This window comes from Hemiscyllium ocellatum, chromosome 1, assembly GCF_020745735.1.
Source record: "Hemiscyllium ocellatum isolate sHemOce1 chromosome 1, sHemOce1.pat.X.cur, whole genome shotgun sequence".
Classification (NCBI taxonomy): Eukaryota; Metazoa; Chordata; class Chondrichthyes; order Orectolobiformes; family Hemiscylliidae; genus Hemiscyllium; species Hemiscyllium ocellatum.
The window spans coordinates 5,041,128-5,185,306 of record NC_083401.1 but is presented as its reverse complement, the minus strand read 5'-3'; positions in this window follow the sequence as shown (position 1 = coordinate 5,185,306).

Below are 144,179 nucleotides of genomic sequence, written 5' to 3'. Positions count from 1 at the left end.
TGAGGGAGACCAGAATTGCACACATTATTCCAACAGTGGCCTAACCAATGTCCTGTACAGCCGCAGCATGACCTCCCAACTCCTGTACTCAGTACTCTTACCAATAAAGGAAAGCATACCAAACGTCTTCTTCACTAACCTATCTACCTGCGACTCCACTTTCAAGGAACTATGAACCTTTGTTTGAAGGTCTCATTGTTCAGCAACACTCACCAGGGACCTTCTCCATTAGTGTCGAAGGCCTGCTCTGATTTGCTTTTCCAAAATGCAGCACCTCACATTTATCTAAATTAAACTCCATCTGCCACTCCTCAGCCCATTGGCCCTTCTGATCATCATACTCTAAGGTACCCTTCTCCATTGTCCACTCCACCTCAAATTTTGGTTAATCTGCAAACTTACTGACCATACCAGGTTAATAGAACATAGAACATTGAACATTATAGCCCTTGATGTTGTTCCCATCTGTGGAAGCAATCTAAAGCATATCAGTCCAGTACCATTCCAGTTTTGTTCATTTGGCTATCCAATGACTATTTAAATGCCATTAAAGTTGCTGAGTCTACTACCGTTGCAGGCAGTGCGTTCCAAACCCTTACTACTGTCTGACTAAAGAAACTCCCTCTGACATCTGTCTGATATCTATCACCCCTCAATTTAAAGCTATATCCCCTTGTCCTAGTCATCGCCAACTGAGGAAAAAGGCTCTCCCTGTCCACCCTATCTGACCCTCTGATTATCTTATGCGTCTCAATTAAGTCACCTCTCAACCTTCTTCTCTCTATAGAAAACAGCCTCAAGTCCCTCAGCCTTTCCTCGTAAGACCTTCCTTCCATACCAGGCAACATCCCAGTAAATCTCCTCTGAACCCTTTCCAAAGCTTCCACATCCTTCTTATAATGCGGTGACCAGAACTGTACGCAATACTCCAAGTGCAGCCACACCAGAGTTTTGTACAGCTGTAGCATAACCTCATGGTTCCAAAACACAATCCCTCCACCAATAAAAGCTAATACACTGTATGCCTTCTTAACAGCCCTGTCAACCTGGGTGGCAACTTTCAGGGATTTATGTACATGGACCCTGGGATCTCTCTGCTCATCCACACTACCAAGAATCTTACCATTAGCCCAGTACTCTTCCAAAGTGAATCACCTCACACTTTTCTGCATCCGGCCCAGGGGACTTAGTATTTTCACACTTTCCAGAATTACTACAACCTCCCCCTTGTGAATCTCAACCCCGTCTGGTGTAGGAGCCTGTATCTAAGTATTCCCTTTGCTTCCCCTATCTCCCCTGACTCCACACACAACTTCTTGTTACTATTCTTGATTGGCCCTAATCTTTCTTCAGTCATTCTTTTAGTCCTGATATACCTATAGAACATTTCTGGGTTTTCCTTGTTCCTATCTGCCAATGGTTTCTCATGTTCCCTTCTGGCTCTTCTTAGCTCTCCCTTTAGGTTTTTCCTGGCTAACCTGTAACTCTCAAGTCCCCTAACTTAGCCTTCCCGTCTCATCCTAACATACGCCTTCTTCTTCCTCTTGACAAGAGATTCAACTTCCTTAGAAAACAATGTCTCCCTCAATCAACCACTTCCTGCCTGACCAGTTCATACTTATCAAGGACACGCCATGCTGTTCCTTGAATAGGTGCCACATTTCAATTGTGCCAATCCCCTGCAGTTTCCTTTCCCATCTGATGCATCCTAAATCCTTCTTAATCACTTCTCATTGCCTTTCTCCCAGCAATAACTCTTGTCCTGCATTATATCCTTATCCCTTTCCATTGCTAAAGTAAGTACAACCGAATTGCGATCGCCATCACCAAAGTGCTCACCTACCTCCAAATCTAACACCTGGCCGGGCTCATTACCCAGTACCAAATCCAATGTGGCCTTGCCCCTTGTTGGCCTGTCTACATACTGTGTCAGGAAACCCTCCTGCACACATTGGACAAACACTGACCCATCTAAACTCCTTGAGCTGTTGTATTTCCAGTCAATATTTGGAAAGTTAAAGTCCCCCATAACAATGACCCTGTTACTCTGTCTCCAATCCAGAATTATCTTTACTCTCCTTTCCTCTACATCTCTGGAACTATTCAGAGGCCTATAGAAAACTGTCCATTCCTGTTTCTAACCCCAGCCCATACTACCTCAGTAGACAAGTCTGCAAACATCCTTTCTGTCACCATAATACTGTCCTTAACTAACAATGCCACACCTTCCCCTCTTTTACCACCTTCTCTGTTCTTACTGAAACATTTAAATCCCGGAATCTTCAACAACCTGTCCCTGCTCTACCCATGTCTCCGAAATGGCCACAACATCAAAATCCCAGGTACCAACCCATGCTGCAAGATCACCCGCCTTATTCCGGATGCTCCTGGTGTTGAAGTGGACACACTCCAAACCACCTCCCTGCTTGCCGGTGAACTCTTGCGACCTTCAAAACTCATTTCTGACCTCACTAGTCTCAACCTCCTGGACACTGAAACTGCAATTTTGGTTCTCATTCCCTGGCTGAGTTATATGCTTAATAGGCTTGAACAGATTGATATTAAGAAAATGGATGTGCTAGAAATTCTGGGAAGCATCAAGTTAGCTAAGTGCCTGGGGCCAGACCAGGTATATCCCCGGTTACTGCAGGAAGTGAGGAATGAGGTTGCTGTGCCGCTGGCGATGATCTTTGCATCCTCACTCTCCATGGGAGTAGTACCGGATGATTGGAGGGAGGTGAATGTTGTTCCTATGTTCAAGGGAATAGGGAAATCCCTGGGAATTACAGACCAGTCAGTTTTATGCCTGTGGTAAGCAAAGTCTTGGAAAGAACTCTGAGTGATAGGATTTGGAAAAACTATTTGGAAAAACATAGTTTGGTGAAAGAAAGTCAGCATGGCTTTGTGAGGGGTAGGTCATGCCTCACAAACATTACTGAGTTCTTTGAGGATCTCACAAGACAAGTTGACGAAGGTTGAGTAGTGGATGTGGTGAATTTGGAGTTCAGTCAAGCATTTGATAAGGTTCCCCACGGTAGGCTTGTTCAGAAAGTTTGGAGGTATGGGATACAGGGAAATTGGGCTGTCTGGATACAGATTTGGCTGGCTGAAAGAAGACAGCGAGTGGTAGTGGATGAAAAGTATTTCATCTGTAGGTCGGTGACCAGTGATGTCCTACAGGGCTCTGGTCTTGGGCCTCTGCTCTATGTTGTTTTTGTAAATGACTTGATGAGAAAGTGGAAGGACGGGTTAGTAAGTTTGCCGAAGACACAAAGGCTGTTGGTGTTGTAGATAGTGTCGAGGGTTATTGCAGGCTACAACAAGATAATGACAGGATGCAAAGCTGGGCTGAGAAGTGGCAGATGGAGTTCAAACTGGATAAATGCGAAGTGATTCATTTTGGAAGGTTGAACTTGAATGCTGAGTACAGGGCTAAAGACAGAATTCTTGGCAGTGTGGAGGAATAGTGGGATCGCAGGGTTCACATCCATAGATCCCTCAAAGCTGCCACTCACGTTGATAGGATTGGTAAGAAGGTGTATGGTATTTTGGTTTCATTAACAGGGGGATTGAGTTGAAGAGCTGCGAGGTTTTGCTGCAGCCTTATAAACCCCTGGTTAGACCACCCTTGGAATATTGCGCCCATCCTGGTCACCTCATTACAGGAAGTATGAGGATGCTTTAGGGAAGGTGCAGAGGAGATTTCCCAGGATGCTGCCTGGACTGGAGAGCCTGTCTTACGAAGAGAGGTTTGAGTGAGCTCAGCCTTTTCACACTGGGGAGAAGCAGGAAGAGAGGTGACCTGATAGAGGTGTACAAGGTAATGAGAGGCATCGATACAGTAGATCGCCAGAGACTTTTCCCCAGGGCAGAAATGGCTGTCACAAGGGGTCATCATTTTATGGTGATTGGAGGAAGTTATAGGGGAGATGTCAGAGGTAGGTTCTTTACACCGAGAGTGGTGGGTGTGTGGGATGCACTGCCAGCGGTGGGAGTAGAGTCAGGGACATTAGGGACATTGAAGTGACTGCTGGACAAGCACATGGACAGCATAAATTGAGTGGTGTGTAGGTTAGGTTGGTCTTAGACTAGGATAAACGCTTGGCACAACATCGTGTGCTGTACAGTTCTTTGTTCTATATCTCCTATGGTGACATCCAAATCATTTATATAAATGATGAAAAGTAGTGCACCAAGCTCCAAACCTTGTGACACTCCACTGGTCACAGGCCTCCAGTCTGAAAAACAACCCTCCACCACCACCCTTTGTCTTCTACCTTTGAGCTAGTCCTGTGTCCAAATGGCTAGTTCGCCCTGTATTCTGTAAGATCTAACCTTGCTCACCAGTCTCCCATGAGGAATCTTGTTGAACACCTGACTGAAATCCATATAGGTCAAGTCCACCGCTCTGCCCTCATCAATTCTCTTTGTTACTTCCTCAAAAAACTCTATCAAGTTTGTGAAACATGGTTTTCCATGCACAAAGCCATGTTGACTATCCCGAATCAGTCCTTGCCCTGACAGATATCTTTATTGCATTCTTAAACACAGATGAAGTCCAGAAGACTGGAGGGTTGCTCATGTTGTCCTCCTGTACAAGAAGGGCAGTAGGGATATTCCGGGTAACTACAGACCAGTGAGCCTGACATCAGTGGTGGGAAAGTTGCTGGAGAAGGTACTGAGGGATAAAATCTATTTATATTTGGAAAAGAATGGGCTTATCAGTGATAGAAAAAATGGTTTCGCGCGGGGAGATTGTACCTTACCAACTTGATAGAGTTCTTTGAAAAAATGATAAAGGAAGGGCTGTTGATGTCATATACACGGAGTTTATTAAGGCGTTTGATAAGGGAGAAAGTGAAGTCACATGGTGTGCAAGGTGTCTAGCAGGTGGATAAAGAACTGGTTGATCAACAGGAGACAGAGAGTAGTAGTTGAAGGGAGTTTCTCAAAATGGAGAAAGGTGACCAGTGGTGTTCCACAGGGATCAGTGCTGGGGCCACTGTTCTCTGTGATATACATAAATGATCTAGAAGAGGGCACTGTTGATATGATCAGCAAGTTTACAGATGACACGAAGACTGGTGAAGTAGCAGAAAGCATAGGAATACAGGATAAAACTTATTTATATTTGGAAAAGAATGGCCTTATCAGTGATAGACAACATGGTTTTGTGTGGGGGAGATCATGCCTTACCAACTTAATAGGGTTCTTAATACAGGATGATACAGATAGACAGGAGAGTTGGGCAGACAAGTGGCAGGTGGAGTTCAATCCAGGCAAATGTGAGGTGATGCATTTTGGGAAGTCTAATTCTCAAGCAAACTATACTGTAAATGGAAAAGCCTTGGGAAAAGTTGGTGAGCAGAGAGATCTGGGAGTTCACGTCCATTGTGGATAGAGTGGTCAAGAAGGCATATGGTATGCTTGCCTTCATTGGACAGGGTATTGAGTATAAGAGCTGGCAGGTCATGTTAAAATTGTACAAGACATTGGTTTGGCCGCATTTAGAATACAGTGTACAGTTCGAGTCGCCACATTACCAAAAGGATGTGGACGCTTTGGAGAGGGTGCAGAGAAGGTTTACGAGGATGTTGCCTGGGATGGAAGGTGCTAGCTATAGAGAGAGTTTGAGTAGGTTAGGATTGTTTTCATTAGAAAAAAGGAGATGGGGGAGGGACTTGATTGAGGTTTACAAAATCATGAAGGGTACAGACAGGGTGGATAGAGACATGCTTTTTCCCAGGGTGAGGGATTCAATAACGAGAGGTCATGCATGTAAAAGGTGAGAGGTGAAAAGTTTAAGGGAGATACACGCTGCAAGTACTTTACACAGAGGGTGGTAGGTGCCTGGAACGCGTTGCCAGCAGAGGTAGTAGAGGAAGGCATGGTAGACTCATTTAAGGTGTGCCTGGACAGATGCATAAGTAGGTGGGGAGCAGAGGGATACAGGTGATTAGGGATTGGGTGATAGGTTTATACAGTGGACTTGGATTGACTCAGACGTGGAGGGCCGAAGGGCCTGTTCCTGGGCTGTAAATTTTCTTTATTCTTTGTTCAAGTACATGTAAATCCAATCCCTCAGGATTCCCTCCAACAACTTGTCCACAACTGACGTCAGGCTCACCAGTCTATTGATCCCTGGTTTTTCCTTCCCACTTTTCGGAAGTAATGGCACCTTGTTAGCCAACCTTCAGTCTTCTGGCACCTCACCTGTGACTATCAATGACACAAATATCTCAGCAAGAGGCTCAGCAATCACTTCTCTAACTTCCCACAGTGTTCTAGGGCACACCTGATCAGGTCCTGGGGATTCATCCACTTTTAACCGTTTCAAGACATCCAGCCCTTCCTCCTCTGTAATATGGACATTTTTCAAGATGTCACCTTCTATTTCCTTATATTCTATACCTTCCATGTCCTTCTTCAGAGCAAACCCTCATGCAAAATACTCATTTAACATCCCCCCCATCTCCTGTAGCTCCACACAAAGACCGCCTTGCTGATCTTTGAAGGGCCCAATTCTCTCCCTTGTTATCCTTTTGTCCTCAATGAATTTGTAAAAACCCTTTGGATTCACCTTAACCCTATTTGCCAAAGTTATCTCATGTCCCCTTTTTTGCCCTCCTGATTTCCCTCTTAAGTGTACTCCTACTTCCTTTATACTCTTCTAAGGATTCACTCGATCTATCCTGTCTGTACCTGACATATGCTTCCTTCTTTTTCTCTCATCATCCAGCATTCCCTATACCTACCAGCCTTCCCTTTCACCCTGACAGGAATATATTGTTTCCGAACTCTTGTTATTTCATTTCTGAAGGCTTCCCATTTTCCAGCCGTCCCTTTACCTGCGAACATCCAATCAGTTTTTGTAAGTTCTTGCCTAATACCATCAAAATTGGCAAAATTCCTCCAAATTAGAACTCTAACTTTTAGATCTGGTCTATCCTTTTCCATCACTATTTTAAAACGAATAGAATTATGGTCACTGGCCCCAAAGTGCTCCCCCACTGACACCTCAGTCACCTGCCCTGCCTTATTTCTCAAGAGTAGGTCAAGTTTTGCACCTTCTCTAGTAGGTACATCCACATGCTGAATCAGAAAATTGTCTTGTACACACTTAACAAATTCCTCTCTGTCTGAATCCTTAACACTTTGGCAAGTTTGGACCATAACCACCCGATTATTCTGACAGATAGCTGACAACTCCTGACAAGTTTGTTTCTCACTTTTCCGCTGACTATTAGGGGTTCAAAAATCCCAATAATGTGATCATCCGTTTCTTATCTCTCAGTTCCACACAAATAACTTTCCTGGATGCATTCCCAGGAATATCCTCCGGAAGTACAGCTGTAATGCTATCCATTGTCAAAAACATTATGCCCCCTGCTCTGTTGCCCCCCCCCGCTTTCTATGCTTTTGATAGCATTTGTACCCTGGAACACTGAACTGCCAGTCATGTCCCTCCCAGAGACATGGCAGCATGGTGGCTCATTGTTGAGCACTGCTGCCTTACAGCACCAGAGACCTGGGTTCGATTCCTGCCTTGGGCAACTGTCTGCGTGGAGTTTGTGCATTCTGCCCGTGACTGCATGGGTTTGCTCCAGTCCCTTTCCACAGTCCAAAGATGGGCAAATCAGGTGAATTAGCCATGCTAAATTGCCAATAGTGTTAGGTGCATTAGTCAGGGATAAATGGGGGAGAATGCATCTGGATGAGCTCTTTGAAGGGTCGGTGTGGACTTGTTGGGTGAAATTGCCTGTTTCCATACTGCAGGGAATCTAATATAAACAAAAAGTCTATAGTTACTATAATATTCAGCCTGGGGTCTGGTTACTAGTGGTGTGCCAAAAGGATCGATTTTGGGAACACTGCTATTTGTCATTATTTTGAATAACTTGTACGAAGGCATAGGTGGATGGATTAGTAAATTTGCAGATGACACTAAAGTCAGTGGAGTAGTGGACAGTTTGGAAGAATGTTACAGGTTGCAGGGGGACTTGGATAAACTGCAGAATTGGGCTGAGAGGTGGCAAATGGTGTTCAATGCGGCTAAATGTAAGGTGATTCACTTTGGGAAGAATAACAGGAAGGCAGAATACTGGGTCAATGGAAAGATTCTTGGTAGTGTGGATGTGCAGAGGGATCTTGGACTCCATGTACATAGATCCCTGAAAATTGCCACCCAGGTGGATAGTGCTGTTAAGAAGGCATATTGGTGTGTTAGGTTTCATTGGTAGAGGGATTGAGTTCCGGAGCTGTAATGTCATGCTGCAGCTGTACAAAACATCAGTGCGGCCTCACTTGGAATATTGTGTACAGTTCTGGACGTCCCGTTACAGGAAAGATGTGGAAGCATTAGAAAAGGTGCAGAGGAGATTTACCAGGACGTTGCCTGGCCTGAAGTGAAGGCCTTATGAGGAAAGGCTGAGAGACTTGGGTCTGTTCTCATTGGAAAGAAGATGGCTAAGGGAGGATTTGATAGAGACATACAGCTAACGTAGGATAAGACAGGGTGGACAGTGAGATCCTTTTTCCTGGGGTGACGATGTCAGCTTGTACGAAGGGGCATAACTACAAACTGAGGGGTGATAGATTTAAGATAGGAGTCAGAGACAGGTTCTTTACGCAGAGTGTGGTAAGGATGTGGGATGTCCTGCCTGTCAATGTAGTCAACTCAGCCACATTGGGGGCATTTGAACAGTCCTTGGATAAGCACATGGATGATGATGGGATAGTATGGGAGGACGGGCTTAGATTAGTTCACAGGTCAGCGCAACATCGAGGGTATTGTTCTATGTTATTAGATTGGATTAGATTACTTACAGTGTCGAAACAGGCCCTTCGGCCCAACAAGTCCACACCGACCCACCGAAGCGCAACCCACCCATTCCCCTACATTTACCCCTTTACCTAACACTACGGGCAATTTAGCATGACCAATTCACCTGACCTGCACATCTTTGGACTGTGGGAGGAAACCGGAGCACTTGGAGGAAACCCATGCAGACACGGGGAGAACGTGCAAACTCCACACAGTCAGTCACCTGAGTCGGGAATTGAACCCGGGTCTCTGGCGCTGTGAGGCAGCAGTGCTAACCACTGTGTCACCGTGCCGCCCTATGTTCTATGCTCTCTGTTCTATCCCAGTCCCATGTTCCTAACCATGCCCTGAGTTAATCTGCCTTCCCTGTTAGGCCTCTTGCATTGAAATAAATGCAAGTTAATTTATCAGTCCTACTTTGTTCTCTGCTGTGTCCCTGCCTGCCCTGACTGTTAACTCACTTCTTTTCCTGACTGTACCGGTCTCAAATTGATCTCTTTCCTCACTATCTCCCTAGGTCCCACCTGCCCCACCTTACTAGTTTATATCTTCCTGAACAGCTTGAGCAAATCTCCCTGCCAGTATATTACTCCCCTTCCAATACAGGTGCAATCTATCCTTCTTGTCCAACTCACTTCTACCCCAGAAAAGATTCCATTGATCTAAAACTGTGAATCCTTTTCCCCTGCACCAGCCCCTCAGCCATGCATTCACTAGCTTGATCCTTCTATTCCTACGAGGAGAAAGTGAGGTCTGCAGATGCTGGAGATCAGAGCTGGAAATGTGTTGCTGGTTAAAGCACAGCAGGTCAGGCAGCATCCAAGGAACAGGAAATTCGACGTTTCGGGCATGAGCCCTTCCTCAGGAATGAGGAAAGTGTGTACAGCAGGCTAAGATAAAAGGTAGGGAGGAGGGACTTGGGGAGGGGTGATGGAGATGTGATAGGTGGAAGGAGGTCAAGGTGAGGGTGATAGGCCGGAGTGGGGTGGGGGCGGAGAGGTCAGGAAGAAGATTGCAGGTTAGGAGGGCGGTGCTGAGTTCGAGGGATTCGACTGAGACAAGGTGGGGGAGGGGGTGGGGAGGGGAAATGAGGAAACTGGAGAAATCTGAGTTCATGGTTCATCCTTGAACTCAGATTTCTCCAGTTTCCTCATTTCCCCTCCCCCCACCTTGTCTCAGTCGAATCCCTCGAACTCAGCACCGCCCTCCTAACCTGCAATCTTCTTCCTGACCTCTCCGCCCCCACCCCACTCCGGCCTATCACCCTCACCTTGACCTCCTTCCACCTATCACATCTCCATCACCCCTCCCCAAGTCCCTCCTCCCTACCTTTTATCTTAGCCTGCTGTACACACTTTCCTCATTCCTGAGGAAGGGCTCATGCCCGAAACGTCGAATTTCCTGTTCCTTGGATGCTGCCTGACCTGCTGCGCTTTTCCAGCAACACATTTTCAGCCCTTCTATTCCTACCCTCACTAGCTCATAGCACTGGGAGTAATCTCGATATTACTACCCTCGAGGACCTCTTTTTTAAATTCCTGCCTAACGTTCTATATTTTCCCTTCAGAATCTCATTTTTCCCTTTCTATGTCATTGGTTCCAATGTGGACAATGACCTCTTGCTGGCCCCTCTCCCCTGTGAGAACATTCTGCACCCTCTCTGAGACATCCTTGATCCTGGCACCAGAGCAACAACACACCATTCTGCTTTTTCGCTGCTGGCCACAGAAACGCCTGTCTGTACCTCTGATTGGAGAGTGCCCAAACACAAACAATTGCTTGGAATCTGACACTCCCCTCGATACATCAAAGCTCAACTTTGTACAAGAAACTTGGTTGTTTGTGTTACATTCCTCTGAGAGTGCATCATCCCGCACATTTTGCAAAGTAGCTTTCTTGTTTGAAGTGGGGATAGCCATAGAAGACTCCTGCACTCCCAGCCTCCCTCTCCTACCTTTCTTGGCAATAACCCATTGACCTGACTGTATCAGCAGCTTTTCTCCATTCCTATAACTGCTATCCATCATACCCTTTTGCACTTGTAAATTCCTAACTGGATCGAACTGCTCCAACAGATCCATGCAATCTGATAGGATCCACAACTAAAGACACTTCCTGCAGACATAATCATTAGGAACATGGAATCTCTCCCTGAATACCCACAGCTTACAGGAAGGCTACATCACTCTACTAAAGGCCATCATTGGTCTTTCACAATTTACAAACCCAGGAACTAGCACCACCTTATTGCTCTAAAAAAAGCAGTGCTCCAGGCTGGTTTAGTAATTATGGCTTACGATTTTACAAATTAATCATGAGACAGATCTCCATGAAGCATATAATCAAGAAAGAACAACTTTACTCATGACTGTAGACTGACAGCAAGGTTACACATTAAAAACTATGCCCTTGTCCGTTCCTGTGTGGTGAGCTCCCCCACACAGGTTCCTCCCCCACAAGGTCAGCTGGGAATTTCACTCTGCGATACTTTTTCCCGGACATGGTCCAATGTCCAGAGATACATGACCTCGAAAAGGAAAGGCAGTAACTGGACAAAAAACACTTCTGTGTCAAACAGCAGTATCTCAGTGCTCACTCAGTGCTGCTGGGTGAACATAATGGCTCCATCTCCCTAACTGCAGGAGGAGGCCATTCGGGCCTATCGAGCCTGCTGCACCATTCAATATCATCATGTCTCATCCTCAATCAAAATGCAATATTCCCAATTCTCCCCACACCACTTGAAGTCTTCAAAAACAAGGAAATTTTTTTCTCTCTCTCTCTCTTTCTCACGCTCTCGTATATATTCAGTGCCTTGTCCTCCATAGCGTTCCATGACAGAGAATTCCAGACATTCCCTGCCCTTTGAGTGAAGAACTGATTCCTCATCTCAAACCGAGGTATTCCTCAGCCCTGTATCCTGAGACTGACCCTGGTTCTAGTGTCCCCAACCTGGGGAAACATCCTCCCAGCACCTAGCCACTCCAAGAAAGACCCAATTATTCCAACTCCCTGTTTCCCGTCTGTCAGCACATTCCCAACACGTGTCGATATACGCCCCCCTTACCACAGCTGCTTTAATTTTACCCATGAGCCTGTTCTGAGGGACCTTATCAAAAGGGTCCCTCCAGGAAATGTGGGTTCAAGAAGGCAGCTCACCATCACCTTCCCAAGGGCAATTAGGGACAGGCAATAAATGCAGGTCCATCCAGTGACCCCCATATCCCGAAAATGAATAAAAAGGAGGCGTCAGGAACCAGTGATACCGTTCAAGTGTTCCATTCCCAAGGCCATCTGCACCCGGGAGATTTAAAATTGAGGCCATAGCTCCGATCAGCCTGACCCTCACATTCCCGAGACACCAATGCAGGAACAGGGTCCCACATTCATTGAGATTGTTTCTGTTTGTTCCTTTCCAACAGTTGCCACAACACCCACTACTACAATTCCCACAACAGAGGCTCCGACAACTACTGAAGAGACAACAGGTTAGTAATCTTCTCCAACAAACCTCTCAAATTTCACACACATTCAGTCAATGGTCTTTGCCGTATGGGGAATGGATGAATGATGTCTTTCCACACCCAGGGTTATGGTTTATTCCTGCCCATTGCATGTTGGGATTCTCCGTCTGGGGAATGATGGGTAATGACAATGAGACTTTCACAGGGCACTCCACTTCAGACAGATTCAAAACTGGAGTTCAAGCAGAGCACGTGTAATGTTGAAGAGATTGTCCACACAACAACATCTCAGAGCTCGCTCAGTGTGGCTGGGTGAGAACCCTGGCTCTCTCTCCCTAACTGCATTGGGGAAACATCCATACAAGGAGCAGGAGTAGGCCATTCGGCCTTTCGAGCCTGCTGTCCCATTTAATATCATCATGTCTCATCCTCAATCAAAATGTCACATTCCCTTTTCTCCCCACACCCCATGAAGCTTTTAACATTGAGGAAATTTCTCTCTCTCTCTCTCTAGTGTGTTTTCAGTATCTTGTCCTCCACGGCTGTCTGTGACAGAGAATTTCACATGTTAACCGCCCGTTGAGTGAAGAACTGATTCCTCATCTCAGACCGAAGTATTCTCCCCTGTATCCTGAGATTTTAACCCTGTTTCTAGTCTCCCCAACCTGGGGAAAAACCACCCGGCATCGAGTCTGTCCAGCCCCGTTCGTGTGTTTAAATCAGACCCCACTGAATACAGGGCCAGGTGATCCAATCTCTCCTCATGGGACCGTCCTGCCATCCTCAGTATCAGACTAGTGACCCTCCATGCACCCCCTCTACAGCAGGACTGTCCTCTCATAGCTGGGGGGACCAACCCTGCACACAACCCTCCAGCTGTGCTCTCCCCAAGGCCCTGTATAACTGCAGCAAGACATCCCGATCTCTGAACCCAGCTCCTCTTGCACTGAAGGACAATATACAATGGACCTTCCTCAGTGCTTGGCTGTGCCTAGCTGCCTACTGTCATTAATTGGTGCCCAAGGCCCCCTTTGTACATCCAGACTTTCCAAGGTATCAGGGTTTAAATAATTCCCTTCCTTTCTGATTTTCACACTGAAGGGTCTAACTCCATACTGAACCATGTTGTCCTCCATCTGCCATGTGTTCCCTCACTCACACAACTTGTTGAAATCACCTTGAAGCCTCCTTGCCCCTTCCCCACAATTCACAGTCCCCCCCCAACCCCCAGTTTTGTGTTGTCAGTGAAATGGGAAATGTTGTAATTGGTTCCCCCATCCAGGTCATGTGCATATATTGTGAATAGCTGGTGCCAAGCAGAGATCCAGGTGGTATCCCACCAGGCACTGGCTGTCCCTCCGACAAAGACCCAATTATTCCAACTCCCTGTTTCCCGTCTGTCAGCCCATTCCCAACACGTGTCAATATACTCCCCCCTTCCCACAGCTGCTTTAATTTTACCCATGAGCCTGTTCTGAGGGACCTTATCAAAAGGGTCTCTCCAGGAAATGTGGGTTCAAGAAGGCAGCTCACCATCACCTTCTCAAGGGCAATTAGGGACAGGCAATAAATGCAGGCCCATCCAGTGACCCCCATATCCCAGGAATGAATAAATAGATGGTGTCACGAACCAGTGATACCATTCAAGTGTTCCATTCCCAAGGCCATCTGCACCCAGGAGATTTAAAATTGAGGCCATAGCTCCGATCAGCCTGACCCTCACACTCCCGAGACACCAATGCAGGAACAGGGTCCCACATTCATTGAGATTGTTTCTGTATGTTCCTTTCCAACAGTTGCCACAACACCCACTACTGCAATTCCCACAACAGAGGCTCTGACAACGATTGCAAAGACAACAGGTTAGTAATCTTCTCCAACAAACCTCTCAAATGTCACGCACATTCAGTCAATGGTTTTTGCCGTGTGGGGAATGGATGAACGATGTCTTTCCTCACCCAGGTTTATGGTTTATTCCTGCCCATTGCATGTTGGGATTCTCCGTCTGGGGAATGATGGGTAATGACAATGAGACTTTCACAGATGTTTTGCAGCAGAGTGCGGCAGGAGCTGGGTGGAACTGAAGTTGGAGTTCAGAGGCTGTTGGGAAGTTGGGTGAGTGTTATTTAAGTCGGTTTGTTCTAGGCCCCAGCTCCTACCCAGTAGGGCCTCCTCTAACCTCAATTAAAAATCCACAGACTTGCAACAAAACACGGGGGTCGAGGGAAGTGTCTGTTGAGAAAAGAGCGAGTTTTTGGCTCAGGTGTCTTCGACAAAGAAGTTGAGAGAAGTGATTAGGCCACAGTTGAAGAGGGTGAAGACATGACTGCCCAGCTGGTTCAGTGTACTGCGTGCATGATGTGGGTGGTCAGGGACTCTGGTGTGTCTGGCTCGTATAAGTGTGGAAAGTGTGTACACGTTCAGCTACTGACGGAGCATATTGCAGCACTGATGAAAGAACTCAAGGACCTTAGGCTCATCCGAGAGAACGAGATCTTTCCGGACAGGACCTTCAGCGAGTTGATTATACCGACCATACCAGAAGAGAGCAGAAGGGAGAAGACGATGAGGAAGACAGAGAGGAGACAGGTGCAAGAGACCCGGGGGAAGTACCTGTCAGGAACAGGTTGAATCTCTTGGAAACCGTAGAGACAGGTGACACTGCCAGTCCGCGAGGCGGCCAGGTCTGTCAATCAAAGGTTGGCGTGGATACAGAGCGGAGGAGTCAGACATCGCACAGAGCCGTGGGAATAGGGGACTCCATAGTGAGAGGGACTGACCGGGGTTTCTGCAGCAGCAGGTGGGATTTGAGGATGGTGTGTTACCTTCCTGGTGCCAGGGTTATGGCCATCACAGACAGAGGGCAGGAAATCCTCAAGGGCGAGGGTGAAGAGCCAGACGTGGTGGTACATGTCGGCACAAATGATGTCAGGAAAAAGAGGAGGGACATTCTACAGTGGGACTTCGGAGAACTCGGAAGGCAGCTGAAAAGCAGGACACCCAGGGTGGTTATCTCCAGTTTGCTTCCAGTTCCTCGGGCTGGAGAGGACCAGGAACAGGGAGATAATGGACTTGAATGTGTGACTGGGGAACTGGTGCAGGAAGCAAGGATTTAAATTCTTTGATCACTGGGGTATGTTTTGCGGTCAGGATAAATTATACAAGAAGGACGGGTTGCATCTTAATAGGTGGGGGGCCAGCATTCTGGAATATTAGAAATAAGGTAGATGAGCTTGAGGCTCATTTGGAAATTGGCAGTTACGATGTTGTGGGGATAACTGAGACATGGCTTCAAGTGGACAGGGCCTGGGAAATGAGTATTCAAGGCAACACGTGCCATTGTAAGGACAGACTGACGGGCAGAGGGAGTGGGGTGGCCATGTTGGTAAGGGATGATATTCAGTCCCTTGCGCGGAGGGACCTAGAATCAGGGGATGTAAAGTCAGTGTGGATAGAGCTGAGAAATTCGAAGGGTAGAAAGACCCTCATGGGAGTTATCTACAGGCCCCCAAATAGTAGCCTGGATGTAGTGTGTAAGTTGAATAAGGAGCTGAAATTGGCCTGTCACAAAGATATAACTACAGTTGTTATGGGAAATTTCAACATGCAGGTAGACTGGAGAATCAGGATGGTATTGGACCCCAAGAAAGGGAGTTTGTGGAGTGCCTCTGAGATGGATTCTTAGAACAGCTTGTGCTGGAGCCTACCAGGGAGAAAGCAATTCTGGATCTGGTGTTGTGCAACGAACAGGATTTGATCAGGGACCTCGAAGTAAAGGAGCCATTAGGAGGTAGTGACCACAACACAATAAGCTTTAATCTGCAGTTGGAAAGGGAGAGGGTAGAATCGGAAGTGACAATATTTCAGTTGAATAAGGGGAAGTATGGAGATATGAGGGAGGAGCTGGCCAAAGTTCAATGGTGCAATACCCTAGCAGGGATGACAGTGGAGGAACAATGGCAGATATTTCTGGGTATAATGCAGAAGACGCAGGATCAGTTCATTCCAAAAAGGAAGAGGAGGCAAGGTTGGCATGGCTGATAAGGGAAGTTAAGGACCATATAAAGACAAAAGGGAAAAAGTATAACATAGCAAAGATAAGTGGGAAAGCGGAGGACGAGGAAGCTTTTAAAGAACAACAGAGGATTACTGAGAAGGAAATACACAAAGAAAAAATAAGGCACGAAGGTAAACTGGCCAAAAATATAAAGGAGGATAGTAAAGGCTTTTTTCGGTATGTGAAAGGAAAAAAATGATTAAGACTAAAATTGGGCCCTTGAAGACAGAAACAGGGGAATATATTACAGGGAACAAAGAAATGGCAGAAGAATTGAATTGGTATTTCAGATCTGTGTTCACTGGGGAAGACACGAGCAATCTCCCAGAGGTATCAGTAGCTGAAGGACCTGAACTGAAGGGAATTTATATTTGCCAGGAATTGGTGTTGGAGAGACTGTTAGGTCTGAAGGCTGATAAATCCCCTTGGCCAGATGGTCTACATCCCAGGGTACTGAAGAAGGTGGCTCTAGAAATCGTGGATGTGTTGATGATCATTTTCCAATGTTCTATACATTCAGGATCAGTTCCTATAGATTGGAGGGTGGCTAATGTTATCCCATTTTTAAAGAAAGGAGGGAGAGGGAAAGCAGGAAATTATAGACCAGTTAGTCTGACCTCAGTGGTGGGAAAGATGCTGGAGTCTATTATAAAGGATGAAATTAGGACACATCTGGATAGCAGTAACAGGATAGGTCAGAGTCGGCATGGATTTATGAAGGGGAAATCATGCTTGACTAATCTTCTGGAATTTTTTGAGGATATAAGTCTGAAGATGGACCAGGGAGATCCAGTGGATGTAATGTACCTGGACTTTCAGAAAGCCTTTGATAAAGTCCCACATGGAAAGTTAGTGAGCAAAATTAGGGCGCATGGTATTGGGGGCAAAGTACTAACTTGGATTGAAAACTGGTTGGCTGACAGGAAACAAAGAGTAGTGATAAACGGCTCCATTTCGGACTGGCAAGCAGTGACCAGTGGGGTACCGCAGGGATCAGTGCTGGGAGCGCAGCGTTTTACAATATATATTAATGTTATAGATGATGGTATTCACAGTAACATTAGCAAATTTGCTGATGACACAAAGCTGGGTGGCAGGGTGAAATGTGAGGAGGATGTTGGGAGATTACAAGGTGACCTGGACAAGTTAGGTGAGTGGTCAGATGCATGGCAGATGCAGTTTAATGTGGATAAATGTATGGTTATCCACTTTGGTGGCAAGAACAGGAAGGCACATTACTACCTCAATGGAGTCAAGTTAGGTAAAGGGGCAGTACAAAGAGATCTGGGTGTTCTTGTACATCAGTCAATGAAGGTAAGCATGCAGGTACAGCAGGTAGTAAAGAAGGCTAATAGCATGCTGGCCTTCATAACAAGAGGGATTGAGTAGAGAAGCAAAGAGGTCCTTCTGCAGCTGTACAGGGCCCTGGTGAGACCACATCTGGAGTACTGTGTGCAGTTCTGGTCTCCAAATTTGAGGAAAGACATTCTGGCTATTGAGGGAATGCAGCGTAGGTTCACAAGGGACTATCTCACGCTGAAAGACTGGAGCGACTGGGCTTGTGTACCCTTGAGTTTCGATGACTGAGAGGGGATCTGATTGAGACGTATAAGATTATTAAAGGATTGGACACTCTGGAGGCAGGAAGCATGTTTCCGCAGATAGGAGAGTCCCGAACCAGAGGACCCAGTTTAGAAATAAGGGGTGGGCCACTTAGAACAGAGTTGAGGAGAAACTTCTTCACCTGGAGAGTGGTGGGTGTATGGAATGCTCTGCCCCAGAAGGCGGTGGAGGCCAAGTCTCTGGATACTTTCAAGAGAGATTAGATAGAGATCTTAAGGATAGTGGAATCAAGGGATATGGGGATAAGGCAGGAACTGGATACTGATTGAGGATGATCAGCCATGATCATAATGAATGGTGGTGCTGGCCCGAAGGGCAGAATGGCCTACTCCTGCACCTATTGTCTATTGTCTTCATAGGCCACATCACTTCAGACAGATTCAAACCTGGAATTCAAGCAGAGCACGTGTAATGTTGAAGAGATTGTCCACACAACAACATCCCAGAGCTCGCTCAGTGTCCCTGGGTGTAAACCCAGGCTCTCTCTCCCTAACTGCATTGGGGAAGGAATCCAGACAAGGAGCAGGAGTAGGCCATTCGGCCTTTCAAGCCTGCTGTCCCATTCAATATCATCATGTCTCCTCCACAATCAAAACGTCACATTCCCTTTTCTCCCCACAACCTTTGAAGCCTTTAAATTCAATAAACGTTCTCTCTATCCATCTCTCTCTTTCTTAGTTTCCACTACACGGGGAACACCCTCCCAGCATCGAGTCTGCCCAACCCTGTTCTTGTGTTTAAACCCGACTCCACTGAATACAGGGCCAGTTGAAACAATCTCTCCTCTTGGGACCGTCCTGCCATCCTCAATGTCCTGCACACCCTCTACAGCAGGTCTATCCTGTCATAGCTGGGGGGACGCTTTTCTCCATAAACCACTTGAAGTTTTTCAAAATGAAGAAAACTTCCCCCTCTCTCTCATATATTTTCAGTGCACTGTCCTCCACAGTGTTCAATGACAGAGAATTCCACACGTTCCCTGTCCTTTGAATGAAGTGCTGAAATAGTCTGTATCCTGAGACTGTGACCAAGGTTCTACTCTCCCCACCCCGGGGAAACACCATCCCAGCATCGAGTCTGTCCAGCCCTGTTTGTGTGTTTAAATCCAACCCCACTGAATACAGGGCCAGGTGATCCAATCTCTCCTCATGGGACCGTCCTGCCATCCTCAGTATCAGACTCGTGACCCTCCCTGCACTCCCTCTACAGCAGGACTGTCCTCTCATAGCTGGGGAGACCAACCCTGCACACAACCCTCCAGCTGTGCTCTCCCCAAGGCCCTGTATAACTGCAGCAAGACATCCCGACCTCTGAACCCAGATCCTCTTGCACTGAAGGACAATATACAATGTACCTTCCTCAGTGCTTGGCTGTGCCTAGCTGCCTACTGTCATTAATTGGTGCCCAAGGACTCCCTTTGTACATCCAGAGTTCCCAAGGTATCAGGGTTTAAATAATTCCCTTCCTTTCTGATTTTCACACTGAAGTGTCTAACTCCATACTGAACCATGTTGTCCTCCATCTGCCATGTGTTCCCTCACTCACACAACTTGTTGAAATCACCTTGAAGCCTCCTTGTCCCTTCCCCACAATTCACAGTCCACCCCCCCCAACCCCCAGTTTTGTGTTGTCAGTGAAATGGGAAATGTTGTATTTGGTTCCCCCATCCAGGTCATGTGCATATATTGTGAATAGCTGGAGCCAAGCAGAGATCCAGGTGGTATCCCACCAGGCACTGGCTGTCACTCCGACAAAGACCCAATTATTCCAACTCCCTGTTTCCCGTCTGTCAGCCCATTCCCAACACGTGTCAATATACTCCCCCCTTCCCACAACTGCTTTAATTTTACCCATGAGCCTGTTCCGAGGGACCTTATCAAAAGGGTCCCTCCAGGAAATGTGGGTTCAAGCAGGCAGCTCACCATCACCTTCTCAAGGGCAATTAGGGACAGGCAATAAATGCAGGCCCATCCTGTGACCCCCATATCCCAGGAATGAATAAAAAGGAGGTCTCAGGGACCAGTGATACCATTCAAGTGTTCCATTCCCAAGGCCACCTGCACCCAGGAGATTTAAAATTGAGGCCATAGCTCCGATCAGCCTGACCCTCACACTCCCGAGACACCAATGCAGGAACAGGGTCCCACATTCATTGAGATTGTTTCTGTTTGTTCCTTTCCAACAGTTGCCACAACACCCACGACTGCAATTCCCACAACAGAGGCTCTGAGAACTACTGAAGAGACAACAGGTTAGTAATCTTCTCCAACAAACCTCTCAAATGTCACACACATTCAGTCAATGGTCTTTGCCGTATGGGGAATGGATGAATGATGTCTTTCCACACCCAGGGTTATGGTTTATTCCTGCCCATTGCATGTTGGGATTCTCCGTCTGGGGAATGATGGGTAATGACAATGAGACTTTCACAGGGCACTCCACTTCAGACAGATTCAAAACTGGAGTTCAAGCAGAGCACGTGGAATGTTGAAGAGATTGTCCACACAACAACATCTCAGAGCTCGCTCAGTGTGGCTGGGTGAGAACCCTGGCTCTCTCTCCCTAACTGCATTGGGGAAACATAAGGCATACTAAACCATCTCCCAGCTCAGCACCACCCTCATGACCTGTTCTACCTGCCAATCTTCCTTCCCACCGATCTGCTTCACCCTCCTCTCTGACCTCTCACCTTCATCCCCACCTGAATCCACCTATTGTATTCTTGACTACCTTCTCCCCACCCCACACCCTTCCCGTTTATCCCTCCACCCCAAGGCCTCCCTTCCTTCATTCCAGATGAATGGCTTTTGCCCGAGACGTCGATTTTCCTGCTCCTCGGAAGCTGCCTGACCTGCTCTGCTTTTCTAATCCCGCCTCTGATCCCGAGCATCTGCAGTCCTCACTTTTCCCTAGTTGTTTTTAACCTTACCGCGATTCCTCTTCATGAAGTTGTTCTCCTCCTCTCTCCACAAGAATCTCAGAGAGTCTCTCTCTCAGTGCAACCCCCCCAGGTCATCTCCTTTGCTCTGAAGCTCTTCAACTCTTTGTTACCTTCTCCTCAGCTCCACCCCCCTCCCCTTTATCTCTCCACCCTGGAGTCTCCCTGCCTTTATTCCTGATGAGGTGCCTTGCCAGAAACGTCCATTTTCCTGCTCCTCGGATGCTGCCTGACCTGCTGTGCCTTTCCAGCGCCACTCTAATCTAGACCCAGGAGAAATATACAGAGAAAGAGCAAGATTAGGCCATTCGTCCTTTCGCGCCTGCTGCACCATTCAATATCATCAGCTCTCGATTCAAGCACAATGTCAAATTCCCTTTTCTCCATAAACCACTTGAAGTTTTTCAAAATGAAGAAAATTTCCCCCTCTCTCTCATATATTTTCAGTGCACTGTCCTCCACAGTGTTCAATGACAGAGAATTCCACACGTTCCCTGTCCTTTGAATGAAGTGCTGAAATAGTCTGTATCCTGAGACTGTGACCAAGGTTCTACTCTCCCCACCCCGGGGAAACACCATCCCAGCATCGAGTCTGTCCAGCCCTGTTTGTGTGTTTAAATCCAACCCCACTGAATACAGGGCCAGGTGATCCAATCTCTCCTCATGGGACCGTCCTGCCATCCTCAGTATCAGACTCGTGACCCTCCCTGCACTCCGTCTACAGCAGGACTGTCGTCTCATAGCTGGGGAGACCAACCCTGCACACAACCCTCCAGCTGTGCTCTCCCCAAGGCCCTGTATAACTGCAGCAAGACATCCCGACCTCTGAACCCAGATCCTCTTGCACTGAAGGACAATATATAATGTACCTTCCTCAGTGCTTGGCTGTGCCTAGCTGCCTACTGTCATTAATTGGTGCCCAAGGGCCCCCTTTGTACATCCAGACTTCCCAAGGTATCAGGGTTTAAATAATTCCCTTCCTTTCTGATTTTCACACTGAAGTGTCTAACTCCATACTGAACCATGTTGTCCTCCATCTGCCATGTGTTCCCTCACTCACACAACTTGTTGAAATCACCTTGAAGCCTCCTTGTCCCTTCCCCACAATTCACTGTCCCCCACCCCCACCCCCCAGTTTTGTGTTGTCAGTGAAATGGGAAATGTTGTAATTGGTTCCCCCATCCAGGTCATGTGCATATATTGTGAATAGCTGGTGCCAAGCAGAGATCCAGGTGGTATCCCACCAGTCACTGGCTGTCACTCCAACAAAGACCCAATTATTCCAACTCCCTGTTTCCCGTCTGTCAGCCCATTCCCAACACGTGTCAATATACTCCCCCCTTCCCACAGCTGCTTTAATTTTACCCATGAGCCTGTTCTGAGGGACCTTATCAAAAGGGTCCCTCTAGGAAATGTGGGTTCAAGAAGGCAGCTCACCATCACCTTCTCAAGGGCAATTAGGGACAGGCAATAAATGCAAATCCATCCAGTGGCCCCCATATCCCGGGAATGAATAAAAAGGAGGTGTCAGGAACCAGTGATACCGTTCAAGTGTCCCATTGCCCTTATGCTGTCTCTGACTTCCCCAGTCAGCCATAGTTGCTTCATCCTCTCTTTCATATGGCTTCTTTTTCCCAGGGATGAATTACTACACAGGAGTAAGTATTTGAGAGGTGCTGAAAAACACAGCAGGTCAGGCAGCATCTAAGGAGCAAGAAAATCAACATTTCGGGCAGGAGCCCTTCATCAGGAATGATGTTGGGAGCCTCCTGGGTGGAGAGATAAATGGTGAGAGGAGTGGAGCTGGGGAGAAGGTAGCTAACAGTATAATAGGTGGCTGGAGGTGGGGATGAAGGTGATAGGTCAGAGAGGAGGGTGGAGCAGATAGGTGGGAAGGAAAATTGGCAGGTAGGACAGGTCATGAGGACGGTGCTGAGCTGGAAGGTTGGAACTGGGATAAGGTGGGGGAAGGGGAAATGAGGAAACTGGTGAAGTCACATTGATGCCCCAGGGTTGAAGTGTTCCGAGACGGAAGATGAGGCCTTCTTCCTCCAGGCGTCCGGTGGTGAGGGAGCGGCAGTGAAGGAAGAATAAAAGGATGACTAGGGTAGGTATCGGTCCAGTCAAGGATAGTAGTGGGAAGTTGTGCGTGGAGGTGGAGGAGATTGGAGAGACACTAAATCAATACTTTTCGTCAGTATTCACTCAGGAACAGGACACTGTTGCTGATGTGAATATTGAGTCACAAGTGATTAGAATGGATGACCTTGAGGTATGTAGGGAAGAGGTCTGGGGAATACTGGAAAGGATGAAAATAGACAAGTCCCCTGGGCCTGATGGCATTTATCCTAGGATCCTCTGGGAAACTAGGGAGGAGATAGCGGAGCCATTGGCCTTGATTTTTATGTTGTCATTGTCTACGGGAATAGTGCCAGAAGACTGGAGGATAGCGAATGTGGTCCCCTTGTTCAAGAAGGGGAGTAGGGATAGCCCTAGTAACTATAGGCCAGTGAGTCTCACTTCTGTTGTGGGCAAAGTCTTAGAGAGAATTGTAAGGGATAGGATTTATGAACATTTGGATAGGAATAATGTGATCAAGGATAGTCAGCATGGTTTTGTGAAGGGCAGGTCGTGCCTCACAAACCTCATTGAGTTCTTTGAGAAGGTGACCAAGGAAGTGGATGAGGGTAAAGCAGTAGATGTGGTGTATATGGATTTTAGCAAGGCGTTCGATAAGGTACCCCATGGTAGGCTACTGCAAAACTACAGAGGCATGGCATTGAGGGTGCATTAGAGGTTTGGATTAGGAATTGGCTGGCTGGAAGGAGACAGAGGGTAGTAGTTGATGGTATAGGTTCATCTTGGAGTGCAGTTACTAGCGGTGTTCCACAAGGATCTGTTTTGGGACCATTGCTGTTTGTCATTTTTATAATTGACCTAAAGGAGGGGCTTGAAAGCTGGGTGAGCAAGTTTGCGGATGACACGAAAGTCGGTGGAGTTGTGGACAGCGAAGAAGGATGTAACAGGTTACAGCGGGATATAGGTAAGTTGCAGAGATGGGCAGAAAGGTGGCAAATGGAGTTCAATGTAGCTAAGTGTGAAGTCATTCACTTTGGTAGGAGTAACAAGAAGATGGATTACTGGGCTAATGGTAGGCTACTTGGTAGTGTGGATGAGCAGAGGGATCTTGGTGTCCATGTACACAGATCTCTGAAAGTTGCCACCCAGGTAAATAGTGCTGTGAAGAAGGCATATGGTGTACTGGGCTTTATTGGTAGAGGAATTGAGTTCCGGAGTCCTGAGGTCATGTTGCAGTTGTATAAGACTCTGGTGCGGCCGCATCTGGAGTATTGTGTGCAGTTTTGGTCGCCATACTATAGGAAGGACGTGGAGGCATTGGAACGGGTGCAGAGGAGGTTTACCAGGATGTTGCCTGGTATGGTAGGAAGATCGTATGAGGAAAGGCTGAGGCACTTGGGGGTGTTCTCATTGGAGAAAAGAAGGTTTGGGGAGATTTGGTAGAGGTGTACAAGATGATTAGGGGTTTAGATAGGGTTGACAGTGAGAACCTTTTTCCACGTATGGAGTCAGCTGTTACTAGGGGACACAGCTTTAAATTAAGGGGTGGTAGGTATAGGACAGATGTTAGGAGTAGATTCTTTACTCAGCGGGTTGTGAGTTCATGGAATGCCCTGCCAGTAGCAGTGGTGGACTCTCCCTCTTTATGGTCATTTAAGCGGGCATTGGATAAGCATATGGAGGTTATTGGGCTAGTGTAGGTTAGGTAGGCTTCAGTCGGTGCAACATCGAGGGCCAAAGGGCCTGTACTGCGCTGTATTTTTCTATGTTCTATGAGGCCCAGGATCTGCATGTCCTCGGCAGAGTGGGAGGGGGAGTTGAAATGTTGGGCCACAGGACGATGTGGTTGATTGGTGCGGGTGTCCTGGAGATGTTCCCTAAAGCGCTCTGTGAGGAGGCACCCAGTCTCCCCAATGTAGAGGAGACCGCATCGGGAGCAACGGATACAATAAATGATATTGGTGGATGTGCAGGTAAAACTTTGGTGTATGTGGAAGGCTCCTTTAGAGCCTTGGATGGAGGTGAGGGAGGAGGTGTGGACACAGGTTTTACAGTTCCTGTGGTGGCAGGGGAAGGTGTCAGGAGGGTTGTTTGGCGGGGGAGGGTGGGGGCGTGGACCTGACCAGTTAGTCACGGAGGGAACGGCCTTTGTGAAAAGGGGACAGCGGTGGGGAGGGAAATATACCTCTGGTGGTGGGGTCTGTTTGTCGGTGGAAGAAATATCAGTGGATGATGCGGTTTATGCGAAGGTTGGTCAGATGGAAATTGAAGACAGCAGGGTTCTGTCCTTGTTACGGTTGGAGGGGTGAGGTTCAAGGGCAGAGGTGCGGGACGTGGATGAGATGCTTTGGAGGGCATCTTCAACACATGTGAAGGGAAATTGCGGTCTCTAAAGAAGGAGGCCATCTGGTGTGTCGTATGGTGGAACTGGTCCTCTTGGGAGCAGATATGGTGGAGGCGGAGGAATTGGGAATACGGGATAGCATTTTTGCAAGAGGTAGGGTGGGAAGAGGTGTAATCCAGGTAGCTGTGGGAGTCGGTGGGGTTGTAAAAAATGTCGGTGTTGAGTCGGTCATCATTAATGGAGATGGAGAGGTCCAGGAAGGGGAGGGTGATGTCAGAGATGGTCCAGGTAAATTTAAGGTCAGGGTGGAATGTGTTAGTGAAGTTGATGAATTGCTCAACCTCCTCGCGGGAGCACGAGGTAGCGTCAATGCAGTCATCAATGTAGCAGAGGAAGAGGTGGGGAGTGGTGCCGGTGTAATTACAGAACATGTTCTACATAGCCAACAAAGAGACAGGCATAGCTGGGGCCCATGCGGGTGCCCTTTTGTCTAAAGGAAGTGGGAGGATTCAAAGGAGAAATTGTTAAGGGTGAGGACCAGTTCGGCCAAACGAATGAGAGTGTCGGTGGAAGGGTACTGTTGGGGACGTCGGGAGAGGAAATGCCTGTCTCTTTGTTGGCAATGTGGAACAGTCCATCTTCCGTAGTTACACCAGCAACACTCCCCACCTCTTCCTCCGCTACGTTGATGACTGCATCAGCGCCACCTCGTGCTCCCTCAAGGAGATTGAGCTGTTTATCAACTTTACCTACACTTTGCACCCTGACATTAAATTCATCTGGACCATCTCTGATACCTCTCTCCCCTTCCTGGACCTCTCCATCTACATCAACGATGACCGACTCAACACCGACATTTTTTACAAACCCACTGACTCCCACAGGTATCTGGATTGCACCTCTTCCCACCATACCTCCTGCAAAAATGCCATCCCGTATTCCCAATTCCTCCGCCTCTGCCATATCTGCTCCCAGGAGGACCACTTCCACCATAGAACACACCAGATGGCCTCCGTCTTTAGAGACCGTAATTTCCCTTCCCATGTGGTTAAAGATGCCCTTCAATGCATCTCGTCCACATCCCGCACCTCCGCCCTCAGACACCACCCCTCTAACCGTAACAAGGACAGAATGCCCCTGGTGCTCACCTTCCACCCTACAAACCTTGGCATAAACCAAATCATCCACCAATACTTCCACCACCTCCAAACGGACCCCTTCACCAGGGATATATTTCCCTCCCCACCCCTTTCCACCTTCTGCAAAGACCGTTCCCTCCGTGACTACCTGGTCAATCCACACCCCTGCACGACCCACCCTCCCATCTTGGCACCTTCCCCTGCCACCACAGGAACTGTAAAACCTGTGCCCACACATCCTCCCTGACCTCTATCCAAAGCCTTAAAGGAGCCTTCCACATCCTTCAGCGTTTCACCTGCACTTCCACAAAATTGACTGAGCTTTTGAAGAAGTAATCAAAAGGATTGATGTGGGTGGAGCAGTAGATGTGATCTATATGGACTTCAGTAAGGTATTTGACAAGGTTCCCCATGGAAGAGTGGTGAGCAAGGTTAGATCACATGGAATACAGGGAGAACTAGCCATTTGGATACAGAACTTGCTCAAAGGTAGAAGACAGAGGGTGGTGGTGGAGGGTTGCTTTTCAGACTGGAGGCCTGTGACCAGTGGAGTGCCACAAGGATCGGTGCTGGGTCCTCTACTTTTTGTCATTTACATAAATGATTTGGATGCAAGCATAAGAGGTACAGTTAGTAAGTTTGCAGATGACACCAAAATTGAAGGCGTAGTGGACAGTGAAGAGGGTTACTTCAGATTACAACAGGATCTGGACCAGATGGGCCAATGGGCTGAGAAATGGCAGATGGAGTTTAATTTAGATAAATGCGAGGTGCTGCATTTTGGGAAAGCTAATCTCAACAGGACTTATACACTTAATGGTAAGGTCCTAGGGAGTGTTGCTGAAGAAAGAGACCTTGTTCAAGAAAGGATCAAGACAAAAGATGGAAAATTATAGGCCAATTAGCCTAACCTCGGTTGTTGGTAAAATTCTAGAATCCATCATTAAGGATGAGGTTTCTAAATTCTTAGAAGAGCAGAGTCTGATTAGAACAAGTCAACATGGATTTATTAAGGGGAGGTCATGCCTGCCAAACCTGTTGGAATTCTTTGAAGAGGTGACAAGTAGGTTAGACCAGGGAAACCCAGTGGATATGGTCTATCTAGACTTTCAAAAGGCATTTGATAAGGTGCCACACGGGAGGCTGCTGAGCAAGGTGAGGGCCCATGGTGTTTGAGGTGAGCTACTGGGATGGATTGAGGATTGGCTGTATGACAGAAGGCAGAGAGTTGCGATAAGAGGTTCTTTTTCAGAATGGCAGCTGGTGACGAGCGGTGTCCCACAGGGCTCGGTGTTGGGGCGGCAGCTGTTCACGTTATATATTAATGATTTGGATGAAGGGACTGGGGTCATTCTAGCGAAGTTTGCAGATGATACGAAGTTAGGTGGACAGACAGGTAGTACTGAGGAAGTGGGGAGGCTACAGAAGGGTCTAGACAGTTTGGGAGAGTGGTCCAGGAAATGGCTGATGGAATTCAACGTGAGCAAATGTGAGGTCTTGCACTTTGGCAAAAAGAATAAAAGCATAGACTACTTTCTAAATGGCGAGAAAATTAGTAAAGCCAAAGTACAAAGGGATCTGGGTGTGCTAGTCGAGGATTCTCTAAAGGTAAACATGCAGGTTGAGTCCGTGATTAAGAAAGCGAATGCAATGTTGTCACTTATCTCAAGAGGGTTGGAATATAAAAGCATTGATGTGCGACTGAGACTTTATAAAGCTCTGGTTAGACCCCATTTGGAGTACTGTGTCCAGTTTTGGTCCCCACACCTCAGGAAGGACATACTGGCACTGGAACGTGTCCAGCGGAGATTCACACGGATGATCCCTGGAATGGTAGGTCTAACATATGAGGAACAGCTGAGGATCCTGGGATTGTATTCATTGGAGTTTAGAAGATTAAGGGGAGGCTTAATAGAGACGTACAAGATAATACATGGCTTGGAAAGGGTGGACGCTAGGAAATTGTTTCCGTTAGGCGAGGAGACGAGGACCCGTGGACACAGCCTGAGAATTAGAGGGGGTAAATTCAGAACAGAAATGCGGAGACATTTCTTCAGCCAGAGAGTGGTGGGCCTGTGGAATTCATTGCCGCAGAGTGCAGTGGAGGCCGGGACGCTAAATGTCTTCAAGGCAGAGATTGATAGATTCTTGTTGTCTCGAGGAATTAAGGGCTACAGGGAGAATGCGGGTAAGTGGAGTTGAAACGCCCATCAGCCATGATTGAATGGCAAAGTGGACTCGATGGGCCGAATGGCCTTACTTCCACTCCTATGTCTTATGGTCTTATAGGTTCATAGGTCCTTGAAAGTGGATTCGCAGGTAGATAGGATAGTGAAGAATATTGGTCAGAGTATTGGAGTACAGGAGTTGGGAGGTTATGTTGCGGCTGTACAGGACATTAGTTCGGCCACTGTTGGAATATTGCGTGCAATTCTGGTCTCCTTCCTATTGGAAAAGATGTTGTGAAACTTGAAAGGGTTCAGAAAAGATTTACAAGGATGTTGCCAGGGTTGGAGGATTTGAGCTACAGGGAGAGGCTGAACAGGCTGGGACTGTTTTCCCTGGAGCGTCGGAGGCTGAGGGGTGACCTTATAGAGGTTTACAAAATTATGAGGGGCATCGATTGGGTAAATAGGCAAAGTCTTTTCCCTGGGGTCAGGGAGTCCAGAACTAGAGGGCATTGGTTTAGGGTGAGGGGGAAAGATATAAAAGAGACCTAAGAGACAACTTTATCACACAGAAGGTGTATGGGTATGGAATGAGCTGCCAGAAGAAGTGGTGGAGGTTGGTACAATTACAACATTTAAGAGGCATTTGGAGGGGTATATGAATAGGAAGGGTTTGGAGGGATATGGGCCGGGTGCTGGCAGGTGGGACGAGATTGGGTTGGGATATCTGGTCGGCATGGATGGGTTGGACTGAAGGGTCTGTTTCCATGTTGTACATCTCTATGACCCTATAAATGTCATTTATTGTATCTGTTGCTCCTGCTGCAGTCTCCTTTACACTGGGGTGACTGGATACCTTCTCACAGATTGCTTTAGGGAATATCTCCAGGACACCCACACCAATCAACCACACCGCCCCGTGGCCTAACATTTCAACTCCCTCTCCCACTCTGACGAGGACATGCAGGTTCTGAACCTCCTCCACTGCCACTCCCTCACCGCCCGATACCTGGAAGAAGAACACTTCATATTCCGCGTCAGATCACTTCAGCCTCAGGGCATCAATGTGGATTTCATCAGTTTCCTCATCTTCCCTCCCCCCCACCAACTTTCCCCAGTTCCAACCTGCCAACTTAGCACCATCCTCATGACCTGTCCCATCTGTCAATCTTCCTTCCCACCTGTCCACTCCACCCTGCTCTCTGACCTATCACCTCCATCCTCACCCCCATCCACCTGTTGCATTCTTTGCTACCTTCTCCCCTGTGCCACCTCCCCACCTCCCATTTATCTCACCATCCCTGAGACTTCCAGCCTTATTCCTGATGAAGGCTCCTGCCTGAAACATGGACTTTCCTGATCCTTGGATGCTGCCTGACCTGCTGTGTTTTTCCAGCACCACTCTAATCATAAGTCTGATCTCCAGCATCTGCAGTCCTCAGTTTTGCCTTTTTGACTAGACAGGAGGCCATAATGGATTTGGTGCATGGCAACGAACCAGGTCAGGTGTCAGATCTCTCTCAGTGGGAGAGTATTTCAGTGTTAGTGATCACAACTCCCTGACCTTTACTATAGGCATGGAGAGGGGTAGAAACAGACAGTATGGAAAGTATTTAATTGGGGGAGAGGGAATTACAATGCTATTAGGCAGGAGCTGGGTTGCCTAAATTGAGACCAGATGTTCTAAGGAAAATGTACAACAGAAATGTGGAGGTTGTTTCGGGAGCATTTGCTGATCGAGTTGGATGGGTTTGTCCCACTGAGGCAAGGAAGGGATGGTAGGGTGAAGGAACCTTGGGTAACAAGGAATGTGGAACATCCAGTCAAGAGGAAGGAGGAAGCTTACTGAAGGTTGAGGAGGCAGGGATCAGGCAGGGCTCTGGAACGTTACAAGGCAGCCAGGAAGGAACTGAAGAATAGATGGAGGAGAGCTAGGAGGAGGCATGAGAAAGCTTTAGCAGGTAGGGTTAAGGAGACTCCTAAGGCAATCCACATATGTGAGGAACAAGAGGATAGCCAGATTGAAGGCAGAGCCAATCAGGGATAGTGGAGGGAACTTGGGCCTGGGGTCGGAGGGAGTCAGGGAGATTTTACCTCAGTATTCACTAGTGAGAAGGACTTTGTCATTTGTGAGGGCAGATGAAACAGACTAATATACTAGAACAGGTTGATATGAGGAAGGAGGATGTGCATCAAGTCTGTCCAACTCTGTTAGAGGATTCAAATCAAACACTAGTGAATACATAAGAAAAACACAAGTTGCTAAAAAAGGTCAGTAGGGCTGGCAGCATCTGTGGAGAGAAATCAAAGTTAACATTTTGGATCCAGTGACCCTTCCTCAAAACAGATGGTATCAAGGAAACTGTTGGTTTATACACGGATGTTAGGTTGGGGGGAGGGGGGACCGGGGTAAACGATCGGTGGGGTGGGGTCCCAAGAGAGAGAAGAACAGTTGAGCAGACAGAGGAGTGGATAACAATCTGGCTGGGAGGGTGAGTAGCTGTCCATGCAGACTGTTGGTGGTGTGTAACAGCAGACGATGTGATCACAAGGCCTGGTGTGTGGGGGAGGGGGATGGGACATGAGGGAGGTCAGGCCCTAAAATTATTGAACTTGATCTTGAGTCCAGAAGGCTGCAGGATCCTCAGGTGGAAAAGGAGGTGCTGTTCTTCCAGCTAATGCTGAACTACCCTGGAGCACCGCAGCAAGCCTGAGATGGAAGGGTTGGCCAGGGAACAGGCTGGGGGGTTAAAATGGTAAGCAGGTGGAAGTGCAGGGATATTTCTGCGAGCAGAACACTGGTGGTGTGTGATGTGGTCCCCCAGTCTTCACTTCATTTCCCAATGTAGACGAGGCCACATTGTGAGCAGTGAAAACAGCAGAGAGGATCGTGGGAAATGCAGGTAAAGTGCAGCTGGAAGGTGTGTTAGGGTCCTTGCATACTCAGGGGGAGGGAGGGAAATGGGCAGGTGTTACACCTTCGGCTGTTGCAGAGCAGGGTGCTGTGGAGCTGTGGGTGGCTGTTGGGAGTGAAGGAAGAGTGGATCAGGGTGTGTCACTGGGAACAGTCCTTGCAGAAGTGTGACAAGGGAAGGAGGGGAATATCTGTCTGGTGGTGGCATCTCACTGGAGGTGGCAGAAATGGCAGCTGATGATCTTCTGGATGGGATGGTAGGTAAGGACACGGGGAACCCTGTTGGTATTGACGGAGGGAAGGCAGAGTGTGAGGGTGGAAGTTGATGAGATGAGTTGGGTCTGACCGAGGACCCTGTCTATAACATTGCTGGGAAATCTTCGTTTGAGGGAGATGGGATACACTTCGGAAGCTTGCTTGTCAAAGTTGACCTCATCGGGACATATGCAACAGAGATGGAGGAGCTGGAAGAATGGAAGCAGGGTGCGAGGCTGTATAGTCCAGGGAGGTGTGGGAGTCAGAGGGTTTATTGTAGATATTGGTGGCCGGTCTATCCCAGAAATTGAAACAAAGATGTTGAGGAAATGAAGGGAGGAGTCAGCGATAGACCCAGTGAAAGTGTGTGTGGGGTGGAAATTGGAAGCAAAATTGATGACCTTTTCCAATTTTGGATGAGAGAAGGAAGCAGCACCGATGGTGACATCGATATGTTGGAGAAAGAGTTGTGGGTGCAGACTGGAGTAGGACTGGAAAAAAGAATATTCCGTGTAGCCCAGGAATATGTCGGAGAATTCAAGGTTCGGTGAGAGGAAAGAACTGAGGGAGATCAATATTAGTAGAGAAATGAAGCTGGGAGAATTGAGGGGATTGAAGGTGGATAAATCCCCAGGGCCTGATAATTTCCATCCCAAAGTACTTGAGGAAGTGGCTGTAGAAATACTGGATGTATTGGTGGTCATCTTCCAGGATTTGATAGACTCTGGAGAAGTCCCTGCAGATTGGAAGGTAGCTAATGTCAATCCAATATTGGAAAAGGGAGATAGAGAGAAACCAGGGATTTTTAGACCAGGAAGCCTTACATTGGTGGTGGGGAAAATTCCCAAATCTATTATCAAGGAATTTATTGCGGAGCATTTAGGAAGCAGTTACAGAATCAGACAGAGGCAGCATGGATTTGTGAAGGGGAAATAATGCTTGACAAATCTGATGGAATTCTGTGAAGATGTCACTAGTAGAATTGACAAGGGAGACAAGTCAATGTATTTAAACTTTCAGAAAGTGTTTAACAAAGTCCCACATGATAGATTATTGTGCTGGATTAAAGGCCGTGGGATTGGGGGAAGTGTATTGAGATGGATGGAAAACTGGTTGGCAGAGAGGAAATGTCGAGTAGGAATTAATGGGTCCTTTTCCCATTGGCAGGCAGTAACTAGTGGGGTACCACAGGGATCGGTGTGAGGAGCCCAGCTATTCCCAATATGTAGTAATGAGCTGGATCAAGGAAGGAAACGGAACATCTCAAAGTGTGCAGATGATACCAGGTTGGGTAGGAGGGTGAACTGTGATGAGGATGCAGAGACCCTTCAGCATGATCTGGACAGGTTGGGTGTGTGAGCAAATCAGTGGCAGATGCAGTTAATGTGAGGTTATTCACTTTGGAAGCAAAAACAAGAAGACAGATGATGGCCTGAATGACTGTAAACTGGGAGAGGGGAGTGTGCAGTGGGACCTGGGTGTCCTTGTGCACCAGTTGCTGAAGGGAAGCTTGCAGGTGTAGCAGGTGGGAAAGAAGGCCAATGGGATGTGGGCCTTCATTGTGAGAGGTTTCAAGTCCAGGAGCAGGGATGTGTTGTTATAGTTATACAGGGCCTCAGTGAGGCCACACCGAGAATATTGTGGACAGTTTTAGTCTCCTTTTCTGAGGAAGGATGTTCTTGCTGTCGAGGGAATGGAGTGAAGGTTTACCAGGCTTTTTCTGGGGATGGTGGGACTGACGAATGGGGGGAGAGTGACTCAGGTGGGATTGTTTTCACTGGAGTTCACACAAATGAGGAGAATCTTATAAAGACATTTAAAATTCTAACAGGACTAGACAGGGTAGATGCAGGGAAGATGTTCCCAATGGTGGGTGTGTCCAGAACCAGGGGATCACCATCTGAGGATTCAGGTTGTGCCATTTCGGATGTTGATGACGAGACATTTGTTCACCCACAGAGTGGTGAGCCTGTGGGATTCATTACCACAGGAAGGAGTTGCTGTCAATACATTGAATGTATTCAAGAGGCGGTTTGATGTAACACTTGGGGGGAATGAGATCAAAGGTTATGGGGAGAAAGCAGGATTAGGTGACTGAGTTGGACAATCAGCCACGATTGGGAGGAATGGTGGAGCAGGTACGAAGGGCCGAATGGCATCTTCCTGCCCCTGTCTTCTCTGGTTCCATGTTTCATAGACAGCCATAACTAGGGCCCTTGCAGGTAACCATGGTCACCCCTTTGCCCTGAAGAAAATGAGAGGAGTTAAACAATAGGTTATCGTGGGTGAGGAGCGTGGTCAAGTAGAGGAGGGTGGTGTGGGAGGAGAGGGGGAGGATGCAGTTTTGGCCTTTGCTTCAGGAAGAGGTGGAGAAAGCTGGGACCATTCTGATGAGAGATGGATGTTCAAAGGGGAGGTGGCTGGAACCTGCAAACTGTAAATTCCGAAACTGGTGGAAAGTGTCAGAGGATTCACGGATGTACATGGGCAGGTACTGGACAAGGGCAGAAAAGACTGAGTCAAGATAAGAAGAGATGAATTCTGTGGTATGGAGCAGGCTGAACAAATGGGTCTGCTCAGGCACTCTTAGTTGTGGATGTTTGGAAGGTGGAAGCGAGCTGTGTGTGGCTTGGGGACTATGTAATGAGGTCAGTGACTATCATCAATACAATGACCTGATGTGTCATGGAGGTGAGTACACCACACTACAACAACACCACCCTTATCAGTAGGCTTAATAACAAAGTCAGGGTTGGATCGAAGCACAGAGTGCAGTCAGTTTGGAGGGGGATAGGTTGGATTGGGTGAGGGGCACATAGACATTGTGATGATCAATGTCACATTGATAGTTCTCAATGAAGAGATGGGATGCCAGAGAGAGGGATCCCGATGAAGGAATAGTGTTGGAGCTGGGTGAAGAGGTGTCCAGGATGGGAAGAGAATTCTTGGCCAAAGAAATGGGCGCAGACAACAGAAGAAGAGTTCAACATCATGTCATGCCCAAAATTTGTTTTTGTGTTTTTGAAGAAGTGGGGAACAGATGCTTATACCTACTGCTTGGATGAGCATATCTGACTTAGCTTACATTCTCACAGCACCTTATCTATTTGTCTGTAACATCGACCATTGTTTGCAGGCATGTTTCATTCTTCACAGGCACATTTTAGCTCATACAAAAACAATGATGTATTTCCTTCACATACTTTCCATTCGTGTTGACTCAGCTCTTTGCTGGAACTGGTGTGAGTGCATTCACCTTGTAATAGTAATTATGATTGCAGCGGTACCACAAATTTACTGATATCCCACATGTGGAGTGGTGAATCACTGAGCCAGTATGTTGCCAAGATGTTGGAGAGAAAGGTTGTGAATGTGCATGTGATGCCACATGGCAGTAAGTGTGGATCGGGGGATGTGGCGAGAACAGCTGTCTGTGGAACATTGAAAATCATTGGTGTTGCCTGTGATTCAATAATTTTAGGGCCTGACCTTCCCCATGTCCCATCCCCCACCCCCACACACCAGGCCTTGTGATCACATCGTCTGCTGTTACACACCACCACTAACAGTCTGCATGGACAGCTACTCACCCTCCCAGCCAGATTGTTATCCACTCCTCTGTCTGCTCAACTGTTCTTCTCTCTCTTTGGGCTCCACCCCACCGATCGTTTCCCTCGGTCCCCCATCACCCCCACCTTAACATCCGTGTATAAACTGACATTTTCCCTGATCCCTCCGTTCAGAGAAAGAGTCGCCAGGCCCAAAACGTTAACTTTGATTTCTCTCCACAGCTGCTTCCACATTCACTGAGTTTTTCCAGCAGATTCTGTTTTTGTGATTTATTCCAACCCCCTGTTTCCCGTCTGTCAGCCCATTCCCAACACGTGTCAATATACTCCCCCCTTCCCACAGCTGCTTTAATTTTACCCATGAACCTGTTCTGAGGGACCTTATCAAAAGGGTCTCTCCAGGAAATGTGGGTTCAAGAAGGCAGCTCACCATCATCTTCTCTAGGGCAATTAGGGACGGCAAGAAATGCAGGCCCATCCAGTGACTCCCATATCCCGGGAATGAATTAAAAGGATACCATTCAAGTGTTCCATTCCCAAGGCCACCTGCACCCAGGAGATTTAAAATTGAGGCCATAGCTCCGATCAGCCTGACCCTCACACTCCTCAGACACCAATGCAGGAACAGGGTCCCACATTCATTGAGATTGTTTCTGTTTGTTCCTTTCCAACAGTTGCCACAACACAGACCCCTACAATTCCCACAACAGAGGCTCCAGCTACGATTGCAAAGACAACAGGTCAGTAATTTTCTCTTCTCAAATTTCAGTGAATGGTCTTTGCCATCTGGGGAATGTAAGAATGATTTCTATCCACAACGAATGATTCGTGATGTAGGGCTTTTGGCCAAAATGACGAATTTCCTGCTCCTCGGATGCTGCCTGAGCTGCTGTGCTTTTCTGACACAACACTCTCGACTCTGATCCCCAGCATCTGCGGTCCTCACTGTCGCCTCATGGTTTATTCCTGCCCATTGCATGTTGGGATTCTCGGTCTGGGGAATGATGGGTAATGACAATGAGACTTTCACAGGGCACTCCACTTCAGACAGATTCAAAACTGGAGTTCAAGCAGAGCACGTGTAATGTTGAAGAGATTGTCCACACAACAACATCTCAGAACTCGCTCAGTGTGGCTGGGTGAGAACCCTGGCTCTCTCTCCCTAACTGCATTGGGGAAAGATCCAGACAAGGAGCAGGAGTAGGCCATTCGGCCTTTCGAGCCTGCTGTCCCATTTGTTATCACCATGTCTCATCCTCAATCAAAACGTCACATTCCCTTTTCTCTCCCCATCCTGTGAAGCCTTTAAAATTGAGGAAATTTCTCTGATTCTCTCTGTCTCCCTCTCTCATGTATTTTCCATGGCCGTCTGTGACAGAGAACTCCACACGTCCCTGCCCTTTGAGTGAAGAACTGATTCCTCATCTCAGACCGAAGTATTCTCCACTATTCCCTGAGACTGTGACCCTGGCTCTCGTCTCCCCAACACAGGGTAACACCCTCCCAGCATCGAGTCTGTCTAGTCCTGATTTGTGTATGTAAATCTACATACCACCCTCTGTGTGAAAACGTTGTCCCTGAGGTCTCTTTATTATCTTTAGCCTCTCACCCTAAACCTATGCCCTCTAGTTCTGGACTCCCACACCCCAAGGAAAAGTCCGTGTCTATTTATCCTATCCATGCCCCTCATGATTTTATAAATCTCCATAAGGTCACCCCTCACATGAGTGTTTTGCGAACCTCTCTCCTATCACCTTAAAAATGTTCCCCCTAAGTAATCTAATCATCTGTAAGTAATCTAATCTACATAGTCCTGAAAGTTCCCATCCGAGGAAATAGACAACGACCATTAACAGGGTGTTGAGTACAACCGTTAGCAGGTCACGTTCCAGTGGTATACGATTTTGGTTTGGCCACATTTGGAATACTGCATAGAGTTCTGGTCGCCACCTTACCAAAAGGATGTGGATGCTTGGAGAGGGTGCAGAGAAGGTTCACCAGAATGTTGCCAGGTATGGATGGCGCTAGCTATGAAGAGAGGTTGAGGAGATTGGGATTATTTTCATTTGAAAGATGGGGATTGAGGGTGGAGCTGATGGAGGTCTACAAAATGGTGAGAGGGACAGAGAGACTGGATAGCAGGAAGCCTGGTCCTGTGCTGGACAGTTTGCTGTTGATGTCTGGGGAATGGATGAATGATGTCTTTCCACACCCAGGGTTATGGTTTATTCCTGCCCATTGCATGTAGGGATTCTCCGTCTGGGGAATGATGGGTAATGACAATGAGACTTTCACAGGGCACTCCACTTCAGACAGATTCAAAACTGGAGTTCAAGCAGAGCACGTGGAATGTTGAAGAGATTGTCCACACAACAACATCTCAGAGCTCGCTCAGTGTGGCTGGATGAGAACCCTGGCTCTCTCTCCCTAACTGCATTGGGGAAACATCCAGACAAGGAGCAGGAGTAGGCCATTCGGCCTTTCGAGCCTGCTGTCCCATTTATTATCATCATGTCTCATCCTCAATCAAAATGTCACATTCCCTTTTCTGCCCCCAACCCTTTGTTGCCTTTAAAATAGAGGAAATTTCTCTCACTCTCTCTCATATATTTTCAGTGCCTTGTCCACCATGGCCGTCTGTGACAGAGAATTCCACACGTTCCCTGCCCTTTGAGTGAAGAACTGATTCCTCATCTCAGACCGAAATGGTCTCCCCTGTATCCTGAGACTGTGACCCTGGTTCTAGTCTCCCCAACCTGGGGAAACACCCTCCCAGCATCGAGTCTGTTCAGTCCTGATTGTGTATGTAAATCTACTAAATCCTTCAGGAAGCATGCCTCATCACCTGTCTTTTGACCCTCTAACCACACGGCATCAATGTCGACTTCCCCCTTTCCTCATTTCGTCTCCCTCAACCTCAGCCCAGATCCAACCTCCAACTGAGTACCATCCTCTTGATCTGTCATCGAGTCATCGAGTCACAGAAATGTACAGCGCGGAAACAGGCCCTTCAGTCCAACACGTCCATGCTGTCCAGATATCCCACACCAATCTAGTCCCACCTACCAGTACCTGGTCCATATCCCTCCAAACCCTTTCTTATTCATGTACCCATCGAGATGCCTTTTAAATGCTACAATTGTCCCAGCCTCCACCACTTCCTCTGACAGCTCATTCCATACACATACTACCCTCTGTAGGAAAGAGTTGCCCCTTAGGTCTCTTTTTTATCTTTCCCCTCTCACCCTAAATCTATGCCCTCTCGTTCTGGACTCCCCCACCCCAAGGAAAATACTTTGTCTATTTATTCTATCCATGCCCCTCATGATTTTATAAACCTCCATAAGGTTATCCCTCAGCCTCTGACGCTCCAGGGAAAACAGCCCCAGCCTGTTCAGCCTCTCCCTGTAGCTCAAATCCTTCAACCCAGACAACATCCTTGTAAATCTTTTCTGAACCCTTTCAAGTTTCACAACATCCTTCCGAAAGGAAGGAGACCAGAATTGCACACAATATTCCAACAGTAGCCTAACCAATGTGTAAGGGGCTATGAACCTCCACTCCAAGGTCTCTTTATTCAGCAAGTTACCATGAAGTGTATATGTCCTGCTCAGATTTGCTTTCCCAAAATATAGCACCTCACATTTATCTGAATTAAACTTCATCTGCCACTTCCTTTCCCATTGGCCCATCTGGTCTAGATCCCATTGTAATCTGAGGTAACCCTCTTCGCTGTCCACTACACCTCTAATTTTGGTGCCATCTGCAAACTTACTAACGAGACCCCTTTTGCTCACATCAAATCATTCACACAAATGATGAAAAGTAGTGGACCCAGCACCGTTCCCTTGTGGCACTCCACTGGTCACAGACCTCCAGTCTGAAAAACAACCCTCTACCACCACCTTTTGTCTTCTACCTTTGAGCCAGTTCTGTATCCAAATGGCTAGTTCTCCCTGTATTCCATGAGACCTAACCTTGCTAATCAGTCTCCCATGGGGAACCTTGTCGAATGCCTTACTGAAGTCCATATAGATCACACCTACTGCTCCACCCACATCAATCGTCTTTGTTACTTCTTCAAAAAATTCAATCAAGTTTGTGGTACATGATTTCCCACACAGAAAGCCATGTTGGCTATTCCTAAATAGTCCTTGCCTTTCCAAATACATGTACATTCTGTCCCTCAGGATTCCCTCCAACATCTTGCCCACCACCGAGGTCAGGCTCACCGGTCTATAGTTCCCTGGCTTGTCTTTACCACCCATCTTAAACAGTGGCATCTCGTTTGCCAACCTCCAGTCTTCCGGCATCTCACCTGTGACTATCGATGAACCAAATATCTCAGCAAGAGGCCCAGCAATCACTTCTCTAGCTTCCCACAGAGTTCTCGGGTACACCTGATCAGGTCATGGGGATTTATCCACCTTTAACCATTTCAAGACATCCAGCACTTCCTCCTCTGTAATATAGACTTTTTTCAAGATGTCACCATCTACTTCCCTACATTCTATATCTTCCATCTCCTTTTCCACAGTAAATATAAAACACTCGTTTAGTATCTCCCCAATCTCCTGCGGCTCCACACAAAGGCCACCTTGCTAAACTTGAGGGGCCATATTCTCTCCCTAGTAACCCTTTTGTATTTGTAAAAACCCTTTGGATTCTCCTTAACTTGGTTTGCCAAAGCTATCTCATATCCCCGTTTTGTCCTCCTGATTTCTCTCTTAAGTATACTCCCACTGCGTTTATAGTCTTCTGAGGATTCATTTGATCTATCCTGTCTATACCTGACATATGCTTCCTTCTTTTTATTAACCAAAACCTCAATTTCTCCAGTCATCCAGCATTCCCTATACCTACCAGCCTTTCCTTTCCCCTGAACAGGATTATACTTTCTCTGGATTCTCATTATCTCATTTCTGAAGGCCTCCCATTTTCCAGCCTGTGAACATCTCTGCCCAAGCAGCTTTTGAAAGTTCTTGTCTAATACCATCAAAATTGGCCTTTCTCCAATTTAGAGCTTCAACTTTTAAATCCGATCTATCCTTGCCCATCGCTTTTTTAAAACTAACAGACTTATGGCTGCTGACCCCAGAGTGCTCCCCCACTGACACCTCAGCCACCTGCCCTGCCTTATTTCCCAGGAGGAGGTCACATTTTGCATCATATCTAGGAGGTACATCCACATACTGAATCAGAAAATTTTCTTGTGCAGAGTTAACATCTCCATCTAAACTGAAAATGTGTTGCTGGTCAAAGTACAGTAGGCCAGGCAGCATCTCAGGAATAGAGAATTCGACGTTTCGAGCATAAGCCCTTTATCAGGAATGAGAGAGAGTAGCCAAGCAGGCTAAGATAAAAGGTAGGGAGGAGGGACTTGGGGGAGGGGCGATGGAGGTGGGATAGGTGGAAGGAGGTCAAGGTGAGGGTGATAGGCCGGAGTGGGGTGGGGGCGGAGAGGTCAGGAAGAAGATTGCAGGTTAGGAGGGCGGTGCTGAGTTGAGGGAACCGACTGAGACAAGGTGGGGGGAGGGGAAATGAGGAAACTGGAGAAATCTGAATTCATACCTTGTGGTTGGAGGGTTCCCAGGCGGAAGATGAGGCGCTCCTCCTCCAGCCGTCGTGTTGTTATGTTCTGCCGGTGGAGGAGTCCAAGGACCTGCATGTCCTCGGTGGAGTGGGGGGGAGAGTTAAAGTGTTGAGCCACGGGGTGGTTGGGTTGGTTGGTCCGGGCGTCCCTGAGGTGTTCTCCGAAGCGTTCCGCAAGTAAGCGGCCTGTCTCACCAATATAGAGGAGGCCACATCGGGTGCAGCGGATGCAATAGATGATGTGTGTGGAGGTACAGGTGAACTTGTGGCGGATATGGAAGGATCCCTTGGGGCCTTGGAGGGAAGTGAGTGTGGAGGTGTGGGCGCAAGTTTTACATTTCCTGCGGTTGCAGGGGAAGGTGCCGGGAGTGGAGGTTGGGTTGGTGGGGGTTGTGGATCTGACGAGGGAGTCACGAAGGGAGTGGTCCTTGCGGAACGCTGATAGGGGAGGGGAGGGAAATATATCCTTGGTGGTGGGGTCCGTTTGGAGGTGGCAGAAATGATGGCGGATGATACGTTGTATGCGGAGGTTGGTGGGGTGGTAGGTGAGAACCAGTGGGGTTCTGTCTTGGTGGCGGATGGAGGAGCGGGGCTCAAGGGCGGAGGAGCGGGAAGTGGAGGAGATGCGGTGGAGGGCATCGTTGATCACGTCTGGGGGAAATCTGCAGTCCTTGAAGAAGGAGGCCATCTGGGCTGTGCGGTGTTGGAACTGGTCCTCCTGGGAGCAGATGCGGCGGAGATGAAGGAATTGGGAATATGGGATGGCATTTTTGCAGGGGGCAGGGTGGGAGGAGGTGTAGTCCAGGTAGCTGTGAGAACCCTCCAACCACAAGGTATGAATTCAGATTTCTCCAGTTTCCTCATTTCCCCTCCCCCCACCTTGTCTCAGTTGGTTCCCTCAACTCAGCATCGCCCTCCTAACCTGCAATCTTCTTCCTGACCTCTCCGCCCCCACCCCACTCCGGCCTATCACCCTCACCTTGACCTCCTTCCACCTATCCCACCTCCATCGCCCCTCCCCCACGTCCCTCCTCCCTACCTTTTATCTTAGCCTGCTTGGCTACTCTCTCTCATTCCTGATGAAGGGCTTCTGCTCGAAACGTCGAATTCTCTATTCCTGAGATGCTGCCTGGCCTACTGTGCTTTGACCAGCAACACATTTTCAGCTGTGATCTCCAGCATCTGCAGACCTCATTTTTGACTCGAAGATATCTCCATCTAAACCCTGAACACTACGGCAGTCTTAGTCTATGTTTGGAGATTTAAAATCCCCAACAATAACCCACCTGTTATTCTTACAGGTAACTGAGCTCTCCTGAGAAATTTGCACAAATGTCTCCTAAATGTCCAACTTCTGTCCCACTGATCTGCTCTGTCCTCCGCTTCGACACATCACTATCACTCCCACCTGAATCGATATATAGCCTTTCCCCAGCCCCATCCCCCTACCTATTTATCTCAGCCCCCTTCTCACTCTCCCCCACCCCACATTCATGAGGCTTCTGCCTGAAACGTCGACTGTCCTGCTCCTCGAATGCTGCCTGACCTGCTGTGCTTTTCCAGCAACACTCGTTTCGACTCGGACCTCCAGCATCTGCATTTCTCACTTTCTCCTCAGTGCTTGGCTGTGCCTAGCTGTCTACTGTCATTAATTGGTGCCCAAGGGCCCCCTTTGTACATCCAGACTTCCCAAGGTATCAGGGTTTAAATAATTCCCTTCCTTTCTGATTTTCACACTGAAGTGTCTAACTCCATACTGAACCATGTTGTCCTCCATCTGCCATGTGTTCCCTCACTCACACAACTTGTTGAAATCACCTTGAAGCCTCCTTGTCCCTTCCCCACAATTCACAGTCCACCCCCCAGTTTTGTGTTGTCAGTGAAATGGGAAATGTTGTAATTGGTTCCCCCATCCAGGTCATGTGCATATATTGTGAATAGCTGGGGCCAAGCAGAGATCCAGGTGGTATCCCACCAGGCACTGGCTGTTACTCCGACAAAGACCTGTTCATTGCAACTGAAAACGGAAAGAACTGTGGTGGCTTTAAATCAGAAATAAAAACAGAATTTGCTGGAAAAGCTCAGTTTGTTTGGCAGGATCAGTGCAGAGAAACGGGATTGAACGTTTTGGGTCCAGTGACCTTTCCTCTGAACTGATGGTATCAGGGAAAATGTCAGTTTATGTGCAGAGGTTAGGGTCGGGGGGAGGGGGGACCGGGGTAAACGATCGGTGGGGTGGGGTCCCAAGAGAGAGAAGAACAGTTGAGCAGACAGAGGAGTGGATAACAATCTGGCTGGGAGGGTGAGTGGCTGTCCATGCAGACTGTTAGTGGTGGTGTGTAACAGCAGACGATGTGATCACAAGGCCTGGTGTGTGGGGGAGGGGGATGGGACATGGGGAAGGTCAGGTCCTAAAATTATTGAACTTGATCTTGAGTCCAGAAGGCTGCAGGATCCTCAGGTGGAAAAGGAGGTGCTGTTCTTCCAGCTAAAGCTGAACTACCCTGGAGCACCGCAGCAAGCCTGAGATGGAAATGTTGGCCAGGGAACAGGCTGGGGGGTTAAAATGGTAAGCAGGTGGAAGTGCAGGGATATTTCTGCGAGCAGAACACTGGTGGTGTGTGACGTCGTGACCTTGTCTAAGCTTCATATCTCCACTGGGATCCTCAGCAGCAGGGAGGCAAGTGTGAGACTGGCAGGAGATACAGTAATTGGCATGGATCAATTTAGGGCAAAGGGCCTGTCTCCCTGCTGTTGGAGTGTTTGACTCTATGACTAATCAGAAATAGTAAAGTGAAGAGACAGGTCAGGCTGGAACACACCAGGGAGGGGGCCATGCCTGTTGGATTAAATGGCATCTATTTCAGTGCAAGAGGGCTGACAGGTAAGGCAGATGCCCTCAGGGTGTGGGTAGGTGCGTGGGACTGGGATAATATACCCATCACAGAAACATGGCTCAGGGAGGGACAGCACTGGCAGCTTCATGTACCAGGGAATAGGTGCTTTAGGTGGGACAGAGGTGGTGGAAGGAGGGGAGGGGGAGATGTATTTCTGATGAAGGTGAGTATCACAGCAGTAACCAGGGATGAAATAACTGAAGGATTATCCAGTGAGGCTTTGTGGGTGGAGCTAAGAAATAAGAAGGGGATGGTGACGTTATTGGGGTTGTACTATCGGCCCCCAAATAGTCAGCGGGAATTCGAGGAACAAATCTGCAGGGAGACTGGGGAGACTCCCAGGAGCAATAGGGTTGTCATAGTCAGGGATTTTCTTTTTCCGAACATAGACTGGGACTGCCAGAGTGTTAAGGGCTTAGATTGGGTGGAATGTGTTAAGTGTATTCAGGAAAGTTCCCTCAAGCAGTCTGCAGAAGGTCCCACTCAGGAGGGGGCTAAACTCAGCCTCCTCTTGGGAAATGGGGCAGGACAGATGACGGAGGTGACAGTGGGGGAGTACTGTGGGAGCAGTGACCATAGTTCTGTTAAATTTAAAATAGTTATAGAGAGGGACAAAACTGGTCCACAGGTTCAAGTTCTAAACTGGGGGAAGGTGAATATTGATGGAATTAGACAGGAGCTAGTAGGGGTTGTTTGGAGCAGGACTGCTGGCAAGTGAGAGGCCTTTAACAGTGAGATAGCTAGAGTTCAAGGTCGATATGTTCCTGTGAGGGTGAAGGGCAGGGTTGGCAGGAACAGGGAACCCTGGATAACAGAGATATTGAGGCTCTGACCAGAAAGAAGGAAGCAGCTGGGATCAAGGGAATCCCTGGAGGTACACAGGGAATACAGGAGTTTACTAAAGAAGGAAATCAGGAGGGTGAAAAGAGGGCACAAGATGTCGACAGGATGTAGACAGGCCAACAAGGGGCGAAGCCACATTAGATTTGGTACTGGGTAACGAGCCCGGCCAGGTGTTAGACTTGGAAGTAGGTGAGTACTTTGGTGATAGCGATCACAATTCTGTTATGTTTACTTTAGTGATAGAAAGGGATAGGTGTATACCAGTGGGCAAGAGATACAGCTGGGGGAAAGGCAATTATGATGCGATTAGACAAGATTTAGGAAGCATAGGATAGAGAAGGAAACTGCAGGGGATGGGCACATTAGAAATGTGGAGCTTATTCAAGGAAAAGCTCCTGTGTGTCCTGGATAAGTATGTACCTGTCAGGCAGGGAGGAAGCTGTACAGCGCGGGAGCCGTGGTTTACGAAGGAAGTGGAATCTCTGGTCAAGAGGAAGAAGAAGGCTTATGTTAGCATGAGATGTGAAGGCTCAGTTAGGGCGCTTGAGGGTTACAAGGTAGCCAGGAAAGACCTAAAGAGAGAGCTTAGAAGAGCCAGGAGGAGACATGAGAAGGATAGGATTAGGGTAAATCCTAAGGCTCTCTATAGGTATTTAAGGAATAAAAGAATGAAGTGTAGGCTATTGTACAAAATGGGGGAATGGGATTGTGGGAGATATAGCAATTTAGATCAGTAAATGACTTGCTGAAAGAAGGCAGAGGGAAGTGGTTGATGGGAAATGTTCATCCTGGAGTCCAGTTACTAGTAGTGTACCGCAAGGATCAGTGTTGGGTACACTGCTGTTCGTCATTTTTATAAATGCCCTGGATGAGGGCGTATTAGGGTGAATTAGTAAATTTGCAGATGACACTAAGTTTGGTGGAGTTGTGGATAGTGATGAAGGATGTTGTAGGTTACAGAGAGACATAGATAAGCTGCAGAGCTGGCCTGAGAGGTGGCAAATGGAGTTTAATGCGGACAAGTGTGAGGTGATTCAGTTTGGTCGGAGTAACCGGAATGCAAAGTACAGGGCTCATGGTAAGATTCTTGGTAGTGTAGATGAGCAGAGAGATCTCGGAGTCCATGTATACAGATCATTGAAAGTTGCCACCCAGGGTGTCAGGGTTGTTAAGAAGAAATACAGTGTTTTAGCTTTTATTAATAGAGGGATTGAGTTCCGGAACCATGAGGTTATGCTGCAGCTGTACAAAACTCTGGTCCGGCCACACTTGGAATATTGTGTACAGTTCTGGTCACTGCATTATTGGAAGGATGTGGAAGCTTTGGAAAGAGTGCAGAGGAGATTTACTGGGATGTTGCCTGGTCTGGAGGGAAGGTCTTACGAGGAATGGCTGAGGGACTTGAGGCTGTTTTCATGAGAGAGAAGAAGGTTGAGAGGTGACTTAACAGAGACATATAAGATAATCAGAGGGTTAGATAGGGTGGACAGGGAGAGCCTTTTTCCAAGTATGGGGACGGTGAGCAAGAGGGGGCATAGCTTTAAATTGAGGGGTGATAGATATCGTACAGATGTCAGAGGTAGTTTCTTTACCCAGAGAGTAGTGTGGGTATGGAATGCTTTGCCTAAACGGAAGTAGATTCGCCAACTTTAAGTGCATTTAAATCGTCATTGGACAGGCATATGGACATACATGGAATAGTGTAAGTTAGGTGGGCTTCAGATTAGAATGACAGGTCGGTGCAACATTGAGGGCTGAATGGCCTGTACTGTGCTGTAATGTTCTATGTTCTCTATTCTATGAGATAGCCTTGGCTGAGAAGGTTAGGGTGTATCCAAAGAGGTTCTTTAAGTATATTAAAGGAAAAAGAATAAATCGAGAAAAAAATAGTACCCTTCAAGGAGCAAAGTGGCTATGTATGTGCAGAACTGCAGGAGATGGGGCAGGATCCACAATGAATATCCCTCCTCTGTGTTTATGGTGGAGAAAGACAAGAAGCTCTGGGAACTTGGGGAAGTTAGTGGTGATATCTTGGGGACAGTCCACATCATGTTAGAGGAGGTTTTGGATGTGTTAGAATGTATGAAGGTGGATAACTCTCCTGGTCCTAACCGGATCGATCCAGGAATGCTGCAAGAGGTGAAAGAAGAAATTGTGAGGGTCCTGGCTGATATATTTACATCATCATTAGCCACGGGTGAGGTCCCGGAAGACTGGAGGGTCGGGAATGTTGTGCCCTTATGCAGGAAGGGCTGCAGTGAAAAATCTGGAAACTATTGACCAGTAAGGTTCGCATCTGTGGTAGATAAGTTACTTGAGAAGGTTCTGAGGGACAAGATACACATGCATTTAAAAAGACAGGGTTTGATTTGGATTAGACAGCATGGCTTTGTGCGTGAGAGATTATTCCTCACAAGTTTATTCGAGTTCATTGACTAAGTGACCTGTAAAGTTGACGAGAGCAAGGCAGCAAATGTATTCGATATGGATTTTAGGAAGGCCTTTGGTAAGATTCCACATGGTCGGCTGCTCTGGAATGTTGGAGCATATGGAACTAGGGGGAGCTCGCAAATTAGATACACAATTGGCTTGATGGTAGGAATTCTGGATTAGAGTGGCGCTGGAAAAGCACAGCAGTTCAGACAGCATCCTAGGAGCAGGAAAATTGACGTTTCGGGCAAAAGCCCTTCATCAGGAATAAAGTAGAATGGCTTAAGGGTGGAGAGATAAATGAGAGGAGGGTGGAAGTGGGGAGAAAATAGCATGGAGTACAATAGATGAGTGGGGGTGGGGATGAAGGTGATAGGTCGGGTGGGTAGGGGAGAGTGGATCAGTGAAAAGGAAGATAGACCAGTAGGACAAGTCATGGGGACAGTGCTGAGCTGGAAGTTTGGAGCTGGGATGAGGTGGGGTGAGTGGAAATGAGGAAACTGTTGAAGTCCACATTGATGCCCTGGGGTTGAAGTGTTCTGAGGCGGAAGATGAGGCGTTCTTCCTCCAGGCGTCTGGTGGTGAGGGAGCAGTGGTGAAGGAGGCCCAGGAACTGCATGTCCTCGGCAGAGTGGGAGGGGGAGTTGGAATATTGGGCCACGAGGCGGTGTGGTTGATTGGTGCGGGTGTCCCGGTGATGTTCCCTAAAGCGATCTGCTAGGAGGTGCCCAGTCTCCCCAATGTAGAGGAGACCACATCGGGAGCAATGGATACAATAAATGATATTGGTGGATGTGCAGGTAAAACTTTGATGGATGTGGAAGGCTCCTTCAGGGCCTTGGATAGAGGTGAGGGAGGAGGTGTGGGTGCAGGTTTCAGGGGAAGGTGCCAGGATGGGTTGTTGGAGGGGGGAGGGGGTGCGGCGTGGACCTGATCAGGTAGTCACGGAAGGAACGGTCTTTGTGAAAGGCAGAAAGGGGTGGGGAGGGAAATTTATCACTGGTGGTGGGGTCTGTTTGGAGGTGGTGGAAATGTCGACAGATGATTTGGTTTATAGGGTGGAAGGTAAGCACCAGGGGTGTTCCGTCTTGCTGCAGCTGGAGGGGTGGGGTCTGAGGGCGGAGGTGCGGGATGTGGACGAGATGCGTTGGAGGGCATCTTTAACCATGTGGGAAGGGAAATTGTGGTCTCTAAAGAAGGAGGCTATCTGGTGTGTTCTGTGGTGGAACTGATCTTCTGGGAGCAGATACGGCGGAGGCGGAGGAATTGGGAATATGGGATGGCATTTTTGCAAGAGGTAGGGTGGGAAGAAGTGTAATCCAGGTAGCTGTGGGAGTCGGTGGGTTTGTAAAAAATGTCGGTGTTGAGTTGGTCGTCTTGAATGGAAGAGGAGAGGTCCAGGAAGGGGAGGGAGGTGTCAGAGATGGTCCAGGTAAATTTAAGGTCAGGGTGGAATCTGTTGATGAAGTTGATGAATTGCTCAACCTCTTCGCGGGAGCATGAGGTGGCGCCAATGCAGTCATCAATGTAGCGGAGGAAGAGGTGGGGAGTGGTGCCAATGTAACTACAGAACATGGACTGTTCTACGTAGCCAGCAAAGAGACAGGCATAGCTGGGGCCCATACGGATGCCCATGGTTACCCTTTTGGTCTGGAGGAAGTGGGAGGATTCAAAGGAGAAATTGTTAAGGGTGAGGACAGTTCACCCAAACGAATGAGAGTGTCGGTGGAAGGGTACTATTGGAGACGTCGGGAGAGGAAGAAATGGAGGGCTTGGAGGCTCTGGTCATGGCGGATGGAGGTGTGGAGGGACTGGATATCCATGGTGAAGATGAGGCACTGGAGGCTGCGGAAATGGAAGGCTTGGAGGAGGTGGAGGGCTTGGGTGGTGTCTCGAACGTATATGGGGAGTTCCTGGACTAGGGGGGATAGGACAGTGTTGAGGTAGGTGGAGATGAGTTCAGCCGGGCAGGAGCATGCTGAGACAATGGGTCGGCCGGAGTGGTCAGGCTTGTGGACCTTGGGAAGGAGGTAGAACCAGACAGTGCGCGATTCCCGGACTATGAGGTTGGAAGCTATGGGCGGATTTTCTCCTGAGGTGATGAGGTTCTGTACGGTCTGGGAGATGATGGTTTGGTGATGGGGGGTGGGATCATGGTCGAGAGGGTGGGAGGAGGAGTTGTCCTCGAGTTGGTATCTGGCTTCAGCGGTGTAGAGGTCAGTGCGCCAGACCACCCCCTTTATCCGCTGGTTTGATGATGAGGTTGGGATTGGAGCAGAGGGATTGGAGGGCTGCGCGTTGTGAGGGTGAGAGGTTGGAGTGGGGGAGGGAGGTAGACAGGTTGAGGCCGTTAATGTCCCGGCGGCAGTTGGAAATGAAGAGTCGAGGGCGGGTAATAGGCCAGCACGGGGTGTCCAGGTGGATGTAGTGTGTTGGAGGTGGGCGAAGGAGTCCTGGGAAGGTGGGCGGGAATCCTGATTGTGAAAGTAAGCTCGGAGGCGGAGGCAGCGGAAGAAGTGTTCGACGTCACAGCGTGTATTAAATTCCTCCCCCTGACAGTAACCCAGTTGTCCTTATCCTGTGTTTGAGGAGTGACCACCTCTCTGTACATCCTCTCACTTTCTCCATCAGCCTCCCAGATGATCCGTAGTTCATGGGCGGAGGGGGTTGAAGATGAGTCCTTTGCTGAGGACTGATCATTCTTCCTCAGTGGGGGGGAGGTCTGGAGGGATGGTGAAAACTCAGCAGGGCTGGGAGCTGGGATCTGGTGTGGGTGTGGAGCTGGGAGTGGGGGCGGTGGTAGGAAGCAGAGGGTAATAGTGGAAGGATGCTTGTTGGACTGGAGGCCTGTGACTAGTGGAGTGCCTCGGAGATCTGTTCTGGGCCCATTGCTATTTGTTCTCTATATTCATGATTTGGATGAGAATGTACAAGGCAAGTTTTCAGGTTTCTATTTTTTTTTTCTTCACTTCCTTTGTTTAGTCCTGTGCGGGCTTTCAGAGCAGCGGGATTTGGATGTTAGAGCAGTTGCATGTTCCTCCTGCAGAATGTGACATGTGAGAGACATTTCACATGTCTCTGCCGACTACATCTGTGGGAAATGTACCCAACTCCAGCTCCTCGAAAACCGAGTTAGGGAACTGGAGCTGGAGCTGGATGAACTACGGATCATCTGGGAGGCTGATGGAGAAAGTGAGAGGATGTACAGGGAGGTGGTCACTCCTCAAACACAGGATAAGGACAACTGGGTTACTGTCAGGGGGAGGAAAGGGAACCAGCGGTCAGAGCAGGGATCCCCTGTGGCCGTTCCCCTCAGCAAGAAGGATACCGTTTTGGATACTGCTGGTGGGGACAGCCTACCAAGGGGAAGCCCTAGTTGTCAGGTCTCTGGCACTGAGCCTGGCACTGTGGCTCAGAAGGGAAGGGGGAGAATAGAAAAGTGCGAGTGGTAGGGGACTCAGTAGTGAGACGGATTAACAGGAGACTTTGTGGTCAGGAACAGGACTCCCGGGAGGTATGTTGCCTCCCTCCTCGGTGCCAGGGTCCGGGATGTCGCCGATCGGGTATACAGGATTTTGAAGGGGAGGGTGAGCAGCCAGAAACCGTGGTACATATTGGCCCTAATGTTACAGCCAGGAAAGGGATGGAAGATCTGGAAAGTGACTACAGAGAGTTAGGGTTGTAAGCTAAGGGTTAGGTTGCTACCGGTGCCACGAGATAGTGAAATGAGGAACAATCAGCAAATGCAAGCCTAGTGCAGGAGGGAGAGCTTCAGATACCCAGACCATTGGGATACCGTCTGGGGAAGGTGGGACCTGTACATGAGGAATGGGTTACACCTGAACTGGAGGGACACAAATGTCCTGGGTGGGAGATTTGCCTGTGTGATTCGGGAGGGTTTACACTGGATTGGCAGGGGGTGGGAATCGGAGCCACATGTCTGAGAGGGGGACGGTTGTAGACGGGACAGTGACAGGATATCTTAAATCTATCAGGAAGGTTTCTCACGCGATGAAACAAAAGGATCAGTTAAAGTGTGTCTGCTTTAATGCAAGGAGTGTCCGAAATAGGAGTGATGAACTTCGAGCACGGATCAGTCCTTGGGGCTCCGATGTTGTGGCCATAACGGAGACGTGGGTTTCACTGGGACAGGAATGGTTGCTGGATGTTCCAGGGTTTAGAATGTTTAAAAAGAACAGGGAGGGTGGAAAAAGAGGAGGGATGTAGCATTGCTAATCAGAGAGTGCATCACAGCGACAGAAACGAAGGTTGTTGAGGAAGGTTTGAGCTGAAAATGTGTTGCTGGTTAAAGCACAGCAGGTTAGGCAGCATCCAAGGAACAGGAAATTCGACGTTTCGGGCCAGAGCCCTTCATCAGGAATGAGGAGAGTGTGCCAAGCAGGCTAAGATAAAAGGTAGGGAGAAGGGACTTGGGGTAGGGGCGATGGAGATGTGATAGGTGGAAGGAGGTCAAGGTGAGGGTGATAGGCCGGAGTGGGGTGGGGGCGGAGAGGTCAGGAAGAAAATTGCAGGTTAGGAGGGCGGTGCTGAGTTGAGGGAACCGACTGAGACAAGGTGGGGGGAGGGGAAATGAGGAAACTGGAGAAATCTGAGTTCATTCCTTGTGGTTGGAGGGTTCCCAGGCGGAAGATGAGGCGCTCTTCCTCCAACCGTTGTGTTGTTATGTTCTGCCGATGGCAGAGTCCAAGGACCTGCATGTCCTCGGTGGAGTGGGAGGGAGAGTTAAAGTGTTGAGCCACGGGGTGGTTGGGTTGGTTGGTCCGGGCGTCCCAGAGGTGTTCTCGGAAGCGTTCCGCAAGTAGGCAGCCCGTCTCCCCAATATAGAGGAGGCCACATCGGGTGCAGCAGATGGAATAGATGATGTGTGTGGAGGTGCAGGTGAATTTGTGGTGGATATGGAAGGATCCCTTGGGGCCTTGGAGAGAAGTAAGGGAGGAGGTGTGGGCGCAAGTTTTACATTTCCTGCGGTTGCAGGGGAAGGTGCCGGGAGTGGAGGAATTTCCTATTCCTTGGATGCTGCCTGACCTGCTGTGCTTTAACCAGCAACACATTTTCAGCTCTGACCTCCAGCATCTGCAGACCTCACTTTTTACTCGAAGATCTCACAGACGGGCAGATTCTGGAAAAATGCAGAAGTAGCAGGGTTGTTGGTATGGGTGATTTCAACTTTCCCAATATCGACTGGAACCTCCTTAGTGCAGATGGTTTGGATGGAGCCGTTCTGTCAGGTGTGTTCAGGAGGGTTTCCTTACTCAGTATGTAGACAGGCCGACGAGGGGAGAGGCCATTTTGGATTTGGTGCTCGGCAACGAGCCAGGACAGGTGTCAGATCTCGCGGTGGGAGAGCACTTCGGTGACAGTGACCACAACTGCTTCACGTTTACCATCGCCTTGGAGAGGGGAACGAGCAGTTACCGAGGGAAGATATTTAATTGGGGAAAAGGAAATTATGATGCTTTGAGACAGGAGTTGGGAAGTACAGACTGGGAGCAATTGTTCCACAGAAAGGGCACAGCAGACATGTGGGGACTATTTAAGGAGCAGTTGTTGTGAGTGATGCACGAATTTGTCCCTCTGAGACAGGTAAGAAGGGGTAAGATTGAGGAACCTTGGATGACGAGAACAGAGGAGCTTCTCATCAAAGCTAAGAAGGCAGCTTACGTAAGGTGGAGGAAGCAAGGATCTAGCTCAGCTTTAGAGGTTTACAGGCTGACTAGAAAGGAGCTCAGAAATGGATTGAGGAGAGCCAGGAGGGGGCACGAGAAAGGCTTCGCAGGAAGGATTAGGGAGAACCCAAAGGCATTTTACTCATATGTGAGGATTAAGAGAATGATCAGGGAGAAGGTAGGGCCGATCAGGGATAGCGTAGGGACCTTTTGCATGGAGTCTGAGCAGATCGGGGAAGCCCGAAATGAGTTTTTTGCTTCAGTTTTCACCAAGGAAAGGGACCTTGTTGTAAATGAGAACATAGAGGTGCTGGGATACAGACGTGACCAGATCAAGATCGATGAAGTCAGTGTGCTGGAAATTTTGGAAAACATTAAGATTGATAAGTCCCCAGGGCCAGACCAGATTTATCCCAGGCTGCTCCAGGAAGTGAGAAAGGAGGTTGCTAATCTGCTGGCGAGGATATTTGCCTCCTCACTCTCCACAGGAGACATTCTGGAGGATTGGAAGGAGGCAAATGTTGTTCCTCTTTTCAAGAAGGGTAATAGGGAAATTTCTGGCAATTACAGACCAGTTAGTCTTACATCTGTGGTCAGCAAGGTTTTGGAAAGAATTCTGAGGGATAGGATTTATGACTATTTGACAAAGCATCGTGTGATTAAAGGCAGTCAGCACGGCTTTGTGAGGGGCAGGTCATGCCTCACGAATCTTACTGAGTTCTTTGAGGAGGTGACAAGACAGGTCGATGACGGTCCAGCAGTGGATGTGGTGGATATGGATTTCAGCAAGGCATTTGATAGGGTTCCCCATGGTAGGCTCATTCATAAAGTCAGGAAGTATGGGATACAGGGAGATTTGGCTATCTGGATTCAGAATTGGCTGGCTGACAGAAGGCAGAGAGTGGTTGTAGATGGAAAGTATTCTGTCTGGAGGTCAGTGTTGAGTGGGGTCCCGCAGGGCTCTGTTCTTGGGCCTGCTCTTTGTAGTTTTTAATAAATTACTTGGATGAGGAGATTGAGGGGTGGGTTAGTAAATTTGCAGATGACACAAAGGTTGGAGGTGCCGTCGATAGTATCGAGGGCTATTGCAGGCTGCAGCGTGACATAGACAGGATGCAGAGCTGGGCTGAGAAATGGCAGATGGAGTTCAACCTGGATAAATGTGAAGTGATGCATTTTGGAAGGTCCAACTCGAATGCTGAATATAGGATTAAAGACAGGATTCTTGGCAGTGTGGAGGAACAGAGGGATCTGGGTGTGCAAGTACATAGATCCCTCAAAGTTGCCACCCAAGTGGATAGGGCTGTTAAGAAAGCATCTGGTGTTTTGGCTTTCGTTAACAGGGGGATCGAGTTTAAGACCCACAAGATTTTGCTGCAGCTCTACAAGTCCCTGGTGAGACCACACTTGGAATATTATGTCTGCTTGTGGTCGCCCTATTATAGGAAAGATAGGCTGTGGAGAGGGTGCAAAGAAGGTTTACCAGGATGCTGCCTGGACTGGAGGGCTTGCCTTATGACGAAAGGCTGAATAAGCTGAGGCTTTTCTCTCTGGAGAGAAGGAGGAAGAGAGGAGACCTGATCGAGGTGTACAAGGTAATGAGTGGAATAGATAGAGTCAATAGCCAGAGACTTTTCCCCAGGGCAGGATTGACGGATACGAGGAGTCATAATTTGAAGATATTAGGAGGGAGGTATAAAGGAGACATCAGAGGTAGTATCTTTACACAGAGAGTTGTGAATGTGTGGAATGCGTTGCCAGCTGTGGTGGTGGAAGCAGAGTCATTGGGGACATTTAAGTGACTGCTGGACATGCACATGGATAGCAGTGAGTTGAGGGGGGCGTAGGTTAAGTTACTATATTTTACATTAGGATTTGGTCTTGGCAAAACATCGTGGGCCAAAGGGCCTGTTCTGTGCTGTACTTTTCTATATTCTGTGTTCTATGTTCTAAGGCAAGCTGAGTAAGTTTGCTGATGAGACTAAAATAGGAGATATTGTGGACAGTGAGGAAGGTTCTCAGAAATTGCAGCAGGACCTTGATCAGCTGAGGACATGGGCCGAGAAATGGCAGATGGAGTTTAGTACAGATAAGTGAGAGGTCTTACACTATGGAAAGTCAAATGCAGGTCGGAGTTTCATGGTGAATGATGGAGCCTTCAGGATTGTAGTCAGTTAGGGCATTGGATATCGAAGTTGGGAAGTTATGTAGCAGTTATACGGGACATGGGTGGGGCTGCACTTGGAGGATTGTGTTCAGTTTTGGTCACCTTATTATAGGAAGGATGTTATTAAACTGGAAAGAGAGCAGAAGAAATTTACAAGATGTTGCCAGGACCCAAGCATCTGAATTATACGGAGAGATTGGATAAGCTCAGGCATTTTTCTTTCCAGCAGGAGGAGACTGTAGGATTCTTATAGAAGTCTATTCATATCATGAGAGGCATGGTTAGGATGAATACACCGAGTCTTTTACCCAGAGCTGGGGAATCGAGGACGAGAGGACATCAGTTTAAGGTGAGAGGGAAAGGATAAAAGGGAAGCTGAGGAGCAATGATTTTGCACAGAGGGTGGTATGCATATGGAATGAGCTGCCAGTGGAAGTGGTTGAAGTGGGGACATTAACAACATTTTAAAGGTAGTAGGACAAATACATGGCTAGGAAAGGTTTAGAATGATATGGGCCAAGTGCAGGGAAATGGGGTGAGTGTGAATGGAACCGGTTTGGATATGAACATAGAGGATGCAGTTAGTAAGTTTGCAGATGACACCAAAATTGGAGGTGTAGTGGACAGCGAAAGTTACCTCAGAGTATAAAGGGATTTTGATCAGATAGGCAATGGGCCGAGGAGAGGCAAGGGGGGTTAAATTTAAAGTTGTGCAATTGGTAAAAGGGTTTCAGTTCGTTTATCTATTATTTGAGGTGACAGTTGGATTAAGTGAAGTTTAAGATTAAAAATAGCAAGCGATCTCAGATCCATGTTATGTTCCTCTTGCTGAATGTGGGAGCTCAGGGACACGGCTGATGGTCCTGACTCCTTTACATGCAAGAAGTCAGTCCAGTTGCAGCTTGTGTTAGACCACATGATGGCTCTGGAGCTGCTAATGGATCCGCGATGCTGAGGGGCTCATGGGTAGCATGCTTAGTGAAATGGCCATACCACAGATGAGAATTGCTGAGGGAGAAAGGGGATGGGTGACCAAAAGGCAGAGACAGAGCAGGAAGGGAGTGCAGGTGTGCCCTGTGGTCATCTCCCTCCAAAGCAGGTTTACCATTTTGGATACGGTTAGGGGAGATGGCTCACCAGGGGAAGGCAGCAGGAGCCAGGTTCATGGCACCGTGGCTGGCTCTGCTGTTCAGAAAGGTGGGAAAGAGAGTGGAAGGGCTAGAATCACAGGGGATTCAATTGTAAAGGGAGTAGCTCAGCATTTCTGTGGTCCAAAATGAGACTCCGAATGGTATGTTGTCTCCAAGGTTCACGGTCAGGAATGTCTCAGCTTAGCTGGAAGACATTCTGAAGGGGGAGGGTAAACAGGCAGCTGTCATGGTGCATCTAGGCGCCAATGATACAGATAATAAATGGGATGTGGTCCGACAAGCAGAGGTTAGGGAGTTAGGAACCAAGTTCCAAATAGGATCTCGGAGTAGTTATCTCAGGATTGGCACCGGTGCCACGGGCTGGTTAGAGTAGAAATGAAAGAAGAGGCAGGATGAATGTATGGCTTGAGAGATGGTGCAGGAGGAAGGGGTTCAGATCTTTGGGACATTGGGACCAGTTCTGGGGGAGGTGGGACTATTACAAACTGGACGGTCTCCACATGGGCCAGACTGGAACCAATGTCCTGGGGGGTGCTTTTACTAACACTATTGGGGAGGGGGATGGGAACCAAATGAGGAGGTTGGTGGACAGGAAGGAGGCAATAACTAAAGCCTGGAAGGAACTAGATCATGAAGTCAGTGTGACTAAGGGGAAGAGTAGGCAGGGCGCAGATGATGAATGCAAAGGGACTGGTGGTCTGAGGTGCACGTGCCTTAATGTGAGAAATGTAGTCGGTATGGGGATAGACGTAGGGCTTGGATTAGTCCCTGGGAGTCTGATGTTATTGATTGTTCTGAGACTTGGTTGAGGGAAGGGCGAGATTGGCAACTAAATATCCCAGGGTATTGATGCTTCAGGTGGGATGGAGAGGGAGGTAAAAGGGGTGGAGGAGTTGCATTGCTGGTCAGAGAGGATATCACAGCTGTGCTGAAGGAAGGCACCATGGACGACTTGAGCAGTGAGGCAATATGAGCAGAGCTCAGAAACAGGAAGGGTGCGGTAATAATGTTGGGGCTGTACCACAGGCCTCCCATTAGCGAGCGTGAGAGATGGAGAAGCAACAAGGTGGTGGTGATGGTAGATTTTAATTTTCCCAACATTGACTGTGATTCACTTCGGGTTTGAGGTCTCGGTGGAGCAGAATTAAAAGGAGCATCCAGAAGGATTTTCCAGAGAAGTATGTAAATACTCCAATGCGGTAAGGTGCAATACTGGACCTGCTTTTGGGGTATGAGCCCGTCTGGGTAGTTGAAGTTTCAGTATTGGATTACTTTGCGAATAGTGAACACAATTCTGTAAACATAGACTGGGACTGCCACAGTGTTAAAGGTTTAGATGGAGAGGAATTTGTTAAGTATGTACAAGACAGTTTTCTGATTCAGTATGTGGATGTACCTACGAGAGAAGGTGCAAAACTTGACCTCCTCTTGGGAAATAAGGCAGGGCAGGTGACTGAGGTGTCTGTGGGGGAGCACTTTGGGGCCAGTGACCATAATTCTATTCGTTTTAAAATAGTGATGGAGCAGGATAGACCAGATCTAAAAGTTGAAGTTCTAAATTGGAGAAAGGCCAATTTTGACAGTGTTAGGCAAGAACTTTCAAAAGCTGATTGGGGGCAGTTATTCACAGGTAAAGGGAGGGCTGGAAAATGGGAAGCCTTCAGAAGTGAGATAACAAGAATCCAAAGAAAGTATATTCCTGTCAGGGTGAAAGGGAAAGCTGGTAGGTATAGGGAATGCTGGATGACGAAATAAATGGAGGGTTTGGTTAAGAAAAAGAAGGAAGCATATGTCAGGGATAGGCAGAATTGATTGAGTAATCCTTAGAAGAGTATAAAGGAAGTAGGAGTATACTTAAGAGGAAAATCAGGAGGGTAAAAAGGGGATCTGAGATAGCTTTGGCAACTAGAATTAGGGAGAATCCAAAGGGTTTTTGCAAACACATTAAGGACAAAAGGGTAACTAGGGAGAATATAGGGCCCCTCAAAGATCAGCAAGGTGGCCATTGTGGGGAGCCGCAGAAAATGAGGGAGATATTAAACGAGTATTTTGCATCAGCATTTTCTGTGGAAAAGGATATGGAAGATATAGACTGTAGGGAAGTAGATGGTGAAATCTTGCAAAGTGTCCAGATTACAGAGGAGGAAGTGCTGGATGTCTTGAAATGGTTAAAGGTGGATAAATCCCCATGACCTGATCAGGTGTACCCGAGAACTCTGTGGGAAGCTAGAGAAGTGATTGCTGGGCCTCTTGCTGAGATATTTGTATCATCGATAGTCACAGGTGAGGTGCCGGAAGACTGGAGGTGGGCAAACGTGGTGCCACTGTTTAAGAAGGGCGGTAAAGACAAGCCAGGGAACTATAGACCAGTGAGCCTGACCTCAGTGGTGGGCAAGTTGTTGGAGGGAATCTTGAGGGACAGGATGTACATGTATTTGGAAAGGCAAGGACTGATTAGGAATAGTCAATATGGCTTTGTGCGTGGGAAATCATGTCTCACAAACTTGATAGAGTTTTTTGAAGAAGTAACAAAGAAAATTGGTATGGGTGGAGTGGTAGATGTGATCTATATGGACTTCAGTAAGGCGTTCGACAAGGTTCCCCATGGGAGACTGGTTAGCAAGGTTAGATCTCTTGGAATACAGGGAGAACTAGTCATTTGGATACAGAACTGGCTCAAAAGCAGAAGACAGAAGGTGATGGTGGAGGGTTGTTTTTCAGACTGGAGGCCTGTGATCAGTGGAGTGCCACAAGGATTGGTGCTGGTCCTCTACTTTTTGTCATTTACATAAATGATTTGGATGCGAGCATAAGAGGTACAGTTAGTAAGTTTGCAGATGACACCAAAATTGGAGGTGTAGTGTACAGTGAAGAGAGTTACCTCAGATTACAATCGGATCTGGACCAGATGGGCCAATGGGCTGAGAAGTGGCAGATGGAGTTTAATTCTGATAAATGCGAGGTGCTGCATTTTGGGAAAGCAAATCTTAGCAGGCCTTATACTCTGATAGATAAAGTCCTAGGTAGTGTTGCTGAACAGAGAGACCTTGGAGTGCAGGTTCATAGTTCCTTGAAACTGGAGTCGCAGGTAGGTAGTATAGTGAAGAAGGCGTTTGGTATGCTTTCCTTTATTGGTCAGAGTATTGAGTACAGGAGTACTCATGTTGAAGCTGTACAGGAATTCGGTTAGGCCACAGTCGGAATATTGCGTGCAATTCTGGTCTCCTTCCTATTGGAAACATATTGTAAAACTTGAAAGGTTCAGAAAAGATTTACAAGGATGTTGCCAGGGTTGGAGGATATGAGGTACAGGGAGGGGCTGAACAGGCTGGGGCTGTTTTCCTTGGAGTGTCGGAGGCTGAGGGGTGACCTTATAGAGGTTTACAAAATTATGTGGGGCATGGATTGGGTAAATAGACAAAGTGTTTTCCCTGGGATCAGGGAGTCCAGAACTAGAGGGTAGAGGTTTAGGGTGAGAGGGGAAAGATATAAAAGAGACCTACGGGGCAACATTTTCACACAGAAGGTGGTACGTGTATGGAAAATGAGCTGCCAGAGGAAGTGGTGGAGGCTGGTACAATTACAACATTTAAGAGGCTTTCGGATGGGTATATGGATAGGAAGGCTTTGGAGGGATATGGGCCAGGTGCTGGCAGGTGGGACTAGATTGGGTTGGGATTTCTGGTCGGCATGAACAGGTTGGACCGAAGGGTCTGTTTCCATGCTGTACATCTCTATGACTCTATGACTCTAAATTTTAGAATACTCATAGACAGAGAGAAGAGTGATCCTAAAGGAAGAGGGTGAAACTGGGGGAAGGCCAACTGCAGCAACATTCAGCAGGAGCTGGGGAATGTGGGTTGGGAGCAGCTGTTTAAGGGAAAATCCATATTCGATATAAGGGAGGCTTTTAAAGAGAGGTGATTAGAGTGTAGGACAGACATGTTCCTGTGAAAATGAGGGATAGAAATGGCAAGATTAGGGAACCATGGATGGCAGGTGAAATTGTAAGACTAGCTGAGAGAAAAAAGGAAGCATACATCATGTCTATTTTCTGGATCAGTGGTGCTGGAAGAGCACAGCAGTTCAGGCAGCATCCAAGGAGCAACGAAATCGACGTTTCGGGCAAAAGCCCTTCATCAGGAATAAAGGCAGTGAGCCTGAAGCATGGAGAGAGAAGCTAGAGGAGGGTGGGGGTGGGAGAAAGTAGCAAAGAGTACAATGGGTGAGTGGGGGAGGGGATGAAGGTGATAGGTCAGGGAGGAGAGGGTGGAGTGGATAGGTGGAAAAGGAGATAGGCAGGTCGGACAAGTCCGGACAAGTCATGGGGACAGTGCTGAGCTGGAAGAAGAGCTTCAGGGCCTATCTCCTTTTCCACCTATCCACTCCACCCTCTCCTCCCTGACCTATCACCTTCATCCCCTCCCCCACTCACCCATTGTACTCTATGCTACTTTCTCCCACCCCCACCCTCCTCTAGTTTATCTTTCCCCCCTTCAGGCTCACTGCCTTTATTCCTGATGAAGGGATTTTGCCCGAAACGTCGATTTTTGGTGCTCATTATATGCTGCCTGAACTGCTGTGCTCTTCCAGCACCACTGATCCAGAATCTGGCTTCCAGCATCTGCAGTCACTGTTTTTACCTCTTACATAAGGTCTAGGTAACTGAAGACAGATGAAGGTTTGGAAGAATATCGGGAAAGTAGGGCCAATCTGAAGTGAAGAGTTAAGAGGGCTCAAACAGGTCATAAAATATCTTATCAAACCCCAACGCCTTTTATTTGTATATAAGGAGCAAGAGGGTAACGAGAGAAAGGGTTGGCTCGCACAAGGACAAAGGAGGAAAGATCTGCATGGAATCCGAGAAAGTGGGTGAGATTCTTAACGAGTACTTTGCATCAGTATTCCCCGAGGAGAGGGACATGACGGATGTTGAGGTCAGGGATAAATGTTTGATTCGGCAAAACTAAGGACTGTAGGTGCTGGAGATCAGAGTCGAGAGTATGGTGCTGGAAAAGCACAGCAGGTCAGGCAGCACCCGAAGAGCAGGAGAATCAATGCTTCAGGCAAAAGCCTTTCATCAGGAATAAGGCTGAAAGCCAATGGGGTGATGTGGTGAATGGGACTGGGTAGGGCTGGGGGAAGGTTGAATAGATGAGGATTATTTTCATTAGAAAGATGGAGGTTGAGGGTGGACCTGACTGAGGTCTACCAGATTGTGAGAGGTATGGACAGGCTGGCTAGCAAGAAGCTTTTTCCCAGAGTTGGGGACTCAATTACAGGAGTCAGGAGTTCAAAGTGAGAGGGGATGAGTTTCAGGGAGATGTGCGTGGAAAGTTCTGTACACAGCTGGTGGTGGGTGCCTGGAACACGTTGCCAGTGGAGCTGGTAGAGATGGGCAGGACAGCATCATTTCAGATGTATCCAGACAGATACATGAATGGACTGGAAACAGACAGATAGAGATCCTTCGAAAACAGGCGACAGATTTAGATAGAGGTTTGGAGGGTTGAAGGGCCTGTTCCTGTGCTGCAATGTTTGTTGTTGTTATTCTCTTTGGGGGCGGTAGAAAACTGCCAAAACCATGACCGCTCCTTTCCTGTTTCTGACATCCACCCACACTGAGTCTGTAGACTAACCCTCCTCAATGATCACCCTCTCTGCAGCTGTGATCCTGTCCCTGATGAGCAATGTTACTCCTCCACCTCTTTTACCTCCCTCTCGATTCCTTTTGAAACATCCAACAATTATTCCTGCCCCCGTGATATCCAAGTCTCCGTAAAGGTGTTACGTCATAGTTCTATGTACTGACGCATGCTCTCAGTTTGTCATCCTTATTCCTGACACTTCTTGCGTTAAAATAGACACACTTCAACCCACCAGACTGACTGCATCTTTGCCCGATCATGTCTACCCCTCCTCACAGACTCTCTGCTCTCTGTCTCTGGCTGTTCACTACCTTCTCCATCATCTGATCCAGAGCTCAGGTTGCCACACCCCTGCCAAACTCCCGAAGAGTTCCAGTAAACATCCTACCCCAGATGTTGGTGCCCCTCCAGGTCAGGTGTAACCCATCCTCCTTGTACAGGTCCCACCTTCCCTAGAAGGTATCTCAATGGTTGACAAATCTGAAGCCTTCCCTCCTACACCAGCCCTGCATTCGTTCCCTGTTCCTCACCTCACGAGCCCATGGCACTGGTCGCAATCCTGAGATTCCTGCTCTGCCTGTTCTGCCTTCTAGTTTCCAGCTTAACTCTCTATAAGCACTTTTCACATCCTCAACCCTTTTCCCAGCTTTGTCATTGGTACTGATGTGTACCATGACTTCTGGCTGCTCTCCCTCCCCCATTAGAATCCTGTGGAGTTGATCCGAGACACCCCGGACCCTGTCCCTCAGGAGACAACACACCATCCGGGCGTCTAGCTTGTAACCACAGAGTCTCCAGTCTGTTCCTCTCACCATTGAATCTTCTATCACTGTCGCTGCTTCACCTGGTAGGTGTGTTTCAGCCCTAGGATACTGAGGTGGGAGGAGGGAAATGGGCAGGTGTTACACCTTCGGCTGTTGCAGAGCAGGGTGCTGTGGGGCTGTGGGTGGCTGTTGGGAGTGAAGGAAGAGTGGATCAGGGTGTGTCACTGGGAACAGTCCTTGCAGAAGTGTGACAAGGGAAGGAGGGGAATATCTGTCTGGTGGTGGCATCTCACTGGAGGTGGCAGAAATGGCAGCTGATGATCTTCTGGATGGGATGGTAGGTAAGGACACGGGGAACCCTGTTGGTATAGACGGAGGGAAGGCAGAGTGTGAGGGTGGAAGTTGATGAGATGAGTTGGGTCTGACCGAGGACCCTGTCTATAACATTGCTGGGAAATCTTCGTTTGAGGGAGATGGGATACACTTCGGAAGCTTGCTTGTCAAAGTTGACCTCATCGGGACATATGCAACAGAGATGGAGGAGCTGGAAGAATGGAAGCAGGGTGCGAGGCTGTATAGTCCAGGGAGGTGTGGGAGTCAGAGGGTTTATTGTAGATATTGGTGGCCGGTCTATCCCAGAAATTGAAACAAAGATGTTGAGGAAATGAAGGGAGGAGTCAGCGATAGACCCAGTGAAAGTGTGTGTGGGGTGGAAATTGGAAGCAAAATTGATGACCTTTTCCAATTTTGGATGAGAGAAGGAAGCAGCACCGATGGTGACATCGATATGTTGGAGAAAGAGTTGTGGGTGCAGACTGGAGTAGGACTGGAAAAAAGAATATTCCGTGTAGCCCAGGAATATGTCGGAGAATTCAAGGTTCGGTGAGAGGAAAGAACTGAGGGAGATCAATATTAGTAGAGAAATGAAGCTGGGAGAATTGAGGGGATTGAAGGTGGATAAATCCCCAGGGCCTGATAATTTCCATCCCAAAGTACTTGAGGAAGTGGCTGTAGAAATACTGGATGTATTGGTGGTCATCTTCCAGGATTTGATAGACTCTGGAGAAGTCCCTGCAGATTGGAAGGTAGCTAATGTCAATCCAATATTGGAAAAGGGAGATAGAGAGAAACCAGGGATTTTTAGACCAGGAAGCCTTACATTGGTGGTGGGGAAAATTCCCAAATCTTTTATCAAGGAATTTATTGCGGAGCATTTAGGAAGCAGTTACAGAATCAGACAGAGGCAGCATGGATTTGTGAAGGGGAAATAATGCTTGACAAATCTGATGGAATTCTGTGAAGATGTCACTAGTAGAATTGACAAGGGAGACAAGTCAATGTGGTGTATTTAGACTTTCAGAAAGTGTTTAACAAAGTCCCACATGAGAGATTATTGTGCTGGATTAATGGCCGTGGGATTGGGGGAAGTGTATTGAGATGGATGGAAAACTGGTTGGCAGAGAGGAAATGTCGAGTAGGAATTAATGGGTCCTTTTCCCATTGGCAGGCAGTAACTAGTGGGGTACCACAGGGATCGGTGCGAGGAGCCCAGCTATTCCCAATATGTAGTATTGAGCTGGATCAGGGAAGGAAACGGAACATCTCAAAGTGTGCAGATGATACCAGGTTGGGTAGGAGGGTGAACTGTGATGAGGATGCAGAGACCCTTCAGCATGATCTGGACAGGTTGGGTGTGTGAGCAAATCAGTGGCAGATGCAGTTAATGTGAGGTTATTCACTTTGGAAGCAAAAACAAGAAGACAGATGATGACCTGAATGACTGTAAACTGGGAGAGGGGAGTGTGCAGTGGGACCTGGGTGTCCTTGTGCACCAGTTGCTGAAGGGAAGCTTGCAGGTGTAGCAGGTGGGAAAGAAGGCCAATGGGATGTGGGCCTTCATTGTGAGAGGTTTCGAGTCCAGGAGCAGGGATGTGTTGTTATAGTTATACAGGGCCTCAGTGAGGCCACACCGAGAATATTGTGGACAGTTTTAGTCTCCTTTTCTGAGGAAGGATGTTCTTGCTGTCGAGGGAATGGAGTGAAGGTTTACCAGGCTTTTTCTGGGGATGGTGGGACCGACGAATGGGGGGAGAGTGACTCAGGTGGGATTGTTTTCACTGGAGTTCACACAAATGAGGAGAATCTTATAAAGACATTTAAAATTCTAACAGGACTAGACAGGGTAGATGCAGGGAAGATGTTCCCAATGGTGGGTGTGTCCAGAACCAGGGGATCACCCTCTGAGGATTCAGGGTGTGCCATTTCGGATGTTGGTGACGAGACATTTGTCCCCCCTCCCCCCACCTTAACATCCGTGTATAAACTGACATTTTCCCTGATCCCTCCTTTCAAAGGAAGAGTCACCAGGCCCAAAACGTTAACTTTGATTTCTGTCCACAGCTGCTTCCACATTCGCTGAGTTTTTCCAGCAGATTCTGTTTTTGTGTTTTATTCCAACTCCCTGTTTCCCGTCTGTCAGCCCATTCCTAACACGTGTCAATATACTCCCCCTTTCCCACAGCTGCTTTAATTTTACCCATGAACCTGTTCTGAGTGACCTTATCAGGAAATGTGGGTTCAAGAAGGCAGCTCACCATCACCTTCTCAAGGGCAATTAGGGACAGGCAATAAATGCAGGTCCATCCAGTGACCCCCATATCCCGGGAATGAATAAAAATGAGGTGTCAGGAACCAGTGATACCATTCATGTGCTCCATTCCCAAGGCCACCTGCACCCAGGAGATTTAAAATTGAGGCCATAGCTCCGATCAGCCTGACCCTCACACTCCCGAGACACCAATGCAGGAACAGGGTCCCACATTCATTGAGCCCTTCTTCAGGAATGAGGAAAGTGTGTCCAGCAGGCTAAGATAAAGGTAGGAGAAGGGACTTGGGGGAGGTGCATTGGAAATGTGAGAGGTGGAAGTAGTTCAAGGTGAGGGTGATAGGCCGAAGTGGGGATGGGGGTGCGGAGCGGTCAGGAAGAAGATTGCAGGTTAGGAAGGCGGTGCTGAGTTTGAGGGTTGGGACTGAGACAAGGTGGGGGGAGGGGAAATGAGGAAATGGGAGAAATCTGAGTTCGTCCCTTGTGGTTGGAGGGTTCCTAGGCGGAAGATGAGGCGCTCTTCCTCCAACCGTCGTGTTGCTATGGTCTGGCGATGGAGAAGTCCATGTACCTGCATGTCCTTGGTGGAATGAAGAGGGAGTTGAAGTGTTGAGCCACGGGGTGGTTGGGTTGGTTGGTCCGGGTGTCCCAGAGGTGTTCTCTGAAACGTTCCACAAGTAGGCGGCCACATTCGCTGCAGCGGATGCAGTAAATGATGTGTGTGCAGATGCAGGTGAATTTGTGGTGAATATGGAAGGATTCCTTGGGCCCTTGGAACCTTGCAATCTTCTTCCTGACCTCTCCGCCCCCACCCCACTCCAGCCTATCACCCTCACCTTGACCTCCTTCCACATATTGCATTTCCAACGCCCTTCCACCAAGTCCCTCCTCCCTACTTTTTATCTTAGCCTGCTGGACACACTTTCCTCACTCCTGAAGAAGGGCTCATGCCCGAAACATTGACTCTCCTGCTCCTTGGATGCTGCCTGACCGGCTGCACTTTTCCAGCAACACATTTTCAGCTCCGATCTCCAGCATCTGCAGTCCTCACTTTCTCCCACATTCATTGAGATTGTTTCTGTTTGTTCCTTTCCTACAGTTGCCACAACACAGACCCCTACAATTCCCACAACAGAGGCTCCAGCTACGATTGCAAAGACAACAGGTCAGTAATTTTCTCTTCTCAAATTTCAGTGAATGGTCTTTGCCATCTGGGGAATGTAAGAATGATTTCTATCCACAACGAATGATTCGTGATGTAGGGCTTTTGGCCAAAATGACGAATTTCCTGCAGAGTTCAAGCAGAGCACGTGGAATGTTGAAGAGATTGTCCACACAACAACATCTCAGAGCTCGCTCAGTGTGGCTGGGTGAGAACCCTGGCTCTCTCTCCCTAACTGCATTGGGGAAAGATCCAGACAAGGAGCAGGAGTAGGCCATTCGGCCTTTCGAGCCTGCTGTCCCATTTGTTATCACCATGTCTCATCCTCAATCAAAACGTCACATTCCCTTTTCTCTCCCCATCCTGTGAAGCCTTTAAAATTGAGGAAATTTCTCTGATTCTCTCTGTCTCCCTCTCTCATGTATTTTCCATGGCCGTCTGTGACAGAGAACTCCACACGTCCCTGCCCTTTGAGTGAAGAACTGATTCCTCATCTCAGACCGAAGTATTCTCCACTATTCCCTGAGACTGTGACCCTGGCTCTCGTCTCCCCAACACAGGGTAACACCCTCCCAGCATCGAGTCTGTCTAGTCCTGATTTGTGTATGTAAATCTACATACCACCCTCTGTGTGAAAACGTTGTCCCTGAGGTCTCTTTATTATCTTTAGCCTCTCACCCTAAACCTATGCCCTCTAGTTCTGGACTCCCACACCCCAAGGAAAAGTCCGTGTCTATTTATCCTATCCATGCCCCTCATGATTTTATAAATCTCCATAAGGTCACCCCTCACATGAGTGTTTTGCGAACCTCTCTCCTATCACCTTAAAAATGTTCCCCCTAAGTAATCTAATCATCTGTAAGTAATCTAATCTACATAGTCCTGAAAGTTCCCATCCGAGGAAATAGACAACGACCATTAACAGGGTGTTGAGTACAACCGTTAGCAGGTCACGTTCCAGTGGTATACGATTTTGGTTTGGCCACATTTGGAATACTGCATAGAGTTCTGGTCGCCACCTTACCAAAAGGATGTGGATGCTTGGAGAGGGTGCAGAGAAGGTTCACCAGAATGTTGCCAGGTATGGATGGCGCTAGCTATGAAGAGAGGTTGAGGAGATTGGGATTATTTTCATTTGAAAGATGGGGATTGAGGGTGGAGCTGATGGAGGTCTACAAAATGGTGAGAGGGACAGAGAGACTGGATAGCAGGAAGCCTGGTCCTGTGCTGGACAGTTTGCTGTTGATGTCTGGGGAATGGATGAATGATGTCTTTCCACACCCAGAGTTATGGTTTATTCCTGCCCATTGCATGTAGGGATTCTCCGTCTGGGGAATGATGGGTAATGACAATGAGACTTTCACAGGGCACTCCACTTCAGACAGATTCAAAACTGGAGTTCAAGCAGAGCACGTGGAATGTTGAAGAGATTGTCCACACAACAACATCTCAGAGCTCGCTCAGTGTGGCTGGATGAGAACCCTGGCTCTCTCTCCCTAACTGCATTGGGGAAACATCCAGACAAGGAGCAGGAGTAGGCCATTCGGCCTTTCGAGCCTACTGTCCCATTTATTATCATCATGCCTCATCCTCAATCAAAATGTCACATTCCCTTTTCTGCCCCCAACCCTTTGTTGCCTTTAAAATAGAGGAAATTTCTCTCACTCTCTCTCATATATTTTCAGTGCCTTGTCCACCATGGCCGTCTGTGACAGAGAATTCCACACGTTCCCTGCCCTTTGAGTGAAGAACTGATTCCTCATCTCAGACCGAAATGGTCTCCCCTGTATCCTGAGACTGTGACCCTGGTTCTAGTCTCCCCAACCTGGGGAAACACCCTCCCAGCATCGAGTCTGTTCAGTCCTGATTGTGTATGTAAATCTACTAAATCCTTCAGGAAGCATGCCTCATCACCTGTCTTTTGACCCTCTAACCACACGGCATCAATGTCGACTTCCCCCTTTCCTCATTTCGTCTCCCTCAACCTCAGCCCAGATCCAACCTCCAACTCAGTACCATCCTCTTGATCTGTCATCGAGTCATCGAGTCACAGAAATGTACAGGGCGGAAACAGGCCCTTCAGTCCAACACGTCCATGCTGTCCAGATATCCCACACCAATCTAGTCCCACCTACCAGTACCTGGTCCATATCCCTCCAAACCCTTTCTTATTCATGTACCCATCGAGATGCCTTTTAAATGCTACAATTGTCCCAGCCTCCACCACTTCCTCTGACAGCTCATTCCATACACATACTACCCTCTGTAGGAAAGAGTTGCCCCTTAGGTCTCTTTTTTATCTTTCCACTCTCACCCTAAATCTATGCCCTCTCGTTCTGGACTCCCCCACCCCAAGGAAAATACTTTGTCTATTTATTCTATCCATGCCCCTCATGATTTTATAAACCTCCATAAGGTCATCCCTCAGCCTCTGACGCTCCAGGGAAAACAGCCCCAGCCTGTTCAGCCTCTCCCTGTAGCTCAAATTCTTCAACCCAGACAACATCCTTGTAAATCTTTTCTGAACCCTTTCAAGTTTCACAACATCCTTCCGAAAGGAAGGAGACCAGAATTGCACACAATATTCCAACGCAAGATACACATGCATTTAGAAAGACAGGGTTTGATTTGGATTAGACAGCATGGCTTTGTGCGTGAGAGATTATTCCTCACAAGTTTATTCGAGTTCATTGACTAAGTGACCTGTAAAGTTGACGAGAGCAAGGCAGCAAATGTATTCGATATGGATTTTAGGAAGGCCTTTGGTAAGATTCCACATGGTCGGCTGCTCTGGAATGTTGGAGCATATGGAACTAGGGGGAGCTCGCAAATTAGATACACAATTGGCTTGATGGTAGGAATTCTGGATTAGAGTGGCGCTGGAAAAGCACAGCAGTTCAGACAGCATCCTAGGAGCAGGAAAATTGACGTTTCGGGCAAAAGCCCTTCATCAGGAATAAAGTAGAATGGCTTAAGGGTGGAGAGATAAATGAGAGGAGGGTGGAAGTGGGGAGAAAATAGCATGGAGTACAATAGATGAGTGGGGGTGGGGATGAAGGTGATAGGTCGGGTGGGTAGGGGAGAGTGGATCAGTGAAAAGGAAGATAGACCAGTAGGACAAGTCATGGGGACAGTGCTGAGCTGGAAGTTTGGAGCTGGGATGAGGTGGGGTGAGTGGAAATGAGGAAACTGTTGAAGTCCACATTGATGCCCTGGGGTTGAAGTGTTCTGAGGCGGAAGATGAGGCGTTCTTCCTCCAGGCGTCTGGTGGTGAGGGAGCAGTGGTGAAGGAGGCCCAGGAACTGCATGTCCTCGGCAGAGTGGGAGGGGGAGTTGGAATATTGGGCCACGAGGCGGTGTGGTTGATTGGTGCGGGTGTCCCGGTGATGTTCCCTAAAGCGATCTGCTAGGAGGTGCCCAGTCTCCCCAATGTAGAGGAGACCACATCGGGAGCAATGGATACAATAAATGATATTGGTGGATGTGCAGGTAAAACTTTGATGGATGTGGAAGGCTCCTTCAGGGCCTTGGATAGAGGTGAGGGAGGAGGTGTGGGTGCAGGTTTCAGGGGAAGGTGCCAGGATGGGTTGTTGGAGGGGGGAGGGGGTGCGGCGTGGACCTGATCAGGTAGTCACGGAAGGAACGGTCTTTGTGAAAGGCAGAAAGGGGTGGGGAGGGAAATTTATCACTGGTGGTGGGGTCTGTTTGGAGGTGGTGGAAATGTCGACAGATGATTTGGTTTATAGGGTGGAAGGTAAGCACCAGGGGTGTTCCGTCTTGCTGCAGCTGGAGGGGTGGGGTCTGAGGGCGGAGGTGCGGGATGTGGACGAGATGCGTTGGAGGGCATCTTTAACCATGTGGGAAGGGAAATTGTGGTCTCTAAAGAAGGAGGCTATCTGGTGTGTTCTGTGGTGGAACTGATCTTCTGGGAGCAGATACGGCGGAGGCGGAGGAATTGGGAATATGGGATGGCATTTTTGCAAGAGGTAGGGTGGGAAGAAGTGTAATCCAGGTAGCTGTGGGAGTCGGTGGGTTTGTAAAAAATGTCGGTGTTGAGTTGGTCGTCTTGAATGGAAGAGGAGAGGTCCAGGAAGGGGAGGGAGGTGTCAGAGATGGTCCAGGTAAATTTAAGGTCAGGGTGGAATCTGTTGATGAAGTTGATGAATTGCTCAACCTCTTCGCGGGAGCATGAGGTGGCGCCAATGCAGTCATCAATGTAGCGGAGGAAGAGGTGGGGAGTGGTGCCAATGTAACTACAGAACATGGACTGTTCTACGTAGCCAGCAAAGAGACAGGCATAGCTGGGGCCCATACGGATGCCCATGGTTACCCTTTTGGTCTGGAGGAAGTGGGAGGATTCAAAGGAGAAATTGTTAAGGGTGAGGACAGTTCACCCAAACGAATGAGAGTGTCGGTGGAAGGGTACTATTGGAGACGTCGGGAGAGGAAGAAATGGAGGGCTTGGAGGCTCTGGTCATGGCGGATGGAGGTGTGGAGGGACTGGATATCCATGGTGAAGATGAGGCACTGGAGGCTGCGGAAATGGAAGGCTTGGAGGAGGTGGAGGGCTTGGGTGGTGTCTCGAACGTATATGGGGAGTTCCTGGACTAGGGGGGATAGGACAGTGTTGAGGTAGGTGGAGATGAGTTCAGCCGGGCAGGAGCATGCTGAGACAATGGGTCGGCCGGAGTGGTCAGGCTTGTGGACCTTGGGAAGGAGGTAGAACCAGACAGTGCGCGATTCCCGGACTATGAGGTTGGAAGCTATGGGCGGATTTTCTCCTGAGGTGATGAGGTTCTGTACGGTCTGGGAGATGATGGTTTGGTGATGGGGGGTGGGATCATGGTCGAGAGGGTGGGAGGAGGAGTTGTCCTCGAGTTGGTATCTGGCTTCAGCGGTGTAGAGGTCAGTGCGCCAGACCACCCCCTTTATCCGCTGGTTTGATGATGAGGTTGGGATTGGAGCAGAGGGATTGGAGGGCTGCGCGTTGTGAGGGTGAGAGGTTGGAGTGGGGGAGGGAGGTAGACAGGTTGAGGCCGTTAATGTCCCGGCGGCAGTTGGAAATGAAGAGTCGAGGGCGGGTAATAGGCCAGCACGGGGTGTCCAGGTGGATGTAGTGTGTTGGAGGTGGGCGAAGGAGTCCTGGGAAGGTGGGCGGGAATCCTGATTGTGAAAGTAAGCTCGGAGGCGGAGGCAGCGGAAGAAGTGTTCGACGTCACAGCGTGTATTAAATTCCTCCCCCTGACAGTAACCCAGTTGTCCTTATCCTGTGTTTGAGGAGTGACCACCTCTCTGTACATCCTCTCACTTTCTCCATCAGCCTCCCAGATGATCCGTAGTTCATGGGCGGAGGGGGTTGAAGATGAGTCCTTTGCTGAGGACTGATCATTCTTCCTCAGTGGGGGGGAGGTCTGGAGGGATGGTGAAAACTCAGCAGGGCTGGGAGCTGGGATCTGGTGTGGGTGTGGAGCTGGGAGTGGGGGCGGTGGTAGGAAGCAGAGGGTAATAGTGGAAGGATGCTTGTTGGACTGGAGGCCTGTGACTAGTGGAGTGCCTCGGAGATCTGTTCTGGGCCCATTGCTATTTGTTCTCTATATTCATGATTTGGATGAGAATGTACAAGGCAAGTTTTCAGGTTTCTATTTTTTTTTTCTTCACTTCCTTTGTTTAGTCCTGTGCGGGCTTTCAGAGCAGCGGGATTTGGATGTTAGAGCAGTTGCATGTTCCTCCTGCAGAATGTGACATGTGAGAGACATTTCACATGTCTCTGCCGACTACATCTGTGGGAAATGTACCCAACTCCAGCTCCTCGAAAACCGAGTTAGGGAACTGGAGCTGGAGCTGGATGAACTACGGATCATCTGGGAGGCTGATGGAGAAAGTGAGAGGATGTACAGGGAGGTGGTCACTCCTCAAACACAGGATAAGGACAACTGGGTTACTGTCAGGGGGAGGAAAGGGAACCAGCGGTCAGAGCAGGGATCCCCTGTGGCCGTTCCCCTCAGCAAGAAGGATACCGTTTTGGATACTGCTGGTGGGGACAGCCTACCAAGGGGAAGCCCTAGTTGTCAGGTCTCTGGCACTGAGCCTGGCACTGTGGCTCAGAAGGGAAGGGGGAGAATAGAAAAGTGCGAGTGGTAGGGGACTCAGTAGTGAGACGGATTAACAGGAGACTTTGTGGTCAGGAACAGGACTCCCGGGAGGTATGTTGCCTCCCTCCTCGGTGCCAGGGTCCGGGATGTCGCCGATCGGGTATACAGGATTTTGAAGGGGAGGGTGAGCAGCCAGAAACCGTGGTACATATTGGCCCTAATGTTACAGCCAGGAAAGGGATGGAAGATCTGGAAAGTGACTACAGAGAGTTAGGGTTGTAAGCTAAGGGTTAGGTTGCTACCGGTGCCACGAGATAGTGAAATGAGGAACAATCAGCAAATGCAAGCCTAGTGCAGGAGGGAGAGCTTCAGATACCCAGACCATTGGGATACCGTCTGGGGAAGGTGGGACCTGTACATGAGGAACGGGTTACACCTGAACTGGAGGGACACAAATGTCCTGGGTGGGAGATTTGCCTGTGTGATTCGGGAGGGTTTACACTGGATTGGCAGGGGGTGGGAATCGGAGCCACATGTCTGAGAGGGGGACGGTTGTAGACGGGACAGTGACAGGATATCTTAAATCTATCAGGAAGGTTTCTCACGCGATGAAACAAAAGGATCAGTTAAAGTGTGTCTGCTTTAATGCAAGGGGTGTCCGAAATAGGAGTGATGAACTTCGAGCACGGATCAGTCCTTGGGGCTCCGATGTTGTGGCCATAACGGAGACGTGGGTTTCACTGGGACAGGAATGGTTGCTGGATGTTCCAGGGTTTAGAATGTTTAAAAAGAACAGGGAGGGTGGAAAAAGAGGAGGGATGTAGCATTGCTAATCAGAGAGTGCATCACAGCGACAGAAACGAAGGTTGTTGAGGAAGGTTTGAGCTGAAAATGTGTTGCTGGTTAAAGCACAGCAGGTTAGGCAGCATCCAAGGAACAGGAAATTCGACGTTTCGGGCCAGAGCCCTTCATCAGGAATGAGGAGAGTGTGCCAAGCAGGCTAAGATAAAAGGTAGGGAGAAGGGACTTGGGGTAGGGGCGATGGAGATGTGATAGGTGGAAGGAGGTCAAGGTGAGGGTGATAGGCCGGAGTGGGGTGGGGGCGGAGAGGTCAGGAAGAAAATTGCAGGTTAGGAGGGCGGTGCTGAGTTGAGGGAACCGACTGAGACAAGGTGGGGGGAGGGGAAATGAGGAAACTGGAGAAATCTGAGTTCATTCCTTGTGGTTGGAGGGTTCCCAGGCGGAAGATGAGGCGCTCTTCCTCCAACCGTTGTGTTGTTATGTTCTGCCGATGGCAGAGTCCAAGGACCTGCATGTCCTCGGTGGAGTGGGAGGGAGAGTTAAAGTGTTGAGCCACGGGGTGGTTGGGTTGGTTGGTCCGGGCGTCCCAGAGGTGTTCTCGGAAGCGTTCCGCAAGTAGGCAGCCCGTCTCCCCAATATAGAGGAGGCCACATCGGGTGCAGCAGATGGAATAGATGATGTGTGTGGAGGTGCAGGTGAATTTGTGGTGGATATGGAAGGATCCCTTGGGGCCTTGGAGAGAAGTAAGGGAGGAGGTGTGGGCGCAAGTTTTACATTTCCTGCGGTTGCAGGGGAAGGTGCCGGGAGTGGAGGAATTTCCTATTCCTTGGATGCTGCCTGACCTGCTGTGCTTTAACCAGCAACACATTTTCAGCTCTGACCTCCAGCATCTGCAGACCTCACTTTTTACTCGAAGATCTCACAGACGGGCAGATTCTGGAAAAATGCAGAAGTAGCAGGGTTGTTGGTATGGGTGATTTCAACTTTCCCAATATCGACTGGAACCTCCTTAGTGCAGATGGTTTGGATGGAGCCGTTCTGTCAGGTGTGTTCAGGAGGGTTTCCTTACTCAGTATGTAGACAGGCCGACGAGGGGAGAGGCCATTTTGGATTTGGTGCTCGGCAACGAGCCAGGACAGGTGTCAGATCTCGCGGTGGGAGAGCACTTCGGTGACAGTGACCACAACTGCTTCACGTTTACCATCGCCTTGGAGAGGGGAACGAGCAGTTACCGAGGGAAGATATTTAATTGGGGAAAAGGAAATTATGATGCTTTGAGACAGGAGTTGGGAAGTACAGACTGGGAGCAATTGTTCCACAGAAAGGGCACAGCAGACATGTGGGGACTATTTAAGGAGCAGTTGTTGTGAGTGATGCACGAATTTGTCCCTCTGAGACAGGTAAGAAGGGGTAAGATTGAGGAACCTTGGATGACGAGAACAGAGGAGCTTCTCATCAAAGCTAAGAAGGCAGCTTACGTAAGGTGGAGGAAGCAAGGATCTAGCTCAGCTTTAGAGGTTTACAGGCTGACTAGAAAGGAGCTCAGAAATGGATTGAGGAGAGCCAGGAGGGGGCACGAGAAAGGCTTCGCAGGAAGGATTAGGGAGAACCCAAAGGCATTTTACTCATATGTGAGGATTAAGAGAATGATCAGGGAGAAGGTAGGGCCGATCAGGGATAGCGTAGGGACCTTTTGCATGGAGTCTGAGCAGATCGGGGAAGCCCGAAATGAGTTTTTTGCTTCAGTTTTCACCAAGGAAAGGGACCTTGTTGTAAATGAGAACATAGAGGTGCTGGGATACAGACGTGACCAGATCAAGATCGATGAAGTCAGTGTGCTGGAAATTTTGGAAAACATTAAGATTGATAAGTCCCCAGGGCCAGACCAGATTTATCCCAGGCTGCTCCAGGAAGTGAGAAAGGAGGTTGCTAATCTGCTGGCGAGGATATTTGCCTCCTCACTCTCCACAGGAGACATTCTGGAGGATTGGAAGGAGGCAAATGTTGTTCCTCTTTTCAAGAAGGGTAATAGGGAAATTTCTGGCAATTACAGACCAGTTAGTCTTACATCTGTGGTCAGCAAGGTTTTGGAAAGAATTCTGAGGGATAGGATTTATGACTATTTGACAAAGCATCGTGTGATTAAAGGCAGTCAGCACGGCTTTGTGAGGGGCAGGTCATGCCTCACGAATCTTACTGAGTTCTTTGAGGAGGTGACAAGACAGGTCGATGACGGTCCAGCAGTGGATGTGGTGGATATGGATTTCAGCAAGGCATTTGATAGGGTTCCCCATGGTAGGCTCATTCATAAAGTCAGGAAGTATGGGATACAGGGAGATTTGGCTATCTGGATTCAGAATTGGCTGGCTGACAGAAGGCAGAGAGTGGTTGTAGATGGAAAGTATTCTGTCTGGAGGTCAGTGTTGAGTGGGGTCCCGCAGGGCTCTGTTCTTGGGCCTGCTCTTTGTAGTTTTTAATAAATTACTTGGATGAGGAGATTGAGGGGTGGGTTAGTAAATTTGCAGATGACACAAAGGTTGGAGGTGCCGTCGATAGTATCGAGGGCTATTGCAGGCTGCAGCGTGACATAGACAGGATGCAGAGCTGGGCTGAGAAATGGCAGATGGAGTTCAACCTGGATAAATGTGAAGTGATGCATTTTGGAAGGTCCAACTCGAATGCTGAATATAGGATTAAAGACAGGATTCTTGGCAGTGTGGAGGAACAGAGGGATCTGGGTGTGCAAGTACATAGATCCCTCAAAGTTGCCACCCAAGTGGATAGGGCTGTTAAGAAAGCATCTGGTGTTTTGGCTTTCGTTAACAGGGGGATCGAGTTTAAGACCCACAAGATTTTGCTGCAGCTCTACAAGTCCCTGGTGAGACCACACTTGGAATATTATGTCTGCTTGTGGTCGCCCTATTATAGGAAAGATAGGCTGTGGAGAGGGTGCAAAGAAGGTTTACCAGGATGCTGCCTGGACTGGAGGGCTTGCCTTATGACGAAAGGCTGAATAAGCTGAGGCTTTTCTCTCTGGAGAGAAGGAGGAAGAGAGGAGACCTGATCGAGGTGTACAAGGTAATGAGTGGAATAGATAGAGTCAATAGCCAGAGACTTTTCCCCAGGGCAGGATTGACGGATACGAGGAGTCATAATTTGAAGATATTAGGAGGGAGGTATAAAGGAGACATCAGAGGTAGTATCTTTACACAGAGAGTTGTGAATGTGTGGAATGCGTTGCCAGCTGTGGTGGTGGAAGCAGAGTCATTGGGGACATTTAAGTGACTGCTGGACATGCACATGGATAGCAGTGAGTTGAGGGGGGCGTAGGTTAAGTTACTATATTTTACACTAGGATTAAATCTCGGCACAACATCGTGGGCCAAAGGGCCTGTTCTGTGCTGTACTTTTCTATATTCTGTGTTCTATGTTCTAAGGCAAGCTGAGTAAGTTTGCTGATGAGACTAAAATAGGAGATATTGTGGACAGTGAGGAAGGTTCTCAGAAATTGCAGCAGGACCTTGATCAGCTGAGGACATGGGCCGAGAAATGGCAGATGGAGTTTAGTACAGATAAGTGAGAGGTCTTACACTATGGAAAGTCAAATGCAGGTCGGAGTTTCATGGTGAATGATGGAGCCTTCAGGATTGTAGTCAGTCAGGGCATTGGATATCGAAGTTGGGAAGTTATGTAGCAGTTATACGGGACATGGGTGGGGCTGCACTTGGAGGATTGTGTTCAGTTTTGGTCACCTTATTATAGGAAGGATGTTATTAAACTGGAAAGAGAGCAGAAGAAATTTACAAGATGTTGCCAGGACCCAAGCATCTGAATTATACGGAGAGATTGGATAAGCTCAGGCATTTTTCTTTCCAGCAGGAGGAGACTGTAGGATTCTTATAGAAGTCTATTCATATCATGAGAGGCATGGTTAGGATGAATACACCGAGTCTTTTACCCAGAGCTGGGGAATCGAGGACGAGAGGACATCAGTTTAAGGTGAGAGGGAAAGGATAAAAGGGAAGCTGAGGAGCAATGATTTTGCACAGAGGGTGGTATGCATATGGAATGAGCTGCCAGTGGAAGTGGTTGAAGTGGGGACATTAACAACATTTTAAAGGTAGTAGGACAAATACATGGCTAGGAAAGGTTTAGAATGATATGGGCCAAGTGCAGGGAAATGGGGTGAGTGTGAATGGAACCGGTTTGGATATGAACATAGAGGATGCAGTTAGTAAGTTTGCAGATGACACCAAAATTGGAGGTGTAGTGGACAGCGAAAGTTACCTCAGAGTATAAAGGGATTTTGATCAGATAGGCAATGGGCCGAGGAGAGGCAAGGGGGGTTAAATTTAAAGTTGTGCAATTGGTAAAAGGGTTTCAGTTCGTTTATCTATTATTTGAGGTGACAGTTGGATTAAGTGAAGTTTAAGATTAAAAATAGCAAGCGATCTCAGATCCATGTTATGTTCCTCTTGCTGAATGTGGGAGCTCAGGGACACGGCTGATGGTCCTGACTCCTTTACATGCAAGAAGTCAGTCCAGTTGCAGCTTGTGTTAGACCACATGATGGCTCTGGAGCTGCTAATGGATCCGCGATGCTGAGGGGCTCATGGGTAGCATGCTTAGTGAAATGGCCATACCACAGATGAGAATTGCTGAGGGAGAAAGGGGATGGGTGACCAAAAGGCAGAGACAGAGCAGGAAGGGAGTGCAGGTGTGCCCTGTGGTCATCTCCCTCCAAAGCAGGTTTACCATTTTGGATACGGTTAGGGGAGATGGCTCACCAGGGGAAGGCAGCAGGAGCCAGGTTCATGGCACCGTGGCTGGCTCTGCTGTTCAGAAAGGTGGGAAAGAGAGTGGAAGGGCTAGAATCACAGGGGATTCAATTGTAAAGGGAGTAGCTCAGCATTTCTGTGGTCCAAAATGAGACTCCGAATGGTATGTTGTCTCCAAGGTTCACGGTCAGGAATGTCTCAGCTTAGCTGGAAGACATTCTGAAGGGGGAGGGTAAACAGGCAGCTGTCATGGTGCATCTAGGCGCCAATGATACAGATAATAAATGGGATGTGGTCCGACAAGCAGAGGTTAGGGAGTTAGGAACCAAGTTCCAAATAGGATCTCGGAGTAGTTATCTCAGGATTGGCACCGGTGCCACGGGCTGGTTAGAGTAGAAATGAAAGAAGAGGCAGGATGAATGTATGGCTTGAGAGATGGTGCAGGAGGAAGGGGTTCAGATCTTTGGGACATTGGGACCAGTTCTGGGGGAGGTGGGACTATTACAAACTGGACGGTCTCCACATGGGCCAGACTGGAACCAATGTCCTGGGGGGTGCTTTTACTAACACTATTGGGGAGGGGGATGGGAACCAAATGAGGAGGTTGGTGGACAGGAAGGAGGCAATAACTAAAGCCTGGAAGGAACTAGATCATGAAGTCAGTGTGACTAAGGGGAAGAGTAGGCAGGGCGCAGATGATGAATGCAAAGGGACTGGTGGTCTGAGGTGCACGTGCCTTAATGTGAGAAATGTAGTCGGTATGGGGATAGACGTAGGGCTTGGATTAGTCCCTGGGAGTCTGATGTTATTGATTGTTCTGAGACTTGGTTGAGGGAAGGGCGAGATTGGCAACTAAATATCCCAGGGTATTGATGCTTCAGGTGGGATGGAGAGGGAGGTAAAAGGGGTGGAGGAGTTGCATTGCTGGTCAGAGAGGATATCACAGCTGTGCTGAAGGAAGGCACCATGGACGACTTGAGCAGTGAGGCAATATGAGCAGAGCTCAGAAACAGGAAGGGTGCGGTAATAATGTTGGGGCTGTACCACAGGCCTCCCATTAGCGAGCGTGAGAGATGGAGAAGCAACAAGGTGGTGGTGATGGTAGATTTTAATTTTCCCAACATTGACTGTGATTCACTTCGGGTTTGAGGTCTCGGTGGAGCAGAATTAAAAGGAGCATCCAGAAGGATTTTCCAGAGAAGTATGTAAATACTCCAATGCGGTAAGGTGCAATACTGGACCTGCTTTTGGGGTATGAGCCCGTCTGGGTAGTTGAAGTTTCAGTATTGGATTACTTTGCGAATAGTGAACACAATTCTGTAAACATAGACTGGGACTGCCACAGTGTTAAAGGTTTAGATGGAGAGGAATTTGTTAAGTATGTACAAGACAGTTTTCTGATTCAGTATGTGGATGTACCTACGAGAGAAGGTGCAAAACTTGACCTCCTCTTGGGAAATAAGGCAGGGCAGGTGACTGAGGTGTCTGTGGGGGAGCACTTTGGGGCCAGTGACCATAATTCTATTCGTTTTAAAATAGTGATGGAGCAGGATAGACCAGATCTAAAAGTTGAAGTTCTAAATTGGAGAAAGGCCAATTTTGACAGTGTTAGGCAAGAACTTTCAAAAGCTGATTGGGGGCAGTTATTCACAGGTAAAGGGAGGGCTGGAAAATGGGAAGCCTTCAGAAGTGAGATAACAAGAATCCAAAGAAAGTATATTCCTGTCAGGGTGAAAGGGAAAGCTGGTAGGTATAGGGAATGCTGGATGACGAAATAAATGGAGGGTTTGGTTAAGAAAAAGAAGGAAGCATATGTCAGGGATAGGCAGAATTGATTGAGTAATCCTTAGAAGAGTATAAAGGAAGTAGGAGTATACTTAAGAGGAAAATCAGGAGGGTAAAAAGGGGATCTGAGATAGCTTTGGCAACTAGAATTAGGGAGAATCCAAAGGGTTTTTGCAAACACATTAAGGACAAAAGGGTAACTAGGGAGAATATAGGGCCCCTCAAAGATCAGCAAGGTGGCCATTGTGGGGAGCCGCAGAAAATGAGGGAGATATTAAACGAGTATTTTGCATCAGCATTTTCTGTGGAAAAGGATATGGAAGATATAGACTGTAGGGAAGTAGATGGTGAAATCTTGCAAAGTGTCCAGATTACAGAGGAGGAAGTGCTGGATGTCTTGAAATGGTTAAAGGTGGATAAATCCCCATGACCTGATCAGGTGTACCCGAGAACTCTGTGGGAAGCTAGAGAAGTGATTGCTGGGCCTCTTGCTGAGATATTTGTATCATCGATAGTCACAGGTGAGGTGCCGGAAGACTGGAGGTGGGCAAACGTGGTGCCACTGTTTAAGAAGGGCGGTAAAGACAAGCCAGGGAACTATAGACCAGTGAGCCTGACCTCAGTGGTGGGCAAGTTGTTGGAGGGAATCTTGAGGGACAGGATGTACATGTATTTGGAAAGGCAAGGACTGATTAGGAATAGTCAATATGGCTTTGTGCGTGGGAAATCATGTCTCACAAACTTGATAGAGTTTTTTGAAGAAGTAACAAAGAAAATTGGTATGGGTGGAGTGGTAGATGTGATCTATATGGACTTCAGTAAGGCGTTCGACAAGGTTCCCCATGGGAGACTGGTTAGCAAGGTTAGATCTCTTGGAATACAGGGAGAACTAGTCATTTGGATACAGAACTGGCTCAAAAGCAGAAGACAGAAGGTGATGGTGGAGGGTTGTTTTTCAGACTGGAGGCCTGTGATCAGTGGAGTGCCACAAGGATTGGTGCTGGTCCTCTACTTTTTGTCATTTACATAAATGATTTGGATGCGAGCATAAGAGGTACAGTTAGTAAGTTTGCAGATGACACCAAAATTGGAGGTGTAGTGTACAGTGAAGAGAGTTACCTCAGATTACAATCGGATCTGGACCAGATGGGCCAATGGGCTGAGAAGTGGCAGATGGAGTTTAATTCTGATAAATGCGAGGTGCTGCATTTTGGGAAAGCAAATCTTAGCAGGCCTTATACTCTGATAGATAAAGTCCTAGGTAGTGTTGCTGAACAGAGAGACCTTGGAGTGCAGGTTCATAGTTCCTTGAAACTGGAGTCGCAGGTAGGTAGTATAGTGAAGAAGGCGTTTGGTATGCTTTCCTTTATTGGTCAGAGTATTGAGTACAGGAGTACTCATGTTGAAGCTGTACAGGAATTCGGTTAGGCCACAGTCGGAATATTGCGTGCAATTCTGGTCTCCTTCCTATTGGAAACATATTGTAAAACTTGAAAGGTTCAGAAAAGATTTACAAGGATGTTGCCAGGGTTGGAGGATATGAGGTACAGGGAGGGGCTGAACAGGCTGGGGCTGTTTTCCTTGGAGTGTCGGAGGCTGAGGGGTGACCTTATAGAGGTTTACAAAATTATGTGGGGCATGGATTGGGTAAATAGACAAAGTGTTTTCCCTGGGATCAGGGAGTCCAGAACTAGAGGGTAGAGGTTTAGGGTGAGAGGGGAAAGATATAAAAGAGACCTACGGGGCAACATTTTCACACAGAAGGTGGTACGTGTATGGAAAATGAGCTGCCAGAGGAAGTGGTGGAGGCTGGTACAATTACAACATTTAAGAGGCTTTCGGATGGGTATATGGATAGGAAGGCTTTGGAGGGATATGGGCCAGGTGCTGGCAGGTGGGACTAGATTGGGTTGGGATTTCTGGTCGGCATGAACAGGTTGGACCGAAGGGTCTGTTTCCATGCTGTACATCTCTATGACTCTATGACTCTAAATTTTAGAATACTCATAGACAGAGAGAAGAGTGATCCTAAAGGAAGAGGGTGAAACTGGGGGAAGGCCAACTGCAGCAACATTCAGCAGGAGCTGGGGAATGTGGGTTGGGAGCAGCTGTTTAAGGGAAAATCCATATTCGATATAAGGGAGGCTTTTAAAGAGAGGTGATTAGAGTGTAGGACAGACATGTTCCTGTGAAAATGAGGGATAGAAATGGCAAGATTAGGGAACCATGGATGGCAGGTGAAATTGTAAGACTAGCTGAGAGAAAAAAGGAAGCATACATCATGTCTATTTTCTGGATCAGTGGTGCTGGAAGAGCACAGCAGTTCAGGCAGCATCCAAGGAGCAACGAAATCGACGTTTCGGGCAAAAGCCCTTCATCAGGAATAAAGGCAGTGAGCCTGAAGCATGGAGAGAGAAGCTAGAGGAGGGTGGGGGTGGGAGAAAGTAGCAAAGAGTACAATGGGTGAGTGGGGGAGGGGATGAAGGTGATAGGTCAGGGAGGAGAGGGTGGAGTGGATAGGTGGAAAAGGAGATAGGCAGGTCGGACAAGTCCGGACAAGTCATGGGGACAGTGCTGAGCTGGAAGAAGAGCTTCAGGGCCTATCTCCTTTTCCACCTATCCACTCCACCCTCTCCTCCCTGACCTATCACCTTCATCCCCTCCCCCACTCACCCATTGTACTCTATGCTACTTTCTCCCACCCCCACCCTCCTCTAGTTTATCTTTCCCCCCTTCAGGCTCACTGCCTTTATTCCTGATGAAGGGATTTTGCCCGAAACGTCGATTTTTGGTGCTCATTATATGCTGCCTGAACTGCTGTGCTCTTCCAGCACCACTGATCCAGAATCTGGCTTCCAGCATCTGCAGTCACTGTTTTTACCTCTTACATAAGGTCTAGGTAACTGAAGACAGATGAAGGTTTGGAAGAATATCGGGAAAGTAGGGCCAATCTGAAGTGAAGAGTTAAGAGGGCTCAAACAGGTCATAAAATATCTTATCAAACCCCAACGCCTTTTATTTGTATATAAGGAGCAAGAGGGTAACGAGAGAAAGGGTTGGCTCGCACAAGGACAAAGGAGGAAAGATCTGCATGGAATCCGAGAAAGTGGGTGAGATTCTTAACGAGTACTTTGCATCAGTATTCCCCGAGGAGAGGGACATGACGGATGTTGAGGTCAGGGATAAATGTTTGATTCGGCAAAACTAAGGACTGTAGGTGCTGGAGATCAGAGTCGAGAGTATGGTGCTGGAAAAGCACAGCAGGTCAGGCAGCACCCGAAGAGCAGGAGAATCAATGCTTCAGGCAAAAGCCTTTCATCAGGAATAAGGCTGAAAGCCAATGGGGTGATGTGGTGAATGGGACTGGGTAGGGCTGGGGGAAGGTTGAATAGATGAGGATTATTTTCATTAGAAAGATGGAGGTTGAGGGTGGACCTGACTGAGGTCTACCAGATTGTGAGAGGTATGGACAGGCTGGCTAGCAAGAAGCTTTTTCCCAGAGTTGGGGACTCAATTACAGGAGTCAGGAGTTCAAAGTGAGAGGGGATGAGTTTCAGGGAGATGTGCGTGGAAAGTTCTGTACACAGCTGGTGGTGGGTGCCTGGAACACGTTGCCAGTGGAGCTGGTAGAGATGGGCAGGACAGCATCATTTCAGATGTATCCAGACAGATACATGAATGGACTGGAAACAGACAGATAGAGATCCTTCGAAAACAGGCGACAGATTTAGATAGAGGTTTGGAGGGTTGAAGGGCCTGTTCCTGTGCTGCAATGTTTGTTGTTGTTATTCTCTTTGGGGGCGGTAGAAAACTGCCAAAACCATGACCGCTCCTTTCCTGTTTCTGACATCCACCCACACTGAGTCTGTAGACTAACCCTCCTCAATGATCACCCTCTCTGCAGCTGTGATCCTGTCCCTGATGAGCAATGTTACTCCTCCACCTCTTTTACCTCCCTCTCGATTCCTTTTGAAACATCCAACAATTATTCCTGCCCCCGTGATATCCAAGTCTCCGTAAAGGTGTTACGTCATAGTTCTATGTACTGACGCATGCTCTCAGTTTGTCATCCTTATTCCTGACACTTCTTGCGTTAAAATAGACACACTTCAACCCACCAGACTGACTGCATCTTTGCCCGATCATGTCTACCCCTCCTCACAGACTCTCTGCTCTCTGTCTCTGGCTGTTCACTACCTTCTCCATCATCTGATCCAGAGCTCAGGTTGCCACACCCCTGCCAAACTCCCGAAGAGTTCCAGTAAACATCCTACCCCAGATGTTGGTGCCCCTCCAGGTCAGGTGTAACCCATCCTCCTTGTACAGGTCCCACCTTCCCTAGAAGGTATCTCAATGGTTGACAAATCTGAAGCCTTCCCTCCTACACCAGCCCTGCATTCGTTCCCTGTTCCTCACCTCACGAGCCCATGGCACTGGTCGCAATCCTGAGATTCCTGCTCTGCCTGTTCTGCCTTCTAGTTTCCAGCTTAACTCTCTATAAGCACTTTTCACATCCTCAACCCTTTTCCCAGCTTTGTCATTGGTACTGATGTGTACCATGACTTCTGGCTGCTCTCCCTCCCCCATTAGAATCCTGTGGAGTTGATCCGAGACACCCCGGACCCTGTCCCTCAGGAGACAACACACCATCCGGGCGTCTAGCTTGTAACCACAGAGTCTCCAGTCTGTTCCTCTCACCATTGAATCTTCTATCACTGTCGCTGCTTCACCTGGTAGGTGTGTTTCAGCCCTAGGATACTGAGGTGGGAGGAGGGAAATGGGCAGGTGTTACACCTTCGGCTGTTGCAGAGCAGGGTGCTGTGGGGCTGTGGGTGGCTGTTGGGAGTGAAGGAAGAGTGGATCAGGGTGTGTCACTGGGAACAGTCCTTGCAGAAGTGTGACAAGGGAAGGAGGGGAATATCTGTCTGGTGGTGGCATCTCACTGGAGGTGGCAGAAATGGCAGCTGATGATCTTCTGGATGGGATGGTAGGTAAGGACACGGGGAACCCTGTTGGTATAGACGGAGGGAAGGCAGAGTGTGAGGGTGGAAGTTGATGAGATGAGTTGGGTCTGACCGAGGACCCTGTCTATAACATTGCTGGGAAATCTTCGTTTGAGGGAGATGGGATACACTTCGGAAGCTTGCTTGTCAAAGTTGACCTCATCGGGACATATGCAACAGAGATGGAGGAGCTGGAAGAATGGAAGCAGGGTGCGAGGCTGTATAGTCCAGGGAGGTGTGGGAGTCAGTGGGTTTATTGTAGATATTGGTGGCCGGTCTATCCCAGAAATTGAAACAAAGATGTTGAGGAAATGAAGGGAGGAGTCAGCGATAGACCCAGTGAAAGTGTGTGTGGGGTGGAAATTGGAAGCAAAATTGATGACCTTTTCCAATTTTGGATGAGAGAAGGAAGCAGCACCGATGGTGACATCGATATGTTGGAGAAAGAGTTGTGGGTGCAGACTGGAGTAGGACTGGAAAAAAGAATATTCCGTGTAGCCCAGGAATATGTCGGAGAATTCAAGGTTCGGTGAGAGGAAAGAACTGAGGGAGATCAATATTAGTAGAGAAATGAAGCTGGGAGAATTGAGGGGATTGAAGGTGGATAAATCCCCAGGGCCTGATAATTTCCATCCCAAAGTACTTGAGGAAGTGGCTGTAGAAATACTGGATGTATTGGTGGTCATCTTCCAGGATTTGATAGACTCTGGAGAAGTCCCTGCAGATTGGAAGGTAGCTAATGTCAATCCAATATTGGAAAAGGGAGATAGAGAGAAACCAGGGATTTTTAGACCAGGAAGCCTTACATTGGTGGTGGGGAAAATTCCCAAATCTATTATCAAGGAATTTATTGCGGAGCATTTAGGAAGCAGTTACAGAATCAGACAGAGGCAGCATGGATTTGTGAAGGGGAAATAATGCTTGACAAATCTGATGGAATTCTGTGAAGATGTCACTAGTAGAATTGACAAGGGAGACAAGTCAATGTGGTGTATTTAGACTTTCAGAAAGTGTTTAACAAAGTCCCACATGAGAGATTATTGTGCTGGATTAATGGCCGTGGGATTGGGGGAAGTGTATTGAGATGGATGGAAAACTGGTTGGCAGAGAGGAAATGTCGAGTAGGAATTAATGGGTCCTTTTCCCATTGGCAGGCAGTAACTAGTGGGGTACCACAGGGATCGGTGCGAGGAGCCCAGCTATTCCCAATATGTAGTATTGAGCTGGATCAGGGAAGGAAACGGAACATCTCAAAGTGTGCAGATGATACCAGGTTGGGTAGGAGGGTGAACTGTGATGAGGATGCAGAGACCCTTCAGCATGATCTGGACAGGTTGGGTGTGTGAGCAAATCAGTGGCAGATGCAGTTAATGTGAGGTTATTCACTTTGGAAGCAAAAACAAGAAGACAGATGATGACCTGAATGACTGTAAACTGGGAGAGGGGAGTGTGCAGTGGGACCTGGGTGTCCTTGTGCACCAGTTGCTGAAGGGAAGCTTGCAGGTGTAGCAGGTGGGAAAGAAGGCCAATGGGATGTGGGCCTTCATTGTGAGAGGTTTCGAGTCCAGGAGCAGGGATGTGTTGTTATAGTTATACAGGGCCTCAGTGAGGCCACACCGAGAATATTGTGGACAGTTTTAGTCTCCTTTTCTGAGGAAGGATGTTCTTGCTGTCGAGGGAATGGAGTGAAGGTTTACCAGGCTTTTTCTGGGGATGGTGGGACCGACGAATGGGGGGAGAGTGACTCAGGTGGGATTGTTTTCACTGGAGTTCACACAAATGAGGAGAATCTTATAAAGACATTTAAAATTCTAACAGGACTAGACAGGGTAGATGCAGGGAAGATGTTCCCAATGGTGGGTGTGTCCAGAACCAGGGGATCACCCTCTGAGGATTCAGGGTGTGCCATTTCGGATGTTGGTGACGAGACATTTGTCCCCCCTCCCCCCACCTTAACATCCGTGTATAAACTGACATTTTCCCTGATCCCTCCTTTCAAAGGAAGAGTCACCAGGCCCAAAACGTTAACTTTGATTTCTGTCCACAGCTGCTTCCACATTCGCTGAGTTTTTCCAGCAGATTCTGTTTTTGTGTTTTATTCCAACTCCCTGTTTCCCGTCTGTCAGCCCATTCCTAACACGTGTCAATATACTCCCCCTTTCCCACAGCTGCTTTAATTTTACCCATGAACCTGTTCTGAGTGACCTTATCAGGAAATGTGGGTTCAAGAAGGCAGCTCACCATCACCTTCTCAAGGGCAATTAGGGACAGGCAATAAATGCAGGTCCATCCAGTGACCCCCATATCCCGGGAATGAATAAAAATGAGGTGTCAGGAACCAGTGATACCATTCATGTGCTCCATTCCCAAGGCCACCTGCACCCAGGAGATTTAAAATTGAGGCCATAGCTCCGATCAGCCTGACCCTCACACTCCCGAGACACCAATGCAGGAACAGGGTCCCACATTCATTGAGCCCTTCTTCAGGAATGAGGAAAGTGTGTCCAGCAGGCTAAGATAAAGGTAGGAGAAGGGACTTGGGGGAGGTGCATTGGAAATGTGAGAGGTGGAAGTAGTTCAAGGTGAGGGTGATAGGCCGAAGTGGGGATGGGGGTGCGGAGCGGTCAGGAAGAAGATTGCAGGTTAGGAAGGCGGTGCTGAGTTTGAGGGTTGGGACTGAGACAAGGTGGGGGGAGGGGAAATGAGGAAATGGGAGAAATCTGAGTTCGTCCCTTGTGGTTGGAGGGTTCCTAGGCGGAAGATGAGGCGCTCTTCCTCCAACCGTCGTGTTGCTATGGTCTGGCGATGGAGAAGTCCATGTACCTGCATGTCCTTGGTGGAATGAAGAGGGAGTTGAAGTGTTGAGCCACGGGGTGGTTGGGTTGGTTGGTCCGGGTGTCCCAGAGGTGTTCTCTGAAACGTTCCACAAGTAGGCGGCCACATTCGCTGCAGCGGATGCAGTAAATGATGTGTGTGCAGATGCAGGTGAATTTGTGGTGAATATGGAAGGATTCCTTGGGCCCTTGGAACCTTGCAATCTTCTTCCTGACCTCTCCGCCCCCACCCCACTCCAGCCTATCACCCTCACCTTGACCTCCTTCCACATATTGCATTTCCAACGCCCTTCCACCAAGTCCCTCCTCCCTACTTTTTATCTTAGCCTGCTGGACACACTTTCCTCACTCCTGAAGAAGGGCTCATGCCCGAAACATTGACTCTCCTGCTCCTTGGATGCTGCCTGACCGGCTGCACTTTTCCAGCAACACATTTTCAGCTCCGATCTCCAGCATCTGCAGTCCTCACTTTCTCCCACATTCATTGAGATTGTTTCTGTTTGTTCCTTTCCTACAGTTGCCACAACACAGACCCCTACAATTCCCACAACAGAGGCTCCAGCTACGATTGCAAAGACAACAGGTCAGTAATTTTCTCTTCTCAAATTTCAGTGAATGGTCTTTGCCATCTGGGGAATGTAAGAATGATTTCTATCCACAACGAATGATTCGTGATGTAGGGCTTTTGGCCAAAATGACGAATTTCCTGCAGAGTTCAAGCAGAGCACGTGGAATGTTGAAGAGATTGTCCACACAACAACATCTCAGAGCTCGCTCAGTGTGGCTGGGTGAGAACCCTGGCTCTCTCTCCCTAACTGCATTGGGGAAAGATCCAGACAAGGAGCAGGAGTAGGCCATTCGGCCTTTCGAGCCTGCTGTCCCATTTGTTATCACCATGTCTCATCCTCAATCAAAACGTCACATTCCCTTTTCTCTCCCCATCCTGTGAAGCCTTTAAAATTGAGGAAATTTCTCTGATTCTCTCTGTCTCCCTCTCTCATGTATTTTCCATGGCCGTCTGTGACAGAGAACTCCACACGTCCCTGCCCTTTGAGTGAAGAACTGATTCCTCATCTCAGACCGAAGTATTCTCCACTATTCCCTGAGACTGTGACCCTGGCTCTCGTCTCCCCAACACAGGGTAACACCCTCCCAGCATCGAGTCTGTCTAGTCCTGATTTGTGTATGTAAATCTACATACCACCCTCTGTGTGAAAACGTTGTCCCTGAGGTCTCTTTATTATCTTTAGCCTCTCACCCTAAACCTATGCCCTCTAGTTCTGGACTCCCACACCCCAAGGAAAAGTCCGTGTCTATTTATCCTATCCATGCCCCTCATGATTTTATAAATCTCCATAAGGTCACCCCTCACATGAGTGTTTTGCGAACCTCTCTCCTATCACCTTAAAAATGTTCCCCCTAAGTAATCTAATCATCTGTAAGTAATCTAATCTACATAGTCCTGAAAGTTCCCATCCGAGGAAATAGACAACGACCATTAACAGGGTGTTGAGTACAACCGTTAGCAGGTCACGTTCCAGTGGTATACGATTTTGGTTTGGCCACATTTGGAATACTGCATAGAGTTCTGGTCGCCACCTTACCAAAAGGATGTGGATGCTTGGAGAGGGTGCAGAGAAGGTTCACCAGAATGTTGCCAGGTATGGATGGCGCTAGCTATGAAGAGAGGTTGAGGAGATTGGGATTATTTTCATTTGAAAGATGGGGATTGAGGGTGGAGCTGATGGAGGTCTACAAAATGGTGAGAGGGACAGAGAGACTGGATAGCAGGAAGCCTGGTCCTGTGCTGGACAGTTTGCTGTTGATGTCTGGGGAATGGATGAATGATGTCTTTCCACACCCAGAGTTATGGTTTATTCCTGCCCATTGCATGTAGGGATTCTCCGTCTGGGGAATGATGGGTAATGACAATGAGACTTTCACAGGGCACTCCACTTCAGACAGATTCAAAACTGGAGTTCAAGCAGAGCACGTGGAATGTTGAAGAGATTGTCCACACAACAACATCTCAGAGCTCGCTCAGTGTGGCTGGATGAGAACCCTGGCTCTCTCTCCCTAACTGCATTGGGGAAACATCCAGACAAGGAGCAGGAGTAGGCCATTCGGCCTTTCGAGCCTACTGTCCCATTTATTATCATCATGCCTCATCCTCAATCAAAATGTCACATTCCCTTTTCTGCCCCCAACCCTTTGTTGCCTTTAAAATAGAGGAAATTTCTCTCACTCTCTCTCATATATTTTCAGTGCCTTGTCCACCATGGCCGTCTGTGACAGAGAATTCCACACGTTCCCTGCCCTTTGAGTGAAGAACTGATTCCTCATCTCAGACCGAAATGGTCTCCCCTGTATCCTGAGACTGTGACCCTGGTTCTAGTCTCCCCAACCTGGGGAAACACCCTCCCAGCATCGAGTCTGTTCAGTCCTGATTGTGTATGTAAATCTACTAAATCCTTCAGGAAGCATGCCTCATCACCTGTCTTTTGACCCTCTAACCACACGGCATCAATGTCGACTTCCCCCTTTCCTCATTTCGTCTCCCTCAACCTCAGCCCAGATCCAACCTCCAACTCAGTACCATCCTCTTGATCTGTCATCGAGTCATCGAGTCACAGAAATGTACAGTGCGGAAACAGGCCCTTCAGTCCAACACGTCCATGCTGTCCAGATATCCCACACCAATCTAGTCCCACCTACCAGTACCTGGTCCATATCCCTCCAAACCCTTTCTTATTCATGTACCCATCGAGATGCCTTTTAAATGCTACAATTGTCCCAGCCTCCACCACTTCCTCTGACAGCTCATTCCATACACATACTACCCTCTGTAGGAAAGAGTTGCCCCTTAGGTCTCTTTTTTATCTTTCCACTCTCACCCTAAATCTATGCCCTCTCGTTCTGGACTCCCCCACCCCAAGGAAAATACTTTGTCTATTTATTCTATCCATGCCCCTCATGATTTTATAAACCTCCATAAGGTCATCCCTCAGCCTCTGACGCTCCAGGGAAAACAGCCCCAGCCTGTTCAGCCTCTCCCTGTAGCTCAAATTCTTCAACCCAGACAACATCCTTGTAAATCTTTTCTGAACCCTTTCAAGTTTCACAACATCCTTCCGAAAGGAAGGAGACCAGAATTGCACACAATATTCCAACGCGAGATACACATGCATTTAGAAAGACAGGGTTTGATTTGGATTAGACAGCATGGCTTTGTGCGTGAGAGATTATTCCTCACAAGTTTATTCGAGTTCATTGACTAAGTGACCTGTAAAGTTGACGAGAGCAAGGCAGCAAATGTATTCGATATGGATTTTAGGAAGGCCTTTGGTAAGATTCCACATGGTCGGCTGCTCTGGAATGTTGGAGCATATGGAACTAGGGGGAGCTCGCAAATTAGATACACAATTGGCTTGATGGTAGGAATTCTGGATTAGAGTGGCGCTGGAAAAGCACAGCAGTTCAGACAGCATCCTAGGAGCAGGAAAATTGACGTTTCGGGCAAAAGCCCTTCATCAGGAATAAAGTAGAATGGCTTAAGGGTGGAGAGATAAATGAGAGGAGGGTGGAAGTGGGGAGAAAATAGCATGGAGTACAATAGATGAGTGGGGGTGGGGATGAAGGTGATAGGTCGGGTGGGTAGGGGAGAGTGGATCAGTGAAAAGGAAGATAGACCAGTAGGACAAGTCATGGGGACAGTGCTGAGCTGGAAGTTTGGAGCTGGGATGAGGTGGGGTGAGTGGAAATGAGGAAACTGTTGAAGTCCACATTGATGCCCTGGGGTTGAAGTGTTCTGAGGCGGAAGATGAGGCGTTCTTCCTCCAGGCGTCTGGTGGTGAGGGAGCAGTGGTGAAGGAGGCCCAGGAACTGCATGTCCTCGGCAGAGTGGGAGGGGGAGTTGGAATATTGGGCCACGAGGCGGTGTGGTTGATTGGTGCGGGTGTCCCGGTGATGTTCCCTAAAGCGATCTGCTAGGAGGTGCCCAGTCTCCCCAATGTAGAGGAGACCACATCGGGAGCAATGGATACAATAAATGATATTGGTGGATGTGCAGGTAAAACTTTGATGGATGTGGAAGGCTCCTTCAGGGCCTTGGATAGAGGTGAGGGAGGAGGTGTGGGTGCAGGTTTCAGGGGAAGGTGCCAGGATGGGTTGTTGGAGGGGGGAGGGGGTGCGGCGTGGACCTGATCAGGTAGTCACGGAAGGAACGGTCTTTGTGAAAGGCAGAAAGGGGTGGGGAGGGAAATTTATCACTGGTGGTGGGGTCTGTTTGGAGGTGGTGGAAATGTCGACAGATGATTTGGTTTATAGGGTGGAAGGTAAGCACCAGGGGTGTTCCGTCTTGCTGCAGCTGGAGGGGTGGGGTCTGAGGGCGGAGGTGCGGGATGTGGACGAGATGCGTTGGAGGGCATCTTTAACCATGTGGGAAGGGAAATTGTGGTCTCTAAAGAAGGAGGCTATCTGGTGTGTTCTGTGGTGGAACTGATCTTCTGGGAGCAGATACGGCGGAGGCGGAGGAATTGGGAATATGGGATGGCATTTTTGCAAGAGGTAGGGTGGGAAGAAGTGTAATCCAGGTAGCTGTGGGAGTCGGTGGGTTTGTAAAAAATGTCGGTGTTGAGTTGGTCGTCTTGAATGGAAGAGGAGAGGTCCAGGAAGGGGAGGGAGGTGTCAGAGATGGTCCAGGTAAATTTAAGGTCAGGGTGGAATCTGTTGATGAAGTTGATGAATTGCTCAACCTCTTCGCGGGAGCATGAGGTGGCGCCAATGCAGTCATCAATGTAGCGGAGGAAGAGGTGGGGAGTGGTGCCAATGTAACTACAGAACATGGACTGTTCTACGTAGCCAGCAAAGAGACAGGCATAGCTGGGGCCCATACGGATGCCCATGGTTACCCTTTTGGTCTGGAGGAAGTGGGAGGATTCAAAGGAGAAATTGTTAAGGGTGAGGACAGTTCACCCAAACGAATGAGAGTGTCGGTGGAAGGGTACTATTGGAGACGTCGGGAGAGGAAGAAATGGAGGGCTTGGAGGCTCTGGTCATGGCGGATGGAGGTGTGGAGGGACTGGATATCCATGGTGAAGATGAGGCACTGGAGGCTGCGGAAATGGAAGGCTTGGAGGAGGTGGAGGGCTTGGGTGGTGTCTCGAACGTATATGGGGAGTTCCTGGACTAGGGGGGATAGGACAGTGTTGAGGTAGGTGGAGATGAGTTCAGCCGGGCAGGAGCATGCTGAGACAATGGGTCGGCCGGAGTGGTCAGGCTTGTGGACCTTGGGAAGGAGGTAGAACCAGACAGTGCGCGATTCCCGGACTATGAGGTTGGAAGCTATGGGCGGATTTTCTCCTGAGGTGATGAGGTTCTGTACGGTCTGGGAGATGATGGTTTGGTGATGGGGGGTGGGATCATGGTCGAGAGGGTGGGAGGAGGAGTTGTCCTCGAGTTGGTATCTGGCTTCAGCGGTGTAGAGGTCAGTGCGCCAGACCACCCCCTTTATCCGCTGGTTTGATGATGAGGTTGGGATTGGAGCAGAGGGATTGGAGGGCTGCGCGTTGTGAGGGTGAGAGGTTGGAGTGGGGGAGGGAGGTAGACAGGTTGAGGCCGTTAATGTCCCGGCGGCAGTTGGAAATGAAGAGTCGAGGGCGGGTAATAGGCCAGCACGGGGTGTCCAGGTGGATGTAGTGTGTTGGAGGTGGGCGAAGGAGTCCTGGGAAGGTGGGCGGGAATCCTGATTGTGAAAGTAAGCTCGGAGGCGGAGGCAGCGGAAGAAGTGTTCGACGTCACAGCGTGTATTAAATTCCTCCCCCTGACAGTAACCCAGTTGTCCTTATCCTGTGTTTGAGGAGTGACCACCTCTCTGTACATCCTCTCACTTTCTCCATCAGCCTCCCAGATGATCCGTAGTTCATGGGCGGAGGGGGTTGAAGATGAGTCCTTTGCTGAGGACTGATCATTCTTCCTCAGTGGGGGGGAGGTCTGGAGGGATGGTGAAAACTCAGCAGGGCTGGGAGCTGGGATCTGGTGTGGGTGTGGAGCTGGGAGTGGGGGCGGTGGTAGGAAGCAGAGGGTAATAGTGGAAGGATGCTTGTTGGACTGGAGGCCTGTGACTAGTGGAGTGCCTCGGAGATCTGTTCTGGGCCCATTGCTATTTGTTCTCTATATTCATGATTTGGATGAGAATGTACAAGGCAAGTTTTCAGGTTTCTATTTTTTTTTTCTTCACTTCCTTTGTTTAGTCCTGTGCGGGCTTTCAGAGCAGCGGGATTTGGATGTTAGAGCAGTTGCATGTTCCTCCTGCAGAATGTGACATGTGAGAGACATTTCACATGTCTCTGCCGACTACATCTGTGGGAAATGTACCCAACTCCAGCTCCTCGAAAACCGAGTTAGGGAACTGGAGCTGGAGCTGGATGAACTACGGATCATCTGGGAGGCTGATGGAGAAAGTGAGAGGATGTACAGGGAGGTGGTCACTCCTCAAACACAGGATAAGGACAACTGGGTTACTGTCAGGGGGAGGAAAGGGAACCAGCGGTCAGAGCAGGGATCCCCTGTGGCCGTTCCCCTCAGCAAGAAGGATACCGTTTTGGATACTGCTGGTGGGGACAGCCTACCAAGGGGAAGCCCTAGTTGTCAGGTCTCTGGCACTGAGCCTGGCACTGTGGCTCAGAAGGGAAGGGGGAGAATAGAAAAGTGCGAGTGGTAGGGGACTCAGTAGTGAGACGGATTAACAGGAGACTTTGTGGTCAGGAACAGGACTCCCGGGAGGTATGTTGCCTCCCTCCTCGGTGCCAGGGTCCGGGATGTCGCCGATCGGGTATATAGGATTTTGAAGGGGAGGGTGAGCAGCCAGAAACCGTGGTACATATTGGCCCTAATGTTACAGCCAGGAAAGGGATGGAAGATCTGGAAAGTGACTACAGAGAGTTAGGGTTGTAAGCTAAGGGTTAGGTTGCTACCGGTGCCACGAGATAGTGAAATGAGGAACAATCAGCAAATGCAAGCCTAGTGCAGGAGGGAGAGCTTCAGATACCCAGACCATTGGGATACCGTCTGGGGAAGGTGGGACCTGTACATGAGGAACGGGTTACACCTGAACTGGAGGGACACAAATGTCCTGGGTGGGAGATTTGCCTGTGTGATTCGGGAGGGTTTACACTGGATTGGCAGGGGGTGGGAATCGGAGCCACATGTCTGAGAGGGGGACGGTTGTAGACGGGACAGTGACAGGATATCTTAAATCTATCAGGAAGGTTTCTCACGCGATGAAACAAAAGGATCAGTTAAAGTGTGTCTGCTTTAATGCAAGGGGTGTCCGAAATAGGAGTGATGAACTTCGAGCACGGATCAGTCCTTGGGGCTCCGATGTTGTGGCCATAACGGAGACGTGGGTTTCACTGGGACAGGAATGGTTGCTGGATGTTCCAGGGTTTAGAATGTTTAAAAAGAACAGGGAGGGTGGAAAAAGAGGAGGGATGTAGCATTGCTAATCAGAGAGTGCATCACAGCGACAGAAACGAAGGTTGTTGAGGAAGGTTTGAGCTGAAAATGTGTTGCTGGTTAAAGCACAGCAGGTTAGGCAGCATCCAAGGAACAGGAAATTCGACGTTTCGGGCCAGAGCCCTTCATCAGGAATGAGGAGAGTGTGCCAAGCAGGCTAAGATAAAAGGTAGGGAGAAGGGACTTGGGGTAGGGGCGATGGAGATGTGATAGGTGGAAGGAGGTCAAGGTGAGGGTGATAGGCCGGAGTGGGGTGGGGGCGGAGAGGTCAGGAAGAAAATTGCAGGTTAGGAGGGCGGTGCTGAGTTGAGGGAACCGACTGAGACAAGGTGGGGGGAGGGGAAATGAGGAAACTGGAGAAATCTGAGTTCATTCCTTGTGGTTGGAGGGTTCCCAGGCGGAAGATGAGGCGCTCTTCCTCCAACCGTTGTGTTGTTATGTTCTGCCGATGGCAGAGTCCAAGGACCTGCATGTCCTCGGTGGAGTGGGAGGGAGAGTTAAAGTGTTGAGCCACGGGGTGGTTGGGTTGGTTGGTCCGGGCGTCCCAGAGGTGTTCTCGGAAGCGTTCCGCAAGTAGGCAGCCCGTCTCCCCAATATAGAGGAGGCCACATCGGGTGCAGCAGATGGAATAGATGATGTGTGTGGAGGTGCAGGTGAATTTGTGGTGGATATGGAAGGATCCCTTGGGGCCTTGGAGAGAAGTAAGGGAGGAGGTGTGGGCGCAAGTTTTACATTTCCTGCGGTTGCAGGGGAAGGTGCCGGGAGTGGAGGAATTTCCTATTCCTTGGATGCTGCCTGACCTGCTGTGCTTTAACCAGCAACACATTTTCAGCTCTGACCTCCAGCATCTGCAGACCTCACTTTTTACTCGAAGATCTCACAGACGGGCAGATTCTGGAAAAATGCAGAAGTAGCAGGGTTGTTGGTATGGGTGATTTCAACTTTCCCAATATCGACTGGAACCTCCTTAGTGCAGATGGTTTGGATGGAGCCGTTCTGTCAGGTGTGTTCAGGAGGGTTTCCTTACTCAGTATGTAGACAGGCCGACGAGGGGAGAGGCCATTTTGGATTTGGTGCTCGGCAACGAGCCAGGACAGGTGTCAGATCTCGCGGTGGGAGAGCACTTCGGTGACAGTGACCACAACTGCTTCACGTTTACCATCGCCTTGGAGAGGGGAACGAGCAGTTACCGAGGGAAGATATTTAATTGGGGAAAAGGAAATTATGATGCTTTGAGACAGGAGTTGGGAAGTACAGACTGGGAGCAATTGTTCCACAGAAAGGGCACAGCAGACATGTGGGGACTATTTAAGGAGCAGTTGTTGTGAGTGATGCACGAATTTGTCCCTCTGAGACAGGTAAGAAGGGGTAAGATTGAGGAACCTTGGATGACGAGAACAGAGGAGCTTCTCACCAAAGCTAAGAAGGCAGCTTACGTAAGGTGGAGGAAGCAAGGATCTAGCTCAGCTTTAGAGGTTTACAGGCTGACTAGAAAGGAGCTCAGAAATGGATTGAGGAGAGCCAGGAGGGGGCACGAGAAAGGCTTCGCAGGAAGGATTAGGGAGAACCCAAAGGCATTTTACTCATATGTGAGGATTAAGAGAATGATCAGGGAGAAGGTAGGGCCGATCAGGGATAGCGTAGGGACCTTTTGCATGGAGTCTGAGCAGATCGGGGAAGCCCGAAATGAGTTTTTTGCTTCAGTTTTCACCAAGGAAAGGGACCTTGTTGTAAATGAGAACATAGAGGTGCTGGGATACAGACGTGACCAGATCAAGATCGATGAAGTCAGTGTGCTGGAAATTTTGGAAAACATTAAGATTGATAAGTCCCCAGGGCCAGACCAGATTTATCCCAGGCTGCTCCAGGAAGTGAGAAAGGAGGTTGCTAATCTGCTGGCGAGGATATTTGCCTCCTCACTCTCCACAGGAGACATTCTGGAGGATTGGAAGGAGGCAAATGTTGTTCCTCTTTTCAAGAAGGGTAATAGGGAAATTTCTGGCAATTACAGACCAGTTAGTCTTACATCTGTGGTCAGCAAGGTTTTGGAAAGAATTCTGAGGGATAGAATTTATGACTATTTGACAAAGCATCGTGTGATTAAAGGCAGTCAGCACGGCTTTGTGAGGGGCAGGTCATGCCTCACGAATCTTACTGAGTTCTTTGAGGAGGTGACAAGACAGGTCGATGACGGTCCAGCAGTGGATGTGGTGGATATGGATCTCAGCAAGGCATTTGATAGGGTTCCCCATGGTAGGCTCATTCATAAAGTCAGGAAGTATGGGATACAGGGAGATTTGGCTATCTGGATTCAGAATTGGCTGGCTGACAGAAGGCAGAGAGTGGTTGTAGATGGAAAGTATTCTGTCTGGAGGTCAGTGTTGAGTGGGGTCCCGCAGGGCTCTGTTCTTGGGCCTGCTCTTTGTAGTTTTTAATAAATTACTTGGATGAGGAGATTGAGGAGTGGGTTAGTAAATTTGCAGATGACACAAAGGTTGGAGGTGCCGTCGATAGTATCGAGGGCTATTGCAGGCTGCAGCGTGACATAGACAGGATGCAGAGCTGGGCTGAGAAATGGCAGATGGAGTTCAACCTGGATAAATGTGAAGTGATGCATTTTGGAAGGTCCAACTCGAATGCTGAATATAGGATTAAAGACAGGATTCTTGGCAGTGTGGAGGAACAGAGGGATCTGGGTGTGCAAGTACATAGATCCCTCAAAGTTGCCACCCAAGTGGATAGGGCTGTTAAGAAAGCATCTGGTGTTTTGGCTTTCGTTAACAGGGGGATCGAGTTTAAGACCCACAAGATTTTGCTGCAGCTCTACAAGTCCCTGGTGAGACCACACTTGGAATATTGTGGGCGGCACGGTGGCACAGTGGTTAGCACTGCTGCCTCACAGCGCCTGAAGACCCGGGTTCAATTCCCGACTCAGGCGACTGACTGTGTGGAGTTTGCACGTTCTCCCCGTGTCTGCGTGGGTTTCCTCCGGGTGCTCCGGTTTCCTCCCACAGTCCAAAGATGTGCGGGTCAGGTGAATTGGCCATGCTAAATTGCCCGTAGTGTTAGGTAAGGGGTAAATGTAGGGGTATGGGTGGGTTTCGCTTCGGCGGGTCGGTGTGGACTTGTTGGGCCGAAGGGCCTGTTTCCACACTGTAAGTCTAATCTAAAAAATTATGTCTGCTTGTGGTCGCCCTATTATAGGAAAGATAGGCTGTGGAGAGGATGCAAAGAAGGTTTACCAGGATGCTGCCTGGACTGGAGGGCTTGCCTTATGACGAAAGGCTGAATAAGCTAAGGCTTTTCTCTCTGGAGAGAAGGAGGAAGAGAGGAGACCTGATCGAGGTGTACAAGGTAATGAGTGGAATAGATAGAGTCAATAGCCAGAGACTTTTCCCCAGGGCAGGATTGACGGATACGAGGAGTCATAATTTGAAGATATTAGGAGGGAGGTATAAAGGAGACATCAGAGGTAGTATCTTTACACAGAGAGTTGTGAATGTGTGGAATGCGTTGCCAGCTGTGGTGGTGGAAGCAGAGTCATTGGGGACATTTAAGTGACTGCTGGACATGCACATGGATAGCAGTGAGTTGAGGGGTGCGTAGGTTAAGTTACTATATTTTACATTAGGATTTGGTCTTGGCAAAACATCGTGGGCCAAAGGGCCTGTTCTGTGCTGTACTTTTCTATATTCTGTGTTCTATGTTCTAAGGCAAGCTGAGTAAGTTTGCTGATGAGACTAAAATAGGAGATATTGTGGACAGTGAGGAAGGTTCTCAGAAATTGCAGCAGGACCTTGATCAGCTGAGGACATGGGCCGAGAAATGGCAGATGGAGTTTAGTACAGATAAGTGAGAGGTCTTACACTATGGAAAGTCAAATGCAGGTCGGAGTATCATGGTGAATGATGGAGCCTTCAGGATTATAGTCAGTCAGGGCATTGGATATCGAAGTTGGGAAGTTATGTTGCAGTTATACGGGACATGGGTGGGGCTGCACTTGGAGGATTGTGTTCAGTTTTGGTCACCTTATTATAGGAAGGATGTTATTAAACTGGAAAGAGAGCAGAAGAAATTTACAAGATGTTGCCAGGACCCAAGCATCTGAATTATACGGAGAGATTGGATAAGCTCAGGCTTTTTTCTTTCCAGCAGGAGGAGACTGTAGGATTCTTATAGAAGTCTATTCATATCATGAGAGGCATGGTTAGGATGAATACACTGAGTCTTTTACCCAGAGCTGGGGAATCGAGGACGAGAGGACATCAGTTTAAGGTGAGAGGGAAAGGATAAAAGGGAAGCTGAGGAGCAATGATTTTGCACAGAGGGTGGTATGCATATGGAATGAGCTGCTAGTGGAAGTGGTTGAAGTGTGGACATTAACAACATTTTAAAGGTAGTAGGACAAATACATGGCTAGGAAAGGTTTAGAATGATATGGGCCAAGTGCAGGGAAATGGGGTGAGTGTGAATGGAACCGGTTTGGATATGAACATAGAGGATGCAGTTAGTAAGTTTGCAGATGACACCAAAATTGGAGGTGTAGTGGACAGCGAAAGTTACCTCAGAGTATAAAGGGATTTTGATCAGATAGGCAATGGGCCGAGGAGAGGCAAGGGGGGTTAAATTTAAAGTTGTGCAATTGGTAAAAGGGTTTCAGTTCGTTTATCTATTATTTGAGGTGACAGTTGGATTAAGTGAAGTTTAAGATTAAAAATAGCAAGCGATCTCAGATCCATGTTATGTTCCTCTTGCTGAATGTGGGAGCTCAGGGACACGGCTGATGGTCCTGACTCCTTTACATGCAAGAAGTCAGTCCAGTTGCAGCTTGTGTTAGACCACATGATGGCTCTGGAGCTGCTAATGGATCCGCGATGCTGAGGGGCTCATGGGTAGCATGCTTAGTGAAATGGCCATACCACAGATGAGAATTGCTGAGGGAGAAAGGGGATGGGTGACCAAAAGGCAGAGACAGAGCAGGAAGGGAGTGCAGGTGTGCCCTGTGGTCATCTCCCTCCAAAGCAGGTTTACCATTTTGGATACGGTTAGGGGAGATGGCTCACCAGGGGAAGGCAGCAGGAGCCAGGTTCATGGCACCGTGGCTGGCTCTGCTGTTCAGAAAGGTGGGAAAGAGAGTGGAAGGGCTAGAATCACAGGGGATTCAATTGTAAAGGGAGTAGCTCAGCATTTCTGTGGTCCAAAATGAGACTCCGAATGGTATGTTGTCTCCAAGGTTCACGGTCAGGAATGTCTCAGCTCAGCTGGAAGACATTCTGAAGGGGGAGGGTAAACAGGCAGCTGTCATGGTGCATCTAGGCGCCAATGATACAGATAATAAATGGGATGTGGTCCGACAAGCAGAGGTTAGGGAGTTAGGAACCAAGTTCCAAATAGGATCTCGGAGTAGTTATCTCAGGATTGGCACCGGTGCCACGGGCTGGTTAGAGTAGAAATGAAAGAAGAGGCAGGATGAATGTATGGCTTGAGAGATGGTGCAGGAGGAAGGGGTTCAGATCTTTGGGACATTGGGACCAGTTCTGGGGGAGGTGGGACTATTACAAACTGGACGGTCTCCACATGGGCCAGACTGGAACCAATGTCCTGGGGGGTGCTTTTACTAACGCTATTGGGGAGGGGGATGGGAACCAAATGAGGAGGTTGGTGGACAGGAAGGAGGCAATAACTAAAGCCTGGAAGGAACTAGATCATGAAGTCAGTGTGACTAAGGGGAAGAGTAGGCAGGGCGCAGATGATGAATGCAAAGGGACTGGTGGTCTGAGGTGCACGTGCCTTAATGTGAGAAATGTAGTCGGTATGGGGATAGACGTAGGGCTTGGATTAGTCCCTGGGAGTCTGATGTTATTGATTGTTCTGAGACTTGGTTGAGGGAAGGGCGAGATTGGCAACTAAATATCCCAGGGTATTGATGCTTCAGGTGGGATGGAGAGGGAGGTAAAAGGGGTGGAGGAGTTGCATTGCTGGTCAGAGAGGATATCACAGCTGTGCTGAAGGAAGGCACCATGGACGACTTGAGCAGTGAGGCAATATGAGCAGAGCTCAGAAACAGGAAGGGTGCGGTAATAATGTTGGGGCTGTACCACAGGCCTCCCATTAGCGAGCGTGAGAGATGGAGAAGCAACAAGGTGGTGGTGATGGTAGATTTTAATTTTCCCAACATTGACTGTGATTCACTTCGGGTTTGAGGTCTCGGTGGAGCAGAATTAAAAGGAGCATCCAGAAGGATTTTCCAGAGAAGTATGTAAATACTCCAATGCGGTAAGGTGCAATACTGGACCTGCTTTTGGGGTATGAGCCCGTCTGGGTAGTTGAAGTTTCAGTATTGGATTACTTTGCGAATAGTGAACACAATTCTGTAAACATAGACTGGGACTGCCACAGTGTTAAAGGTTTAGATGGAGAGGAATTTGTTAAGTATGTACAAGACAGTTTTCTGATTCAGTATGTGGATGTACCTACGAGAGAAGGTGCAAAACTTGACCTCCTCTTGGGAAATAAGGCAGGGCAGGTGACTGAGGTGTCTGTGGGGGAGCACTTTGGGGCCAGTGACCATAATTCTATTCGTTTTAAAATAGTGATGGAGCAGGATAGACCAGATCTAAAAGTTGAAGTTCTAAATTGGAGAAAGGCCAATTTTGACAGTGTTAGGCAAGAACTTTCAAAAGCTGATTGGGGGCAGTTATTCACAGGTAAAGGGAGGGCTGGAAAATGGGAAGCCTTCAGAAGTGAGATAACAAGAATCCAAAGAAAGTATATTCCTGTCAGGGTGAAAGGGAAAGCTGGTAGGTATAGGGAATGCTGGATGACGAAATAAATGGAGGGTTTGGTTAAGAAAAAGAAGGAAGCATATGTCAGGGATAGGCAGAATTGATTGAGTAATCCTTAGAAGAGTATAAAGGAAGTAGGAGTATACTTAAGAGGAAAATCAGGAGGGTAAAAAGGGGATCTGAGATAGCTTTGGCAACTAGAATTAGGGAGAATCCAAAGGGTTTTTGCAAACACATTAAGGACAAAAGGGTAACTAGGGAGAATATAGGGCCCCTCAAAGATCAGCAAGGTGGCCATTGTGGGGAGCCGCAGAAAATGAGGGAGATATTAAACGAGTATTTTGCATCAGCATTTTCTGTGGAAAAGGATATGGAAGATATAGACTGTAGGGAAGTAGATGGTGAAATCTTGCAAAGTGTCCAGATTACAGAGGAGGAAGTGCTGGATGTCTTGAAATGGTTAAAGGTGGATAAATCCCCATGACCTGATCAGGTGTACCCGAGAACTCTGTGGGAAGCTAGAGAAGTGATTGCTGGGCCTCTTGCTGAGATATTTGTATCATCGATAGTCACAGGTGAGGTGCCGGAAGACTGGAGGTGGGCAAACGTGGTGCCACTGTTTAAGAAGGGCGGTAAAGACAAGCCAGGGAACTATAGACCAGTGAGCCTGACCTCAGTGGTGGGCAAGTTGTTGGAGGGAATCTTGAGGGACAGGATGTACATGTATTTGGAAAGGCAAGGACTGATTAGGAATAGTCAATATGGCTTTGTGCGTGGGAAATCATGTCTCACAAACTTGATAGAGTTTTTTGAAGAAGTAACAAAGAAAATTGGTATGGGTGGAGTGGTAGATGTGATCTATATGGACTTCAGTAAGGCGTTCGACAAGGTTCCCCATGGGAGACTGGTTAGCAAGGTTAGATCTCTTGGAATACAGGGAGAACTAGTCATTTGGATACAGAACTGGCTCAAAAGCAGAAGACAGAAGGTGATGGTGGAGGGTTGTTTTTCAGACTGGAGGCCTGTGATCAGTGGAGTGCCACAAGGATTGGTGCTGGTCCTCTACTTTTTGTCATTTACATAAATGATTTGGATGCGAGCATAAGAGGTACAGTTAGTAAGTTTGCAGATGACACCAAAATTGGAGGTGTAGTGTACAGTGAAGAGAGTTACCTCAGATTACAATCGGATCTGGACCAGATGGGCCAATGGGCTGAGAAGTGGCAGATGGAGTTTAATTCTGATAAATGCGAGGTGCTGCATTTTGGGAAAGCAAATCTTAGCAGGCCTTATACTCTGATAGATAAAGTCCTAGGTAGTGTTGCTGAACAGAGAGACCTTGGAGTGCAGGTTCATAGTTCCTTGAAACTGGAGTCGCAGGTAGGTAGTATAGTGAAGAAGGTGTTTGGTATGCTTTCCTTTATTGGTCAGAGTATTGAGTACAGGAGTACTCATGTTGCAGCTGTACAGGAATTCGGTTAGGCCACAGTCGGAATATTGCGTGCAATTCTGGTCTCCTTCCTATTGGAAACATATTGTAAAACTTGAAAGGTTCAGAAAAGATTTACAAGGATGTTGCCATGGTTGGAGGATATGAGGTACAGGGAGGGGCTGAACAGGCTGGGACTGTTTTCCTTGGAGTGTCGGAGGCTGAGGGGTGACCTTATAGAGGTTTACAAAATTATGTGGGGCATGGATTGGGTAAATAGACAAAGTGTTTTCCCTGGGATCAGGGAGTCCAGAACTAGAGGGTAGAGGGTTAGGGTGAGAGGGGAAAGATATAAAAGAGACCTACGGGGCAACATTTTCACACAGAAGGTGGTACGTGTATGGAAAATGAGCTGCCAGAGGAAGTGGTGGAGGCTGGTACAATTACAACATTTAAGAGGCTTTCGGATGGGTATATGGATAGGAAGGCTTTGGAGGGATATGGGCCAGGTGCTGGCAGGTGGGACTAGATTGGGTTGGGATTTCTGGTCGGCATGAACAGGTTGGACCGAAGGGTCTGTTTCCATGCTGTACATCTCTATGACTCTATGACTCTAAATTTTAGAATACTCATAGACAGAGAGAAGAGTGATCCTAAAGGAAGAGGGTGAAACTGGGGGAAGGCCAACTGCAGCAACATTCAGCAGGAGCTGGGGAATGTGGGTTGGGAGCAGCTGTTTAAGGGAAAATCCATATTCGATATAAGGGAGGCTTTTAAAGAGAGGTGATTAGAGTGTAGGACAGACATGTTCCTGTGAAAATGAGGGATAGAAATGGCAAGATTAGGGAACCATGGATGGCAGGTGAAATTGTAAGACTAGCTGAGAGAAAAAAGGAAGCATACATCATGTCTATTTTCTGGATCAGTGGTGCTGGAAGAGCACAGCAGTTCAGGCAGCATCCAAGGAGCAACGAAATCGACGTTTCGGGCAAAAGCCCTTCATCAGGAATAAAGGCAGTGAGCCTGAAGCATGGAGAGAGAAGCTAGAGGAGGGTGGGGGTGGGAGAAAGTAGCATAGAGTACAATGGGTGAGTGGGGGAGGGGATGAAGGTGATAGGTCAGGGAGGAGAGGGTGGAGTGGATAGGTGGAAAAGGAGATAGGCAGGTCGGACAAGTCCGGACAAGTCATGGGGACAGTGCTGAGCTGGAAGAAGAGCTTCAGGGCCTATCTCCTTTTCCACCTATCCACTCCACCCTCTCCTCCCTGACCTATCACCTTCATCCCCTCCCCCACTCACCCATTGTACTCTATGCTACTTTCTCCCCACCCCCACCCTCCTCTAGTTTATCTTTCCCCCCTTCAGGCTCACTGCCTTTATTCCTGATGAAGGGATTTTGCCCGAAACGTCGATTTTTGGTGCTCATTATATGCTGCCTGAACTGCTGTGCTCTTCCAGCACCACTGATCCAGAATCTGGCTTCCAGCATCTGCAGTCACTGTTTTTACCTCTTACATAAGGTCTAGGTAACTGAAGACAGATGAAGGTTTGGAAGAATATCGGGAAAGTAGGGCCAATCTGAAGTGAAGAGTTAAGAGGGCTCAAACAGGTCATAAAATATCTTATCAAACCCCAACGCCTTTTATTTGTATATAATGAGCAAGAGGGTAACGAGAGAAAGGGTTGGCTCACACAAGGACAAAGGAGGAAAGATCTGCATGGAATCCGAGAAAGTGGGTGAGATTCTTAACGAGTACTTTGCATCAGTATTCCCCGAGGAGAGGGACATGACGGATGTTGAGGTCAGGGATAAATGTTTGATTCGGCAAAACTAAGGACTGCAGGTGCTGGAGATCAGAGTCGAGAGTATGGTGCTGGAAAAGCACAGCAGGTCAGGCAGCACCCGAAGAGCAGGAGAATCAATGCTTCAGGCAAAAGCCTTTCATCAGGAATAAGGCTGAAAGCCGATGGGGTGATGTGGTGAATGGGACTGGGTAGGGCTGGGGGAAGGTTGAATAGATGAGGATTATTTTCATTAGAAAGATGGAGGTTGAGGGTGGACCTGACTGAGGTCTACCAGATTGTGAGAGGTATGGACAGGCTGGCTAGCAAGAAGCTTTTTCCCAGAGATGGGGACTCAATTACAGGAGTCAGGAGTTCAAAGTGAGAGGGGATGAGTTTCAGGGAGATGTGCGTGGAAAGTTCTGTACACAGCTGGTGGTGGGTGCCTGGAACACGTTGCCAGTGGAGCTGGTAGAGATGGGCAGGACAGCATCATTTCAGATGTATCCAGACAGATACATGAATGGACTGGAAACAGACAGATATAGAACCTTCGAAAACAGGCGACAGATTTAGATAGAGGTTTGGAGGGTTGAAGGGCCTGTTCCTGTGCTGCAATGTTTGTTGTTGTTGTTCTCTTTGGGGGCGGTAGAAAACTGCCAAAACCATGACCGCTCCTTTCCTGTTTCTGACATCCACCCACACTGAGTCTGCAGACTAACCCTCCTCAATGATCACCCTCTCTGCAGCTGTGATCCTGTCCCTGATGAGCAATGTTACTCCTCCACCTCTTTTACCTCCCTCTCGATTCCTTTTGAAACATCCAACAATTATTCCTGCCCCCGTGATATCCAAGTCTCCGTAAAGGTGTTACGTCATAGTTCTATGTACTGACGCATGCTCTCAGTTTGTCATCCTTATTCCTGACACTTCTTGCGTTAAAATAGACACACTTCAACCCACCAGACTGACTGCATCTTTGCCCGATCATGTCTACCCCTCCTCACAGACTCTCTGCTCTCTGTCTCTGGCTGTTCACTACCTTCTCCATCATCTGATCCAGAGCTCAGGTTGCCACGCCCCTGCCAAACTCCCGAAGAGTTCCAGTAAACATCCTACCCCAGATGTTGGTGCCCCTCCAGGTCAGGTGTAACCCATCCTCCTTGTACAGGTCCCACCTTCCCTAGAAGGTATCTCAATGGTCGACAAATCTGAAGCCTTCCCTCCTACACCAGCCCTGCATTCGTTCCCTGTTCCTCACCTCACGAGCCCATGGCACTGGTCGCAATTCTGAGATTCCTGCTCTGCCTGTTCTGCCTTCTAGTTTCCAGCTTAACTCTCTATAAGCACTTTTCACATCCTCAACCCTTTTCCCAGCTTTGTCATTGGTACTGATGTGTACCATGACTTCTGGCTGCTCTCCCTCCCCCATTAGAATCCTGTGGAGTTGATCCGAGACATCCCGGACCCTGTCCCTCAGGAGACAACACACCATCCGGGCGTCTGGCTTGTAACCACAGAGTCTCCAGTCTGTTCCTCTCACCATTGAATCTTCTATCACTGTCGCTGCTTCACCTGGTAGGTGTGTTTCAGCCCTAGGATACTGAGGTGGGAGGAGGGAAATGGGCAGGTGTTACACCTTCGGCTGTTGCAGAGCAGGGTGCTGTGGGGCTGTGGGTGGCTGTTGGGAGTGAAGGAAGAGTGGATCAGGGTGTGTCACTGGGAACAGTCCTTGCAGAAGTGTGACAAGGGAAGGAGGGGAATATCTGCAAATGTGTTGCTGGTCAAAGCACAGCAGGTTAGGTAGCATCTCAGGAATAGAGAATTCGACGTTTCGAGCATAAGCCCTTCATCAGGAAAAAGAGAGAGAGAGCCAAGCAGGCTGAGATAAAAGGTAGGGAGGAGGGACTAGGGGGAGGGGCGATGGAGGTGGGATAGGTGGAAGGAGGTCAAGGTGAGGGTGATAGGCCGGAGTGGGGTGGGGGCGGAGAGGTCAGGAAGAGGATTGCAGGTTAGGAGGGCGGTGCTGAGTTGAGGGAACCGACTGAGACAAGGTGGGGGGTGGGGAAATGAGGAAGCTGGAGAAATCTGAATTCATACCTTGTGGTTGGAGGGTTCCCAGGCGGAAGATGAGGCGCTCCTCCTCCAGCCGTCGTGTAGTTGTGTTCTGCCGGTGGAGGAGTCCAAGGACTTGCATGTCCTCGGTGGAGTGGGAGGGGGAGTTAAAGTGTTGAGCCACGGGGTGATTGGGTTGGTTGGTTCGGGCGGCCCAGAGGTGTTCTCTGAAGCGTTCCGCAAGTAAGCGGCCTGTCTCACCAATATAGAGGAGGCCACATCGGGTGCAGCGGATGCAATAGATGATGTGTGTGGAGGTACAGGTGAACTTGTGGCGGATATGGAAGGATCCCTTGGGGCCTTGGAGGGAAGTGAGTGTGGAGGTGTGGGTGCAAGTTTTACTCCCCCCACCTTGTCTCAGTCGGTTCCCTCAACTCAGCACCGCCCTCCTAACCTGCAATCCTCTTCCTGACCTCTCCGCCCCCACCCCACTCCGGCCTATCACCCTCACCTTGACCTCCTTCCACCTATCCCACCTCCATCGCCCCTCCCCTAGTCCCTCCTCCCTACCTTTTATCTCAGCCTGCTTGGCTCTCTCTCTCTTATTCCTGATGAAGGGCTTATGCTCGAAACGTCGAATTCTCTATTCCTGAGATGCTGCCTAACCTGCTGTGCTTTGACCAGCAACACATTTGCAGCTGTGATCTCCAGCATCTGCAGACCTCATTTTTTACAAGGAGGGGAATATCTGTCTGGTGGTGGCATCTCACTGGAGGTGGCAGAAATGGCAGCTGATGATCTTCTGGATGGGATGGTAGGTAAGGACACGGGGAACCCTGTTGGTATTGACGGAGGGAAGGCAGAGTGTGAGGGTGGAAGTTGATGAGATGAGTTGGGTCTGACCGAGGACCCTGTCTATAACATTGCTGGGAAATCTTCATTTGAGGGAGATGGGATACACTTCGGAAGGTTGGTTGTCAAAGTTGACCTCATCGGGACATATGCAACAGAGATGGAGGAGCTGGAAGAATGGAAGCAGGGTGCGAGGCTGTATAGTCCAGGGAGGTGTGGGAGTCAGTGGGTTTATTGTAGATATTGGTGGCCGGTCTATCCCAGAAATTGAAACAAAGATGTTGAGGAAATGAAGGGAGGAGTCAGCGATAGACCCAGTGAAAGTGTGTGTGGGGTGGCAATTGGAAGCAAAATTGATGACCTTTTCCAATTTTGGATGAGAGAAGGAAGCAGCACCGATGGTGACATCGATATGTTGGAGAAAGAGTTGTGGGTGCAGACTGGAGTAGGACTGGAAAAAAGAATATTCCGTGTAGCCCAGGAATATGTCGGAGAATTCAAGGTTCGGTGAGAGGAAAGAACTGAGGGAGATCAATATTAGTAGAGAAATGAAGCTGGGAGAATTGAGGGGATTGAAGGTGGATAAATCCCCAGGGCCTGATAATTTCCATCCCAAAGTACTTGAGGAAGTGGCTGTAGAAATACTGGATGTATTGGTGGTCATCTTCCAGGATTTGATAGACTCTGGAGAAGTCCCTGCAGATTGGAAGGTAGCTAATGTCAATCCAATATTGGAAAAGGGAGATAGAGAGAAACCAGGGATTTTTAGACCAGGAAGCCTTACATTGGTGGTGGGGAAAATTCCCAAATCTATTATCAAGGAATTTATTGCGGAGCATTTAGGAAGCAGTTACAGAATCAGACAGAGGCAGCATGGATTTGTGAAGGGGAAATAATGCTTGACAAATCTGATGGAATTCTGTGAAGATGTCACTAGTAGAATTGACAAGGGAGACAAGTCAATGTGGTGTATTTAGACTTTCAGAAAGTGTTTAACAAAGTCCCACATGAGAGATTATTGTGCTGGATTAATGGCCGTGGGATTGGGGGAAGTGTATTGAGATGGATGGAAAACTGGTTGGCAGAGAGGAAATGTCGAGTAGGAATTAATGGGTCCTTTTCCCATTGGCAGGCAGTAACTAGTGGGGTACCACAGGGATCGGTGCGAGGAGCCCAGCTATTCCCAATATGTAGTATTGAGCTGGATCAGGGAAGGAAACGGAACATCTCAAAGTGTGCAGATGATACCAGGTTGGGTAGGAGGGTGAACTGTGATGAGGATGCAGAGACCCTTCAGCATGATCTGGACAGGTTGGGTGTGTGAGCAAATCAGTGGCAGATGCAGTTAATGTGAGGTTATTCACTTTGGAAGCAAAAACAAGAAGACAGATGATGACCTGAATGACTGTAAACTGGGAGAGGGGAGTGTGCAGTGGGACCTGGGTGTCCTTGTGCACCAGTTGCTGAAGGGAAGCTTGCAGGTGTAGCAGGTGGGAAAGAAGGCCAATGGGATGTGGGCCTTCATTGTGAGAGGTTTCGAGTCCAGGAGCAGGGATGTGTTGTTATAGTTATACAGGGCCTCAGTGAGGCCACACCGAGAATATTGTGGACAGTTTTAGTCTCCTTTTCTGAGGAAGGATGTTCTTGCTGTCGAGGGAATGGAGTGAAGGTTTACCAGGCTTTTTCTGGGGATGGTGGGACCGACGAATGGGGGGAGAGTGACTCAGGTGGGATTGTTTTCACTGGAGTTCACACAAGTGAGGAGAATCTTATAAAGACATTTAAAATTCTAACAGGACTAGACAGGGTAGATGCAGGGAAGATGTTCCCAATGGTGGGTGTGTCCAGAACCAGGGGATCACCCTCTGAGGATTCAGGGTGTGCCATTTCGGATGTTGGTGACGAGACATTTGTCCCCCCTCCCCCCACCTTAACATCCGTGTATAAACTGACATTTTCCCTGATCCCTCCTTTCAAAGGAAGAGTCACCAGGCCCAAAACGTTAACTTTGATTTCTGTCCACAGCTGCTTCCACATTCGCTGAGTTTTTCCAGCAGATTCTGTTTTTGTGTTTTATTCCAACTCCCTGTTTCCCGTCTGTCAGCCCATTCCTAACACGTGTCAATATACTCCCCCTTTCCCACAGCTGCTTTAATTTTACCCATGAGCCTGTTCTGAGGGACCTTATCAAAAGGGTCCCTCCAGGAAATGTGGGTTCAAGAAGGCAGCTCACCATCACGTTCTCAAGGGCAATTAGGGACAGGCAGTAAATGCAGGTCCATCCAGTGACCCCCATATCCCGGGAATGAATAAAAAGGAGGTGTCAGGAACCAGTGATACCGTTCATGTGTTCCATTCCCAAGGCCACCTGCACCCAGGAGATTTAAAATTGAGGCCATAGCTCCGATCAGCCTGACCCTCACACTCCCGAGACACCAATGCAGGAACAGGGTCCCGCATTCATTGAGCCCTTCTTCAGGAATGAGGAAAGTGTGTCCAGCAGGCTAAGATAAAGGTAGGAGAAGGGACTTGGGGGAGGTGCATTGGAAATGTGAGAGGTGGAAGTAGTTCAAGGTGAGGGTGATAGGCCGAAGTGGGGATGGGGGTGCGGAGCGGTCAGGAAGAAGATTGCAGGTTAGGAAGGCGGTGCTGAGTTTGAGGGTTGGGACTGAGACAAGGTGGGGGGAGGGGAAATGAGGAAACGGGAGAAATCTGAGTTCGTCCCTTGTGGTTGGAGGGTTCCTAGGCGGAAGATGAGGCGCTCTTCCTCCAGCCATCTTGTTGCTATGGTCTGGCGATGGAGAAGTCCATGTACCTGCATGTCCTTGGTGGAATGAAGAGGGAGTTGAAGTGTTGAGCCACGGGGTGGTTGGGTTGGTTGGTCCGGGTGTCCCAGAGGTGTTCTCTGAAACGTTCCACAAGTAGGCGGCCACATTCGCTGCAGCGGATGCAGTAAATGATGTGTGTGCAGATGCAGGTGAATTTGTGGTGAATATGGAAGGATTCCTTGGGCCCTTGGGACCTTGCAATCTTCTTCCTGACCTCTCCGCCCCCACCCCACTCCAGCCTATCACCCTCACCTTGACCTCCTTCCACATATTGCATTTCCAACGCCCTTCCACCAAGTCCCTCCTCCCTACTTTTTATCTTAGCCTGCTGCACACACTTTCCTCACTCCTGAAGAAGGGCTCATGCCCGAAACGTTGACTCTCTTGCTCCTTGGATGCTGCCTGACCGGCTGCACTTTTCCAGCAACACATTTTCAGCTCCGATCTCCAGCATCTGCAGTCCTCACTTTCTCCCACATTCATTGAGATTGTTTCTGTTTGTTCCTTTCCAACAGTTGCCACAACACAGGCCCCTAAAATTCTCTCAACAGAGGCTCCAGCTACGATTGCAAAGACAACAGGTCAGTAATTTTCTCTTCTCAAATTTCATACTTTCAGTGAATGGTCTTTGACGTCTGGGGAATGTAAGAATGATTTCTATCCACACCCTGGGATTCGTGATGTAGGGCTTTTGGCCAAAATGACGAATTTCCTGCTCCTCGGATGCTGCCTGAGCTGCTGTGCTTTTCTGACACAACACTCTCGACTCTGATCCCCAGCATCTGCGGTCCTCACTGTCGCCTCATGGTTTATTCCTGCCCATTGCATGTTGGGATTCTCGGTCTGGGAGTAAAAAGTGAGGTCTGTAGATGCTGGAGATCAGAGCTGAAAATGTGTTGCTGGTTAAAGCACAGCAGGTTAGGCAGCATCCAAGGAACAGGAAATTCGACGTTTCGGGCCAGAGCCCTTCATCAGGAATGAGGAGAGTGTGCCTGGCAGGCTCAGATAAAAGGGAGGGAGGAGGGACTTGGGGGAGGGGCGATGGAGATGTGATAGGTGGAAGGAGGTCAAGGTGAGGGTGATAGGCTGGAGTGGGGTGTGGGCGGAGAGGTCAGGAAGAAGATTGCAGGTTAGGAGGGCGGTGCTGAGTTCGAGGGAATCGACTGAGACAAGGTGCGGGGGAGGGGAAATGAGGAAACTGGAGAAATCTGACTTCATCCCTTGTGGTTGGAGGGTTCCCAGGCGGAAGATGAGGCGCTCTTTCTCCAACTGTCGTGTTGTTATGTTCTGCCGATGGAGGAGTCCAAGGACCTGCATGTCCTCGGTGGAGTGGGAGGGAGAGTTAAAGTGTTGAGCCACGGGGTAGTTGGGTTGGTTGATCCGGGTGTCCCAGAGGAGTTCCCTGAAGCGTTCCGCAAGTAAGCGGCCCGTCTCCCCAATTTAGAGGAGGCCACATCGGGTGCAGCGGATGGAATAGATGATGTGTGTGGAGGTGCAGGTGAATTTGTGGCGGATATGGAAGGATCCCTTGGGGCCTTGGAGAGAAGTAAGGGAGGAGGTGTGGGCCCAAGTTTTACATTTCCTGCGGTTGCAGGGGAAGGTGCCGGGAGTGGAGGTTGAGTTGGTGGGGGGGTGTGGATCTGACAAGGGAGTCACGAAGAGAGTGGTCTTTGCGGAACGCTGATAGGGGAGGGGAGGGAAATATATCCCTGGTGGTGGAGTCCGTTTGGAGGTGGCGGAAATGACGGCGGATGATATGCTGTAAGCGGAGGTTGGTGGGGTGGTAGGTGAGAACCAGTGGGGTTCTGTCTTGGTGGCGGTTTGAGGGGCGGGGCTCAAAGGCGGAGGAGCGGGAAGTGGAGGAGATGCGGTGGAGGGCATCGTCGATCACGTCTGGGGGGAATCTGCGGTCCTTGAAGAAGGAGGCCATGTGGGCTGTACGGTATTGGAACTGGTCCTCCTGGGAGCAGATGCGGCGGAGACGAAGGAATTGGGAATATCAGTCTGGGGAATGATGGGTAATGTCAATGAGACTTTCACAGGGCACTCCACTTCAGACAGATTCAAAACTGGAGTTCAAGCAGAGCACGTATAATGTTGAAGAGATTGTCCACACAACAACATCTCAGAGCTCGCTCAGTGTGGCTGGATGAGAACCCTGGCTCTCTCTCCCTAACTGCATTGGGGAAACATCCAGACAAGGAGCAGGAGTAGGCCATTCGGCCTTTCGAGCCTGCTGTCCCATTTATTATCATCATGCCTCATCCTCAATCAAAATGTCACATTCCCTTTTCTGCCCCCAACCCTTTGTTGCCTTTAAAATAGAGGAAATTTCTCTCACTCTCTCTCATATATTTTCAGTGCCTTGTCCACCATGGCCGTCTGTGACAGAGAATTCCACATATTCCCTGCCCTTTGAGTGAAGAACTGATTCCTCATCTCAGACCGAAATGGTCTCCCCTGTATCCTGAGACTGTGACCCTGGTTCTAGTCTCCCCAACCTGGGGAAACACCCTCCCAGCATCGAGTCTGTTCAGTCCTGATTGTGTATGTAAATCTACTAAATCCTTCAGGAAGCATGCCTCATCACCTGTCTTTTGACCCTCTAACCACACGGCATCAATGTCGACTTCCCCCTTTCCTCATTTCGTCTCCCTCAACCTCAGCCCAGATCCAACCTCCAACTCAGTACCATCCTCTTGATCTGTCATCGAGTCATCGAGTCACAGAAATGTACAGCGCGGAAACAGGCCCTTCAGTCCAACACGTCCATGCTGTCCAGATATCCCACACCAATCTAGTCCCACCTACCAGTACCTGGTCCATATCCCTCCAAACCCTTTCTTATTCATGTACCCATCGAGATGCCTTTTAAATGCTACAATTGTCCCAGCCTCCACCACTTCCTCTGACAGCTCATTCCATACACATACTACCCTCTGTAGGAAAGAGTTGCCCCTTAGGTCTCTTTTTTATCTTTCCCCTCTCACCCTAAACCTATGCCCTCTCGTTCTGGACTCCCCCACCCCAAGGAAAATACTTTGTCTATTTATTCTATCCATGCCCCTCATAATTTTATTAACCTCCATAAGGTCACCCCGCAGCCTCTGACGCTACAGGGACAACAGCCCCAGCCTGTTCAGCCTCTCCCTGTAGCTCAAATCCTCCAAACCAGACAACATCCTTGTAAATCTTTTCTGAACCCTTTTCAAGTTTCACAACATCCTTCCGATAGGAAGGAGACCAGAATTGCAAACAATATTCCAACAGTAGCCTAACCAATGACCTGTACAGCCACGGCATGGCCTCCCAACCCATGTACTCAATACTCTGACCAATAAAGGAATGCATACCAAACGCCTTCTTCACTATCCTATCTATCTGCGACTCCACTTTCAAGGGGCTATGAACCTCCACTCCAAGGTCTCTTTATTCAGCAAGTTACCATGAAGTGTATATGTCCTGCTAAAATTTGCTTTCCCAAAATATAGCACCTCACATTTATCTGAATTAAACTCCATCTGCCACTTCCTTTCCCATTGGCCCATCTGATCAAGATCATAGAACACAGAACATAGAACATAGAAAAATACAGCGCAGTACAGGCCCTTCGGCCCTCAATGTTGCGCCAATCCAAGCCCACCTAACCTACACTAGACCACTTTCCTCCATATGCCTATCCAATGCCCATTTAAATGCCCTAAAGAGGGAGAGTCCACCACTGTTACTGGCAGGGCATTCCATGAACTCACGACTCGCTGAGTAAAGAATCTACCCCTAACATCTGTCCTATACCAACCTCCCCTTAATTGAAAGCTATGCCCCTTTGTAATAGCTGACTCCATACGTGGAAAAAGGTTCTCATGGTCAACCCTATCTAAACCCCTAATCGTCTTGTATAACTTTGTCAAGTCACCCCTAAACCTTCTTTTCTCCAATGAGAACAGCCCCAAGTGCCTCAGCCTTTCCTCATACGATCTTCCTACCATACCAGGCAACATCCTGGTAAACCTCCTCTGCACCCGTTCCAGTGCCTCCACATCCTTCATATAGGATGGCGACCAAAACTGCACACAATACTCCAGATGAGGCCGCACCAGAGTCTTATACAACTGCAACATGACCTCAGGACTCCGGAACTCAATTCCTCTACCAATAAAAGCCAGTACGCCATATGCCTTCTTCACAGCACTATTTACCTGGGTGGCAACTTTCAGAGATCTGTGTACATGGACACCAAGATCCCTCTGCTCATCCACACTACCAAGTATCTGACCACTAGCCCAGTACTCCATCTTCTTGTTACTCTTACCAAAGTGAATCACCTCACACTTACCTACATTGAACTCCATTTGCCACATTTCTGCCCAGCTCTGCAGCTTATCTATATCCCACTGTAACCTGCCACATCCTTCCTCACTGTCAACAATTAGAACATAGAAGGATACAGCGCAGTACAGGCCCTTCGGCCCTCGATGTTGCGCCGACCGAATCCTACCTAACCTATACTAGCCCAATAACTTCCAAATGCCTATCCAATGCCCGCTTAAATGACCATAAAGAAGGAGAGTTCACCACTGATACGGGCAGGGCATTCCATGAACTCACAACCCGCTGTGTGAAGAATCTACCCCTAACATCTGTCCTATGCCTACCACCCCTTAATTTAAAGCTATGTCCCCTAGTAACACCTGACTCCATTAGCGGTAAAAGGTTCTTAGTATCTACCCTATCTAAACCCCTAATCATCTTATACACTTCTATCAGATCTCCCCTAAACCTTCTCTTCTCCAATGAGAACAGCCCCAAGTGCCTCAGCCTTTCCTCATAAGATTTTCCTACCATTCCAGGCAACATCCTGGTAAACCTCCTCTGCACTCGTTCTAAAGCTTCCACATCCTTCCTATAGTATGGCGACCAAAACTGCACACAATACTCCAGATGAGGCCGCACCAGAGTCTTATACAACTGCAACATGACCTCAGGACTCCGGAACTCAATTCCTCTGCCAATAAAGCCCAGTACACCATATGCCTTCCTCACAGCACTATTTACCTGGGTGGCAACTTTCAGAGATCTGTGTACATGGACACCAAGATCCCTCTGCTCATCCACACTACCAAGTAGCCTACCATTAGCCCAGTAATCCATCATCTTGTTATTCCTACCAAAGTGAACGACTTCGCACTTAGCTACATTGAATTCCATTTGCCACATTTCCGCCCAGCTCTGCAACTTATCTATATCCCGCTGTAACCTACCACTTCCTTCCTCACTATCCACAACTCCACCGACTTTTGTGTCATCGACTTTCGTATCGACTTTCGTATCATCTGTAAACTTGCTCACCCAACCTTCTAGCCCCTTCTCCAGGTCATTTATAAAAATGACAAACAGCAATGGTCCCAAAACAGATCCTTGCGGAACACCGCTGGTAACTGCACTCCAAGATGAACCTTTAGCATCAACTATTGCCCTCTGTCTTCTTCCAGCCAGTCAATTCCTAATCCAAACCTCCAACTCACCCTCAATGCCAATGCCACCTCCAACCTCCAATCCTAAATGTCCAACTTCTGTCCCACTGATCTACTCCGTCCTCCGCTTCGACCCATCGCTATCACTCCCACCTGAATCGATATATAGCCTTTCCCCAGCCCCATCCCCCTACCTATTTATCTCAGCCCCCTTCTCACTCTCCCCCACCCCACATTCCTGAGGCTTCTGCGTGAAACGTCGACTGTCCTGCTCCTCGAATGCTGCCTGACCTGCTGTGCTTTTCCAGCAACACTCGTTTCGACTCGAACCTCCAGCATCTGCATTTCTCACTTTCTCCTCAGTGCTTGGCTGTGCCTAGCTGCCTACTGTCATTAATTGGTGCCCAAGGGCCCCCTTTGTACATCCAGACTTCCCAAGGTATCAGGGTTTAAATAATTCCCTTCCTTTCTGATTTTCACACTGAAGTGTCTAACTCCATACTGAACCATGTTGTCCTCCATCTGCCATGTGTTCCCTCACTCACACAACTTGTTGAAATCACCTTGAAGCCTTCTTGCCCCTTCCCCACAATTCACAGTCCCCCCCCCCACCCCCAGTTTTGTGTTGTCAGTGAAATTGGAAATGTTGTATTTGGTTCCCCCATCCAGGTCATGTGCATATATTGTGAATAGCTGGGGCCAAGCAGAGATCCAGGTGGTACCCCACCAGGCACTGGCTGTCCCTCCGACAAAGACCCAATTATTCCAACTCCCTGTTTCCCGTCTGTCAGCCCATTCCCAACACGTGTCAATATACTCCCCCCTTCCCACAGCTGCTTTAATTTTACCCATGAGCCTGTTCTGAGGGACCTTATCAAAAGGGTCCCTCCAGGAAATGTGGGTTCAAGCAGGCAGCTCACCATCACCTTCTCTAGGGCAATTAGGGACAGGCAATAAATGCAGCTCCATCCAGTGACCCCCATATCCCGGGAATGAATGAAAAGGCGGTGTCAGGAACCAGTGATACCGTTCAAGTGTTCCATTCCCAAGGCCACCTGCACCCAGGAGATTTAAAATTGAGGCCATAGCTCCGATCAGCCTGACCCTCACACTCCCGCGACACCAATGCAGGAACAGGGTCCCACATTCATTGAGCCCTTCTTCAGGAATGAGGAAAGTGTGTCCAGCAGGCTAAGATAAAGGTAGGAGAAGGGACTTGGGGGAGGTGCATTGGAAATGCGAGAGGTTGAAGTAGTTCAAGGTGAGGGTGATAGGCCGAACTGGGGATGGGGGGCGGAGAGGTCAGGAAGAAGATTGCAGGTTAGGAAGGCGGTGCTGAGTTTGAGGGTTGGGACTGAGACAAGGTGGGGGGAGGGGAAATGAGGAAACGGGAGAAATCTGAGTTCGTCCCTTGTGGTTGGAGGGTTCCTAGGCGGAAGCTGAGGCGCTCTTCCTCCAGCCATCGTGTTGCTATGGTCTGGCGATGGAGGAGTCCATGTACCTGTGTGTTCTTGGTGGAATGAAGAGGGAGTTGAAGTGTTGAGCCATGGGGTGGTTGGGTTGGTTGGTCCGGGTGTCCCAGAGGTGTTCTCTGAAACGTTCCATAAGTAGGCGGCCACATTCGCTGCAGCGGATGCAGTAAATGATGTGTGTGCAGATGCAGGTGAATTTGTGGTGAATATGGAAGGATTCCTTGGGCCCTTGGGACCTTGCAATCTTCTTCCTGACCTCTCCGCCCCCACCCCACTCCAGCCTATCACCCTCACCTTGACCTCCTTCCACATATTGCATTTCCAACGCCCTTCCACCAAGTCCCTCCTCCCTACTTTTTATCTTAGCCTGCTGCACACACTTTCCTCACTCCTGAAGAAGGGCTCATGCCCGAAACGTTGACTCTCTTGCTCCTTGGATGCTGCCTGACCGGCTGCACTTTTCCAGAAACACATTTTCAGCTCCGATCTCCAGCATCTGCAGTCCTCACTTTCTCCCACATTCATTGAGATTGTTTCTGTTTGTTCCTTTCCAACAGTTGCCACAACACAGGTCCCTAAAATTCCCACAACAGAGGCTCCAGCTCCGATTGCAAAGACAACAGGTCAGTAATTTTCTCTTCTCAAATTTCATACTTTCAGTGAATGGTCTTTGCCGTCTGGGGAATGTAAGAATGATTTCTATCCACACCCTGGGATTCGTGATGTAGGGCTTTTGGCCAAAATGACGAATTTCCTGCTCCTCGGATGCTGCCTGAGCTGCTGTGCTTTTCTGACACAACACTCTCGACTCTGATCCCCAGCATCTGCGGTCCTCACTGTCGCCTCATGGTTTATTCCTGCCCATTGCATGTTGGGATTCTCAGTCTGGGAGTAAAAAGTGAGGTCTGCAGATGCTGGAGATCAGAGCTGAAAATGTGTTGCTGGTTAAAGCACAGCAGGTTAGGCAGCATCCAAGGAACAGGAAATTCGACGTTTCGGGCCAGAGCCCTTCATCAGGAATGAGGAGAGTGTGCCTGGCAGGCTCAGATAAAAGGTAGGGAGGAGGGACTTGGGGGAGGGGCGATGGAGATGTGATAGGTGGAAGGAGGTCAAGGTGAGGGTGATAGGCTGGAGTGGGGTGGGGGCGGAGAGGTCAGGAAGAAGATTGCAGGTTAGGAGGGCGGTGCTGAGTTCGAGGGAATCGACTGAGACAAGGTGGGGGGAGGGGAAATGAGGAAACTGGAGAAATCTGACTTCATCCCTTGTGGTTGGAGGGTGTCCAGGCGGAAGATGAGGCGCTCTTTCTCCAACTGTCGTGTTGTTATGTTCTGCCGATGGAGGAGTCCAAGGACCTGCATGTCCTCGGTGGAGTGGGAGGGAGAGTTAAAGTGTTGAGCCACGGGGTGGTTGGGTTGGTTGGTCCGGGCATCCCAGAGGAGTTCCCTGAAGCGTTCCGCAAGTAAGCGGCCTGTCTCCCCAATTTAGAGGAGGCCACATCGGGTGCAGCGGATGCAATAGATGATGTGTGTGGAGGTGCAGGTGAATTTGTGGCGGATATGGAAGGATCCCTTGGGGCCTTGGAGAGAAGTAAGGGAGGAGGTGTGGGCCCAAGTTTTACATTTTCTGCGGTTGCAGGGGAAGGTGCCAGGAGTGGAGGTGGGGTTGGTGGGGGTGTGGATCTGACAAGGGAGTCACGAAGGGAGTGGTCTTTGCGGAACGCTGATAGGGGAGGGGAGGGAAATATATCCCTGGTGGTGGAGTCCGTTTGGAGGTGGCGGAAATGATGGCGGATGATACGTTGTATGCGGAGGTTGGTGGGGTGGTAGGTGAGAACCAGTGGGGTTCTGTCTTGGTGGCGGTTTGAGGGGCGGGGCTCAAAGGCGGAGGAGCGGGAAGTGGAGGAGATGCGGTGGAGGGCATCGTCGATCACGTCTGGGGGGAATCTGCGGTCCTTGAAGAAGGAGGCCATGTGGGCTGTACGGTATTGGAACTGGTCCTCCTGGGAGCAGATGCGGCGGAGACGAAGGAATTGGGAATATCAGTCTGGGGAATGATGGGTAATGTCAATGAGACTTTCACAGGGCACTCCACTTCAGACAGATTCAAAACAGGAGTTCAAGCAGAGCACGTATAATGTTGAAGAGATTGTCCACACAACAACATCTCAGAGCTCGCTCAGTGTGGCTGGGTGAGAACCCTGGCTCTCTCTCCCTAACTGCATTGGGGAAACATCCAGACAAGGAGCAGGAGTAGGCCATTCGGCCTTTCGAGCCTACTGTCCCATTTAATATCATCATGTCTCATCCTCAATCAAAATGTCACGTTACCTTTTCAGCCGCCAACTCTTTGTTGCCTTCAAAATAGAGAAAATTTCTCTCACTCTCTCTCATATATTTTCAGTGCCTTGTCCACCATGGCCGTCTGTGACAGAGAATTCCACACGTTCCCTGCCCTTTGAGTGAAGAACTGATTCCTCATCTCAGACCGAAATGGTCTCCCCTGCATCCTGAGACTGTGACCCTGGTTCTAGTCTCCCCAACCTGGGGAAACACCCTCCCAGCATCGAGTCTGTTCAGTCCTGATTGTGTATGTAAATCTACTAAATCCTTCAGGAAGCATGCCTCATCACCTGTCTTTTGACCCTCTAACCACACGGCATCAATGTCGACTTCCCCCTTTCCTCATTTCGTCTCCCTCAACCTCAGCCCAGATCCAACCTCCAACTCAGTACCATCCTCTTGATCTGTCATCGAGTCATCGAGTCACAGAAATGTACAGCACGGAAACAGGCCCTTCAGTCCAACACGTCCATGCTGTCCAGATATCCCACACCAATCTAGTCCCACCTACCAGTACCTGGTCCATATCCCTCCAAACCCTTTCTTATTCATGGACCCATCGAGATGCCTTTTAAATGTTACAATTGTCCCAGCCTCCACCACTTCCTCTGACAGCTCATTCCATACACATACTACCCTCTGTAGGAAAGAGTTGCCCCTTAGGTCTCTTTTTTATCTTTCCCCTCTCACCCTAAACCTATGCCCTCTCGTTCTGGACTCCCCCACCCCAAGGAAAATACTTTGTCTATTTATTCTATCCATGCCCCTCATAATTTTATTAACCTCCATAAGGTCACCCCGCAGCCTCTGACGCTACAGGGACAACAGCCCCAGCCTGTTCAGCCTCTCCCTGTAGCTCAAATCCTCCAAACCAGACAACATCCTTGTAAATCTTTTCTGAACCCTTTTCAAGTTTCACAACATCCTTCCGATAGGAAGGAGACCAGAATTGCAAACAATATTCCAACAGTAGCCTAACCAATGACCTGTACAGCCATGTACTCAATACTCTGACCAATAAAGGAATGCATACCAAACGCCTTCTTCACTATCCTATCTATCTGCGACTCCACTTTCAAGGGGCTATGAACCTCCACTCCAAGGTCTCTTTATTCAGCAAGTTACCATGAAGTGTATATGTCCTGCTAAAATTTGCTTTCCCAAAATATAGCACCTCACATTTATCTGAATTAAACTCCATCTGCCACTTCCTTTCCCATTGGCCCATCTGATCAAGATCATAGAACACAGAACACAGAACATAGAACATAGAAAAATACAGTGCAGTACAGGCCCTTCGGCCCTCAATGTTGCGCCAATCCAAGCCCACCTAACCTACACTAGACCACTTTCCTCCATATGCCTATCCAATGCCCATTTAAATGCCCTAAAGAGGGAGATTACACCTGGCAGGGCATTCCATGAACTCACGACTCGCTGAGTAAAGAATCTACCCCTAACATCTGTCCTATACCAACCTCCCCTTAATTGAAAGCTATGCCCCTTTGTAATAGCTGACTCCATACGTGGAAAAAGGTTCTCATGGTCAACCCTATCTAAACCCCTAATCGTCTTGTACAACTTTGTCAAGTCACCCCTAAACCTTCTTTTCTCCAATGAAAACAGCCCCAAGTGCCTCAGCCTTTCCTCATACGATCTTCCTACCATGCCAGGCAACATCCTGGTAAACCTCCTCTGCACCCGTTCCAGTGCCTCCACATCCTTCCTATAGGATGGCGACCAAAACTGCACACAATACTCCAGATGAGGCTGCACCAGAGTCTTATACAACTGCAACATGACCTCAGGACTCCGGAACTCAATTCCTCTACCAATAAAAGCCAGTACACCATATGCCTTCTTCACAGCACTATTTACCTGGGTGGCAACTTTCAGAGATCTGTGTACATGGACACCAAGATCCCTCTGCTCATCCACACTACCAAGTATCTGACCACTAGCCCAGTACTCCATCTTCTTGTTACTCTTACCAAAGTGAATCACCTCACACTTACCTACATTGAACTCCATTTGCCACATTTCTGCCCAGCTCTGCAGCTTATCTATATCCCACTGTAACCTGCCACATCCTTCCTCACTGTCAACAATTCTATCGACTTTCGTATCATCCGCAAACTTGCTCACCCAACCTTCTAGCCCCTTCTCCAGGTCATTTATAAAAATGACAAACAGCAATGGTCCCAAAACAGATCCTTGCGGAACACCGCTGGTAACTGCACTCCAAGATGAACCTTTAGCATCAACTAATACCCTCTGTCTTCATCCAGCCAGTCAATTCCTAATCCAAACCTCCAACTCACCCTCAATGCCAATGCCACCTCCAACCCCCAATCCTAAATGTCCAACTTCTGTCCCACTGATCTACTCCGTCCTCCGCTTCGACCCATCGCTATCACTCCCACCTGAATCGATATATAGCCTTTCCCCAGCCCCATCCCCCTACCTATTTATCTCAGCCCCCTTCTCACTCTCCCCCACCCCACATTCCTGAGGCTTCTGCGTGAAACGTCGACTGTCCTGCTCCTCGAATGCTGCCTGACCTGCTGTGCTTTTCCAGCAACACTCGTTTCGACTCGAACCTCCAGCATCTGCATTTCTCACTTTCTCCTCAGTGCTTGGCTGTGCCTAGCTGCCTACTGTCATTAATTGGTGCCCAAGGCCCCCTTTGTACATCCAGACTTCCCAAGGTATCAGGGTTTAAATAATTCCCTTCCTTTCTGATTTTCACACTGAAGTGTCTAACTCCATACTGAACCATGTTGTCCTGCATCTGCCATGTGTTCCCTCACTTACACAACTTGTTGAAATCACCTTGAAGCCTCCTTGTCCCTTCCCCACAATTCACAGTCCCCCCCCCAACCCCCAGTTTTGTGTTGTCAGTGAAATGGGAAATGTTGTAATTGGTTCCCCCATCCAGGTCATGTGCATATATTGTGAATAGCTGGTGCCAAGCAGAGATCCAGGTGGTATCCCACCAGTCACTGGCTGTCACTCCGACAAAGACCCAATTATTCCAACTCCCTGTTTCCCGTCTGTCAGCCCATTCCCAACACGTGTCAATATACTCCCCCCTTCCCACAGCTGCTTTAATTTTACCCATGAGCCTGTTCTGAGGGACCTTATCAAAAGGGTCCCTCCAGGAAATGTGGGTTCAAGAAGGCAGCTCACCATCACCTTCTCAAGGGCAATTAGGGACAGGCAATAAATGCAGCTCCATCCAGTGACCCCCATATCCCGGGAATGAATAAAAAGGAGGTGTCAGGAACCAGTGATACCGTTCAAGTGTTACATTCCCAAGGCCATCTGCACCCAGGAGATTTAAAATTGAGGCCATAGCTCCGATCAGCCTGACCCTCACACTCCCGCGACACCAATGCAGGAACAGGGTCCCACATTCATTGAGATTGTTTCTGTTTGTTCCTTTCCAACAGTTGCCACAACACCCACTACTACAATTCCCACAACAGAGGCTCCGACAACTACTGAAGAGACAACAGGTTAGTAATCTTCTCCAACAAACCTCTCAAATGTCACACACATTCAGTCAATGGTCTTTGCCGTATGGGGAATGGATGAATGATGTCTTTCCACACCCAGGGTTATGGTTTATTCCTGCCCATTGCATGTTGGGATTCTCCGTCTGGGGAATGATGGGTAATGACAATGAGACTTTCACAGGGCACTCCACTTCAGACAGATTCAAAACTGGAGTTCAAGCAGAGCACGTGTAATGTTGAAGAGATTGTCCACACAACAACATCTCAGAGCTCGCTAGTGTGGCTGGTTGAGAACCCTGGCTCTCTCTCCCTCGGGACATTGTGCGTCTGTCTCCAGTACGTGGAGTGCAGCAGTTCAAGATGGTAGTCAAGATTAGAGTGGTGCTGGAAAAGTATAGCAGGTCAGGCAATATCCGAGAAGGAGGAAAATCCGCCTTTCAGGTAAAAGCCATTCCTGATGACGTGCTTATCCTTGAAACGTTGATTCTCCCGCTCCTTGGATGCTGCCTGACCTGCTGTGCTTTTCCAGCACCACTCTAATCTTGACTTTAATCATCTGCATCTGCAGTACCCACCTCCACCTATTTCCAGGAGGCACCTCAATCCCACCTTCTCAGTGGGCACCCTGGCACGGGCAGTAAATGCTGGCTCAGACAGCAATGCCCATGTCCATGGATGAATGTTGTAAACCCCTCATTGTTCAGTAGTGTCCTCCTGTGCTGTGCTGGGTTATGAGGTGCACAGTGGGATTCCATGCTGGATGAGACCATCACTGGGTTATAACAAATCATTGCACCAACTTGGTGGAGGATGTTGACCTGTTGTCTGTTGAGAAACCCTGTGTTTGTGAAGGTCTCTTTGAGTTGAGCAAGTCAGGTGCTGGACCTCCACCCTCCATCCACAACTGGCTTTCCTACAGAAACTCAGCATTGCTGCAGCACCTAAAAGGCTATTCAGCCCATTGTGCTAGTGCTAGCTCTCCGCCAATCATTCTGACTTCACGCCATTCTGCTGCTGTCTTTCTGAAGCTTGGCACATTGTTCCAACTCAAACAATGCCTCATGCCCTCCTCATCCTTCCTCCATGGCACTTTTGCAGGTTGTATATTCCAGGCCCTCACCTCCTGTTGTGTCAAAAAGATTTTTCCCAAGTTGCTTTTGCTGTTTTTGTGAATCACTTCAATTCTGTGCTGTCTTGTTCTTGATTCTTTTACAACTGGGAACAGTTTCTCTCCATCTTCTCTCTCCAAACCTCTCATGATTTTGAAAAACTTTATCAAATTTCCTGTCAGCTTTCTTCAGGTGATCTGGGGAAGGGTCAACGGACCTGAAACGTTCACTCTGATTTCTCCTCACAGATGCTGCCAGACCTGCTGGGCTTTTCCAACAACTTCTGTTTTTGTTTCAGATTTCAGTAACTGTAATTGTTTTGGTTTGTTTTTTGTCTGGAATTAACTGTCAATCTTCATTGTCAGACCTGGCAATGATTCTGATTCTGTGGAACATTTCTATGGGGATCGAACAGAATTTCACTGTCTCTGGGAGCCTGTTTGTTTCAACAAGTGCAATAAAGTATATGTGGAGTAATAGAGTCATGCAGCACGGAAACAGACCCTTCACTCCAACTCATCCAAGCCAACCCTGTTTCCAAAATAAACTAGTCCCACTTTCCCATTGTCTGAGCTCATTGTTTAAACCAGATGCTCAGAAATCCTCACCTGGCCATGCAATCTGTTAAAGCATGAGTGACAGAGAACTACCAACTCCTACTTTGTAACGAAAAAAATATCACAATTTATTCTTCAACTCCAAGTTAAAAAGACTAAGGCACAACTATCTACAATGTCAACCTCCTCTCCCACTCTCCAACAATATACTGATCTGATACAATACTCTGATTAAGTTTAACAAAAACTCAAATTTCAAACCCAGTCAGCGGTGAAGATTTCCCTCTGTATTTTCCTGGGTCATCTTTTCTTTGGTCTTGTGCTTTTCAGATTTTGTTTGCACAGATACCTTTCGGAGATCGATTCTGTGGGCACAGTCTGTTGGTGCTCTTTGCTGCTCTGGCTAACTGTTCAAAATACCTGATTTAATATACCCCACAACATTGGATTGTCTCATTGGTTTGGTGTCATCAAAACATTAAAATTCAAGTTTGATTGGATTTTGGTATCTTGGAGCATAATTGAAACTTGAGAGTGTAGTGCTGGAAAAGCACAAGAAGAGCCGATGAAGGGATTTTGCCTGAATTGTTGATCCTCCAGCTCCTCAGATTCTGCCTGACCTGCAGTATTTTTCTAGCACCGCACTCTCGACTAATATCCAGCATCTGCAGTCCTCATTTTTGCATAATCTAAACTGATTGGCCAGATTTGAATTTGTTGTGTACCATGGCAACTCATCCCCAGCTATTTGTTTCACAGCCAAATGTTACATTATTAAATTGTTCAGCATACTCTGTGCTTGTTAAGTCCTTGCCAGCTTTCACTCTCTCTGAAAGGTACAGTACGCACCTAGACCTTCATAACACCAGTGAGAGTCTGAGTTGTGGATTGCTCTCAGGTAACCTTTATTGCAGCTTTATTTTTAGTACAATATCATTTCTCCAGAGAGCAATAAGGCACACACAAAGCTTCAGAATGTCTTAAACTCAATGACTAATCACATCACTGAACAACAAAGGGATGGACAGGTTTCTGGTCCCTCTCTGGTTCTTCATGATGTTTCCTACACTTTCTTAGCTCCCTTCTTGTGGCTTTTCACAATGTACAGCTGCAACATGTTAACTACCAATTAATTGGATATTTCCAATCACTTAAATTCATCTTCACAGGAAATACAAAAAAAATTGATTCCAAGAAAGTCATGTGGTTACACCTAATGTTAGAATTCTTTAGCTAACACGTTATGTCTTAATGTGTTCATTCAGTCCACATTCCAATGTATGATCTCTGATTCATTTCTCCCTGTAATACAAAGAACAAAGAGAACAAAGAAGATTTACCGCCCAGGAACAGGCCCTTCGGCCCTCCAAGCCTGAGCCAATCCAAATCCTCTGTCTGAACCTATCGCCCAATTCCTCAGTATCTATATTCCTCTGCTTCCCACCAAATCCTGCATCTGTCCAGATGCATCTTAAATGAATCTGCTACCTCTGCTGGCAACATGTTCCAGGCAACTAGCTCTCTGTGTGTAAAGTAATTGCCATAGGTATCCCCCTTAAACTTTTCACCTCTTACCTTGAATGCATGACCTCTCGTTATTGAATTCCTCACCCTGGGAAAAAGCTTATCTCTATCTATCCTGTCCATACCCTTCATGATTTTGTAAACCTCAATCAGGTCCCCCCTCAATCTCCTTTTTTCTAATGAAAATGAACCTAACCTACTCAACCTCTCTTCATAGCTAGCACCTTCCATACCAGGCAACATCCTCGTAAACCTTCTCTGCACCCTCTCCAAAGTGTCCACATCCTTTTGGTAATGTGGCACCCAGAACTGTACACTGTATTCTAAATGCGGCTGAACCAATGTCTTGTACAATTTTAACATGACCTGTCAGCTCTTATACTCAATACCCTGTCCAATGAAAGCAAGCATACCATATGCCTTCTTGACCACTCTATCCAACTGTGCAGCAACCTAAACTCCCAGATCTCTCTGCTCATCAACTTTTTCCAAGGCTTTTCCATTTACAGTATAATTCACTCTAGAATTAGACTTCCCAAAATGCATCACCTCACATTTGCCTGGATTGAACTCCACCTGCCACTTCTCCAGCCAACTCTATATTCTCCTGTATTCTTTGACAGTCCACTATGCTTTCTGCTACTCCACCAATCTTTGTAGCATCTGCAAACTTACTGATCAGACCAACAATGCCCTCTTCCAGATTGTTTATCTATGTCATAAAAAACAGAGCCCCCAGCACTGACCCCTGTGGAACACCACTGGTCACCTTTCTCCATTTCGAGAAACTCCCTTCATCTACTAATCTCTGTCTCCTGTTACTCAACCAGTTTTTTATCCACCTGCTAGAACACCCTGCACACCATGTGACTTCACTTTCTCCATTAGTCTACAATGGGGAACCTTATCAAATACCTTATTAAAGTCATGTATATGACATCAACAGCCCTTCCTTCATCTAACAACTTGGTCACTTCCTCGAAGAACTTGATTAAGTTGATAGGCATGATATCCCCTGCACCAAACCATGTTCCTATCACTGATAAGCCCATTCTTTTCCTAATATAAATTGATCCTATCCCTTAGTACCTTTTCCAGCAACTTTCCCACCAGTGACGTCAGGCTCACTGGTCTGTAGTTACCCGGAATATCCCTACTGCCCTTCTTGTACAGGAGGACAACATGAGACACCCTCCAGTCCTCTGGCACCTCACCTGTATTTAAGGATGCTACAAAGATATCTGTCAGGGTCCAAGCTATTTCCTCTCTCGCCTCCCTCAGCAACCTGGGATAGATCCCATCCGGTCTTGGGGATTTGTCCACTTTAATATCCTTTAGCCTTCCCTCCTTATGTCAATGTGAATGATGTGAGAGGGCTGCTTTTACAGTCTGACACTGATTTGAATCTTTTCTTCGAAAGCTTCTTTAGACTGTTTTTGTATATGGGTGGCTCTATAACTATTTTGGAATCCATGTCTATGATTTTCTGAAGAATCTTAACTAAAACTTACTCTTAATATTGTAATGGATTGATTCAGTCATTCAAGAGCACTAATTCGTGTGTGGTGTCCTTATTTATGTCATATGTGTAATCAGCTGCAGCTGCACGTTCCATCTCAGTTAGTCACCTTGGGTCTACACAACTGCTAGTTTTTGACGAGTGAAGGCTAACTAGTCAACTAGCTCAAACCTCTCTAACAACATACCCACCACTGACATTAGACTCACCAGTCTGTAGCTCCCAGGATTCCCCTGCAGCCTTTCTTAAATAATAACACAACATTCTACTTGATCTACTAGTGAAGATTAGACTAGGCGGGATGTTACTCATGCCTCCCTACACATTAACAGCGCTGAGGTGGAATGAGTGGAGAGTGTCAACTCCTATGAATGGTCATCCACAACAAGCTTTCTTGGACTCTTCATGTGGATGCACTGGTTACAAAGGTCCAACAACATCTCTTCTTCCTCTGGCAGCTGAGGAGATTTGGCATGGCAGTAAATATCCTTGCCAACTTTTATAGATGGGCCATCGAGAGCATTCTGTCTGGGTATATCACTGCGTGGTATGGTAACTGTACCATTCAAGATTGGAGATAGTTACAGAGAGTGGTGAACTCGGCCCAGACAATCACAAAGGCAAACCTCCCATCTATAGAATCCATCTACCAGGCCCACTGACAAGGAAAGGCCGCCAGCGTTTACAAAGCTCCATCCCACCCTGGCCATGTTTTTCTACAACCTCTACCATCTGGGAGAAGGTACAGAAGCCTGAACACATTCACCAGCCGGTTTCGAAACAGTTTCCACCCTATTGTTGTGAGAATACTGAATGGACTCACAAACTCTTAACATTCGCCTGTCCCTGTGTTTTTGTTTTTGCTGTTGTTTACCTATTAATTACTTATTTATGCTACTTAACTCTGTGATCTGCCTGTATTGCTTACAAGACAAAGCTTTTCACTGTGCCTTAGTACACATGACAATAAATTTAGTTTAATTCAATTCAATTCAATTCAATTCATCAAGTATTTTCCCAAGTGTTCTAACTACTGTCAGCCATGTTCTACTGCCTTAGCCATGGGCAGCTGTTAGCCATTCTGTGCTGCTCAGTCGTGGGCATCCCTCACACCATATTTGACCCATATCACTCTAAATCTTTCTGATTAGTGAAGTCTAATCTTCACTAGTAGATCAAGTAGAATGTTGTGTTATTTTTTAAGAAAGGCTGCAGGGGAATCCTGGGAGCTACAGACTGGTGAGTCTAATGTCAGTGGTGGGTATGTTGTTAGAGAGGTTTGAGAGACAGGCTTTTGGAGAGGCAAAGACACATTTTGGATATTCAGCATGGCTTTGTACTTGGGACATCGTATCTCACAAATTTGGTTCAGTGTTTTGAAGGGGTGACTTAGAAAGTAAATGAGGGCAGTGCAGTAGACATCATTGATATGAACTTTAGCAAGGCCTTTGAGAAGGTACTGCATGGTAGAGTGTTGAGTAAGGTTAAATCTCACAGGATCCAGGGAGAGAAAACCAATTGGCTTGAAGGTAGAAGACAGAGGCTGGTCTGCTTTCCAGGCTGGAGACCTATGACCAGCAGTCTGCCACAGAGATTGATGCTGGGTCCACTGTTATTTGTGATTTATATCAGTGATTTGAATGAGATTTTAGGAGGTATAGTTGGAAAGTTTGCAGGTGACATGGAGGTTGGAACTACAGTGGACAGCGAAGAAGGTTATCTGAGAATGCAGTGAGATCTTGATTAACTGGAATGGCTGAGGAATGGCAGGTGGAGGTTAATCCAGAGAAATTCAAGGTGTTGCATTTTAATAAAGCAAATCAGGGTAAGACTTCTAGTCAATGGAGGGGCCCTGGGGAGTGTTATAGAATAAAGAGAGCTAGGGATACAGGTTCATCGCTCCTTATAAATGGAATCACGACAGATAGACAGAGTGGTGCAGAAGGCTTTTGGCATGCTTGCTTTCATTGGGCAGAGCATTGAATATTGGAGATGGGAAGTCTTGTTGCAGCTGTACAATACACTGGTGAGGCCACATTTGGAGACTGCGTGCAGTTCTGGTCACCCTGCTATAGGAATGTTATTATTAAACTAGAAAGAGTGGAGAAAAGATTTCCAAGGATGCTATCTGGACTGGAAGGTTTGTGTTATACAGAGAGGTTGGATAAACTGTCCTCTTCTCCCTGGAGCAGAGAGACTGAGGGGTGAACTTACAGAGGTCTATGAAATCATGAGAGGCAGAGATAAGGTAGACAGCAGGCAACTCTTCCCCAGTGGGGGAATCTAAAACTAGAGAACATAGCTTGAAGGGGAGAGGGCAGAGATACAAATGGTTCCACGGGGGCAATTCTTTCACAGGGAATGTGGTGAGTGTTGGAACAAGGCTGCCAGAGGTTGTGGTGGAAGCGAGTACAATGTTGTCGTTTAAGAAACATTTAGCCAGGTACATGGATGGGGTAGGTATGAAGGGATATGGGCCAAACACAGGCAAATAGGACTAGGTTAAATTGTGAAAACTGGGTGGCATGGGCAAGGAGCTGAAGGATCTATTTTGATGCTGTTGACCTCTATGACTCTACGACTAAGTTTGTAAGAGATGATTTCCATGCACAAAGCTATGCTGACTATCCCTAATCAGTCCTTGCCAGTCCAAATGCTTATGAAACCTGTCTTTCAGAATCCCCCTCCCCCCAACAACCTACCCACCACTGATGTCAGACTCTCAGGTCTGTAGGGTTCCCAGGCTCCTCCTTCCAACCACTCTTAAATAAAGGCATAACATTGTTTCCCCTCTAGACCTCCCACACCTCACCTGTGGCTGGAAATGTTACTAATCTCTCTGCCAAGGGCCCCATAATTCTTTCCTAACTTCCCATAACGTCCTGGGATACACTCGATCAGGTCGCAGAGATTTATCCACCTTTATGTTTTTTTAATACCTCCAGCACCTCGTCTTCTTTAATATGGACTCTTTTCAAGACATTAATTTTTATTTCCCCAAGTCCCCTGGCATCCATGCCTTTGTCCACAGTAACAACTGATGATAAAAATTTGTTTGTTATCTTTTCCATCTTTTGTGGTTTTACACACAGACAACCTCGTCCATCTTTAAAGGGCCCTATTCTCTCTCTTGTTGTTCTTTTACTCTTAATATACTTACAGAATTTCTTTGGACTATCCTTAAACTATCTGCCAAATCTACCTCTTATCCCCTTTTTTACCCCTTGATTTGCAGCTCTTCAAGAGATTTACTTGATCCTAATTGACTTTATTGGTCATTACCCTGACTACAGGATGGGGGAGGTCATGATGTGTCTGCACAGGACTTTGATTAGGCCACTTTTAGAACATTGTGTTCTGATCACCCTGTGAAAGGAAGGATGTTGTGAAACGTGACAGGTTTCAGAAAAAATTTACAAGGATGTTGACAGGGTTGGAGGGTTTAAACTATAGGGCGAGGCTGAATAGTCTGGGGTTGCTTTCCCTGGAGCATCGGAGGCTGAGGGATTACCTTATAGAGGTTTATAAAATCATGTGGGGTATGGATAGAGTAAATAGACAAGGTATTTTTCCCAGTGTGGGGAGTTCAGAACTAGAGAGAAAAGGTTTAGGGTGAGAGGGGAAAGATATACAAGAGACCTAAGGGGCAACATTTTCACACAGCAGGTAGTACGTGTATGGAATGAGCTGCCAGAGGCAGTGGTGGAGGCTGGTACTATTACATCATTTAACAGTATTCTGGATGGTAATATGAATAGGAAGGGTTTAGTGGGATATGGCCAAGTGCTGGCAAATAGGGCTAGATTAATTTAGAATATCTGGTCAGCTTGGACGAGTTGGACCTAAGGGTCTGTATTATGGACTAGGCCAGACCACTCAAACAATTCTGAAGCAGGCAGGCCAGAACATAACTTTGTGATTTGTTTTGGTAAGTGTACAGTGAAAATTACCCAGATTAACTTGACGAGGTTGACTACCAGGTTTAAAACAGACAAAAATTATTCACAAAATTACACAATGAAGCAAGAAAAACAGAATAAAGAACCCCTACAGAACTCAGTCTATCCAAATTAGACTTAAGTATGCTGTTCCAAATACACACAACAGTCCCAATAAGAAAACCCTCTTGAAACAGTTAAAAAAAATAGAACAGATGCTTTCAGATTGAAGATAAAAGGACAGAGAGAGAGAGAGAGAGTTTGTTTCCACACAAACTGTTGAACTCTCACTCAGTTCTGGAGTGAATTAAACTGCTCAGCTAGAGAGCTGACCACACCCCTTTCATTATACAGGTCACTTCTCAAACATGACCACTTTACCCTGAAGTCTCATCTGTTTACATATAAACAAAAGGCCTCTCAATACGATTTAATCTCTGCACCAAACCAGTCTGATCAGAGTCTGGCCTAGTTTAGTACCCCTCTGAAAAACAATCAAGGACAGAGTCTCCTTGAGTTTTGGAAAAAAAAGGGGTCAGCTTTGTGACACCTCCCTGCTTAAAAAATGAACCATCAGTACCAAAAGATGGCTTCACTTTTAATCCTTAATAAACACGTTAGTAATCTAAACACATATACATTATACTAACTACACACATGCAAACATGCACAACCCACATGCGAATTCAGGCCACGGTGCACCCACCACCGAATGCGTCTCATTCGAGTCTCGAGAACGCATCGGCAATCACGTTTCTGCGGCCTGCCACCTGCACAATTGTCAAATGGAATGTCTGCAACAACAAGCTCCATCTAAACAGCCTGGCCTTCTTGTCCTTAAATGTCAATGTCCAGTGTATACGATTGTCTCAGATGCATTGCTGGCAATATAAACCCTGAAATGTTGTAATTCCAACACCAAGCTTAAAGTCTCTTTCTCCACCGTTGAATATTTCTGTTGATGAGCGTTCATCTTCCTGGAAAAATACCCAATGGGTCTTTCTATTCCCTCATCATCCTCCTGCAGGAGTACCGCACCAACACCCACATCACTGGCATTGTTAGCCACCTTGAAAGGCTTCATGTAATCCAGTGTGGCTAATCCTGGGGCAGCGGTTAACATGGTTTTTAGGTTGTCAAAGCTTCTGATGGTCCACTGTCTGGTGAAACTTCTTGTCCTTTTTCACAATTCAAATCTACTGCGTACCATCTGGAATCACAGGGAGCGCTACAGAAATGGCATCAAACATGGAAGACCATATTGAGGGCTTATGGTCAGGATTATCCAGCTGATTGGGATAGGGGAGTTCTGTTTGTACTTTTTGCAATCAGAGATGCACCGAACTAATTGACCAAATACAGTCCATTTGAATTAATGTTTGGGCATTTAGTAAGAGGAGCATTAAAACTGATTAGAGAGAAATTAATAAGTCAGAATGCAGAGACCACCCATTTGGACTGTGTGTCAAATTTAAGGGAATGATTAAAGAGAGCTGGAGAGTTGGCTGTGCAGCATTTAAAAGTATCACCGCATACACTGCAACTTCTCCCCCAAGTCCCTCCTCCCTACCTTTTATCTTAGCCTGCTGGACACTTTCCTCATTCCTGAAGAAGGGCTTATGCCCGAAACGTCGAATTTCCTGTTCCTTGGATGCTGCCTGGTGAAGTGTTGGAAAAGGTTATAAGAGATAGGATTTATAATCATCTGGAAAAGAATAATTTGATTCAGGATAGTCAGCACGGTTTTGTGAAGGGTAGGTTGTGCCTCACAAACCTTATTGAGTTCTTTGAGAAGGTGACCAAACAGGTAGATGAGAGTAAACTGGTTGATGCGGTGTATATGGGTTTCAGCAAGGTGTTCGATAAGGTTCCCCACAGTAGGCTATTGTACAAAATGGAGGAATGGGGTTGTGGGAGATATAGCAGTTTGGATCAGTAATTGGCTTGCTGAAAGAAGACAGAGGGTGGTGGTTGATGTGAAATGTTCATCCTGGAGTCCAGTTACCAGTGGTGTACCGCAAGGGTCGGTGTTGGGTCCACTGTTGTTTGTCATTTTTATAAATGCCCTGGATGAGGGCGTAGAAGGGTGGGTTAGTAAATTTGCAGATGACACTAAGTTTGGTGGAGTTGTGGATAGTGACGAAGGATGTTGTAGATTACAGAGAGACATAGATAAGCTGCAGAGCTGGGCTGAGAGGTGGCAAATGGAGTTTAATGCGGACAAGTGTGAGGTGATTCACTTTGGTCAGAGTAACCAGAATGCAAAGTACAGGGCTCATGGTAAGATTCTTGGTAGTGTAGATGAGCAGAGAGATCTCGGAGTCCATGTACACAGATCATTGAAAGTTGCCACCCAGGGTGTCAGGGTTGTTAAGGAGGAATACAGTGTTTTAGCTTTTATTAATAGAGGGATCGAGTTCCGGAACCAGGAGGTTATGCTGCAGCTGTACAAAACTCTGGTACGGCCACACTTGGAATATTGTGTACAGTTCTGGTCACTGCATTATAGGAAGGATGTGAAAGCTTTGGAAAGGGTGCAGAGGAGATTTATTGGGATGTTGCCTGGTCTGGAGGGAAGGTCTTACGAGGAAAGGCTGAGGGTGTTTTCGTTAGAGAGAAGAAGGTTGAGAGGTGACTGAACAGAGACATATAAGATAATCAGAGGGTTAGATAGGGTGGACAGGGAGAGCCTTTTTCCAAGTATGGTGGCGGTGAGCACGAGGGGGCATAGCTTTAAATTGAGGAGTGATAGATATAGGACAGATGTCAGAGGTAGTTTCTTTACTCAGAGAGTAGTAAGGGTATGGAATGCTTTGCCTGCAACGGTAGTAGATTCGCCAACTTTGCAAACATACGGACGTACATGGAATAGTGTAGGTTAGATGGGCTTCAGATTGGTATGACAGGTCGGCACAACATTGAGGGTCGAAGGGCCTGAATTGCGCTGTAATGTTCTATGTTCTATTTTCATAATCATCGGCCCCTTCAGCTGCGAATCTTGCTGTTTTAATTCTCTGCTCTTCCCCATGAGTTCGTGATACTTCAGGCGGTGAATTTTTTATTTTCTCCAAAATAATTACCTCTCTAAGGGCATCATAGGTTTGCTTGATTGTTAAAGCTTTTATCCATCTTCGAAATTACTCTGTTTGATCCTTTCAAACTCAAGATAGGTTTGACCAGGGCCCCTGCTTAGATTCCTGAAACGCTGTCTGGAGGTTTGTGCTAAAAGCTCACATGAACTTAAGCTGGCTTTTTCACCTCCTCATACTCCCCAGATCCCTCCTCTGATAGTGATGCAAATACCTCACTAGCCCAACCTGCAAGTTTTGTTTGGATCAACAAAACCCACACTGCCAGCGGCCACTGCATTTATTTAGCCACCTTTTCAAATGAGATGAAAAAGGCTTCCATATCCTTCTCATTAAATTTAGGCGATGCTTGAACATACTTAAACAGTTCCTCACTGGGCTTCTGACTACTAGGGTCTTGCTCATCCTCACTGTGTTTCTCACTGAGCCTACCCTCAGCCTTTATCTCCAGCCTTTTCAGCTGACTTTCCTTTTTAAGTGCCAGTTTTTGAAATTCAAAAGCTCACTCTCATTTTCTTTCTCTGCTCTCTCGTTTTCCCTCTTTTCTGCTTTTAATTGTAATTCAAACTGTTTCATTTCTGCTGCCCTTTCCTTATCTCTCGCCTCTAACTCAAGCTGCTGATTTGTACCTGAATTCTTGCCATCTCTATCTATTCTGATCGTTTCTCCAGCAGGTTTAAATGTGAGAATTCTCTCTCCTTTCCTCACAGAAACAGACAGCTCCAATTCCAGCTTCTCTGCTCATTCCTGCAGCTTGGTCTGATTCACTTTCTGCAAAGCTTCCAATGTCACTGCATCCACATCCAGAAAACTCTTGGTGACTGACAGAGCCATTCCTATCACAAGCTTTGTCTATACAACCAAACCAACACCCGGAATACAGACACTCGCACCGACCACTCGCTGTTTAAAATCCCACAAAGATCACCCAATCTGTTATGGACTAGGCCAGGCCACTCAGAACATTCTGAAGCAGGCAGTCCCTGACCCTAACTTTGCAATTTGTATCAGTAAGGCTACAGGGAAAATTACCTGGAGTAAGTTAGCAAGATTGACTAACGGGTTAATAATAGACAAAGTTTTATTCACAAAATTGCACAATGAAACAGAAAAAACAGACGAAAGAACCCCCCCCCAGAATTCAGTCTATCCAAACCAGAACTGAATTATGCTGTTCCAAGTACACACAACAGTCCCAATAAGCAAACCCCCTTAAAAACCAGTATAAATGAATGGAACAGATGCTTACAGGTTGAAGTGAGATGGGCAGAGACAGAGAGAGAGAGTTTGTTTTCACACAACTCACTGTTGAGCTCCCAACTAGTTCTGGACTGACCTGCTCAGTTAGAGAGCTGACCACTCCCCCTCCATTATACAGAGCACTTCTAAAACATGACCACTTTGGCCTGACGTCTCATCTGTTTACATATAAACAAAAGGCCTCTCAATACCCTTTAATCTATTGACCAAACCATTCTGATCGGAGCCTGGCCTGGTTTATTACCCCTCTGAAAACAATCAAGGACAGAGTCTCCTTGAGCCAAGGGACAGTTTTTAGAAAAAAAAAGGGACTAGTTTTGTGACAATAGAGAGCAGCTATTCCCCACGGTTGAGGGGTCAATCACATTGAGGCATAGTTTTAGGGTATTAGGGCAAGAAATTCAGAGGGGGTTTCACTCAGCAGATGGTGGGAATATGGAATTCACTGCCTGGGTAGGTAGTGGAGGGCTGGAAACCTTACAATCTTTAAATATATTTGGATGAGCACTTCAAGTATCATTAGCACTGCTGCCTCACAGCGCTAGAGACCCGGGTTCAATTCCTGCCTCAGGTGACTGACTGTGTGGAGTTTGCACATTCTCTCCGTGTCTGCGTGGGTTTCCTCCCACAGTCCAAAGATGTGCAAGTTAGGTGAATCGGCCATGCTAAATTGCCCGTAGTGCTGGTGAAGGGGTAAATGTAGAGGAATGGGTTGCGCATTGGTGTGGACTTGTTGGGCCGAAGGCCTGTTTCCAGACTGTCAGTAATCTAAAAAAACAAATTGAAGGATACAGGACAAGTGCAGGAAACTGGGAGGAGCATACTGTTAGTGGTCGTTATGTCAGTGTAGACTCAATGGCCTTTCCTGCACTGTTGAATCCTGGGAGAAAATCTCAGTCGAGGGGTTACTCATTTTTTAAAACAGAGGGATCTCCTGTTTAATACAGAGATGAGGGGAATCCTGTTTCGCAGAGACTTGTGAGTCCTTTGACCTCTCTTTCAGTAAAGCTAGCAGAAGCAGAGCTGATGGAATATGACTGAGGCTGAGTGAGATGAATTTGTGCTCAGCAAAGACACTGAAAGGTTATCAGGGATTGGTGGGAATGTGGATTTGGGTATTCCAACTGGATCAACCATGATCTTACTGAATGGTGCGACAGTCTGGAGGGGCTGAAGGGTTGAAGAGTTGTTGAGATAAAGCAACGAGAGGATATGAGTTAGCACTGACACTGTCTGAGTAACATAACAACAGGCCTTAGAATTAGAGGGGGTCAATTCAGAACAGAAATGCAGAGACATTTCTTCAGCCAGAGAGTGGTGGGCCTGTGGAATTCATTGCCGCAGAGTGCAGTGGAGGCCACGACGCTAAATGTCTTCAAGGCAGAGATTGATAGATTCTTGATGTCACAAGGAATTAAGGGCTACGGGGAGAATGCGGGTAAGTGGAGTTGAAATGCCCATTGGCCATGATTGAATGGTGGAGTGGACTCAATGGGCCGAATGACCTTACTTCCACTCCTATGTCTTATGGTCTAATAAGCATTCCAGAGTGCCCTGGGAGGCCAGGGATTGAAGTAGCAAGTGTTTCTCAATACAGTCATGTCACCGCGAGATATTCTCAATGTTTACCTTGTAGCATGGGTTCCAAAAACACTTCATACTAGCAATCATTGTCATGGGTTTCAGTTTGAAGGATTGTGGATACCTGGTTATTTGGTTATATCACAGGAATATCCCTGGTTCAGTAACCCAGAGGGCCAGGTTATTACTGTGGGGACAGGGCTTCGAATCCCACCAAAGCAGATGATTAAAAGCTAATTTCATCCACATCATCGCAAAAACCCACCTAGTTCACTAATGTCCTTCATGGAAGGAAATTAGCCATCCTCACCTGGCCTGGCCTCCATGTGACTCCAGACCCACAGCTACGTGGTTGACTTGGAACTGCCCTCAGGAATGGCCTCTGAAGCCATTCAGTTCCAGAGCAATTAGGGGGAGGTTAAGAAATCTGATGCAGCCAGCAACAGCCACATCCCATTAAAGAATGGGATCAACAAAAGCACAGAATGAGAATTTAGTGTTTAACATGACATTTCTGAGTAGTCATACAGTCCTACAGCACAAGGACAAGCCCTTTGGCCCAAACAGGTCCATGCCGAGCAGACTGTCCATCCACCCTAACCCCATTTCCCTGCGCTTGGCCCATATCCCTCTAAACCTTTCCTAGCCATGTATTTGTCCAAATGCCTTTCAAATGTAATGTACCTGCCTCAATCACTTTCACTGGCAGCTCATTCCATATGCCGTACCACCTTCAGTGTAAAAACGATGCCCCTGAGGGTCCCTTTTATTCTTTCCCCTCTAACCTTAAACTGATGCCCTCTAGTCCTTCATTCCCCAACTCTGGGAAGAAGACTGAGTGCATTCACCCTATCCATGCCTCTCATGGTCTTATGGACTTCTATAAGATCTCCCCTCAGTCTCTTACACTCAAAAGAAAAACTTATAACTTGTCCAACCTCTCCCTGTAGCTCAGGCCATTGGGTCCTGGCAACATCCTTATAAATTTCTTCTGCACTCTTTCCAGTTTAATAACATCCTTCCCATAGCAAGGTGACCAAAACTGAACACAATCCTCCAAATGCAGCTCCACCCATGTCCCGTATAACTGCAACATAACTTCCCAACTTCGATACCCAATGCCCTGACTGATGAAGGCCAGTGTGTCAAAAGCCTCCTTCACTGCCCTGTCTACCTGTGTCTCCACTTTCAGAGAACCATGCAGGTGAACTCCAAGATCCCTCTGTTCTACTACACTCCTTAAGACCCTACCATTCACCTTGAAATTTCTACCTTGATTTGACTTTCCATAATGCCAGATCTCTCCCTTATCTGTATTAAACTCCATTTGCCATTTCTCGGCCCATGTCCTCAGCTGATCAAGGTCCTGCTGCAATTTCTGAGAACCTTCCTCACTGTCCACAATATCTCCTATTTTAGTCTCATCAGCAAACTTACTCATCTTGCCTTGTACATTCTCATCCAAATCATTGGTATAGACAACAAACAGCAATGGGCCCAGCACTGACCCCTGAGGCACTGCCCTAGTCACAGGCCTCCAGTCCAACAAGCATCCTTCCACTATTACCCCCTGCTTCCTACCATTAAGCCAATTGTGTATCCAATTTGTCAGCTCCACCTGGGATCCATGCGATGCAATCTTCCAGAGTGGCCTACCATGTAGATCTTATCAAAGGTCTTATTGAAATTCACATAGACTACATCTACACCCTGGCCCTGTCAACCTTACTGGTCACTTCATCAAAGAACTTGAACAAATTTATGAGGCATGATCTCCCACACACAAAGCCATGTTGACACCAAATCAAACACCGTCTTTCCAAGTGCCTGTATATCTTCTCCCTCAGAATTTTCTGAAGTAACTTACCCAGCACAGATGTTAAGCTTACAGGTCTATAGTTCCCTGGTTTTTCATTGCAGCCCTTCTTGAATAATGGCACAACATTTGCTACACTCCAGTCTTCCAAGACCTCACCTATGGCTAACGATGATGCAAAAATATCAGCCAGGGCCCTTGCAATGTCTTCTTGAGCCTCTTGCAATGTTCTTGGATATATCTGGTCAGAACCAGGAGATTTATCCTCCTTCATACAGTCTAATACATCTAAACCTCCTCTACCATGATATGGACTGTCCCCAAGATATCACCATTAACTTCCCCAAGTTCCCAGGTCTTCTTGTCTTTCTCCACCATAAACACAGAGGAGGGATATTCATTGTGGATCCTGCCCCATCTCCTGCAGTTCTGCACATACATAGCCACTTTGCTCCTTGAGGGGCCCTATTCTCTCTCGAGTTATTCTTTTCCCTTTGGATGCACCCTAATCTTATTAGCCAAGACTACCTCGTGCCCCCTTTTCACCCTCCTGATTTCCTTCTTCAGTAAACTCCTGTATTCCCTGTGTACCTCCAGGATTCCCTTGATCCCAGCTGCCTCTCTGGGAACCACGCCTCCTCAAAGCCTCAATATCTCTGTTATCCAGGGTTCCCTGTTCCTGCCAACCCTGCCCTTCACCCTCACAGGAACATATCGACCTTGAACTCTAGCTATCTCACTGTTAAAGGCCTCTCACTTGCCAGCAGTCCTGCTCCAAACAACCCCTACTAGCTCCTGTCTAATTCCATCAATATTCACCTTCCCCCAGTTTAGAACTTGAACCTGTGGACCAGTTTTGTCCCTCTCTATAACTATTTTAAATTTAACAGAACTATGGTCACTGCTCCCACAGTACTCCCCCACTGTCACCTCCGTCATCTGTCCTGCCCCATTTCCCAAGAGGAGGCTGAGTTTAGCCCCCTCCTGAGTGGGACCTTCTGCAGACTGCTTGAGGGAACTTTCCTGAATACACTTAACACATTCCACCCAATCTAAGCCCTTAACACTCTGGCAGTCCCAGTCTATGTTCGGAAAAAGAAAATCCCTGACTATGACAACCCTATTGCTCCTGGGAGTCTCCCCAGTCTCCCTGCAGATTTGTTCCTCGAATTCCCGCTGACTATTTGGGGGCCGATAGTACAACCCCAATAACGTCACCATCCCCTTCTTATTTCTTAGCTCCACCCACAAAGCCTCACTGGATAATCCTTCAGTTATTTCATCCCTGGTTACTGCTGTGATACTCACCTTCATCAGAAATACATCTCCCCCTCCCCTCCTTCCACCACCTCTGTCCCACCTAAAGCACCTATTCCCTGGTACATGAAGCTGCCAGTGCTGTCCCTCCCTGAGCCATGTTTCTGTGATGGGTATATTATCCCAGTCCCACGCACCTACCCACACCCTGAGGGCATCTGCCTTACCTGTCAGCCCTCTTGCACTGAAATAGATGCCATTTAATCCAACAGGCATGGCCCCCTCCCTGGTGTGTTCCAGCCTGACCTGTCTCTTCACTTTACTATTTCTGATTACTATATCTCCTTCCAGCCTCCTACCTATCTCCCTGCCAATCTAGTTTAAATCCTCCCTTGTAGCACTAGCAAACCTGGCCACCAAGATATTGGTTCTCCTCCAGTTCAGGTATAACCCGTCCCTCTTGAACAGGTCACCTCTGCCCCAGAAAAGATCCCAATGGTCTAAAAATCTGAATCCTTGCTCCCTGCACCAATTCTATAGCCACGCATGTATCTGCCATATCCTCCTATCCTTACGCTCACTAACACGTGGCTCTGGGAATAATCTGGAGATTATCACCGGCAAGATCCTGGTTTTAAGATTTTTCCGAGCTCTCTATAATCACTCTGCAGGTCCTCATCCCTATTTTTACCGGTGTCATTGGGGCGAACGTGCAGATTGACTTCTGGCTGCTCCCCCTCCCCCTTGAGAACGTTCTGCAGCTGCTCTGAGACATCCTGGACCCTGGGCAGTGGGAGGCAACACCCGGATTCCTGTTTGCAGCCACAGAATCTCCGATCCTGTCTTTCCCCCCAATGATCGAGTCTCCTATCCCTGAGGTGCACGTTACCTCTCCCCTTTCTCACTGTGCCCCACAGCCAGTCACAGTGCCACTGACCTGACTACTGCTGCTTTCCCCTGAACGGTCACCCCTCCGCCCCACACCCCTCTCCCCCAACAGTATCCAAAATGGTATCCCGGGTTTCGAGGGGAATTGTCCCAGGGAATTCCTGCACTCTCGGCCGACTCCCTTTCCCTTTCCTGGTGGTCACCCAGCTACTCTCTGCCTGTACCTTCAGTGTGACCACATCACTGAAACTCTTATCTCTGAAGTGCTCAGCCTCTCCAATGATCCCGAGTGCATCCAGCTCCAGCTCCCTAACACGGGCTCCCTGGAGCTGCAGCTGGGTGCACTTCCCACACGTGTGGTCATCAGGGATGATGGGAGTCTCCCTGAGCTCCCACATCCTGCAGGAGGAACGTACAACTGTCCTAACTGCCATCTTAGCTGCTGTAAAACTAAAGAGGAAAGTTAAAAGGACTTTCCCTGAGTCACCTGGACCTTTTAATGGAGCTGCTGCTCTCCGAATCCTCTCAGGCCAAAACCTCACTAATCCCCCTGCTACCAACAAATTTTCCAACAGCACATCTCTCTATCCCTCCACGATTTGTTTTGGTTGGAGGAGATGGGAAGGAGGGGAACATGACAGTGATGCAGTGTTTGGGCCTTCAGGACTCCTTGGATACCAGGCCTACTCTTCAGGCCAGGGGACTGCTTCCAGGCCGGAATGTGTGGGCCAAAGTGATGCCTCACCCTCTCAGCCACCTTCTGCTGGTCACATGACTTGTAAAAACTGCTGGTTTCCAGCACAGTCCCTGACTGAGTGTACCCCAGAGCGTTATGGAGGCTAGATCAATGAAAGTATTTCAAGAGGAGGTGGATGGATGTCTGAAATATAAGGGAGGTTTGGATTTCCTTGGAGTCATTCTGACAGTGGAAGGTCCATCAGCAGTGACTGGGATAGGAACTTTCTGTGGCTCCAGCTGTGGGCCACTGTCAGGGATAGATCCCCATGAAGCTGATCCAGGACACGTTCTCAAACTCAGGGTCAATCAGCACCGCAGCATCATTCCACATTGATACAGCATCTTCTGCTTTGTTACTTTCCACAGCTACATCACCTTGGACAACAGTAAAAAGTACCACAGGTAAGGAATCTCTTCAATAACAACACGGAATGAGGTTTGTATTGTTCCACTAACACAAAATGTGGGAAAGGAATTTACAGAAACACAGAGAAAACCCGGGACAACAACCAATCACATAAACCCATCAAAGTTCAGGCAGACAGGTGGTCTGAAAGGACAGCATCCTGGGATCTATTACTGATCCCTCCACACGCAGACTGGATCACTGATCCTGGGATCTGTTACTGCTCCCTCCACACCCAGATGGATCACTGATCCTGGGATCTGTTACTGATCCCTCCACTCCCAGCCTGGATCACTATTCCTGGGAACTGATACTGATCTCTCCACACCCAGCCTGGATCACTGATCCTGGGATCTGTTCCGAATCCCTCCACACCATCACCTGGATCATTAATGCTGGGATCTGTTCCTGATCCCTCCCACACCCTGACCTGGATCATTGATGCTGGGATTTGTTCCTGATCCCTCCACACCCTGACCTGGATCATTAATGCTGGGATCTGTTCCTGATCCCTCCCACTCCCAGTCTGAACCCTTCACAATCATACCTGGATCATTGATAGTCAGATCTGTTCACGATCCCTCGCTATCCAGCCTGGGATTATTGATCCTGAGACCTATTCCTGAACCCTCCACACCAAGTCCTGGATGATTGACCCTAGAATCTGTTCCAGATCCTTCCACACTCTCACCTGGATCATTGATGCTGGGATCTGTTCCTGATCCCTCCACACCCTCACCTGACTCACTGATCCTGCGATCTGTTACTGATCCTAGGATTATGTGGGAAGCAAGAGAGGAAATTGCAGAGCCGTTGGCAATGCTCTTTTCGTCTTC